Source organism: Ammospiza nelsoni, chromosome 5, assembly GCF_027579445.1.
Source record: "Ammospiza nelsoni isolate bAmmNel1 chromosome 5, bAmmNel1.pri, whole genome shotgun sequence".
Taxonomy (NCBI): Eukaryota; Metazoa; Chordata; class Aves; order Passeriformes; family Passerellidae; genus Ammospiza; species Ammospiza nelsoni.
Genome location: NC_080637.1, coordinates 42,615,164 through 42,759,342, shown reverse-complemented (window position 1 = coordinate 42,759,342; position 144,179 = coordinate 42,615,164). Strand labels below are relative to the sequence as shown.

The 144,179-nt window shown below is 38.4% G+C and overlaps 3 protein-coding genes across 9 annotated transcripts; all 3 read left to right on the top strand.

Moving 5' to 3' along the window:
* The first annotated feature begins 24,817 nt into the window (after positions 1–24,817).
* ATP2B1 (ATPase plasma membrane Ca2+ transporting 1) lies at positions 24,818–83,581 on the top strand. 5 transcript variants are annotated; one of them, XM_059473432.1, is made up of 22 exons: positions 24,818–24,939; positions 50,927–51,332; positions 56,117–56,314; positions 57,139–57,393; positions 57,474–57,599; positions 57,967–58,110; positions 60,434–60,472; positions 60,816–60,977; positions 62,317–62,531; positions 63,670–63,912; positions 66,274–66,515; positions 69,199–69,436; positions 70,328–70,507; positions 70,596–70,683; positions 70,977–71,083; positions 72,597–72,788; positions 72,990–73,203; positions 73,336–73,547; positions 75,417–75,524; positions 77,365–77,547; positions 77,852–77,938; positions 82,134–83,581. In XM_059473432.1, the coding sequence occupies exons 2-22, from the start codon at positions 51,128–51,130 to the stop codon at positions 82,443–82,445; spliced, it is 3,750 nt and encodes a 1,249-aa protein (XP_059329415.1). In that variant the 5' UTR covers positions 24,818–24,939; positions 50,927–51,127; the 3' UTR covers positions 82,446–83,581. The 5 variants fall into 5 exon arrangements, with proteins under 5 accessions (XP_059329415.1, XP_059329413.1, XP_059329412.1 ...); XM_059473430.1 differs by lacking the exon at positions 24,818–24,939 and adding an exon at positions 25,063–25,263; XM_059473429.1 differs by lacking the exon at positions 24,818–24,939 and adding an exon at positions 26,048–26,065.
* Positions 83,582–97,424: 13,843 nt separating this feature from the next.
* Positions 97,425–142,696, top strand: POC1B (POC1 centriolar protein B). Of its 3 annotated transcripts, XM_059473301.1 has the most exons (12): positions 97,425–97,502; positions 97,736–97,820; positions 105,653–105,824; positions 106,595–106,774; positions 107,972–108,079; positions 108,953–109,068; positions 109,431–109,564; positions 110,332–110,400; positions 113,312–113,464; positions 120,916–121,002; positions 140,276–140,458; positions 141,658–142,696. In XM_059473301.1, the coding sequence occupies exons 1-12, from the start codon at positions 97,488–97,490 to the stop codon at positions 141,757–141,759; spliced, it is 1,404 nt and encodes a 467-aa protein (XP_059329284.1). In that variant the 5' UTR covers positions 97,425–97,487; the 3' UTR covers positions 141,760–142,696. The 3 variants fall into 3 exon arrangements, with proteins under 3 accessions (XP_059329284.1, XP_059329287.1, XP_059329285.1); XM_059473304.1 differs by lacking the exons at positions 140,276–140,458; positions 141,658–142,696 and adding an exon at positions 124,320–124,481; XM_059473302.1 differs by lacking the exons at positions 140,276–140,458; positions 141,658–142,696 and adding an exon at positions 124,190–124,344.
* Positions 98,087–102,917, top strand: GALNT4 (polypeptide N-acetylgalactosaminyltransferase 4). Its single transcript, XM_059472907.1, has one exon. It carries the CDS (start codon positions 98,309–98,311, stop codon positions 100,058–100,060), a length of 1,752 nt encoding a protein of 583 aa, XP_059328890.1. The 5' UTR covers positions 98,087–98,308; the 3' UTR covers positions 100,061–102,917.
* Positions 142,697–144,179: the final 1,483 nt, after the last annotated feature.

The following is a 144,179-nucleotide window of genomic DNA, read 5'->3' as shown; positions in this document are numbered from 1 at the left end:
ACAGGCTGTTACCATGCAACCAAATAAGTGTTGTCAGTTTCTAACCACAATTCCTCATTTATGTTTTCAGCTTTTTTTAGAAGACAGGAAAGGTGCGGTCAAAACTGATCAAACAGCGTTTTGCAGAAAAGAGTTCACACATCTGCAAAATGAATTCTCAGTCAATGCATGTTTTCTCTATTCTTTCTAGCACAAGTGCTCAAGACTAAAAAAGCCATTAAAGCCTCTGAAGTCTTAGTAACTTGAATTTTTTTTGCTTATGATCATGCACTGTGGTCTTATTTTATACCCAGCTGCCTCTCCTCTCCTCCATGCTACCCTGCAGAGGCCACAAACTGTGCACTTTATGTCTGCGGGCAGACATCGCAGAACTTATTGCAATCAAGAAATTATACTAATTTATATATGACTTACTGTGTACTCTTGTACACAAAGCCGTATTGAACATTCAGAGGTCACTCAAACTCACAATTCTTTGTCAGCTCAAGTCTCATTTCTTTCTTCATAGCCTTTATTATGAGAGGTAAATCATGCCAGAAGAGAGGAGTGTTCTCCTTGGGCATTGAGCAATTACACAGCTTATGCCAGTCAAACATAACTGCTATAAATATATTTTTCCTAATCTCTTGAATCTAGCACTGCTTCCTCACCACTCTTTTCTCTCAAGTCTAAACAAAATTGTGTGATCTCTTCAGTAAAGTACACAGTAACTGAAATTCCCATTGCTATCACATGTCTTGGGATGTATTCCTAAGAGTAGGGAAACATGCAGACAATCAGATAATACGGGCAAATGTGTTCTGTTATAAATTTTAAATTATTATCTTATGTATTAGTTTTTATCAAATCTAGCTTTATTTTATTTGGCAATATGAAGCAGTGTAAACCCAGATTAATCAACTAGTTTTGCATTGTTGAAGAGTAGTGGTCAAGCTGGCTTTGTTCATTAATTTCCATACCTACTTCTGTCAGGGTGGCAAAATTCTCATACACCTACAGAAATGTAGTTTAACTTACTGTTAAAAGTGACCAAAAACTTAGCCACCCAGCTGGAAAGAAACTAGAATTGTGTCTCTTATCAGGCTGATTCTGCCCTGTGATTGCACAGATCTGAATGTTGCTGTCTGACGTTTCAGGAAAGCATGAGAAGAAGAAAAGCTGAGCTGCTGAATTTGCATATTACATGCAGTCAGAGAGGATTCTCTCCCCACAAAACATTCAAGTTAAGAAACAGATGCAAGATATCTCTCAGCAGTGTCAAACAAAATGGGGAAAAAAAGCCCAAACAAACAACTAATTAATGAACCTAGAGCTGAAAGGCTAGCATGCAAATAAACCAAGCACATGGAATTGATGACAGACAAGCTAGATGTGTCTGCTCAGAATGATGCCCCAGCTCTCACCCTACCCTTCCCTCTCCCCCTTTCAGACACATATCAAGTACCTTCAAAAAAATGGACACAAAGTGGCAGGGATGGTGGTTGTCTTCAGGGCATTAGCTATACCAGTTATTTTGTCCAGTGGAAGGACTGGCTCAACAACCCATTCCCTCTTTGTTCAGATGCCCAGATTTCTGTGACTCCTGTGCAAGATAGTTAATTTATTGCCATTTTTCCTAGTACAGAATACCCAGGCTTCACTCAGCCCTCTTTCTCCTGCTTTTCTCAGATCTGCTGGCTGACACAATTGGCATTCAAATTCCAGGCCTCTGTTAGCACTGTAAACAGATTTGGTGCTGGTGATGGGTCCTAAGGTCCAGTCTGGAGCCCAGAGCAGGAGCAGCCCTGGGACAGCAAGGCGTCCCTCCCTGCAGAGCTCAGCCCCAGGCAGCAGCAGGTACACACCTACCCCTGCCCTGAGCCTGCCAGCGGATGCAAACTCAGAAACCATTTTACAACTCATTGCATCTTCGATTGCTGCGTGTGGGCATAAAAGATACAATGGAAAAACTTACTCATGAGAAACTATCAAGTAATTTTTAACCTCCACAGCCAATCATTGCTGTGGTAAACAAAATGAGATGGTAATAGCAACTCACCTTTACTCCTTGCTTTTGATATCAATATTCCATATGACTACTTTCATTTTGGAACAGTATTTATGACTTGCTTGTGATTCACTGCAAACCTGTGCCAGTTCACACCAGAATAGGTGTACTGACTTCAGGGATGATTTTTGCAGTTTGCATTTATGTTTAGATTTATTTTATTTAAATTACATTGATGCCGACCTATTCTTTGCAGCTAGATATAAGCAGATTATTGCGTGGACTCTGTTTACAAAACAAATATATTCACAGTGATAATCTAGGTCATCAATTTTAATCCAACTAATTTCTGGATAGAGCTTCTGATTGGACTACTTTCATGTCTATGAAATAGAAAAACAGTCTGTAAGAGCTGAACAGAAAATCCACTGTCTCCTTTGATAAATTATTCTAATAGTCCATCAAGCTTGCTTAACAGATATCTCTGTATCTTGGATGAGTTTTGCCCTCTTAGGGAAAGGTAGTGGATCCAGTCTAGTAGAGTGCAGAATGTGGATGATGGCTGGAGCAATTGGAGTGCCTTCTGAAAGGAGGGTGTAGGAGGCTGTGGTTGAATAATCTGGGTGTTTCTCAGTTGTACAATCTGGGTGGTACTCAGTAACTTGAAACTGCAGCAGATTCAACCAGCTTCCTTTTAGTAAGCAGATAACATCTGCCAGGATCCTCTGTTTATAAGTAGCTATATGTGATATGACACAGGGGTCCCTAACGCTGCAGATGACAATAGGGTAAGCCAAAATTATTGTAGGCACAAGTGCAAGCAAGAAGAGCTCCAAGTGGGTGGCTATGGGAAGATATTAAATGGAGTTATACATGCCTATGCATTCTAACCTGCTTTTAGTGTCATATGCCTTTGAAGTAGGTATTCATGAGCTCCATGCTCTCATCTCTGTGGCAGTCAGAACCACATAAATGTACACTGCCAAACTTCTTTGTTCGGCAGTGTACATTTATATGGTTCTGCAACATGCAAACTTTATCACCATGACACGTGCACCGCCATGCATGACACTTTGCAACATGCAAACTTTATCACCATGACACGTGCACCACCATGCATGACACTTTGCAACATGCAAACTTTATCACCATGACACGTGCACTGCCTCTCGAATCGCTGAGTGTGGAGGTATCCTGAATTTTATGTTCCCATGAACTCACAAGGTACTGATATCACTGAGAAGTGAAAAAGTGCTGATTTGATTGTCTCTCTTGTGATTTTATTAGAAGAAAAATGGAGAAGTAAAATTGAGGTAGCTCTTCCCCTTTCCATTGCACCCCAAGTGAGATCTGCTTGCAGTCATGTTACAAGTGACTTCGGTTGTGCAGTTCCTGCATATCTATCCACAGGGAAGCAAAAGCCAACAGGAACCAACTCAGTTGCTGAAACAGCCTCAAGGCAGGATCTGACCCTGATTTGGGAACCTAAACACACAAGCAGTACCTCGCTTGTCTTCACAATAGCTAAAAATGGTACATCTAAACACCTTGAAATTGTTTCCTCTTAGCCTTCCTTCTGCCTTTCCCTAGGCCCTGATGCGAATACAAAGGCAAATTTATTAGTTTATTGAAAACAGGAAAATCAAACCTAAGAACTATAGATACAAACAACTTTTTTCTTTCATTTAAACCACCAGAATATGTTTCACTGGAAAGCAAACACAATACAGACAACTAGAACAAGACTGCAGATTAAATCCATTTCAAATGTTGATGTTCTTAGTGATTGCACCCTAGTGCATTGATCACTCACAGCATGACATTTATGCAGATTATTTATTGGGCTATGATTTAATTAGAAGAATCTCTAAGGTGACTGAGGTCAGAAATCTGATATCAAGAACCCCGCCGCTTTGAAGCACCATTAACAATACCAGAATATCTCCATATTGTTCAAAAGCCACTGACAAACTCCTATCACATATAAATAAGTTGCTATGAACTTCTGACTTCAACACTATCTGCAAAATTCCAACTTGTTTAATACCTTGAGGAAGCAGCATGCAGTGTAAACAAAGATGATGTTTGAATATCAATATTTAATGAAAATGTAAAACCTGCCAAGCCAAGTCTCAGATCAATGTATTTTTTTTTCTCCCAGCTAAAAAGTAGTTGCTATTCAGGTTCTGAGTCACAAGTCTCAGATCTCAACCTTGTTCATTTTGGCTTCATGAACAAACAGAAAAAAAATTGCTTTCACCTTCTCTTCCACTATCAGGATAGAGAAAAGAGGAATTAGAATTGGTACTGCCTAGTGGCTTTAAACACAAAAATATTGAAACTAATGTTTATTACAGAACTCATTTCAAAATGAAATAATTCTGGAGAAAGACACTGAAAAGCCAGATAACTGAAGAGATGGACATTCTGAAAGGGTAAAAACCCAATAAGTGTAATAAATAATAAGTGTATTATTGAATTGAAGAACTGTAAAACTTCAAGTGACCCTTTGTGTCCCTACACTCAGCTTTGGTTTCTTTCTTCATTTCTTTTATCTTTCTGCCTCTTTCAAATTTTGCTTTCTTTAATGTTTCCTACCTCACTCAGCCAAGCACCTTTGTTTGCTTTCAAGCCATATCTAAAACTCAAACCTCACTGCAGCCTCACTGCCTTACCCAGTTTTTGTTCACACCTTCCTCTTCCTGAACTTCTTCCATCATCTGTACTGTCTAAAGCTTACCTTTGGAAGACCTGCATGTTTGGAATCATGCTTAGGGCTTTTTTTTTTATTTTTTATTTTTTGCAAAGCATGGGAGAACAAACCAATTACTTAACCTTCTGGATGCTCAAGGCTTTTTGTGGAAACATTCTGCTATCCACAGCATCTTCCTGAGATAAGTTGCTGTGCCAGTAAAGGAGGAGGGGAAGTCAACTGGTGCATGTTTTTGCAGGTAAAATATTAATTCATCAGACCAGCTAGTGACCTTTTTTCACATTTTTCCATTGTTTTCCAACATCTATTTCAGGATGAGCAAATTGACAGCAGCTGCCCTATGGTCTCACAAAAATCTTTGCACAGTCTATAAAAGAGATGTTATTTGCTCCTTCCATACCCTCATCTGTCTTCTACAACCATGTAAGGGAGAGCAAGATTGCATCTTTCTCATCTTCCTTCCTCCTACCCATATTAAGTATTTTTGAAACACAGCTGAGATAATACCTACACTATGTTGCCAGAAATTAAATACTGCTTTAGTACCCCACAAAGCATGCTTAGAACTTTTCTGTTTTCAATCATTGCACTAAATCTAGTCAGAAAACAAAAGTACAAAGAATAAGTGAAACAATGGCACCAAATATGGTGGTGAGAACTTAGCAACAAATTAAACTTGAAAAGAAAAAAAGGCAACTCTGCAGTACTCTGAACTCGGCGGAGTAGCAATACAAAAGGTCAGTGACAAATAATTTCTGTGTAGACTAAATCTCCATTTTTAGCAATGTTATCCCAAACTTGAAAGAGAAATGCCAGTTGAAGTGAAATGAGAATTTCCCCAAGAATCTCTCTTAACAAGCTAGAAAAAATTCCAGTCGAGCCTTTACATTCTGATAATATTATGACAAAATATAGAGTGAAAGATATACAAATAATATAAAGAAAACAAAAGCTTAAAATAAAATTTATTAATATATTAATATTAAAAGATAATAAATAATCAGCAAAAGTAGCATAAAAACCAAAGCAAACATAGCAAATCAGACAGCTAAGGTATTAACAAAATAGCCAAGGGTCTTCACCAAGCTTTGTGTCCTTATTATCCTGGGTTAAAATATATTTTTATGTCATGTTAGGCCCAATAGAAGGCCCCATGCAGTTTTCCAGTTGCACTTTATAACATATTTTTATTTATCTCTGATTCTTAAAAATATTTTTTCTACTTTGCAGTACAATGCATATTGAAAAAAAACCTGTGGTTTACAGTGCAAAGCACCATGTATGAGGATTTACAGATTAAAATATAATTTATGTCACAGAAGCTATGACTTTGACACAGGGAATACAAAGATTTTAATAGAGTTATTTATGCTTTAAAACTCTGCAAGTGTGTTCTGATACAGCCGAAATCCACAAGACTATATGTATAGAGCCTGTTCATTATCTACCTTAAAGTTAGGAAGAACAGCTCATTTACTAATTTTTAATTGAAAAAAATACATATAATCATTTTTATTCTGCTATAACAGAAGATTTGTGTTACATCATTGATGATGACTGATGGCAATTCTCAAATAGTAGCCTTCTGCCTGGATAAAGATTATGATCAGGTTTTCTTCAGGGCCCACCACATAACACCCTTTGCATTCCTTCCAAGCCTCCTGTGGTTCTCACCATCATCCCAGCTCTTAAGGAGTAGTTAAATGTATTACTACACTCTGCATGCTGCAAAGGCTCTAAACCATGTCAAAACCTAAAGTCTTGACTGATTTGTCTCCTCAGTAAAGCTGGGAGCTATAGCACAGAGCACAGAAGACCTTTAGCATTTTAAGCAGCGTTGATTAGGTCTGCTCTAAGTAGATAACAGTGTTGAAAGTGCTGGCAGGTTTGTTTATCCCAAGGCTCTAAATGCTGCCAGCACCTGAGGACCAAAACAATTGTTAGCAGCACTGGGACCAGTTTGCAGCACTTCCTTGTGCTGAGCAGAGCTACATCTCTGGCAGTGCTTGACCCACTCCCTCAAGCAACACCTGCTGCCACATTGGAGGAGAGTTAATAGTGCCTGCAATCCTTTCATTTAGATTGGACTGTCTTCTCAGGTTTATTTTGACTTTGAATGAAACACTGATCACTTATTTATATAAACACAAGGAAAACAACCAACCTATCCCAAATAATAGCAACATTCCATAATACTTTAAAAAAAAATTTAAATCATCTTGCCATTGCAAGAACAGAAGAAAGCCACTTCTGGGAAACATAGGACAAAGAAATTCTCATATCCTTTGTGAGAGAATTGATTAATTGAAAAAATGAAGCAGCCCAAGTAGAAAGAGTCCTCCTTATCAGCCTGGGAGGAGAGTCCCAGCATATGTTCAGGCACCTACCAGTGCTGCTGGATGTCCACCCTGGATATGGCCTCACTTAGATGAACACTGTGTTTCCACAGAATGACTTTTTTTCCTTATTTTTCATCTGAAGAGGCTAGAAGAACTAAATACCAAATACCTCAGGGGTTGATATTTCACCAGGAAGTAGAGGGTTGAAATCTAAAAAAGGAAACCAGAGTCATGCACCCTATCTAACAGGTGAGAGGTTTAACCATCAGGTTAGCAGTTAAAGGAGACTCATCATCACAGTTGGAGTTTAGGGCAGGTTTTCTTCAGTCACAGTCTCTGAATATATGCAGTGGGTTAGATGATTTGGGAGTCAATTTCTAGTTTATGTATTCTAGTGACCCTTTCAATCTGTGAGTTTGTCAGCATCTCTGAGCACACTCAGGTCAGACCTACGCCCACTTGCAGAATTCTGCTGGTTAGAACAAGCAATACAGGTGACAGGCAATGGCCAGTTCAAATTTTCATGTTTTGGAATTAAGCACCTACATTTGCAGTCCATAAATAGCACTTCAGCATTGATCCACTTTTCAAACTCCACAGGAGCAAGGTTAACCCCTTGGAGGACATTCACATCTTACAGAATGAAGCTAGACTCTGCTGGAGTAAACTTTAGGTACCTGCATCGTAAATGGCTACTAGATCTTGGTTGGTAGTCACCAGTGGGGTCAAATGAACAATCAGTGAGGACACACATAAATATATGCTTTTCTGGATCTAGGCTCAGGTAACACAAAGAAAGGGATCTAGTTAAGATAATTATTGCATAAGATGCTCATTACTACAAGCCCATTTCAAGTCTGTCACCCTACATACTATTTAATATTTCATATAAAGTAACTGTCATGTAACAGTTTCTTAAATTGAAGGTTTCCAAGTTATGGTCTACACATTGTGCTTAAGCTGCTACCAGTGCTTATTGACAGTCAGCTTAAATCAACTGTGCAAAACCTACACTGCCAGTGGAGCCAAGAGCACAAACAAATAGAGGCTGAAAACCTTTCACATGGGTGATTGCTTTGGATCACAGGCAGGAGGGTATGTTCAATCTGACACTCCAAAATCCGTTTAAAAGGAGTCCTGACTGCAGATGCTGAAGATCATGGTATTTTTAATCCACTGTGCAGAGAAGATGGTCTACTCAAAGCAAGTCTTTTTAAGCATGATCACCGATGAGATTGCCACAAAACTTCAAAGCACAAAGAAATTAAAGTCATTTAATCAATGCATATATACCTAATTAGAACATATTTACATCAAACCAACCTGCATATTAAGACTATTTTTAAAAAGAATTGACTCTTACAGAAAAGACCATTAGTAGACTAAAGGCATTTCAGACTGACAAGATGGATGAGTCCTGACCCTATCTATTTTGTCAGCCACGAAGCCCTGTGCAGTATGGCTAACAAGGTTTTGGGCTGTCCTTACCTAACCTAAAAATTCCATTTAAAACTGGTTTAATTTTCTTTTCACCTCACTATTGGTCCTTTTCGATGATCTCAGCTCTTGTATTCACTTCATTCCATCTGAAAGTTGTAAATAAGAGTATGTACTAAACCTCCAATCTGTTAATTCAGTCAAACTTTCACTTCAGAGTTCTGTCTCAATTTCTTCTTCAGGATACAAATTCTAGGTCTTTTCTTTCCCACCAGTACATGAATATGTCACAGATATTCAACTTTGATTTGTACTGATCCAAAAGCAAGTGTTACTACATAGGTGGATAAAATGTTGAAGAAAAATACATTGATCTTTATGTATGACAAATATGACAAAGTAATCATTATTTCATTATTGTGTGTCCCATCTTACATCTCAAACTATTTTTTTCCATCATTTCATGTTCAAAAGAACATTAAGTTTGCTTTACCATCATATGACTGGAGAAGACTATGTAGTCTTGGTCTATTAACCCTAACTTCCCAAAGGCTTTGTTTGTGCTTAAGTATTTACATATTTGAATTGTAAAAGGTTCCCTAATTTTCTGCAGGTGATTTCTTAAGGCACTTAAGCTAGTAACATGATTCTTCTTGGGGGTGGCTCACAAATAGCCACAGAAGAGCAGGTCTTTGGCCGAGAAAATACCACAGGAGCATGATTGTATTGTTCTCCACTACAGCACCCAATAAAGTGCCAAGTTGCAGACACTCTCATGTAACTGAGGAGATGGAGTTAGGGACTCCCATTTTGAGACTTCCACCATCTGGGGGGAATCCAGTCTTTCTCAGTTAAGAACATAAACCAGCAATAACATTTCCTCCAAGAGCCAAACCCCAGATATCTCTATGTAAGAGACCCTGTTCCAACTACCACTATAAGCTTAAACACACATTTCTCAGAAAAACCAACAAGCAAACAGAAAATAATTATGGGCAATTGCCCTTCTGCATGACCCTCACAAGCTCATAATTTTGCCTGCTCAAAGGAGAAAACAAACATAGGCAGAGGTTGCTATATAAGTAGCAGGCCTACACACAGGACTTCTAAGCCCATACGTTCAAAAACCCTGAAGACCCAGCAGTCAGAAATAAGACAGGAACGTTTCCTCTTCCTTCAAACTGCTCTAGCAGAAAATCTCTGTTTAAATAGGCTGATAAAAAAAAAAAAAGAAAAGGTGTTTGTATTTACTTTAGCTCCTTCTGTTCTAAGCCTTTCAGTCTTTGTCAGACAGGACCCATCAGATGATCACAAAGCCCTGCACAAATCTGTTGACCAAGTTATCTTTACAGTTCTACTTTATTCCATAGAAACTAACTCCTTCCTCTATGACTACAATGTTTCAGTTAGCTACACAAACCACCTATACAGATAATTCCACTGAAATTTTACTTCACTGAAATAATGAAGCACCAGGGGAAAACAAGTACAACCATACAACCCTTACAGACAAAACAGAGTTGCAGACTGCAATCCAGTTGTGTACAACTTGCAATATTGGTGACACAAATCATCACAGATATATATGCTTTTATATTTGTACTTGAAAATTAAATGCAGAAGAAAAAAAATCAAAAACCAAGGGTGTACATGACTGTTGGAGATACGAACATAAAACTGAGATCCCAAAGGGAATTTCATAAGCCCAATGATAGAAGAAGCAAAATATATGGTACAATGAGAGTTCTCACAAAGGACTGCTTATCCAATTTAACTGCTCTATTGTACCTTGTAGAGGAACTGCCAATCAACCTTTCCATAAAAATTGTAAGTAGGGTAAAAGCTTCCTTGCAATAGTGAAGAATGTGCAGATACAAGCTGCTTGCTCTTTCCCAGGAAAATTGATCTTAAGATTGCTATGAAAGAGCCACAATGCAGAATTTTGGAAGTGGCAAGCCACCAAGAACACGTTGTAGCCCACTTTGCTTTGTAATCCCTCTGTCTAGATGAATAGAAATAACTAACATCAGAATAGACTTTAAAAAGCAGGTTGGGAAATGCAAGTTATCCTATTAAAGAATTAGTGATGCAGAACTCAGAATGCAGCATATTATCCTCCAGCTGAAAAGTACTATGGGTTTTCCTGCCATACTATCAACAAAAAAGTCTAATTTTATGAAGTTATTTGTGAAGTTATTTTTAGCATGTTGTGGTGAGAAATATTTTTCATTGCTACTGAAATATTGTTTCCATGGAAATTTTCTCACTCAACGTCTCTTTTATTTGCCCTTACACAGAAGAACAATTCTATTAACATCTAGTTGTATAGTTACAATCAGTTCAGAAATCTTACTGAATTCCTTAGTGGTTCTACAGATAAGGAAGAAGAGAAGGAAAAAAAAAAGAGAGGAAGGGAGGAAAGGTGGAACAAAAGGGAGAAAGACAGGAGGAGGAGAAGAAGAAAGGAGAAAGGAGAAAGGAGAAAGGAGAAAGGAGAAAGGAGAAAGGAGAAAGGAGAAAGGAGAAAGGAGAAAGGAGAAAGGAGAAGGGGAAGGAGGAAGGGCTGCTTTTAGACTGATTAAATTTCAACATCCTTCTTCAATCTCTACAAATGAAAAGAAAAAGAAAAAAAAAAACCACAGGTGTAGCTACAACTAAACAGTCTTCTCTGTCTATTGTAATGGTCTATTGTCATGCCTGATGAATTCCCCAGCTGGAAATAAAAATGCAAGAAAACAGGTAGTAGCTTGAAGAAAACATTAAACCAAATAAGAAATAAGATCACGAGACCTAAAGAAATGCTGAAATTGAGAATGAGACCTGAATGATGGGAAAGTCACAGAACTTTCCTGTCACAGATAAGGCATATCTAGCAAAACTTTACATAAAACCTTGGACTCTTCCCTCCTTAATGTGATTCTGTTCACTGAAACTATAAAATCCAGGTCAACAAGTTTGTACAGGGTTTATGAGGTGCTTGAAACTATGGGTCACTTATTCAAGTGCTGTAGAGAAAAGAATGATAGTAACAGCATGGTTCAACTGCCTCTGTAGATGGTTAGGATTTGGTTTTCATGCTCCTTTCCAAAAGCTGGAAGAAGAAAACTCCTTATCACAGTCAGATCTGTACAGTAAGCATCCGAAACATGCATGGGCACCAGCCTACAAGGAGGGCTGAGTCTGTGACTTGCAAGCTGGACAAGATTTGTGCCTGTTTGGTTGTGGTGGGTTGATCCCAGAGGGATAACATGTGCCCACCAAGTCACTCTATCATTCCTTTTCCTCAGCAAGGCAGGGTGAGGATAAAATAAATAAATAAATAAATAAATAAACCACACAAAAAAAAACCCAAAAAAACACACAACAAAACAGGAAAAACCTAACAAAACCTCACAGGTCAGAAAATGGCAGTCTATCACAGAATATTCTGAGTTGGAAGGGTCCCAAAAAGATAATTGAGTCCAGCTTTTAAGCAAATGGTCCATAGAGGGATCAAATCAACAACCTTAACATTTTTAGCACCATGCCCCAAACAACTGAGCTAATCTCAGGATTGATAAACTAAAGGCCATGAACAGAAGCGGGGGAAAAGAAAATATTTCTTCTCTACTTCCTATCAGCAGGAGATGTCCAGTCACTTTCTGGGAAGTATAAATGGATCCTCCAAAAGACCAAATCTCGTAACAAATGCCTCCGTCCCCTTTTCCTTAGCTTTCATTGCTGAGCAGATGCCACATGTTATGGAATATCCCTTTGGTCAGCTTGGGTCAGCTGTCCTGGCTGTGTCCCCTCCCAGGAACTGGCCCACCCTCAGCTGAGGTGAGGGGACAATGTTGGAGACACAGCCTCGGTGCTGTGCCAGCGCCGCTCAGCAGTACCCAAAACACCCAGGTGTCACCAACACCTTTCCAGCACCACCATGGCACCAGGGGAGCTGCCCTGGGGAAAGTAACTCCATGCCAGCCTGAGCCCATGCAACATTAAATCCCCTCGTACCTACTGATCAGCCAGACTGAGTGCAACTGAAACACTGTAGGCAACACTGGGAGCACTTTTAATGCCTCAAAACACAGGAATGTTGCATAAAGAAAACAAATGTGTCAGGCCAAGAATCCATAAGTACAGGTTAAAATTGCTACATTTCACTAGCTGTAAGTTCTTAACATTTCCTGCGTTAAAGTGTTTCAGTAGTCCAGATGTGCTTTCCATATTTCTTTTTTCTCCTGTGTCTACCCATCACACAAGATATTTGGTTTAAAAAGTCTAATAGGGTCCCTAGCAAGACCTATTAGAACTTTGGCAATTCAGAAAAATTACCAAGCAAGTATGGATTTTGTTTTCCAAATTAGCAAGAAAATGAAACAAGAAGATAAATGAACCAAAGACAATATATCACAAGACAAATAACTTGCTATGCACTATTTAAATCAAAAGTAGTATATCACAGGTAAATAGTAACTATCCTAAACTGCATGGAATAAAAGTACAAAAAACTCATCAGTTACACTTCTTTCTTTCCCTTCTATTCTAAATATACCATGAAAAGTGACAGAGCCATTGTTTGTGTAGAAATTATGATATGTGCTGGTTAGCTAAGCATGTAACAAAGACGTTATGGTTCCCCAGCAAGCTGACAGAAATTTAGGTGTCTGAAAAATACATTGCAGAGTTGTGGCTATGAGTTTTCATTTCAGTTTCTTCTTTCTTTTCTTTCCCCCATGATAACTGAACATATGGAGATTAATTTAAGTGTGAGAGTGACATTGCAGATGCCTAATTAATTGCCCTAGAAAATAAAAATGTTTCTGCCTTACCCATAGATGCAATTTGCCTGAAGTTGCGCCTTAAATTATCAAAAATTGGATGTAATATGTAGTATTTGATGTAAAAATTGGGCAAAAGGCAGAAAAAGTAAGTTAAGAGCCCATCCTAGCCCTTAGCAAACATTTGAAGCTGGAGTAGGTAGACTGTGCTGACATGTATGTGTTCTGGTTACTGCTTGTTGGCCACTGAAGAACTACAAAAGGAACAGGTACAAATAAAATAGCAATGAATTTCTAAATAACCAAATGTTATGGTCAGAAAGACATACAGGCAAGTTTTCTTCTCAACTTTGGCAGAGGATGTTTTCAGGAGAGGTAAGGGCGAAATAGAGCTAAGGGTGGTTTGTTACCCTCATACAGCTCTGGTAGACACGGGATTTACACTTTCAAGATTTAGGTCTTTAGGCTTTGTCAGTGCTTTCCTTATTCTTTCCCTAGCATTTCTTTTCCCATAGCACAAACAATCTGGCAGATAATTTTTAGTAAAGGTTTATCTGAAAGCTCTTCAGTGCAATGTTACCTACACTATGTGTTTGTTGGGTTTTTTACTGAAGAGGAGCTGATGGATGTTGTCATCACACTGCACAAGTCCCCTCTCCTAAGGGGAATCCTCTAAAGATTTTCAAGCTGCTAGGGTAGAAAAAGGTTTTTCATGGATAAAGCAGCTCTGACAACATACAAGGTGACAGTGTCTCTGAAAAACCCCAGAAATATGCAGTGGTCTCTGTCAGATGGGCTGTGATGCTGATGTGACACAGCACTCCAAACCATTATACAAGTGGTGCTGATTGCAGATTTGATGAGCAGACTACAGGCACTACAAACAGGACACTTGGATGACTATGTAAGTTAGTAGAGAGAGATCACAACACTGAGTAGTGAAAGGCTACATAACTTATTTTATAAGAGAGGTAAAATTAAAGGAAGACAACGATCCATCATCAAAAATAGAAACTTGAATTATTATCCTATAAAGATTCTCATCATTATCCTGCAGAGGCATACCCTCATACATTTATGTAGGCTATGAGAGACAACTTATATTTGATAAGAATTTGATTCAATTCTTCAGAGACATGATTTTTTCTTATGTGTTTTTCATTTCCAAAGGGCAATGCCCAACTAATCAAGTGTTTTGAACCTTGCAAACCTGTCATCAAACATCCAAAGTTCAAGAGAACACTTAAGTGAGCATTAAATAAAAGGATAAGAGAGTGTGTTGGAAAAAGCAAATAGTTTCACCAAGAAATTGGCAGCAATTCAGTGGACTAAAAAAAAAGACTGTATCACAGAAACCTTTTGTGGGTAAAGCAAATTGTTTAATTGCAAAGTTATACTATCATTAAATAGGGTGTAGCAATTATATCAAACTATATTAATAAAAGTACAACACCCTTATTAACTTGTAAAATTAAATTTAATGAATGAACAATACACGAAACAAAGTGTAACAAAGAATAACTAACATCTCTTTGTAGATTAGATTTTATCTTTAAAAATAAGGATTGTAAAGTTTATTAAGGACATTTGAATTTTGTAAATTAGAGAATGATCTTATATTAAGGGTTGATACATATTTCCTTTCATTATATGTTCTCTTTGTCAAAGTAATATTAAGCCCATTGTTAGGATAAATATTAACTATGAATAACAGCAAATATCAGAGGAGAAAATAATAAAATGTGGATATTTCTCCCCCAGCATTTATTTGGACTCTAAGAAGCTTGACTCTGCCATGCTCATTCTGGTGAATATTGCTTTATTTATTTACCACCTAAATCTGGCATTTAGAGAATTTGGTTTTTTAAAAAGTTCTTTCACTGAGAATCCAATAGAAGGCTCTTGCCTTTTTAACCACACTAAAAGGTAAGTATATTTTCTTACCGATGTACACAAACATTATTTAAGCTCATCTCAATTCTCATAAAATTTTCATATGTCTTCCAGAATTTTCACAAATATCTCCTTTTACTCCTTTGTGCATTTGATTTTGACAACATAAAGCTCCTCCTTCATCAGGGACACCTGATTATATTTTTTAATATTTTTTTTTTGCTTTGTAATCTGACTTATGCATAACAGATATCATAGTATAAGAATACTGTAGAATAAGATTAAAGCACCAAATACTAAAAGTTATTTCTCCTAAGACATTTAATATACAGCAAATATGACAACTCCTTAATTCATAGTATTCTTTAATTATTGGATTAATTAAACAGATCCTCCAGTCATCAGCTAAATACACACAATTTAGAAATAACAATAGAAAAGCAAGCCAAAAGTAGAAAACAGATAGTCACTATCACAAAGGAAGAAACATTATATAACCAGCATGCAGAAGAAACCTCATGAGTCATGTTTAAAAACAAATCATCGTCATCATCATCATTATAATACCCCAAAACTTGTGTCACTAAAGGCAAGTGGAAACATACCATACTTCACAGATTATGGTATACAAATGAAATATTTGTCTTAAACACTAAGAAATTATTTTTGATATATAATTTAGATACATTTGCATGTATCACACCTCTTATTTCACTGAGGGTTCAAAATACAAACTAAAGTAATTGGAACAGAGGTGAATGCATTTTATATGATTAATTATTTGTACTGTTTGTCCAGTTAGTCTTTAATTCCTGCAGACTGATAAAGTTCCTCTAAAGGCAGCCCTGAAAAATAGGAGATGGCTGGATTGCACCAGTCCACTAATGAATATCTGAGACACAATGACTCAGGAGCTGCTTGAGATCCATTACCTCTCTAATTTTCCCTTACTCTTAAAAATTAATAAATGTCTTTCTAAATCTTTATACTCCAATAGGTCAACATATTCAAAGTGCTAGCTGAGTAAGGGAGTGTGGAACCAGGACTTCATTATGTAATTTTCTTCCTTCTTCCCTCCCACCACTTCATTAAAGAGGTGAGCACTCAGGAAAGTTGTTCATCCTTTCCACCCAGTGGGCCATAGGTAAGTAAGAAGTGGGGAAGATGAACAACAAAATAAGTTGGACTTGCCTGGTGATTTCTATTTTTAAAAACACTTGCTGATCCCTGTAACCCTGATGAAAATGCCACACACTGTGAGGCTTCAGATCACCATGCTTCTTTGATGTATTTTGGGCCTGCAATAAAGTTGAAATATATTAAGAGAAAAACCCCAACAAACATTCCTTTTTCTTGTAAGGATGGTATATAAGTGCACTTCTTTAAATTTTCAAAGGAGTTTCGGAAATTACTTTTAAATCCTGCATATGGAAGACAATATCTATACTGAGAAAGATACAGAAACTCCCTGACACAACACAAGTAATATAATTTCGTGAGTTCCTTTAGGCAGTTTATGTCAAAAACCTGCAAAGGCATGCACAAGTTCAAGTAATCTACATACCTGTTCTGTTTGGAGCTTGCAACAGAATGACAAGAAAAAAGCCCCATCTAATACAAGTATGAGATTTATATTATATTAATTTATTTTTCTCACATACCTGTATTTACTTTTGTCAACCATAAACCCAAAATTATTATAAGAACACATCCCGATGTGCAGAACATATCACAGGGGAAAACAGAAAAGTTGTAGTAAACTAGCAGAAAACTCCACTCCTCAACCTCAAAACAAAAATTTTTGAGGGGAGGCAAAAAATTATGTGATTTTTATTTATCTCAGTCAACAATGAGAAGCTCCACGGTCTAAAAGAACTGCAGTATGGGGTAAGAGTATTGTTATAGCTACATCTCTGAGTTTCCTGGCATTATGGGTTTAAGAGAGGTGCTTTATCTTAGTTTTATTTGCCTGCCAATTTAATGATTCATTGAGTTTTTTTTATCTCATTTAGAAAAGAGGAATAGATCAGAGGAAAAGGGAAAAAAGCCAAACAAATCTTATCTGTACAACACTATTTTTTTCTGGCTACAGAGGTCTTAATTAACTCTTGCTGATTTCATTTCTTATGCTTAACTTCCAAGGTTTACCATAAGAGTTCTGGTTCCTTTTTAAAACAAAAAAATAAACCAATAAACAAAAATAAACAAACAAACCCTCTCAACATTTTGTATGGTTCCCATTTAAAACCATCAGATCTCCTAACTTTTTTTCTAAAATGGTTATTTTTGCTTGTCTTCACAGCAAAACTCAAATGGATAGGGATATATGCATAGGGAAAGAAACAGTAATAAGGAAAGGAATGATTTGGCTTAGGTAGCAAGGTGGATTTTCTAATATTGACAGAATTTATAGTCATTTTACTGTTGTCTTACAATTATTAAATTTTTGTTTTGCTAATTATAATACTGTCCTAGAGTTTTAGCTGGACACCCCTTTAAATAAGAGTTTCCTTCTAAAGGAAGATCTCTATTTGTATATGTATGTTTTTATACTTATTTATACACACCACAACTTTGAGAGGGATTCTTGAGCCTTTTCCAAGTGCTTGTATTTGCCTGTAATTTGACAGAGCATCATGAACTTCATCAGAACCACATAAAGCTGGGAGGCAGATAAACATGTAGTGCTTACAAAGATCAAGGTTTTTGACACTTTCAAAGCAGGTTGAGATAGTTCTGGTACTTTGACCCTGCAACTTGAACCTTATTCTTAAGAAACTCCATGAACCACATCTGTTAATGGACGCACAGTGGTTTTCTTCCCAGGGCTAGATAGTCTTGCAGCATTTTTAAAGGGCACTACTTAGGCTGTCAAGGACATCTCACAGAGAGCTGTGGGCCCTTTCTGCTGTCCTGGTGGACCATTCTGAAGGACCATTCTGACCATTTTTATGGCTTCATAAAAAAGGCACTGCTGGGGCTTAGGGGCTTGAACATGAAAGGCACTGAGAAGTGGTTGAACAGTGAATTAACATCAAGCTGAGTGAAGCACAATAAATAAACAAATTTAGGTTTTACTGTAGATCTAATATTGCATAGATCTAAAAGCCTTTTACATGTATTTATTTTAAAATACCTTCTAGTAATCCAAGATATTTTTTACTAAAACAGACATCAGCTTTAGGAATTACTAAGCATGTGCAGCATTCACTGAATCCAGTCAGAACTGAAGGTAACAAAATTGTCAATGTTTGGACTGCTGTCACAAACAAAATATTTTTCTATCTTTTAACCCACTTCTCTTGCAAAACAAACTGCCTTTACTTCTGCCTAACATGTTGTAGCCTGAAGATAACCCACAGCAGTACTGTTACTAGAAGTACACATAACATGGTATATTCAAGCTCTGGGGGCTCAAGACAAGGCTGCCATGTTGTCCAGTTGGAAAAAGGGAACTTAGAGGAAAACCCTATTCATCTTTTCTACTGGTACATAATAGAAATATATTTTGTGTTCCAAGAACTTAGTTAACTTTCCTAATTTTTATGAGTTGACAAGCAACATTTTTAATTATTTTTAAAACTTTGTTTCTACTTACCTAAATATATATCTTTCTATTATTACCTGACAATAGAAACAACACTCAAGGCAAGACTTTCTTCTTTTGACTGCCCATAGACTACATTTACATACATGATTTTATATATACACAAATATAAACATTTTTTGAAATATTGTTGCTATAATTTATACTACTATGGAGAGTGATTTCTTTTGAAGCTTTCATACTGGATATTTTATAGCCACACCTTTTCATAGATATCCAAATTTTGACCTTGATAATCTTCAGATCTGTATTTGTAATCTGGAAAAGATTATTCTTGAATAAATCTTGCAAGGCTGAGCCCAGAGGTTTAAACTATTTAAAAGTGCATGTGAAGTAGGTCATTAGTAATATTCTTTAAAAGCGATTTTAGGTAGGTGGAATAATTTCCTTAGTGTCTTGAAACCAGACAAGATGATTTAGAGCTGTATGTGATCAACAAAGTAAACAAATAATTTATTCGGCTATGTCCTGGTAGTCACTTATTATTTGAATGATAAATTCTTGACTAAGGTAGTATAAACAAGGTAGTGCATCTCTTCTGAAAGAAATGCAGAATGGGAACTGTTACCTCCAATGACTCTTAAATGCTTCAAACCCATCTTGAAAAATTGCCAGGGGGCAGAATTGCTAATGTTTGCTGAAGGAGCCTAAAACTTAACAGAACTATTTTCTTATCCAAAGGACTTAGAACTAGCATTGCTAAGAGACCATTTTTTTTTTCCTTAAGAAAATTACCCAGCACTGATGAGATCAGGGAGGGTCTACTCTTATTCTATGTAAGACAAATTTTTGTGAGTCAGGAGTGTGACTCAGACAGGTCAGTGATGTTGATCAGAGAGCGATAGTTTGGTTACTCCTTTTGCTTCTTATCTTGGAGAGAGGAAGAAAAAAAATAAGTCCCTTGTCACTTGATCACAGAAGGGAGGAACACAACATTACAATTTACAAAAAAGATATTCAGTCAGGATGAACTGGAATAGGTCACAAAAAGGAGTGAAATCAATGAAGCCTCACAAACTATCATCAGCTGAAAATAAGCGCTCAAAGATAAGGCCACAGCTTCATCAGAGAGTTAGAAGGTTTGAAAAGCATCATATCTACAAACACCCACAGCATCATCAACCTAATGAAGTAACATTTTTATTTCAATCCAGAACTGTACATACCACAAACTCCCAAAAGGACTTTTGTAGTCTGGTAAATATAATGGGCACTCCTATCACTTTGAGTCTTGGGGTGATGGATGAGCTGCAAGAGCAATGCGCGTCCATAACAAGGACAGGTACTGTGAGTTGATGCCCAAAAGCAGTTCCTGGGAAATTAACACAGTAGCTTATTTTTAACAAACCTTTCTAGTCAACTGGACAAAACTGCTTCCAGTTTCTGCAAGGACAGCCTTGCTTGAAACTTTGGCCATCCTTTAGGAATTCAAGAATGAATTTGCCATGGGGGAGAAAGTATTAACTGCAAACTGGGGAAGTACTACATAGGAAAAGACATTTCTGTGGAGGTAGCTGGATGCTCACTGGATGCATTTTTAGTAGTTATTTTCTGAGTGATAGCATACATCCATTCACTTGTCATTTCTCACTTTCACATGGAGGCAGCCGTGGTCATACTATGCCATGACCATCCATACTTGGTTCTAATGATTTATGTCTTATCATGAAAGTCTTCACCAATGTTTCTCTTTTTTTTCCTGCTCTTTATAGATGTGTCAAGTATTGCTATCCCACCCAGCTCTATTTCCCCCTTCTCTCTCATGTCTGTTTGAATTCCTTTAATTGATCAAATTCTCCATCAATTACATGATTTATGCATTGTTGTTTTGTTTGGTTGGTTTTTGGAGTTTTGTTGTGGGTTTTTTGGTGGGTTTTTTGTTGTTGTTGTTGTTGTTGTTGTTGTTGTTGTTTGGTGGGTTTTTTTTGTTGTTGTTGTTGGTTTTTTTTTTTTTTTTTTTTAATTTGCATGTAGACATCCTGCCCTTGCTCAGGAAATACCTTTCCATTCTTTCATCTGCTTTGGGACTGTAATGTTGCTGAGCTGCAGAGGTGCTTGAAAAGAACAGGTATTAACATATTAAGTCCAGTGTATCTTTTTCTGATATATTTAATATACAATATACCTGAAAACCGTTTTTTGTATTAACGATTACTCCTCACATTTCTTTGTTCATTCTTTGAATCTTTCACCCTCCTGATCCTGCAGTATCACACTAAAACATAAAACTGAATGAAAAAAAAAAACCAAAAAACCAAAAACCAAACGATCCAACATTGCTGAGAGGAAAACTGAATAGAGAAAATAAAATCAACTATTTGAAATGATCATATGCATTCTGGAAGGGAAGCACATTATGCACAAATCCTGAGTTCCCGTGCAGTCAAAAGGAAGAATTTTGAGCTGATAAAAATGCAAATGTTTACAGATAGGCCTCTTTCCTAAGGGTGGGGTGTAGGATAGGGCTCTTTCCTAAGGGTGGGGTGGTGGATTTCAAGACGAAATGGAAATAGTGTTTTGACACAAGGTCATTGTTTGGGTGAATGACAGAGCGATTTGGTCATTGTGCCACCTAAAGATGAGTGAGTGGTCTATTGTTTGCCTATCAAGGTGGCTTTTTAGTGTTTTAGGCAACAGATTGATCTTTTAGCTTGCAGAATACTAGAACAATCACAAGATATAGCCTCCAGGGCCTGACAGGAACGAGCTCAGCCCATCAGCCAGCAGCATGGAAAACAGGAATCTTCTCCGTGGTGGACCGAAGAGATTGGTCAAACAGTAGTGCTGAACTAAGAATGTCAACTGGAGACCTGTACCTGGTACAGAAACATTTGGTTCTGCAAAACCCCTGGAAGCTTAAAACACTCATATCTCCTTGCTCACACAAATATTCCCCTAATTTCTCACGCTTTGTGCTCTCCACTTCTATCCAATCTAATTAACTGAGTTTGAACAGGATCTAGCACTAGCAAAACAGTTTCAACAAAGTTTTCTATAAACAAACTATGAAAAGCCTGTTTTTTCTCTTCTCAGATGAAGCCCATAATGGGATTTTACCAAAAGCCCCCCAGTTAATACAGGATGATGAGGTGAGCATTTAGATCTTGGTCACCTTAATAATTTTTGGCCAAATATTGTAATGATCCAAATATTCTAATTCTTACTCTTATGTTAAAAGTCTCATAGTAAGTAGATTAGATACAGGCAATCTACTTATATTTGCTGTAACACATTTTCTGTGTCTATTAAAATGTTGGATGCTTGTGTTGTTAGCATGTTGGTCATAGGATGGGCTGAAGTACTGACACTGATTCATCACATCTGGCCTCTCCAAATGGTCTGCATACCACTCTGAATTTTTCTGAAATGCTACTGCTTCTTCAAAAGTTAAATGAAAGATCTCCAGAAATAATCTTTTCTGCATCTTGGTTTTGCTTGCTTTATACTGTTGGTGACCTACATTATAGGGAATGTTTTCTGTTAGTCAATTATATGTCCTAATCTTTAGGAACAGAAGGAGAACCTCTTTTTCACAAAAAGAAAATAAAAATTAAAAAACCATAAAGCATGCTGGATACTGAGGATTAATTTGGAAATTTTTTAAATCCTCAGGGAGAAGATTCTGTGGAGATATAAGAAATTTCTCCTTATTTTCAGGCAATGTGTTGCATGTTTTTATGCTATCCCTGTATATCAATGAAGAGGAACATTAAATGACTATTGTGTGCCTTGAAAAATGTATCCACTTAGAGAATCCTATCATAAAAGATAATGATGATATGTACCCTCCCACCTTTGCTTCCTTCCTGTGAAGAAAATAGGACATTATTCCCATTTCATAGAAAAAGCACTAAAGCACAACCTACCCACCTTCCCTCAAGACAAGCGGAAGCAGGTACAGACATGTACCCAAACTGCAGTGCTTTAAACACATCATCTCCTTCTTAGCTGTACCAAAGCTAATTTTATCTGCCCAAGAGCCAGGAGATATGACAGAACTGTGCAGAACACATCTGCCAGTCTTATGAAGCTGTATTGAGAAGCGTAATTTCCAAGTGCCTGGGGAAGGAAGCCTCACTGAGCTACAGCCATAAGTGCAGAGGAGGGTGCTGAACTGGAAACAGAATGCAAGAGAATTTGTTTTATGTATGTTCAGATAGTTTTATATTCTCCTTCTGGGAAGAAATGCAAGAAATCTCCTCAACAGAACAGTCTGCAGGATTGCTTACCTCATTATTTTGATTTTTCAATTGACCTCTAGATATGGAGAGGTAAGGTAGTATTTTTAGCAACATTCAAAATGGGCAGGAGCCATTTACTGCTCACAGTCCCTTTTGATTGCTTCGCTTGAGCAAGGAGAAAAATGTAACAGACATTCAGGTAAAAAAGAAAGAGACAATGAACCTCAGTCAAGCCATAATAATAGTGTAGTTAGGATGATTTATTTATTTGCCAGTCCTTGTGGGCTGCTTTGTGTTGACTTCATCCTGTTGCTTTAACCCTCTAGGCTCTGCATCATCTCGGGTCTGCGACTGTAGAGCTGCATAAGCTTCTCCATTCATTTCCTTTGCAGTACTAGGATTTGAACGATAATGAAGGTGAAGGGTATTTATGGCAGGCTCAAAGAACCTGACAGCCTGTGATGCAGCTGGCCAGTCACTCGAGCGAGATGCCCAACAGAGGAGAGTGGAGGATGTCAAAACACAGCTCAAACCCCCACACAAATAGCTTATAGAATGACATAGTTTATGGATGGGTATTTTTCGTTGGGGGGAGGGGGCGGTGGGAGGTCTACTGCATTGGAAGAGAACTGAAATCGGGGTTTTCATTTCCAGTGTAATTCCCAATCCTGTTATTCACTTCCAGCGTCTCCCCGGACAGCTCACTCGGGCTCAAACCTTGATAACCCCATTAGTTTTCCTTTCTCCAATCAAAGAGCCTTCGGCTGGAGACTGGGAAGCGCCGAACACCTGCGGCCCCCACACGTTCCCCGTTCTCCCGAGGGAGCTGCCAGGGTTCCCCGAGAGGCGGACACGCCTGACGGGAGGCTGGATCCGGAGCTCCCCGATCCCCACCGTCGGCGGCACGCTGGTTCCTGCCCCTCAGGACACGCCAGCGGCCCCGCGCAACAGGGACCGCCTGCCGCAGCGCGCCCGGCCGACACCGCGGAGCCTCGCCCAGGCTCGGCCGTGCTCCCCGCGCCAACGCGGCTGCCACCGGCTGCTCTCGGGAGGGGGAGGCCGTCGGCGACACCGCCCCTGCCCCGGCGGGCACGGCACGGCACGGCACGGCACCGCACGGCACAGCACCGCACGGCGCCCCCGCGCCCCCTGGGGCAGGGGAGGACCGCGCCTCGGGCGCCCGGCGGTCCCTTAGGGCACCTCCCCCGACGGCTCCGGCACCGGGCACGGCCCCCGCCCACCGGGGCAATAGACGCGCCCCGGTCCGGACGGTGGCCGCCCCTTCCTCGCGGGACCGCGGCCTCTCCCGCCGCCGGGGGATCCCCGCCCCATCGAGGCGGCCCGCGTCCCCGCTGGCTGGCGGCGGCCCGCGACCCACGGCCGGAGGGACGCGACGCGACACCCGCCTGGCCCCGCCCCCGCCCCGCCCCGCGGGAGCCGCTCGTGGCAAAGTCACCGACCCCCGAAGCCCGCCGGGCTCCATCAAACGCCGCGGCCCCGCCCGCCGACGTCATGGAAACAAGCGCGTCAGCCTCCCGCCCGCCAGTGGCGGCGGCGGCGGCGGGCGGGCAGCGGCGCGGGGCTCCGCCTCCGCGGGCGCCGTGCCTACCGGGGCCCCGCCTCCACCTCCCCATTGAAGGCTCCGCACGTCGAGACCCCCCTTCCTGGGCCGAGAGAGGGGCCCCGTCACGTGGCCCGCACTCCGCAGGCGGCGAGGGAGGCGGCGGGGACCGGCGGCCGCGGCGCCGGGAGAGGAGGGGGCGGCGGGCACGGGCAAGTGAGTGACCGCGGCGGGCGGGCGGGCGGAGGCGGGAGGCGGGTGGATCGCCGCGCTCCGCCCCGCCCCGCCCTGCCCGGTGGCGCCCGGCTCCTGTAGCGGTTGCTCTGCGGCGCAGGGGCTCGGCGGCGCGCTCGGCGCTGCCCGGTGTGTGCGGGGGAAAGGAGGCGGGCGGGCCCCGGGGAGCGGCGGCGGCGACGGTGGGAGCGCCCGAGAGGAGGGCGAATCGCTGATTCCTGCCGGTGAGGCGACGGGGGCGGGGCGGGCGGTCCGCGCCCCCCTCCCTCCCTCCTTCCTTCTCCTCCCCCGGCTCTCCCCGCGCCGGTGCCCCCTCCCTCCCTCCTTCCCTCCCCAATTCGGTCGCCGCTTCACCCCCCCGCCCCCTCTCCCGCCCTCCTCGCGCGGCCGCAGGGCGGGGGCGGCGCGGCGGGGCCGGCCGGCCGTGGGCAGGGCGGGGAGCGCGGGGACCTTGTGCGCTCGGCGAGAGAACGAGCGGGCGGCGTCAGGTTTACGGGCGCCTCGTCCTGGCCCCCGACCGGCGGCTGTGTCGGCCCCACGGCGCAGGGGTAAGCGCGGCGGCGGCGGCTCGGGGCGGCTCTCCTCCCGGCTGGCCGACCGGGGCGGGCAACAGTGCGGCGGCAGGTGCAGCGTCGCTCCGCTCCCGCCGCGGGGCTGCGAGCCGTGGCCGGGCTCGCTCGGAGGGCCGGAGGGCCGGGTGCCGCGCTCCTGGGCTCTCGCCGGTTCTCCCCGCAGGTAACCGGAGCGTGCACCTGGCCGCCACCGTGCAGCCGGGGCACGGCGTGACCTTGAGGGCAGCGGATGCGGGGCTGAGGCGCCGCGGGAGCGCACCGCCGCGCCGTCGGGGACCCCGCGGCTGGACACGGCCGGCACGCCACAGCCCTGCAAGCTCCTGGCGGGCGGGCGCGCTCACGTCGTGGATTAAGGTGGTGCTCAGCCCCTGCCGCCCGCCGGGTTAAGTAGCCGGGATTAGCCCGCTGCGGCAGCACGACACCGACATCCCGGGCACTTCGCCGCCCCGCGGGGGCTGGGAGCCCGGCACCCGCGCAGCCTCGCCCGCCCGCCGCGCCCCCAGGGCTGTGTTTTTGGCCGCGGCTGAGTCGTACGCAGCTTTCCGTCGGAGCGGACGGGCTGGTTTGATTTATCGATGCCCAGCCGGGCTGCTCATCGACCGGCGCGCACGAGGAAGGGATGCGGCGCCGCTTCGCGTGCCGGGAGAGCGGAGCCCTCGCGGGCGTTTCGCCGCGGGTGAGCCCGACCCCGCCGGGGCCGCTCCGCGGTGGGAAGCGCCTCTAACGGCGGTGTCATCCTCGTCCCGGCGGTGCGGGTAACCTTTGGCTGATGCACCACGTGAGTTTGGGAGCGGGCTGGAGCCTCCGCCGCGGATGGCTGGCCGGTGCCGGGCGCGGGAGGCAGCGCTCGCAGTGGGGAGAGTGGGGTGCGTGTCCGCGCCGCCGTCTGCCCTGGCTTCCTGCCGAGCCCTTCGGTCAGTCGGTAAAGGCTGAAGTCGGAAGGACTTAGGATTTCGAGAGGAAGATCTCGTGAAAAGCGGTTTGTTGTCCCCGGCAGCGTTTCCTTTCGAGCGGCCGTGCGGGTGTTGTTCGCCAGGGGCAGGAAGGGGCTCAGCCTGAGCCCGGGGAAGCGTTTAGGGAGCGGAGAGCTGTGGTTCAGTCTGTCCCAGGGCTCGCAGCCTCAGGGGCAGTGTATTAGTTCAGCTGTAACAGGATGTTATGTAGTGCTGTGCGGAATCCACAAAAATCTTTTTTACCTTTGACTTTTTAAACTGTAGGGGCTCGTGACGAGAACAGTAACAAAATTTCGGGAGCTTTTTTTTCTTGTCATTTTAAGATCGACATTACAGAAATCCTTAAATACTTGTTATGCATGGCGTTTGTGCATTTATAACTTTAGTTGCTGAGGCTTTCTTCTCAAGGTCTGTTCAGAAGGAGCTGGAGACACCTATGCTGTGTCTGAAACTGTCATTCTGAAAATGTTTGCTGGTATCTCACCTCACAGTGCTTGAGAGGTGACTGGCTAGGTGATTATTCAAATCATGTCCCTTCTTAGAAGTCAAGTTCCAAGCCCACAGTGCTGGTGAAATATCTTCATCATTACTGGCTGGCAATCTTGACCCCCTGGGGAATTAAGTGAGCGTGCCTTTGGAAAACTACCGCCTGTAGGAAAGCCTCTGCATCCCTTAAACATTCCTGGCTCCTAATGAATTAGGGTTAAAATAATGTGTTTTGGTACTTGGAAAGGTGTTGGTTAGATAACTTGCCAATTCCTTGGTTCATGATTCTGTGTGTTCAGAGGGTGGTAGCTGTAGCTATAGCCAGGGCCATTTTTTTTTTCAGCTGTTTGTTGGTGCTTTTCGAGGATTTCTTCCAAACACCACAAATTGTGAATTCCAATAGAAGTAAACTTGTGTATCTTTAAACTGTTGGCTCTTCTGGCAGGAACAGCTTCCAGTGTACTAGAGCTTTAATACTTATGGCATAATGAATGGAAACTCTTGGTGTCAGTGGAAAAAGTGGTCACTGAATTCAGTGAGGAAAAAAAAACTCCTACACTTCAATGTGAAATTTTCAGTCTGGAAGAGCATCATTGTGTGGTTCGGTTTATTGCTGCTCCTGCTGATGATTATGGTGACCGACCCAGGCTGAGTTAGCTGAAGGAAATGTGAATCCTGTGTTGTGTACAGATACTTGCAGGTTTTCCCAATCAATGTTCCTATGTCAGTGCTGAATTGAAAAATTACTTCTGTTCACTCATAGAAAAACGCATGGAAAGCCATGTGGATCACTCAAATGATACAAGCCAAAACTTATTTTAAAGGGAATTGTGGATGTACTATTTGTAAGCGCACATACTGTTACTTATGTATATGTAGCAAATGTTTTTGGGAATTTAAAGCAGAAAACAAGACTTGTGTCACATTAGCATTGAGTAAACTGTATCGGTTTCTTACACAAAGTTGCATTATGTACAGATAATGGTGCAAGGGAAGGATCCCCATTCACCAGAGTATGTATGTAATACATATTCTGCTAATAACCTGGGGTTAACCCTGGAAATTGAAATCCACTGTACTCTAAAGGAAGAGTCTTGTTTAGAAAGTCACTCTTTTGTGGACCACAAAATATAGAGAACTTATGTCACTTGTTAAAATTGCAAACATCTAAACTGTTTTGTAGAAAGCTTCAAAGGAAATTCAGGCTTGAAAGTGTCCTGTAGCAAAATCACAAAGGTCTAGTAATTACTTCTATTCGCTTTAGTTTTAGCTGTTTGAATTTATTTGTAAAGAAGGATGTGATAAATGGGAGGTAATTATGAGGTGATACTAAGAAGGAAGATACATAGGCTGGATCTGCTAAAGCCACCTCAAAAACAGATGCTTTGGAAGAATTAGCTTCACCGAACATTTCAACATTTAAGATTTTAGAACTGGAAACTTACTATTAACTGGCTAGTTCAAAATGAATGTGGCAAAACAATCAATAACATGCCATAGCAGGAGAGTCTCCCTTGACATGAGGGTGGACATGATAACCTAAAGTATCTTCTAACTCGAATTTTTTCCATTAAGGTAGACTAAATATTAATGGCATTCTTTACCACTGAAATGTGACCTCACTAATGTCTTTCAGTGTTTGAACTCTTTATTTTTATATATGTTCTCTTCTGTTTTTAAAGAGAAAATAGTACTGGTGCAAAAAGGGATTCACATTTTATTTAAAGGTGAACTCAGATGTCAGCCGAATTTAATGCAGAATAGCAAACAGCTATGATTAGTCCTGGGCATCTAAAAGTAAATATCTTCTGAGAAATAAGAAAGACTGCTTGAATCTATAAGAGATCTCTGTTATAGAAATACATTCTTATCTTATTACAAAAGGATCAATAAAATTGCAGTAATAGTCTTAAATTTGTATTCTCTAGTATTCTCTACTTGTCTTAAGTAATAATAACAATAAGACTTGTTAAAAGTTGCAGTTCAGCAGATAAGGATCTTTCTCTATACAGTATTTTAATTAAAAACTAGATAAAATCTAGGAGTTGCAGAATTGTGTCTAAAAAGCTCGGATTAGCTCTGCCTACTGGCTTTCTAGAGTGTGTGCAACAGTCTCAAGAAGGGTTTTTTGGCTTTTTTATTCAAACCTGTTAAATTTTCTCAAAAGACATTTTTATTTCTTGCAAAGTGTAACAGGTCGAAGAACAAGGGAGGTAGGAAAGATAAGGTGATACTGTTGCTGGCTTGAAAAAAAATAAACCTATGATACTTTGTGTACAGGATGGATATTTCTCACAAATATTAAGATTTATTAATTTATTCACAATAGCTTGCCTTTATAAAGACTGGATTCCTCCTCTTTTCAATACCTAATGTTAGTGTACTTCTGGCTTAAGTTCAGTTAGCTGAAAAGACCATGTTCATTAATTGAACAGCAGAGTGATAAAAAAGTAAGTTTTTCTTTTTTGTTCATGAAGCCCTCCAAACGTATCTTAATGCATGTGAAAAATAAAAATGTGTTCAGCAGTTTCACACCGAAGATGTAAGCAGTGATAATGAGCAATATAGAAGGAGGATTTCCAGGAGGTGACATGTACAATGAAATCAACAGGCAAAAATTAGACTAACCCATCTTGAAACAGTTGCACCTACTCAGACAGAATGTCATTTCTACACAGACACTTGGTATTGTCCAGTTTGTCTTTTATTTTTAAATTATTATGCTTTCAAATACTGTTAATTAAAATGAATTTCTAGTTTTCATGACAGATTTCACTTGATATGAGCAGTATCTTTGAAGGAGCTGTCTGTTCAAGCTATTGGTATTCAAGTAAACATTATGAAAATTATTTCTGCTGCCATTTATAAATCTTACTCTAACTGACAGATGACAGCAGGAGGTGTTATTAGTTTAATTTTGGTGAATTGCAAAGTAGGTATGAGGCTTTCTCCATTGGTATTTTAAAAGTCTTGTGGGAGAAGAAATCTAAGGAAAATGTAGGAGACATTTAAAAAAGAAATCAGAAATAGCTTTGAAAATAAATATAACTTCTTTTTTCGTCCAGTAAGAGATAATATGTAATTGCTGTTACAAAGCAGACAAATAACATCTGCCCTGCCTTTGAAGGGGAATGGAATGAGAAAGAGAATATATTCCTCCTTTCTGGTGTTGGCAAGTGCACTGTGCATTTAAAGAGTGCATAGATCCATATTGAGGATGACAATTGATGGTCATCCTCCGTAGTGCTGGCCATTAAGTCTGGCTGGTTTTGCCACTTACAGCATGACCAGTCTCAGCACTAGGGGTAGGTAGCCCTGGCTTATTGCTGGCTATAACCTGATGTTGCTTTGTAGATGAGAGTTAGGTAATTTTCTGCATGGCTTCCTATTTACAGTGGACTTCAGTGGTTTGCATGTCTTTTTTTCTTAATATTGTGTTTGAGCTGGATGTTGCCTTCATTCTCAGTGAGCACAGGAAACATCATGTTGCCTTCATTCCCAGTGAGCACAGGAAACACACTTCTTGGAGCCTATCACTTGTAATCTGCTACCCTTACTTGTGCCCTTATATTCACAGAAAGATAAGGTAGCAGCAGGGAAAACAACACTATTGGTTTCTCACCACTTGGTGTACAGTGTCTGGTCCTGTAGAGAGGAGGCCCAGGATGTACCAAGCTCTGCACAGTTGATAGCAACAAACCCCAACTCAAGGCAGGAAAGATGATTCAGCCCACTCTGCTTTAAGCAGCTATCTAACTTCTGAGACCTACCCCTAGGGTTATAGTGGTGTTCTCTTTTCCTGCTTACATGGTCATTAAAACTTAAACTTTCATATTAATTTTAAGATTTTGAATCAAAGATGAACTTAGTCACTTTTGCCTTACATACACCAGTGAAAGAAACCCAAGTGCTCTTCAGTGGAGTGTTACAGATGTGCCCTTATGTGGAAATCACATAACTTTTTCTGCACTTGTTATTTCACCAGTGACTGGTGGCTTGTCTGCATGGCTCTTTCAGGATTGCCCCTGTGTCTCTGCAAATACAAGGATGTGTTCTTGTGCTGTGTATTTTGGCTCCTGTCTAGATTTTAAATAAAACAACTGGTGACTCCATATGGGGATAGGAGGAAGAGTCACTAGCTGTGTTTGGTGGAGTTTTCCACTGTAGAAAGAAAAAAACCATAGTGCTATGGTCTTTATTGAAATAAGGAACTCAGGCCACTAGCAATAAAGAGGTCTTGTAGCTACAGCACACTTCTTAAAAGAATATTGTAGAGTGTTCTAAAAAGTTCAAGGTGATCACTGTGACTCTCCAAAAGCTTGGAAAACATTTGGTTTTGTATGGTAGGTGTTTCAAGAGATAGGAGTCTTTTAAGTCCCCATTGAAAGATTTGTTAGTCACTTCTGTTAATATGTTTGATGCTCTTTTAATATTCCAAAGTTTTGTCAGACTTTTATGATGGCCTTCTGAAGGTGCTGGTTGATCAGCATAATCCAAGAGGCTGGGGACAGAAAGAGCATAATTTGTAATTGCCTATTTGGCTTGTCACTGTGAGTGCAAAGTTTCTCTGGCTGGCTGAGGTGACCTTATGGCTAATTTCATTTCCATCTTAGCCTAACTGCAATAATTCCCCCCTCTTTTGTGCCATCTCTGCCACTTTGAGTCAACTCAAAGTGCACCACTAGATGGTTTGTCACAATCTTTGTGCACAAACTGGTCTCCCCAAGGTGAGAAGTGAGGCTCACATGAGGAAAGCAACACAAATCTTTGGATTGATGGTTGGGAATGTTCCTCCTTGTGCAGTAGTCATGTGAAACCATTCCCTGGAGAGTATTAACCTTTTCACATGGGAGAACTTGAACTTATTGTTTTGATGAGAGAGTCATTTGAGTACCAGTTTTCAACTAATGGTGTTCCATAAAAGTATATTTGGGTTTAAACACAAGAACTATATGCCTGGGTGGTTTCTGATACTGCAGTGGAGTAAAAGAAATTTTGCTTGTGTTGAGCATCCAGGCTTGCTTTCTGATGTTTTTACATAGAGAAGACTGAGTAGATAGTAACAATAAATGGCTAGAAAAGGGGGCAGTTGTGGTTAGCCCTTGAACTGTTTAAGGGTGGTATTTTTGAGTCTCTTCTGGTTGTTTAGATCTAATAAATAGTAGATCAGGATCTCAATATGCATATTGAACAGGAGTTTTTCGCTTCCATCCAGGTGGTACTGCTATCAGTATTGATATTGCACTTCAAATGGCTTTATGTTGCTCGGATCTGCCAATTTTTCTTTACTTGGGAATGAAGCTGGTGCAGAACTTCATGAAGCCTATGGAACATAGTGCAAATCAATACTTAAATTAGAGCAGTGTTTACCAGCCTCACTCAGTTGAGGTTGTATGCAACATGAAATGATTTAAACTGGCTGTCAGGGTCTGTGCCAGATGGCTTTCAAATATGCATAGTTGAGACTGACAGCTGGAGAGAGTAGGGAAGGTACTTTACCACTGCTAGCACCACTGCTTTACTTCTGCTTTATTAATAACACAAATCATTACAGTTTGTGTTCACCTACTTCTGCTCTGCAATCCAAGTAGTTAACGTTGACAGTGATTTTTCTTATTCTGCAAAGAGCTTGCTTTGCATAGTGAAACATCTTGACATCTTAACAAAGTCTGCTTTCAGATGCATTTTGATAATAGGTAGATCTTGTTGTAGTGACTGCAGATCTAAGGATTTGTTCCTAAACTAGAGCTGTATTTCTCAAGTGAATTAAAAGAGATTTGGAAATAAAGGACTAAATTCTCTGGGATTTGAGAAAGGCATGGTCTCTTTCTCTGGATTTGTGTGTATGTGTGTTGTTTATTGGTAGTGGAGTTATCCTTCACGTAGAGTTATTCCTTCTGCAATGCATGCCAGGTTATGGGAACCTTTTGAAAGAACTTTGGTGCAAACACACACATCCAAAATTAGATGCCAGCATATAAAGCAGTGGTACATGCTAAGTCTTGCTTGTGAGTAATTTGTGAATGGCTCTCTGTTTTTTTTATTGATCCTGGTGTTGCCGGGCACTGGACAGCAGCTCCTCAAACCATATTAGGAAAATGGTTTAGAAAAGTTGTCTTGGTTGTGGGAAGTCTCATACTCTAAAGCTGTGTTGTGCTACCTTCTAACACTGGAAATTGGTTTACCAGATGGAAAAATACAAGAGATGTATGCTTGAGGGGAGTACTTCATATTTTTTGGGAGGACAGTTAAACATTCTTGACAGATGAACCTCTCATTCCAAAACTGCAGCGCTGAATTTGCATAAGCTCAAAGTTTTATATTTACCTTCTTCTGATAGTCAAATCTAAGGCTGCAGAAATTGTTATGGAGAATAAGGTTGTATATATAACCCTGGGCAAAATGCTTTGAACTGGACAAAGTTAATACATGTTACTTTGAGGCAGCTATTGTAAAACAGGCCAATTTCAAGCTCCTGATGGGGAGCTGCCCAAGGCCACTCCTGAGCATTACTGAGCTGACACAGTACAAACACATCTGACAGCTTTCCTCTTCACTGTCACAGCTGGCAGTAGCTGAAAATGGTGGCGTGGTTGTAGGGCTACTGCATGGCCTAGATTCCTGGAGCGAGGGTGAGCAGGAGAGCTGAGGCTGGCTGGCACCTGTACCTGCCATGGGGACGAGGATGCCTGTAGGAAAGGTCTTGGCCACCCTGCAGGACAGGGAGCCTGAGCCAGCTGCTGGGCTCACCTGGGCTGGCAAGGACAGGCCCACGCTGGGCAGCACGAGCAAGAGCGTGACCAGTGGGCTTTGCCTTCAGTCGTTCTTGTGAGGCCACGTCCAAAAATGGTGCCTTGTTTTGCACCTCTCCTGGCAGTCGATGAGGGGCTGTCCTGTGGTGTGTGGAGAGAATTAGAGTGAGGTGGCTTTGCTGGAGCTGGAAGGGGAAGGCTAAAGAGGGACCCTGGTGATGGTCTGTAGTGGGGCTTTGCAGGAAGGGTGCAGCCAGGCCCGTCTTTTTCCCAGGATGACTGTGGGGGTGTGGAGAGGAGCTTCCATGATTGACTTGAGCTGGTGAGGCCTGTGCTGGCTGGAAGGGGCAGTCCCTGTCACTGTGTGACCTTCAGGAGGAACTGCTGGTGTTGCTGCTGTCCTGCTTGTCACCGGTTCTCATCTCGGGCTGTCCCCTGCCCTTGAGGTCAGGTGAGCGGCGTGCTGGCGCAGGGCTGTACCTTCTGGCAGTAGCACAGCCTTGGGTATTCCTGAACTAACTGTGAAGCCACATCCTTCCTCTTGCTGTGACATGGTAGTGCAGCTGCTCGATATGCGAGTTCAGCCCAGCCGACTGTGCTTAACTTTGGCAGAGCAATCCTGGCCACTTACATAAGCGTCTTAAAAAACTGAAACCAGTCACTCTGCGCCGCTTCTGTTGCTGAAGCGACACAAGCGCATCTACGATGAGATGCATGTGACTATTTTAGATCATGTCCTAGGTGGCTAAATATAATATTTTCATAGATATGTTTTAATTTATCCATTGGCTATTTACAAAAAGCGCCTGAAGTGCCTACCTTAGAGGCAGGTGTTCCTGTTTGGGCAGGTGAATCTTGCATATGATGGAAGGAATGTGAAGTTTTAACCCACAAAATGCACACAGGCTTCAGAACTTAAGATAGACCTTTCAGGTGGTGAGAACAGGTGATGGGAAAGAGCACATTTTCAAGACTGACTTTTAAAAAAGCTCTTGCATCTGTTGCATGATGTCTATTACCAATTATTGATGTACTAAATCATGGGGAGTGATTAATGCTAGAATCAGTAGTTGTTCAGCTGTGTACTAAATGTGGGGGTTTCAGGTTAAAAACTGAGATAACAAGCCTCTGTAGATCCTTAAAGGCAGCTGTAGTAATTCTAAAGTATAAAATTCTGTGGAATTTTCTGTAGAAACTTCACCAAGAGGAAGGATGCTCATGTTTCAAGGGGCTTTTCAGCCCTTTCCCCCACGCCCTACCTACTTTATATAAACGGATCATGTGTCTTAACTTGCTCGTTAGAACCCTAATGTCAGCCTCTCAAATGTGAAGTGTGTTATAAACATAGTTAGTTGGGAGCTTAGCAAGGCTCTAGTTGCCGGATGAATTAGAATTTGTGGTCTATTTCCTGTGAGTATGGTGTCATATTTGCTTCACTCAAGCAGGTTCAGTGTAGTTCTGTGCCATGTTTTGAGTTGGCACTGGCATTGGATTATCTGTGTGGTGAGTCTGGTTAATAAAATATAACCATTCTGCCTGAAAAAAGAAAGCATTTTTACTATCTGTATACCACTCTGTGTACCTGCAGGAACTTCAGTGTTGTCACAAGAGACTGCAATAACTTGGGGAAGTAAGGGATGATCAGAGTGGTTGGTATGCATCCTGACACTCGATCATCACCACGTTTGTGATGGAAGAAGCATGGCTTTCCTTGCTGTGGTTGCTCTGCATAAAACATATTGAGAAGCCTAGCTGGAGTCCTGGGAACCACCCAGGCACAGCACACAAATAGAGAACACTGCAGGAGCTCTGAGTTTCAACAGCAAAACTCTGAGGTGGCTTGGTTGCATGATAGGGGTAAAACTTTTTAGTCAGCTATAAAATACCGTGTAAGCTCTGTAAGATGGGAACCAGCTCTGCCCACACTGAATTACTAATTTTGTGAATCTGCCATGTGAAAATGAAGCTGAGAAGTGAATACCACTTTCTTGTAGATGGGGAGAAGAAACAGCCATCTAATTTGCTGAAGGGTGGTTATTCTATTTTTACAACCTGAAACAAGTGAAGGCTAAATTATGTAGCTACAGGCACATTCTTCTTTGGTAGGTAGTAATCAAAATCTAATGATTAAAGCTGTCAAAGCTTTTTAAAGTTCATGTGAAGTTTAAGATGATGGAAATTTATCTTTTCTTCAGGAGGAGGAGTGTTTTGCTGCTCTTCTAAAGGAAACTTTAAGACAAAGGCATTCATTGCACTTGTATGACTTTCTCATATACAGATTTCTAAATAGTGAAACTTAGAAATAGTCCCCCCAAAAATTATTTGTTGAATGCTTAAGAATTCATCAAATAATTGCAAAGAATTGCATATGAGCTTAGCCTTGTACCTACAAGTTAAGAAATGTGAACTTTATTCAAGAAAAAAAACCCAGTAGATTTTGTAGACTAAAAAACGTGGGTGTGTGTTTGTGGAGTTTTTGCCAGGAAGGTATGTTGTCTCATGTTGGCCTATAGTTTTGGGCTCACCTCCATGAGGTGATGGCAACAAGCTATCAATCTGTCTGCTCAAAGCCTATTTCTCTTTCCAAAACTGTTTCCACAGCTGCCACTGTGTCAACACCGTTCAGTCATAATTGTCAACTCCAAAGCAGGCTGATCAATGGAAATGCTAAATAAAGCAGCAGAGCTCTTGCCTCCGAGGCTGTGTGAAACCAGATTTGCCAGGAGGTGTATGCCTCTGAATATCAGCAGAAAGGCTCACTGTTTGTTATCACCTAGTCCAACACTGTTGTGTGCCTTCAGGGCTCCTTTGCTTGATGTTGTCTTGACCTCTGAGTTTTTCACCTTGTCTTCCAAGTGAAGTTGTTTTCTAAGAAATGGACAACTAAAAGGGTTTAGTTTTTCAGAAATTGAGAGACTGGAATCCATAGGAATAAAAACTTGAATTGCAGCTATGTGATGGTTTTAATTGTTGAGTTTTTGGTTGTTTTTTTTTTTTTTTTTTTTAATTTAATTTTTAAAAATGTATTTGAAGCATCAGACTTTATGGTACTTGTTAGTACTGTTAGAATTGCTCCAGCTATTCATCAGATATGAGACTTTTAAAATGTGACAGCTGGTTGAGGATCCGAAACGAAATACCAACTCTACTGCCCATTGACATACATATCTATGAAAGACCAAGGAAGTTCTTGGCATGCTTTAAACTAAGTGCATTAGATTTGCAGGCACAGCTCTTTTAGTGCTTTCTTACAAGGTATCTTTTTCACAGCTGATAAGTAAAATGATGTCTGTACTCCCTCTGCTGGCTCTGCAAAAGTAGCTTTCATGAGCTTAAATAGCTGAGTAGCACCTCTTACAAATATGCCTGCATGTAATTCTGAGTTAAGAACAGTTTAATGAATAGAAGAGAGATTTTCCTGAAAAATGGGTCAACAAATAGTTCCTGAAAGCCAATCAGGTGTCTCAGATGCTATCTCCTGCTAAAATGGTAAACACTGGTGTTGTGTATACCTTTGTAATTGTAGTCTGATCTGTTTTTGTGTATCAACAATTGGATGGGGTTGTCCATTAAAATACTTGTACATCTAGTTATACATCTAAGCTCTGCTCGTAAAGGGATTGTGTTCCATATGTATATGAAGAGCTATGATTAGAAGTCTCACATGGGGAAAGAAAACTTATCTACTTCCATAAATTCGAGTGCCATATACCTTTATTTGCTTATTCTGAGACTACTTGTTTTTTTCAATGTGAAGAGATGTTCAATATAAAAATTCTCAGCCAGAATGGAAAAAGTTTAGGCTTGAACGAAGTCTTGGTGTATAAATAGGTGTTATGAACATAATCAAAACAATTGCACTTGGAATTCAGTAGACATCTTTACATGCCAATGTAGTTCATTCTGTTGTCTTGCTTTCTGGTATTATTATTCTATTATACTACTGCTCTGGTTATTTTTAGTTTTTGGAATTCAGTGACAGTTTAACAGTTTCAGAGAACTAAAAGGGTAACCCACCCTAATATACTGGTCAGTAACCAGATAAGTGGAATAATAATCCAAACTGCCTTTTTACCGTTTGCCAGTTCAAAACGTCTCTGAACAAGAACGTTTGAGCCTTGTGACATGGAGTCTGGTTTCTGGTTGTGAAGTCTGAGGAGATTTTCTGGATTTTTGACCCTGCAAAGACCCTCCAGTCTTTGTCCAGACACTTTACTGTCAAATATTCCAGAACAGTAAAAAAATTGAGCAAACTCAATTAAGAATTCAGTGCGGCCATTGCAGTTCCTCCTGTTGAATTTCTCTTTGAGTGTACCTGTGGCTGTCTGCAGATGTCTTCAGGCATTGCTGTACTTAGAAGGGGCTTTTTGGCTGCAAAAAACCAGACAGTTGCCCAGGCCTTCACATTGAGGTTAGAACAAGTCATCTTCTCAAAACAAGTGAGTTCCTCCTACCAGATATGCTCTTCCTCCCCCTGCTATGGTGGATTAAGTTTCTGAAGTTTATCCCTGTGACTTGGCTTATGATCAGAATTCAGAGTATTACTACCATGCTCAATATTTTTTTTAATGTGCAAAGTTCCATTTTAATAATCATATAAATTGGCAAGTAAACCAAAAATTGTGGACCTCCATAATATAGGCCATTAAATTTAGCTCGGCAATGTCTGCCTTCCACCCTGGTCTTGTCAAACAAGAACAATGGAGGATTCTCCATGCACAGGAAAATGCATCAAGTTTTTAGGAACCTAATAGTACATTTCAGAATCTCCAAATTAAAGAGTCAGAGAATCCTGATCTTAAAATATCTTAAAATAATAAAATAGCTTGGTTTAGGCTTCCTGTGGGCAATTTTGCCATGATGCAGTTGTTTAAATACTTGAAAATATTTGCTCTGTGCAAATATGCTTGTGACAGCTGATGGCTTATTTTAATAATAATTGCTCAACAACAAGGTAAAGTTTTAGTAACTACCTACTTTTTCAGTTTTGAGAAAGCTGTCTTGAAAGCTGTTTAGCTTAATTATGTGCCTGAAGCATCACACGTCAAACTCGATTGTGACTTTGACAGACAGCCCTGTAACTGCCTAAAATTGTTCTTTTACACTTAGTTTGATTCTGGATTCTGACTGTATGCTCTTTGATCACATTTCTGGCTTCCTTTATTAGATAACTGTTTAAACACCAACAAAATTAGCTATTCCATCAGCCCCCCAAACAAAACCCCAAACAAACCAACCCCTACCCTAATTTCATGCTATATTGGTTAGAGCAGAAGATTTCAAAGGCAATGGATACATGTGCAAAAATCTGATTCCTTTGGCAGGGTTACGACACACTAAGTAGCAACTTGCAGTTAGTAACCTAGAGCAAGCTACTAGACACTGGTAACAAGTCTGAGTGCAACATACAAAACTACTTATAAAGGTTCAGTATAATGCATGGCTTTTGTCTGAAGGTGAACTGGGAACATTTTTTATAAGCTGTGTTGCTATGTCTGAATAGATATGAAGAGTCCATTGGTATAGAATTTTTGTCCTTCTTAGAGCATCCCTTTCCTTGAGAAAAGGAGGAAATGGAAAACAAATGTTGCTAAACCAAGCTAAAAAGTTAATACATTAGAGACCATGGTAGAACTGGGCTGTGAATGTGCTTGTCATAGTGTACAGATTTGAATTTGTGTGTAACTTAAATGACCCAAATTCATAACAACTTTGAAATTAGGTGTATGGTTGGTTTTCGCTGTGTAGGACTTATTCATTAACTTTCTCTTCATCTTCCTTACCAGTGCTTTCCTTACCTCAGGTCTGAAAGTGTGAATAACAAGTCTGCTACTTGTTACTAGCGGATTACATGCTTGCACCAGTTTTTTCTAACTCTTGTCTACATCAGATAGGATTTTTTTTGAAAGGCTACTGAAATAATGCTTAATTATAGAGGTTTTCAGATGGCTTCTTTCTATGTTTCCCTTGATAAACTAATGAAAATAAATCATCCTTAATGGAACTGAAAAGCAGGTTTTTGGAGAACAGTCCTAGCACAGCTGCTTCCTAGTAGGCTGCTTTCTCTTCTCCAAATGCTACGTGTCCTTCAAGCTTAAGGGTCTATTGAAAGTGCTGAAAAACCAGCTGATGGCATCCTTTGAGGAAAACAGGGATACAGGAGTTTGCTTCGGAAAGTGGAGCAATAGGACCAGAGAAGGAATCTCCTAAAATTACCTTCAGAAAAACTGAGTCCCTAACTGTGAGAGTTTGGGTAATTTGTGCTATGTTTTGCTTCATGGTGCCGTGTCATTTTTTGTTTTTTTTTCATGATACTTTTATCTTCTCAGTCACTTCCTTCCACTGGGGAAACAGACATTTCACTGAGTATTACTAGCCTCAGGCTAGAGGAAGCTCTCGTGTTCCTTACTCTGTTCTTCCTGTGTGTTGCATATGATAAATTTGTGAGTTGCAGAATTTAGATTAAAAATATAGTTGGCTTCTGACTTAACAAGGTCTGTGGGCCCCTACTCAGCTGTATAGTGAAATAATCTCATGCTGAGCCGAGGTGTGATACAGTCAGACGTGCAATGGTGCTGGTCCTTTTGAGGGAGTCTGCTGGAAGCCATGAGCTGAACATACAGATCTTGGTTATTTAAAGAGTTTGTGCCATCAGCAGTTATAACATGCACAATTTCAGCAGGATGCTCGAGGTTTGCCACTTGAGAAGCTGATACTGCCTTTCCCAGTCCCTTTTCTTCAGAGATACTGTATGATTTTGGTATCACTAGAAACAACATGATTGTAACAGCGTACAACTTGAGCAATGTGCCACTGCAAAACAAACACTTGTGGGGAGTAGCTTTCTGTAGAAGAAACAAAATAGGTCTGACCTTGCTGAGACAGAATGATGATCTGTAGTCTTTATGGGTGGGTTGTCTCTTGGTCCTGAGGGTCAGCTGCAGATGAGCTATGAGCATTTAGCTGTGCTAAATGCATTAGGCTCTCAATCCAGATACCATCCTTTGGAAGGACAGATATTAAGCTTGTTAAACTAGCAATTGCTGCTGAGGATTCAGAGCTACCTTATCAGAAGACCGACACCGCACTGTATATGCCTGAGGTGGTTATGCTGCAGGCATCTGAGTGCCTGCTGGTTTACCACTTTAGTTCTGCTGGCCTTGTGCTTTGGTAGGGCAGGGGAGTGATGGAGTTGGGGAGCTGATCCTCAGCACAGAGTAGGTTCAGCTGGTTGTGATGGAGTTCTTCAAGGCATGGCCTTTCTCCACCTAGGGGAGGTGTGCCAGAGCTAAATTAGACACCTAGCTCACCTCAGAATTTGAATGATTGCTAATTAACCTGGAAGCAGAGCTGTGTGCAAAAAGTGCATTAGGATCCACTGATGCTAGCGAAGACTTAAGGCCTTTGGCTTATGGGAAGTGGGAGAAGGGATTTCCTTTGTTGTGTAGCATAGGACTTACAAATATTATCATGGAGCGTGGTTTTATTTGCACTTTTCCTGAGTTGCTTTCTTTTTTCTAATTAATTAATCAAGCACTGATGTCTTTGTAATCTCAGAAACCTAAGGAGTTATACACAATGAAGTACTTCACAACTGAAGACTTCAGAAATGAAGCTGTGATTATTAATTGCACATAGCCACTTTGTATAGCAATTTTATATAGCCTACCATGGGAAATCAATTAAATTTACTAAATCTGCTTGAGCCATTGTCTGACAGTAATGTCAATTTGCTGTTCAGTCCAGTGTCTGCCCTTCACTGAAAAGTTATGTACCATGCTATTTTTTTAGCGGCAAGCCAGTTGAATTGTGTCCTGGGTTTGCTCAACCCACTTTAACTTGAAATAACAGAGGGAAGAGAAACCTTCCCTTAAAGGGAGATTTAATGTTATCTTTAAGGTGGCAGCCATATAGTTCTGTGATAAAGATGCTTCTAACATTAGCTGAATGTGTGTCTTGTCCCTTAAGCTGACATATCCGCATTGCTTGTGCGACTTCTACAAATAAATCAGCCCCTCCTGGTGTGTTGTGGGAAAACTTGTTCAGAGAGTAGAAATGCTGCTATTTAAATTTTTCCACTGAGGTGGGGGAGATCCTTTTTGGATGACAGCTTTCTGCACCACCCAGCTACAAGTATCCCACTCACAGGTGTGGAACCATGAAATGCACAGCTACCATCACAGCTAGTGGGAGGGAAGGTGGAGGCTTGGGAAAAAGCACCATGGTGCTTTCTTGCTCCTTGGATCCTGGAGCGGGGCAGATTTCATGGCTAGGAAAAAAAAAAAATTGTTATTAAAGGTCATAGAAGTACATGGAGCAAGGAAGAAGGGAAGGAGCATTAGTAAAGGAAGAAGTGCCAAAACCATTTGGAGTGCTGTATATCCCATGAGAGAAGGACTTAAAACAGTACCCAAATGAAATACCTTCTCAGAGGCTGAGGTGCTGTAAAGAAGAGTAGGGAAGCACACAAGAAGTGTGTGTTCCAGGCCCGAGGTTGCCTGTGTGCCTGTTGCAACAGCAGAGCTCCCATACTCTGTTACTTCATTAATGCAGTTGGCAGAGCCCATGGCTTTTCCCAATGCAAAAGGATAAGGGTGGCAGGTGTAAGTTGCAGTGTTGTCAGTGTCAAATAATGAGAGCTGCTTCAGGACCTGTGAGTGGGAGTGTTACACCGTGTCACTGCAGCACAGCCATACCTTTGGTCACCTGAGGATGTGACAGACTTGCTGCTCTGTTAGTTACAAAATGCTGCGATGGGAATCTCAGCTTTGTGCATTCTGTCTGCTAACACTGCTTATATATTCCCTGTCTGTGTTAAAGAAACAAGCTCCTTAGAGTATTTATTGTCTTATTTTGGATGGTGGAGATGGGATTGTCATGTGTGTACTGATCACAGAGCAGTTAATTTACCATCATTCTACACACAGTTGCCAATAGCTATATTGCAGTAATGCTTCGATGTGTGTAAAACTATCCCAGAGCAGCAACCAACCCTGCATAAATGAGAAACTTTGGAGTAGCTAGAAGTGTGTGACAATGCAGGGAGCATGACAACTTAGCCTTTAAGTGGGTGTCAGACCTCAGAGAGATGGAAAAGTATTATCATGAGGAAGGACTAATTTTGAAACTGGATAGTCCCTGAAGGATGAAGCAATATGTAGGCTTAAAAAAATCATTAAATATGTCAGATAATACCATGAGGTGAAGCCTACTGAACATGCTTCTTACACTGTACCAGAAAGAGGAGGCCCAGTGGAATGGATCAGTGAGCTGAGATCTCAAAACTTATCAAAGAGAGCTAAAGGAATGACCAGTATAATCATAATAAAGAATTTTGTGAGAGATTTCACTCTTGTGTTTCTGCAAAGCCATACACTGGATTCTCAAATTCAAATATTGAGGTAAAAAAACCCTTACAAACAAAAAAAAAAACACAAGCCAAAAGGACCCCTGAACCTCTTTACAGAACCAGCAGGAGGAGTAAAGTTGTGGAGTATTTCTCAAAGTGCTGCTCAAGTGTGGACTAGTTATGATATTTGAATTTTAAAACCCTCTGTCTCCTTAGGAAGAGAAAATAGCAAACATAATTGCAGGGATTTTCTCAGAATTACTCTTTTAGCCAGTTTATTTGGTGTATTTCTGGCAGGCAGGAATTAATGAGCTTCAGGTGAAGCTAGCATAGCTTTCAAACTAGATTTCTGAAGAAATAAGGCTCTTTAAATGTTTGAGGATAAGGGTATACTGGGGTATGGTATTTCCAAAAGGCTTGTGAAAAATCTGTAGCTGAAGGTTCTCAGACTGGCTTTTTACAGGCCAAAAGGGATGCTTCTTAAACTTTAAACACAAGAGGACAAAACATACATCCAATTTAGCATCATAGTGTGGACTCACTGGGATGTGTGACCAGACCTGAGGCTTTTGTTTAATTTTTCTTACATTCCAGACACTTGCTTGGTTGGAATGGTGATTTTGAGGATCATAAATGGATCCTGTACCACATTAATATCACGATTTGTATATTACCTGTTTATGGTTCAATGAGCATAATAGAGTATTTTGTGGTAGTCTTTGTACTTAGCAGTAAGCTAGTCCAAAGTAGCCAGAAAAGCCTTAAAGCTTTGCCTAAGTTACTTTTATTGCTCTAATAGAAAGGAATTGGTTATATGCATAGTGTCTTTATGGAAGTAATTTGGCTCAATCTCATAGGCATAAATATTTCCTAGTAGTTTTAAAACTAATTTTAAATCTCTTTTGAAGTTTTCTGAATACAAGAAAAATCGGGTAAGAATGGACTTTTGCCTTTTGCCTGAAGGCTCATAAATCTAAAGAGCTTTTTGCATCTCTTTGTCATGAAGCATGACCACACTCAAAAGCCTACTGCTCTGCCTAAGTGGATACTAACATAAAAGAATACTTTCTGAAAAAAAAAAATGGGGAGTGTTAAAATCAGGATGAAATGGTAAATATAAGTCTGTGAAAAAAAGGTGAAAACATTTCTCAAGACAAGTCATACCTGTAGGAATAACTGATGGAGTCAGCTGCTGGCTTGCTGACATTATCAGAAGTGACCAGCTGGATGCATTGCACTGAGCTCTAAATACAACAAGTAGCTGAAATCCAGGAATCCCAACTCCATCTCTGTGGGATGAAATTTGGTACCATCTCACTTCACCTTTACTTGAAACTTAGTTGCATATAGTGATGTCATATGCCTCATTTAACACACACCTGTCAAGGTTTGTGACCTGAGCACATTTTGCACTTTAGGAATGCCAGTAAACTCTGTTGTAGTCCTATGATGCATAATTTTAGTGAGTTGGTTGCCATGCTACCACCCTATCTCTTTTGGGAAAAGTTCAGCTTTGTCTTGTCATTTTTGTCAATATGGTTTTGACAAATGTTGATGGGAAAAGTGTGGTAAGTTGTTCATGAACCTAGTAATGTGAATATTTGTTAATGGATGACTTTACTACTTTTTTTTTTTTAAACCCACTTTTAGGTTTATATATTTAGCTATAGACAGATCTGTTAAAAGAACTTCATTTACAGCATAATTATCCTAAACTGTGCAGGATTAAGAGACTGGAAATCCTCAGTCATCTTATTTTGAACTCAGTGGATCTGAAGGAAAGGAAAATATTGATGGGCTTTGGGCAAAATTTTTTTCTTGCATTTTATACACCAGCAGGTTTGCCTTCAGTCATCAGCTGCCTTCATCCAAATTTTGGCAGCTTCACTCACTTCAAGTTAGATGAGGAAGCTGACACACACAGTAAATACATTTTAGGTGCTTGAACGCACTCAAAATGATTCTGGATGGGACAGAGTCCCATCTAGAGGTTAAAACTTTTTTCCACTGGGATTACAGTCTTAAACTGGAGTAACCTTTCATTGCGAACAGTCCTCTTGAATGTAGCCTTTAGTTTATAGTGTCATCACAGAGCAGAAAGTAGATGAACCTAGGAAAAAGAAGTACAGAGAAGGAAGCTTCAGGGCCTGTGGGTGGAGAGGAGAGAAGCTGCCTGAGTGTTGATCAGAGCTGTGGACTGCAGAAAAGTGGTTTAAAGTGGTTACAAACTTGACGCTTTTGCATGGTTTTGTCTTAAGTGTTTGTCATCTTGTGGACGGCCAGCAATGTGATATGAAATAGGTGACTATGAAACCCTAGTACCTCAAACACACAGAACACTTGTTGCTTTCTTTAATGATGATCACATTGCTTTTGTCCTCTGGGATTTTCCAGTATGTCTCAAAGTCTGATGTTTCTTGAAAGTGGTCACAGATTTTCTGAAGCCCTTCTTGTCGCATCAGTCTGTCTATTTTTGGATCAGTAATATCTATTTGGTTACCTCAGAAAGCTAATGATTGGTTTAAACTCTTTGAGAAAATAGTTTCCTACAGCACTTTCTGATCTTGTTTCTGAGTCCAGATGTCACTGCAGCTGGAGCTGAGTTGTTTAGTGCGTGGGGAGAGGCCCTGGCTTGGACAAGGCAGGGCAGTACAGGCCTGTTCAGATGGTGCATAGCAGAACAAAATATCTGCTTGCTTGCTGGGCTCCTGGCAGAGGCTGTGGACCAAGCTGCTTTGTAAGAGAAGCTTATGTCCTTTGTGCCATAATGATTCACCTTCAAGGCTTGTACAATTTTTCCTTGTTACTACCAAAACAAGAGGAAAATTATGCAGAACCTGTGTGTGAACACTGCTGATTTGTATTACTACTAATCTGACTTCAGACTACTGAAATCCTAATTTGTTGGCTATAATTTCAATAAGAAATAAATTTAGGGTCTTAAAGGAAAGAAACCACCAATGGATGAAATGGTTTCTACAGGTGTCAATCACAGTAGGCAGCAGAAATCCCTTAGATTAAGTGTCATAAATCACAGAATCACAGAATAATTTGAGTTGAAAAAGACCTTTAAATGTTATCTTGTCTAACCTCCCTGCAATGAGCAGGGACAATCCCGGTGTTTAGATCCAATGCAGAATCTAGGCCAGTTTTTATTTCAGATAGGTAAGTACATCTGCTTCCCAGGAGATTAGGCTTCAGAATTAAATCAGATTTCTCTTTGAAAACTAAGCAAAAGTCATGACCTTTGATGAGTTTACTGTTTATAGCACATAAGCTGTAATGACTGAAACTTGTAATTGCAACACTGTTTGACATAGACTCAAGATGGTATGCTAAAAAATTTGTTTGTGCCCTTTGCCTCTTAGTTCTTCAGTCTTCTTGTACATGTCTCTTCATAAACCAGGCTGAGATGTTTGCTCTGAAACAATAGCACGGCACTGAAGTTATTTAACTCCTGTTTGTTCAGTAATGACTTGTAAAAGGATACTGTTCTGTATTTATGTTTTGCCTCATTAGAATTCATTCATATTCCTTGTGAAACAACTGGTGAGTTTCTGTAGCCTGTCAAGTAGGTGGGAGGATCTGTCTCTTACAGCAAGAAGTTTGACCCTTCAGAGCACAAAACCTCAGTCAATTTCAGTTTGATTTCCAGGTTACTTTCTCAGTTACACTTTGTAATAATATTCCATTATAATAACATTGCAGACAGCTTCCCTTCTTTCTTTCCCCCACCCCTGCAATGTTATGTGATGGCTTGAAGCTGTGGATCACACCCAAACTGAAGTATGCAAAAGCATATAATACGTTTTCAATATCTTTTAACCTTTGTAGGCAGGTTAAAAGGCATGACAACTGAAACATATGGGATGGTTTTTATCACAACAGCTTCTTGATATGCAGATCTGTCTGGTATTCATTGTACTAATTAGATTAAACAAAGGCTTTCCTGAGATAATCACTTTGCAAGCCCTTTCCTATATTACAGGGCCCAGTTTTAGTGTGTTGCTGAAGGTCAAATGCTACCAGCTAATGCTCAATATCTGAATGCATACTGTTCAAGCAGATGTATAAATTAAATTGAATGACACAAGATTTATAATTGCTGGAGCTTTGACTGTTGAGGTATGAGTGTGCTTAAGTGTTTTAATATTAAGAAAATTGTATCTCCTTGTAGGTTAGTGAAGCAAGTATTAAATGTAAATGTAATCATAGGAAAAGCTTGGATAGGAGTCTAAGGCACGCTAGGTCCTGTGCATCTAGGCAATAGTAATTGTGCCACTACAGGAACACTTCAAAAAACATGTTGCAGCTTTTAATTTGGTCAGCGCAGAATGTTCTGGTAGCACTAAATAGATAAGTAATCTGTAATCTCTTCATGCTTTGGTGAGCATCTCTTCATGTAGACTTCTGTTTAGAGCTTTTCCTTTCTCCAGTCCAACTACAGAAGCTTATCATTATGAACTTCCAACACTGGCAAAGTTGTCTAACCTTTATTTATTGGGTTATGGGTTTGAATTAGTGTCTTTGTCTGGTAACAACATAGTCCTTTAGCAATAAATAGTGATTTGATTTGGGCAAGGAAGTTATTCCTCATAAGCAGCTACAATGATATGATGTGTCAGTGAAGTTACTACAACCAAAGAGCAGCAAGGTCTTCTCAGAGGGATTTACATAAGTATCTGAATTCTACCTTTGAGAGTATGTGCTGCTACTGAAATATGCCTCTGCAGTTCAAGTTTTTTAGTCTGTTTTTCTCTGTCAAGTTGAGCCAAGTTTTTCTCTGTCACACTTTTCTGTGACAGAGAATAGCTTTTAAAGTTATTCCTAGTCTCTGATATAAAGGGATAAATCAAGTGTCGATGATAAAGTATTATTCAAAAGTTGATGTGTCCAATGAAAGATAGACATCTTAATAATTTTGTATGCAGCTTGTTTAAGCTGGAAACTAACACAAAACTTTAACTGAATTAAACTTTAAATAGGCTGGAACTTCAGCATTGGGTATAAATGAGTTCTAGTTTGATAACTGTTTCCTGAATTTAAAGTTTGAGATCTTAACAGATTGGAAGTTTGAGGTGAGTTGCTTTAAACTATAGTGCTTCAGAGCTCATGCTATTCAGTTATTTCATTGACTGATGCAATAACTGAGAACTGAAACACTGGTCAAAACAAATAAAATATTTTTAATTAGTCGAGGAGATAAATACTATTAGATGATCTTTGTAGCTTTAAAATGTGCTTCCTTTTATGCTACTAAAGTTGTCATAATGGTTTCATTACGCATCGCCACTGATGTTACAAAAGTGCACTCTTGGAACTTGCTGTAACAGGAACTGATTGAATGTTGCAAGCTTTTACATCAAAACTACATTAAGGATATTTCTTAAAGAAAGTTTCTTTGCTGATTCTTACAGAAAAATCTGTGTTAGACTAAGTCTGTCCTGTACCCTTATGACAAGAAGCTATTGTTGAAGCTCTCTGTTGAAATGACTGGTAAAAATGGACTACTGAAGCAGATCCTGGTCTGATTTTGTGTAAAAATTGATAATGTTTAATCAAATTTTCATAATCTGGAGCAATACTGCATTTGTTCAGTATTCAGAATTTAAAGTCTTCACACTGTCCCTTTCAATTTTCCACAGTTCTTTGCTAACAGGGATGTACCAAATAATTTGTTATCACTACTAGAGCTGATCTGTAGAACTGCACTGTTTTTGTAGTTAATGAATGCTTATTGAATTTGCCTGTGAACCCTAGGGGTCTGTTGGTATGTTAGGATGGAATTTAGAGCATAGGAGGACCCCCTTCAGTATAAACTTATTAATGACTAATATGGATTATTATTTATTAGTAAAAATTGATATAGATGCATAGTTTGAACTGGAGTGCAAAGCACACTGAGTTATGATTAAGTAGAGTTACTGCTCTTCAGTTTAGTTGCATATGAAAGCAAGTTTGGCCCACTCTATGCATATATATGGAGAAAGTCCTAAAACTTTGATGACAAGTGAACAGTGACTAGAGCTATAGCTTTTTCTATCCTTTTCTCTTGCATTTGGGTGTATTTGGGCATCAAGAACAGGGCTGCTGCTAGAGGCTTGAACAGAGCTTTTCTTAATTAAAATTGAATCAAGTTTGATGTAATTGGTTGTGGGGCCTTCTGCTTGGTCTATTTTTGCTTAATTAGCAGCTGCAGCATCTTCTCCATAGCTATACAAACTCATTTGCCTGATCTGCTTCTTGTTATACTGTCATAGCTTATGATCAGATGCCAGCTGATAAATCCTCCTAGGCTACCAGCTGGACAGCAGCATCCAGCTTTTGGGCATTGGATAACAATGTGGCATGTCTTTAACGAAAACTCTTTCATACATGGTTTGCATGAAATGCTTCACTTGCAGGATCACTTGTTCTCTAACAGAACTCATTAGAGTCTTAATCAAGACTATATCCTAGCATGCAGGTTAACACTGTCATCATGGACTCTTCAACTGTTCCAACGTTTTCTTGCAAGTGACAGAGAAAACAATGAAGATTTAAAATTATTTTAAAATTAAGATATTTTATGATGTTATAGAATGTTGGGAGTTTTATGCATGTGAATATTGATTGCTTTATGCTTTTTGTCACTCTCTGGAAAACAGCCATGGACGGTGGTTTTCTCAGAACCTCCTGTGACAGGAAGAGAAGAGCAGTTGCTGTGGAAGACATAGTTCTGCCAGAGATGGGTCTGTCACTTGTGGTCAGGTGGCATCAGTTCAGGGGTTTACAGTGTCAGTGGTTGCTCTCAGGGCAAACCAGGTACTGTGCCACGGTGCTTTAAATGGTAGATAGATTTAGTATAGCTGCAACTTATTATTTCCAGAGCAGAAATCTGAGTCTTTCCTGGAACCAAGACTGTAAACTTCTGGTAATTGGGTGCTTATACCTTTACTTCAACATAGGCTCAGCAGTTCAGCCAAACAGTCCTCTAACCTGGCAAGGAAGTAGCTAGAGATATTTTGCTCGCTGATGCTTTGCCTTTATATTTTTGCCTTTGCTAGGCATATGACACCTGAGGGTCTTGTTGACCTGGAAGTGTCCAAGTTGTTGTTCATCTGAGCCTGGCAGTGATGTTTTGTGGGGGAATATGTTGTTACACATGCTCATTGCACTTCATTATGCCAATAAAGCTGATTTATGTGATCAGAAGTCTGGTTTTGGCACACAGCAAATCCTCACACAGGCATGAGGAGTTTGTGCGTGCATTGCACATCTTGTGCAAGCTGTGTCTGCTGAGTGGGAATTAGATATAGAATGCCTGTGCAAGTTCAGATCCTGTGGCTAGATGATAATTTCTCAACTACAATAAATACATTGATCATCAGACAGAAGAACTGCTCTTAGTCTGCTCATCCCTTCTGCAGAAAGGGGATGTTGTGCAATTTTTCCCTCTCTTCAAAGAATTACATGGAGATACTGTGCAAGGCTTAAGTTGTGATGAAGTGGGCTGGAGCAGGGCTAAAACTGTATGGACATAAAAATTTATTAAGAGCTAGGTCTGCCTGAAGATATAATCCTACTTAGAATACAAAAGTACTTCATGTGTGGGCTAGCTGAGTGTTGAAGTTTTTAATTGAGGTTTGCACAAACCAATTAATGGGAACACAAAAAATCTTGCTCTTCCCAAACTCTGAGGTGAGTGCATCGTTGGAAAATGGGAATTTTTAACTTGAGCATGTTCTTTCCCCATGTGACATCACTTGTGGATGCTACAAGTTTCATTTCCCTGGAAACAGATTTAATTTTAGGTATTTTTAAAGGTTGCTGCTTGATGATGAACCATATGGACATTTGAAGGAAAATGCCAGTGTTAAAGGCAACAGTTGTTACAAAGTTAATGATTTAAGGAAATCCAATAATGCAAGGTTGCTTTGGGGTGGGAAATAGTCATTTTCTTCCTTGTCGCTCTTGTCTGCAGAATGCAAACTAAAAATATTATAGGAAATGAAAAAAGAAATTTGTTCTGTAACCTTAGTGCCAAGAGTAGGGACTGTCTTACAATGCATTTCAGTATAGCTGTTATGTAACTGAACGTCTATCTATTCTCTCCCTAGACTGTACATGCCTTTTGGGGAACAGAACGCACCATGGGACAACCTCAAAGATATCTCTCCAGACGGGCTCTCTTGCTTGGGTGATGTGTCTGCTCTCCTGACTGTCTTCATACCCAAAGGATTTATTTTCCTTTTGGAACTACTTTGAGTTGAAATTTTGTTCCTTGCTGGAAACTGTCTACGCTAAAGACTGCATGCATCATGGGTGACATGGCAAACAACTCGGTTGCATATAGCAGCGTAAAAAATGCTGTAAAAGAATCTAATCATGGAGATTTTGGAGTTACTCTTGCAGAGCTCCGTTCTCTTATGGAACTTCGAGCTGCAGATGCACTGCATAAAATACAGGAATGCTATGGTGATGTACATGGCATCTGTACAAAGTTGAAAACTTCACCAAATGAAGGTAAGTAAATTCTAACACTTACTGAGGAAACTCCATTTAGGAAAAGGCTTAGTAAGCAAACTGATTTCTTTAATAGAACAAAGTTTGTACACGCATTTTAGCTACCATAACAAAATATTGCTTCTTGTTCCTTTAAGACAGAAGTATTCCATGGTAATAAGTAAGCAAGAGTTTTTTTTTCAGTTGGTCAAGCTGCATGTGAGATGTTATATTAATGAAGTTCCACTTGGAACAAAGTTCATTGATGTAGACATCCACATATGAAACAGCAATGCAACATAGCAGTGTTCAACTCACTGTGAAAGCACCAGTTTTCTGAATAGTTCATATGACCTATAGTTCCTAATTCAGATCACGCTGTTGTAGAGCCTAGGGTTTTAATATTCTAATGCAGGGCTTATTAATGCTTCTGTGTGGCTGCCTAGTTCTTGGATTTGCTAATGCAGCAATTTTTAAAACTGATTATGTGTTTGTGGTCTATTGGATCCTTAATAGTAAGATCTAGTTTTTAAATCTGCAGTATTTCCGTAGTATCAGAATTCTGTAGATTTCATTTGAACTGTCCAAAATAACTATCAATATAACTTGAAGCATTGATGTTTACTCTTAGTGGAAGGTTTTCAAAGTGATTACACAGTCTTATTCCCTAGAAATAAGCATCTCTGATGGAGTCTTTACCATGTTTCACTTAGTGGCATTCTGTAAAATGTGGCTACACCATGCTTTTACTATCTAGAGTTATTACTCTGAGATAGACTGTACAAATGTGAAGAAATAAGTAAATAAATTTATTAAGTCTCCTTCTTGAGAACTTTCTAGAAGGCTTTCTTCCCATATCAATAAAAACTATTAAGTGTATTTGTGAAAGATGGAAATCATACTGCATAAGGTACTGTAATATCTACATACTGTAGTACTTGCAGTAAACTGTACTTAAATCAAAATATGTCAAAACATCAACTGAAACTTACTGTGAATTCCTGCTGTTGAGAGTAATTGAAAATTACCAAAATCAAGATTTTGGCAAATTGTAGTGTCTCTGCATTTAAAGACTCACTTAGATTTTAACCAATGTGGTGTCACGTTGGTAGCAGCAAAATACCTGCTGTCTTAATCCTGGAGAGCCGTTGCTTTCTGTTCTTCAGAAATGCTATGGAAAGATTTACCTTCTTGGACCAAGAGCAGCCTACTAATGCCGTAAGGTACCTCTGGGTACATCTGCATTTAGCATGTTTTGGCTTGATCCACTTTTGAAGCCAGATTTCAGCCTCCTGAAATCATCAGTAGATGAATTTGGTTCCTCTTACCAAACTGAAACTGTTCAGCCAGCTGACATGGCTGAACTACCGGTGAATGGGAGTAGACCAGTTTCAGGATGAAGAAGTTTGTAAAACACGAGGAGCACAAACTTCTGTTCCTTGGCAGTCTTGAAGTACAGTGCATGTGTGTGAAGCACTGTAGTGTATAAGCAGTGTAGCACACCTCAGGAGCAGCAGGCTCTCATCACCCTCTTGACCTGCTGCATAGTATTGGAAGGCAGTTTCCTTTCTCTGTGAAAAGGGATATGGTTTTCTGCAACTGGGAATTGAACTGAGAGTTGAATTCTGTTGCACAGTGATCTGCAAGGCTAAAGGTCCATTGTTACTCCAAGCTAGGTGGAAATACAATTTTACATAGCCACGAGGCACTAAGCACCAAAATACCTTGTGTACTGCAGTGTTCACTTTGTCTCTTAATGTAACAAACATGCAGGTTATTAAACATGTCACATGTCAGCGAACTAAAACTCAAGGGTTGGATGCCCTTTCCTGCAGATTGATTGTGCTGTACTGAGGGCTGTATCAAGGCCTTTCACTTTCAAAAGGATTTGACATTTAGATGTACACTGCAATCAGTGTACAGTCACTGACTTAATAAAAGGGTGCCATCCTTTTTAAAGTGTGAGAGAAGCTCATAAACACACCAAAGACTCAGCAGTTGAACATGTTAACAGGCTCAGAAAAGGTTAATTGAGTTAGAACAGCATCCAACAGAGGTGTCGTTTTGACTCTAAACGACAACATGAAATTTTAGAGAATCAGCCACCCTGCCAGGTAACCTGCTATAAACTTTCTGGAGGCAGTACTGGAGAGCTCTTGTAAAGGTAGAACTAGGTCGCTGCTTTTGTCAAATTCTAACCGTAGGTGTAGAAAGGGAGACAATACTAACAGAAAAAAGTCTAGGGAAGATCTTACAGAAAACTGTTACCTGTTACACTAATACTGGCTCTCTTAAACCTCCTGTGTATACCTGCAAAACCCTAGGACACTTTTTCCTATCAGATGCTTTCTCTATGACATGACACTCTTACCACTATGTAATTGCCAGGGGCTTCACAGGAAAAGTACAGGTAGTTCTGACATGGTACACACTGGATGAGTCCAGCTTGTTCTGTTTCTTGCTGTGAAGTTGTTGACAATGTAAGACAACATCTATTTTCAGGCAGAATTTGGATCAAACTTATCTGATTTGAAATTAGAAATTCGAACAATCCTTTACCAGTATTACTTAAAAAAAGGACACTGAGCAGACTTTACTGCTTACATATACGCAAATGTGCAAAATGAATGTTTGACCTATCTTTAGTAGCAAAAGTCTGTCTAATATTCTGGACAGATATAGATATTTCTACTAAAATTTGAATATGAAGCATTAACTAGTCCCTTGGCTAATATTTTTCAAACTTAACCCCAAATAACATAAATTGCCCTTGTTAGGACACATAATTAAGAATACAATGGCAGTAGTTTTGATCTCAGGACTGTAGGTTGTGAACTGCGAAATTACCACCTGTCTGGTAAATGTAGCAAGTTCAGTAATGATGCATGGTGTATTATAGTGTATACTAAAAATACAAATGCTTTTTATCTTTGCTAGGCTTATTTACTAATCTTCACTAAGTGGTTCTGATAGTAGCTTGACTTTATATAGCCTCATTTGGAACCACTTTTCATTTTTCAAGGACCTTTGTTGTATACTTCTGATGTTCTGCACTGTGGTACCCTGGAAAGGGAGGAAGAGGGTGATGTTGCTAATATTATGTAAATAAATTTCCAAACTCTGCCCATGTTAAAGGAATAGAGAAGTAGTATCTTCTGCAAAATAGCAATATGGCCCAGTGTTTTGGAATGCCCACACTGTCCTGAGTTTCTGTAGATCCTGTAATGTATAGCTTGATTTTGAAAATAGTCTTGCAGTGCTCTTTGAGTTGAAGTGAAAGTAAGCACCTTAAAGCTTGAGCTGCAAGAAATGTAAGGTTATGGCTAATGAGTACAATTTCTCCTTTCTATTAAACCTTCAAATACATGAATTCAGAGTGAATTGAAGACTGTTAGAATAAATATAATATATCATATACACAGAGTATGTTTAATTAATTTCTCTTTTGAAGAGATCTGCATATAGTTTGCTTTTCAGTTAAGTGGTTCCATAGCAGTTGTTAGCACTCAGAATTGAGCTTTGCAGTTCAGTAACCTTTTCAAAGTGTCTTGAAATATGTGATGATTCTCAGAAATGTCTGTTAGAGATGTTAAAAACCCCCCTTATTGTGAAAGCCAGCTGCAGTGGCTGCTGTTCTTATTTATTACCTAGCATGTTTGCAATGCATTTATCACTAAGCAGCTGGGTTAGCTACTAAAAAATTCCTACTAAGAAAATAATTGTCTTTGAGCTGGTGCTAATCATAACCTTGGGGTCAATATGATTGAAGTACCCAGACCTTTGCTCTGAAGTTTAGCAATTTTGTTTTGAAAAATGAGCTTAATTCTGAATGGTGGGTTAGTCAGCTTGAAATTTTTAGAGGAGTAACCAGGAGATGCGCTCACAGAAGACCTTGAGTGCATGACCTTGCACTGAAAATACTTGGTATACCTTTATTTTTAAGATCTTGGCAAGCTCGTGAAACATGCTGTAGCTTTCATGTAGGCCCCTCACTCTTGTCTGCTAGTGTCCCTTAAGGATGGTACTAGAATTGAGACAGAGGAGGACTAAAATATGCCATGTAAGAAAGAAGATGGGTACAAAACTGAGGTGACAGACCCAGCGTAGTGCTAAACATGGGCTCTCTGTGTGAGAGGAGATAGAAAGTGAAGCTTCAGAAGAACAAATAACTACCACCATTCCAGGTGGAAGCAGCATCATAAAAGTGATTGCATCTTTTCACATGGTGCCTGCAGAGAGCTTCAACCATTTAAAATAGTATTTTATATAATAATTATTATGGAAATAAAATAATTATAATAGTTACCTTTTTAATTATAATAAACATCTCATTATAAATGTTACGTTACTTTTAGGATCCTAGGATGTTGTGTCTGAATACAGAATCCCTACACTGGGAACCAGAGCTGCCTTCACGGGCTGTGGTCTTGCTAAAGCTTTATGGTGCTACTCAGTCTCAATAGTAGTAACTCTACTAATGAGCTTGTCTTGCAAACTTGTTTACTTTGAACAAAGGTATGTCTGTTATTATTACTCCGTTCCTATGTCATATTAAGTGACATATTAAGAAGGTAGACCATCAGCTTTATTTTGGCAAGGTGAGAATTGTGAAATATAGCTGGCTTTCTATAGTGACTCTGATTTAATGGTATTACTTCCATAATTATGTTTGAGATGTGGCTTTTTTGGTTTTGTTACTGAAATGTGGAGTGGGACTTGATTCCATGAGTGGGAAACTTCAGTCACTTCTAATGTGAGGGTGAAATGTGTGTAAGTATCACTAACTTTGTCTTATTGTTAAATAGGTTTAAGTGGAAATCCAGCAGATATAGAAAGGAGAGAAGCAGTTTTTGGGAAGAACTTTATACCTCCTAAAAAGCCAAAAACATTTCTTCAGTTAGTATGGGAAGCACTACAGGACGTTACACTAATTATATTAGAAATTGCAGCCGTAGTATCCTTGGGCCTTTCTTTTTACCAGCCTCCAGGAGGAAATGAATCATGTAAGTAAACTTCTTGAAAAGTAGGTATCTACTATTATTATACTACTGACTTTTCTGGTTCAACATGCCTGTACTGTAAATCTGATGGGAGACAGTAAGTCAGTGGAAAAGCAGCTTATTGTTCCTTATTGAGAGCACATTGCTAAAAGTCTAGCTTGCCTTAAAAGGGCAACATGAGATTTCCTTGGTCATGATCTGGTGTTATTCTGACCAAAGGTAAATTGCAAGCAGCAGGAACAAGAAATTGTTTGAAATTCAGTCTCTGTGCGAGTGGGGTTTTTTTTAGCTTTGCCTCAAATATTTAAGCAGTTTGATTTGCAGTCATGGGCTTTCTTTAAGGAGTCAGCAAGTCTAAAATTTTCTTTAATTTGTGATACGACCCTGGTAACTTTATAATTTAAGAAATGAGGCTATATTTATACTTCTGAACAGAAAATAAAGGGATTGTGACTTCATTTAACTGAATTTTTGCTGTGATATCTGGTTTGTTTAGACAAATGTAAAGTTGGATATGTTGACAAAGCAGAATGTTGTTTACCAGTCTGGCATTCTTATGCCATCATTTAACAAAATAAGGGCAGGAAACTTTCTCTATGTAGACTTCTCTTGTGTTCAGATAAGTAACGTGGTTTAACTTCCTCAAGTTGCTCTAGCTTTTGGGTTCTTTATCTTCTTTGTGTATTACCCTTATGGAAATACAGGTGAAATTGCTAAGAAGGCTAGCATGGAAAATATTTACCAGCTGTAAGTTTTTTGTTTTCCAAAGCTTTCTTTGTTGAAATATCTTTGTGAACTTTCTTAAATCTAAAACCTGTTTTCTGCAGTATGTGGATCAGTAAATGTTGGTGAAGAAGAGGAGGAATCTGAAGCAGGTTGGATTGAAGGAGCAGCAATCCTCCTCTCTGTAGTTTGTGTGGTATTAGTAACAGCTTTCAATGACTGGAGTAAAGAGAAACAATTTCGGGGATTGCAGAGCCGTATTGAACAAGAACAGAAATTCACAGTCATCAGAGGTGGCCAAGTCATCCAAATACCAGTAGCTGACATAATTGTTGGAGATATTGCACAAGTGAAATATGGTAAACATATTTTTAAAGTTGAACTTTCTTTTATTTTTAAAAAAGGAACTGCAGTCAACAAACCCAGTGATCTCTCGTAGGTGACCTTTTACCGGCTGATGGTGTACTCATCCAAGGAAATGACCTCAAAATTGACGAAAGCTCGCTGACTGGGGAATCTGATCATGTTAAGAAATCTCTGGACAGAGATCCTATGCTGCTGTCAGGTGTGTAGCATTTGACAATTTTTGAATAAAGTAGGTTGTTTCTGCGGTATGGTGGTTATTTAAAATTTTGTGGTTAAAACTAGCAAATTGGTTTTTTATCCAGGTTGTCTCCCTGAACTATCCCAAACCAGTCCACAAAGTACAGAACTTTTTTGGAGCAATCAGACCAATAAAACTGACAAACATTTTGTGTAGTTGCTTATGGGTTTACTTTCCAGATATCTTTAGCAGCTAAAGCTTTAGGGGAGGCCAGTGGTACATATACACAGCTCAGAGTTTTGTCAAAGTCAGGGTTGAAAGCTAATTTCCTCAAAGTACTTGTGTGCCCTGCTCACATCTCAATGGAAATCCTGATTCAATCTTTCAGGTACACATGTGATGGAAGGCTCTGGAAGAATGGTGGTTACTGCTGTAGGTGTGAACTCTCAGACTGGAATCATCTTTACTTTACTTGGGGCTGGAGGAGATGAAGAGGAGAAGGAGAAGGAAAAAGAAAAGAAGGAAAAGAAAAGTAGGCATAGTAATCATAAAATGCCTTGGTGGGGGAGTGGGGATGGTGGTGAACTTTTGAATATTACTGGATAAAAACATGTCATCCAAAGCCAGAAAGCTTTTAAAAATCTCATACCTTCTGTAGGTTTCACAGGAAAAACACCTTGGGTCCAGTGACCTGAGAGTGCACCACTGCTACTAAATATTGTCACATGGAATTTAGTTAAACTTCAGATCCCATTGATCAGTCAGAGTCTGGGAAGTTTGCAATTGCTAACCAGCCATACATAACATGTATAAATAGTGAAACTCTCATCTTGTGTAACTTCAAGATGCATTGATGTCTAATAGCAAATACTTGTTTATGGAAAACAAGTTATTATGAAGTTCAAGCTCATAAGTATCTAGTCATACTTATAAGTGATCTTTTTATCAGAGGGATACAAGACAATAATGGAAAATTCACACAGAAATGTGTTTAAGATTCTCAGAGACTTTCAAACTCAATAGGCAATTGCTAAAATGTGTGCTCTGTGCAGGAATTGAGATTGAAGTTTTTTTTGTCTTGTCGTAACCCACAAATACTTTACGATTCTTACCCTTCTTGAAACTTGAAAAAAAACTAGTGAGTTCCTTTACAAGTTAGAAAAATTATTACAAGAAGAATTGAAAGTTCTAAGTTAGCTTCAAGCTCAAGCATGACAGCAAAAAGTAAAAGCTGACCTGCAACACTTGCAGTCATTAGTGTGAAGCAGTTGCCATCGTGTGCCTTCCCCTTACAGAGGAAGGAGAAGGAAACAAATAACAGTACCAGCTGCTACAGGAGATATGGAGTGGATTATAGCTTTTATTAATATTCTGCCAGTGTTTATTATTCTAAAAGCAGAAGCCTCTTGACAAGCAGTGTTTTGGTGTATCCTGGGACCCAAACACTAGTGGGGTTTTTTTGTCTCCCAAGATAGATAGGTTCCTCCTTCCCTTAAGTTAGGTGCCTAATAAGATTCTCCTTGATAAAATTCAGGTTAAACTAAATTAACTTCTCTGTGAATGTTAAGGAGATTAAAGGGACTATATTTAGCTGGCTGTGTATGGCACAGTTCAGAGTGAAAGCAAATGTATGTACAAGCAGTTGCAAGTAATTCAAATATAGAACTTCGCTCCTGAAAGAGGAAGAGAGGAACCAGGGAAGAAGAGGTACAAAGTCAGGAAACAATGATGAATTCTTAAGAAGTCTGAGGTGGCATCTTCCAGAGAAAGTGAACATGCCTTTATTTTTTTCCTGTTAAGCTGTTGTGAGAACGCTGGGAGAAATCTTATGTGTAGAAATCAGAGTGTGTCTACAATAATTGTGTAGTGGAGATATTAAATGTCATGCCAGACAGGCTGGTTGATAATTTGATTTTCTTCTACTTGAGTATTCTTGTAAATTTTGGTCTACATAACCTAAGGCCAAAGACTTGGTGAATTACCAGTAATTCTGAAAATGTTTGGGTTTTGTTCTAAATTGCTCAATTTTGTGCTTTCATTTCAGTTTATCACAAACAGTAATTATAACCCTTGCTTTCTCTACTTAGAAATAAAGCTTGTCACTTTCTAAGCTCCCCCAAAACAACACATGATGTGTTAGTCGTCCAACCTTTAATATTTCACTTGTTAAATTCTTTCATTATTTCGCTGCCCTTCTTTATGATCTCTTGTTGAGCCCCATTTCTGAACACAGGTAGGAGTGATATTTTATTATGAACTTGAGCTGTTCTCACCGTCATGTTTGGTACATTGCCTGCAGATTTATGGTTATGTTTGTGTAAATAGTAATCCAGTGCTGTACCTCCACTAAGCTTTGCTATGGATTTATGAATATTTTATACCACAGTAGCTTCTGCAATGTTGTACAAAAGCACTGATTCTCAAAGTGAGACCCTGCAGTTTATTTACAGATGTAGTCAGATTCTGGTGGCAAGTATTGGAAGAATACAGCAAGATGGAGGCCACCAGAATCACTGAATTGTCATAAATATCTTTCCTAGAAAAACACATCAGGATGCGTTTTGTGAAGACATCCTAACATCTTCCTCACAAGCCATAAGTGTCAATATCAGTAATTTGTGCAAACTTAACAATGTGCAAACTTAACCATGGCAGATGAACACTGCAGCAGTCTTGTATGTGAAAAGTAAAGTCCAAAAAGTGCCATGAGCTGTTTCTGTAAACTGACTTACATGTTTTACTTTTTTTTTTTAATGCAGTTTCTTTTTTAGCAGAGTAATGTAGTTATATAAAAACATAAAATAATGAATTCTGCACAGCCAGCCTAAAACACAACTTGTTTCCCTCTCTGACAGGTAAAAAGCAAGATGGAGCTGTTGAAAACCGTAACAAAGGTAAATGCAGGTTCTCTGATTCTTTCTTGCAATCTCTGTTTTCTAAGAGTGTAGATGAATACAGACTTCCCTATAAAATGCATATTGAATACTTATATCCAAAGTGTTTATGGTAAGGATGGCATAAGTGAATCTGCCCAAAACAAATGTTTCGCTGAACCTGGTATTCTATCAGCTGTACACAATACACTTATTTAAACATTCATGTGTAGTGTGGCCTCTCTGGATACAAGATAATTCTCAGTGCTCGTGTATTTAGTGGACCTGGGCATTAAGCTTTTTAGGTATCCTTGATTTGAGAGACTCACTAATGACTAAACTTTTTTTTCATCTTAACTTCTAGCTAAAGCTCAGGATGGTGCAGCCATGGAAATGCAGCCACTGAAAAGTGAGGATGGTGGAGATGGAGATGAGAAAGACAAGAAGAAAGCAAACTTGCCAAAGAAGGAGAAGTCAGTTCTCCAAGGCAAACTCACAAAGCTTGCAGTTCAGATTGGCAAAGCAGGTACAATGTCTCAGTACTCTCCTTATGTTGATGTCATGTTAAAAAAAGTTGGAACATGCATAGTTTGTGAGGAGATAAAATAATCAAACCACTCAAGGCTGGCTACTTAAGTGCAAAATTCTAATGCATGTAGGTATGCTGCTGTGCCTGAGTAGGCCAATGGCCTCTCAGGCTCTGTCATGTGGATGGCTTTTATTTTTCCTTAGTTTAAATAGAGTCAGGCTTTCAAGTGCCAGCTTCTAGGAGGGAAAATTCCAGCTTCATAACATTGGACAACTGTTATGAAAGATCTTTTTAGGTTAGATACAGCATTTAGCAATGTACCAAGAGAACTGTAAGTTGAGTGAAGCCTGGAAAATGTGCTACAGTCAACGAGATTCTCTAGTACTTTCAGGGGCTTAGAATTTTCCACTTAACATATGCCTTGTTAATACATATGCCTTACTGACTTCCTACTTATCTATCAGCTTATATTCAGCTGCCTTGTCAAAATCTTTTGTAGATTTTCTGCTTGAAAGTAGGCTAAAACAACAGTGACGTTCAGTATAAAATTTAGGCTATGTTATCTAGTCTATAGTGGTTTAATTCAAATATTTCAGGATATTCCATGTAGAATTGTTGAAAGGTTTAGGCTCGAAGGAATTTCAAGACTTCTAGCCCAGCTCATCATGGCTCAAGAAGGGCTGACTTTAGCATCTGGGTCATTAGACACTTACAGCTTGAAATGGAGCAATGAAACTTTTAGCTGTAGCACTCTGCAGTTGTGTATGGTGATATTAATTTTTTAGTGAGATAAACAAATTCCATTATATGTGTACTGTAAACTACTGTCCTCATCAAAGATTTTTTTTCATATCTTCCAAGAGGTGTTGTGTTCCTTTATGTACCTTTTGACCCATTGTAGTTCCCCACACAGCCTTAATACTCATCTACTTCATGCATGGATTTGCCTGTCCTCCTGCTTCGAGACTGCACTGAAGCACTCTACTGAATCAGTCAGCATAAAATTGGTGAAGGCCTGCTGAATTTTTTCACTTCTTGTTCTGCTTAGTCAATTGACTTTACATATTGGTCTGTCCTGTTACTAATTAGCTCCATGCTTTTCAATTAAATTGGAGAAAAAAAGATTTCTAGGTACTTCTAGGTGAAATGCATGAGGAAATACTGCATTGGAAGCGGGAACACCTCTGAGAACTGCCTCCACGTTTTGACTTGCCTGTTTGAAACCTTAGTTCTAATCCAGCTTGTATAAGGGCAGAAGTATTTGCATGTATCTACAGTCTGTATTGCCAAATATGTGAGATAATTTCTTAAAACTGTTTATTCTCTTTTTAACAAGGTTTGTTGATGTCTGCAATCACAGTCATTATCCTTGTGTTATATTTTGTAATTGATACCTTCTGGGTTCAGAAGAGACCTTGGCTTGCTGAATGTACCCCAATTTATATTCAATATTTTGTGAAGTTCTTCATTATTGGAGTTACAGTCTTGGTGGTGGCAGTACCAGAAGGTCTTCCACTTGCAGTCACTATATCTCTGGCTTACTCTGTTAAGGTAAGTAGGTAGAGGGCAAATAGATTTTTTTAAGGTAGGTGGGCATATTCATCAGCTGTTAAATATGTATATATACATATGTTAGACTGGGAAGAAGCTTTTCTTGTTTTCTGAACTGCATGAGAATTCTCCTGCAATACTTTTCTTCATCTCTGAATGAATACACACTGACAAGACCAGTAAGCATTGCCAGCCTGTTGTCACCAGCTAAAGATAAATTGATTCAGTATGTAGCATTGTAGCATTTGCTTATAATAAACAGATGTCTTAGAGTTTTCTGTAAATGTGAACTTCTACCTAGCTGATGTGTTAAACAATTGCTATGAAAGTTTCTAGATTGATTTTTTTTGAAGACTAAATAGTGTAAAGCATTTTTTTTCTGCTTACTATACCGCATGTTTTTTAACTTAATTCTTTGTGTTCTTAATTTTCTTACTGCATCAGCATGCTGAGACTGATTATTTATCTAAAATCGAATTGTAAAGATGATGGGTGCTTAGGCTGTGTTCTAAATTCATAACTTGCAGCACTTAGTAGTAGTGGCCTTATTGTATAATTTGAAATTCATCTGCTTAGAGGTGAAAACCCTTAAAGGCTGTTAAGGAAAGAATTTAAAGTGATATTTAATCTAGGAAACTCATGTAGCCCTCACTATTTTAGTTAAAACATGAGGTTCCACTTTGATTATAAGTCTGAATCCAGGATCTTTGAAATACAAATTATCTGATCTTCAGATATATCAAATAAGCTGCATTAGACTTTTCTTGTAAGCAGAAACATTTTTTAATTGTTGTATCTGGTAAAGTTCAAACTTTACCTCTTCTCAATTTCTAAATATTGTTATAAACTGTTTTCTCCCAACAATCTGAATAGTATCAATAGTTAGTGTGACATGCAGGTACAGGAGATTAAGATTGTATTTATGTACCTTGTTCAAAATGAAGTTTACTGTGACATAATGGACTTGGGGAAATCTATACAGAAAGAGGCAGCTGCAAGTTCTTCCTCTGAAATATGCCAGATGACTTAATGTCTGAGTGTTTTCTGAAAGTGCTGTGTAAGGCTGGATCCCATAAATGAGAATTTCTAAAGTCAAGTAATGGTCATGGATTGCTGTTAACTGCTTTTATTTCCTTAGAAAATGATGAAAGATAATAACTTGGTGAGACATCTGGATGCATGTGAAACTATGGGCAATGCCACAGCCATTTGCTCAGATAAAACGGGAACATTGACTATGAACAGAATGACAGTGGTCCAAGCCTACATCAATGAAAAACATTATAAAAAAATTCCAGAACCAGAAGCTATTCCAGAGAAAACTATGGCTTATCTTGTGACAGGAATTTCTGTTAATTGTGCTTATACTTCCAAAATACTGGTAAGTGGATTTCTTAATTCCAATCAAGATAACTGAGTAATTTCCTCAAAAGATGCCAATTGTCTGATGGCCAGAGGCAGTTTCAGTGTAAATGTGTGGCATAATATAGGGTAGGGTATTCTGTACCTGCTGTAAACTGCTCAACCATTCATTTGAAATTTAATGGAAAAAATAGCTTATTTCAGTTAGAACTGATAATTCAAAGATAACATCTTAAGATAATTTCCTTTCAAGTTCACAGTTGTTTGTTTTTATAAGTGGGGCTGTTTACGCCACTTGAAGAGTGTCTTGCCTGGATTTGAGCACTACTTGAAAATAAATATTAAACAATTAATATTTAAGAGTCGTACATTACTACATAAAATATAATGAAAAAATGTAACTACAGGTAAGGATTTTGATGGATTTTTATTCCAGATGCTGCTGTATAAGTTCGTAAGCTTTAGAAGTGTAACATATTTGCCAAAATCTTATTTGAAACTTGCAAAATGTTTTGAAATTAAAGACTAATTGACTGTTACACATTTTACATAGTGGATTATTTTAACATTTTATATGCATTATTTTCTAAAACTCTAAACATAGCTTCCTTACTGTAGTTATTCCAACATGTCGAATACTTTACATTCTTCAGGCAGTAAAAATAATAAGTAAAATTTAGTAAATGCATTTCAAGATTTTGCAGAAGCCTCCCCTATGGATGCTTTGTACACAAATAGCAGTGAAAACTCAGTTCAAAAGCTACTTATCGACCAATAAAAATGGTATGTCTGCAAGAATTTCCACAATAGCAGTACTTGAGGCAGTACATAAAGTATGACAGCACCGATTTCTCTAAAACAAGATGGAAATTCTATAATGAGTTACAGCACATGAGGAGTTTCACAGTGTTTTCTAAAGCTCTTTCTATACCAAGAACAAGGTAGCTATTTGTAAACTGACCTAGTCCCTTATTACTACAATTTTAACTGAATTACATCCACTGTGGTAGAGTTAGGCTGCTTTGCAGAATCACAGAGGGCTGAAAGGGACCTCTTGAGAGAACCTCTGATCCGCTCCTCCTGATCAAAGTGAAGTCAGCTAGAGCACACTGCTCAGGGCACTCACTCAGGGTTTAACAATCTCAAAGGATGGAGACTTTGCAACCTTTTGGGCAGCCTGATCAAGTATATTATCACCCTTAGAGTAAAAGGTGTTTCCTTATCTTGAAATGGAGTTTAAAAATCTTCGGTTTGTATCCATTGCCTGTTCTTTCACTGGGCATCACTAGGAAGGTCTGGCTAGACAGTCCTTAGCATTGTTCCAGCCATGTGCCTTATTCAGGCATTCAATGCACACCGAAAAATTTCTCTCCCTGAGTGTTGTCTTGTCCTGACTGAACACCCTTTCAGCTCATCCTCATATATGTATTATCTCTGTAATATCTTTGTGTGCCATGGATGCACTTACTCCTGGATGTTGATACCTCTCATACTAGGGCACCCAGAACTAGATGTCTTAAACTGCACATTAAAGTGAATGTTTTCAAAGTGTGAGTATTCAGTGTAGCCAAATCCAAAATCTTGCAGCTCTGAACAATGAAAATGGACCACTGACTTATGATTAATGTAGTTCAGCTCTAGCCACCTGAGACATGTCAGATGAAGTAAGTGCTTCTCCATGTTTTGCTTCAAAAATGCTGTGGTGTTATGCATATACAAACTCAAATATTTTGAGATAAATACTTCTTTACTTATAGGACTAGCATGTGCAGAACCCGCATTGCTGAGATAAGAAACTTTTTCTGGTATTAAAGGATTGGAAACTTGTTTCTGAACTCTTTCCAGTTAAATAGGCCATGGCCTGGAAAACAGAACTTGTAGTGAGACTTAAGAAGCTTAAAGACTTAGTTTGTTCAGAAGAAGGCTAACAGGTGATGTGGTCATAGTCTAAGTCATTGAAGAATTATTACAGGGGAGAATACTTTAATGTAGCAGAAATAATTCCATTTAGCTTGCTGAAGTCAGTATATGTGAACTTATCTGTACTTTTAAAATCCAAAACAATTGTTCAGGGTCTATACTCAATTGATCAGATAAATATTTAAAGTAATGGAAAATGTCCTTTAGAAAGGTCATGCTGGGATTGATACAAACTTAATTGGTGATTTCTGAAGAATTGAAAGATCCTAAATAGGTACAGAAGTTACTTTTAAAAAGCAGCATATGACTTTAGATTATGACTCATAGGAATTTATTAAGTAATTACTGAAAAAGAAAACCTCCCCATCCCAGAACTAAGCTTGTCCTTCCTTGTGTTTTAAGTGCTGTGCTTCAGTGGTTTATAAGTTAACCTAATCAGTGGTGGTTCTTGTTCTTGCAGCCTCCTGAAAAGGAAGGTGGCCTACCACGTCATGTTGGAAATAAAACTGAATGTGCCTTGCTGGGATTACTCTTGGATTTAAAACGTGATTATCAGGATGTAAGGAATGAGATACCAGAAGAGGATTTGTACAAAGTGTACACCTTCAATTCTGTTAGAAAATCGATGAGTACCGTGTTGAAAAACTCTGATGGCAGTTTCCGGATATTCAGTAAAGGTGCCTCTGAGATAGTTCTTAAAAAGTAAGAACAACTATTACTGTGATTCAGCACTTAACTTTTGCTTTATGTTGTGATAGGTGGAGAGACTGACATGCTAAACAACATAGTCCGTGGAATACTTGTCTCTCCAGTCACAGATAAGGGCAGCATTCCTGTACCCTTGTGACTACAGCTTCACAGCCTGTCTCCTCCTGTTCTCCTGTTGTTTGACTTTCTGCAGTAAGATGGGCCATTAGCATGTTTATTACTTTACTTCAAACACCCCAGCCCTACCCCTCAAAACAAAAGAAAAGAGAAAGAGATGGTGGTCATGCTTTAGTTACACTATTTTACTTTTAGGTGTGGTTGATCAAAATGCTCACCTGCCTTATAGTAAAGTCCCAATAGTTGGTATGCCTAAATTCCAGGAAGAGCTTGTGCCTTTGAAAAGCGATTACTTTTAGCATATTATTGCTTAGACTATACAACTTGCTGTTGATCATTGTAACAGGAGGTTGAACTTGAATGTTTGAGCAACTTGAGGGGTTTTAATGTGACAAAGCAATTGCTTCCTTATCCATCTGCCCACCTAGAAAGGATTTATTAGGATGAGATTAGACTTAGTGAGTGATTAGGTACCACTGGGATAAACCTTTATAGGTGTGAAGTCAGCTGTGGTAACTCCTAACTAGGTGAGGAGAGATGTCACACGTGTATGTATCATGTTCTCTAGGAACAGCAATTGGTAGCCAGGCCTGTTTTGGTTCTGATGTCAAAGTGTTTCTAGTCTGAGTAGCACATAGACTATATTAATCAGTTAAATTTACTTTTTTGCTTGTTAATAGCTCCCCAAATCATTACCTGGGAAGGTACTAATATACTAAAGAAAAAATATGAGCTCTTCCTTCTCCTCAGCTTTTTGCTGAGAACAAAATGTTAATCTTTAAAGGACTCTTGTTCTTGATATGAAACTTAATTTTTTTTTTTTGTGTAGCTTATCAAAACCTTATAAATGAATAGATGTGCCTATATTCACATTACTTCCACCTTCTGAAGTATTTTGTAACTTATAATATTGGACAACTGAAGTGTAGAAGTTGCTAGAACTCAGTCATCCCAGACTCACGTGGTCCACTTGACTTAGTAACTGAAATAACAAAATAGATAATAAGGGCATTTGGCAAAGAACAAGAAAACCTAGACTGATTTGGATATTATAGGAATAGTGTTCAAATAGAAAACTACTTCAGAGTATGCACTGGATTGGACAAAGATTTAGCCATCATAATCTGCTTCCTATGCAGTACCTGTAATCTGGTTTGCCAGTTATGCTGCTCTCTCTATTTTAACATATGTAACTACACTTGAATACTGAACCTTAAACATGAACATTTATAAGGCACAACTGAGTCACTAGTAAGTGTACAAGAAATGCAGAAGCTTTTGCATGTAGAGCATTTTTTTTTTCTTTTCCTTATCACTAAGTCAAATATTTGAAGTGAGTTCCAGTGTGGTTTTGCATGGAATGTATTTATGTGTATTTAGTCATATTGAAATGTTTGAATTTGTCACCAGCCTTATGATTACAGCTAACACTAGATATCCTTAATGATTGCTGACATTTGAACCGATAAGTAAAATCAGAAAATTCACATAGACTTTGAATTTCAGTTATGATATGAATTTTGAAGCTCTAAGAGACTGCTTCATTTTAATTTTCTGTATGAGGTGGAAACTTTTAGGGAATTCCCTAAATCTTTGGACTGTACACTTAACTGTAACACTTGTCATCTTTGCTGGTCTGCAAGGTCTGAACTTGATATTTAATGAAAGTATTGAATTCAATTTTTTTCCCAGTGCTGTAGTAGTACTAATTTGTAAAACTAATGGATAATAGTGTTAATTTATGGCAAAACTTTGTAAAGACCACACAAGCAAGATTTAATTTCTTATTCAAATCATTAGTAATGTTATATTCATGGCATCAATATTCTTAAAGTATATGTGCTGTCCATGAAAGCAATGGCATCTTTGGCATGAAGAAACATAATTAGGAGAGCAAGTATTGAAATGTTAGAGTGCATGGTGGTGAATCCAGTCTCCTATACAAACATTTAAATAAGTTTCAATATTTGCTTTTAATATTTCACATTGGCTCACATACCAGATGGTCTCTGAATTCTCTGCACTTAGACTGGGGGGGAAGGGGAAAGGCTGCAAACCTTTTTGTTCGTAAGGGTAGCAGTACCTAAGCTTGCTTATAGTGCTGTAAATTTAATGCTTGCAACTGTTCAACCACCTCATGAGTGTTCTGAAAGTGTGTTTACTTCTGAGACTGTATTGCTGTTAACAAGGTGGGATTATTTTGCTGAGCATGAAACTGGATTTCCTCAACCAGTGCAGACACCAGTGTGTTTACATACAATGGAGAAATGGATACTGCTGGGAGGTAACTGATGTTTGTCTGTGAAATTCGTCGGGCAATACTTTCATCCTAGGATGACTGGCTCAGTTGAACTTTCTACAGAAAGTATGTTTTGCAACTGAAAAAAGTGCATTTGGAGAGGATTGCCTTAGAGAGATACCACTAGTGGATTTTTGTGCCTGTGTGTTAGGGTCTAGCAAAAACACAGTTTATAGAAACTTACTGGACTTGACTGATAAGATGAAGAGTGAGTTGAACTTCTGGTTAAAATTTGATAACTCTTTAAACCTTTCTTTCCAGGTGCTTCAAAATACTGAGTGCTAATGGAGAACCAAAGGTATTTAGACCTAGGGACCGCGATGATATTGTGAAAACTGTAATTGAGCCCATGGCCTCTGAAGGTCTCAGAACCATCTGCCTGGCATTCAGGGACTTCCCAGCAGGGGAGCCTGAGCCAGAGTGGGACAATGAAAATGATATCGTTACTGGTCTGACATGCATTGCTGTGGTTGGGATTGAAGATCCTGTGAGACCTGAGGTAGGGTCACCAGCTAAACTGCAGTGATTCTGTTACACGGGATTCATGTTTTTCATCATGCAGAGTACAAGGAACTGAACTGCTATTGTATGCCTTAAGCATAGTTAATAAATGAAAATCTAATTTCTTAAAGAGAAAGTTAATGGAGCTATAAAAGCAGATTAAAACTGCTTAATGTCACTTATGCTGTGTTACTGAAGCTCTGTACAAACTAATAACTTAAGGTACTTACTGTGCAGGATCTCAGTAAATGAAACAACTTGTTATTTTTTTACCACTTGGAGTATTAGGACTTCTGGTTTGGAAAAGATTAGCCATTGTACTTGTTACCAGTTTCTCATGGGAAATGGAGAGAGGTGAGCTTGTCACCTGAGAACTGAGGGCAGGGAGTATGGCTTGTGGTTGAGGTGTAAGGTTTTTCAATAGTGAAAGCTTTTATGCCACATGCACGTGAAAGTTGGGGCTGATCTGCACTATTGTCACTTCACAGTAAAAGTTACTGATGAAGTAGTGGCATATAAGCTGTAGTTTATTTCACATAATCATAACTAAAATGGCAGTACTCAGTGCAGCCTAATATGTCATGAGGATTTTTGTGGTATTTTGAATGCTGTAGTATTTCAAAAATTGCAGGAGGGAGGGGAGAGGGGAACAGATATAGCAGTGGCACAAAGCCCCTTGCCAGAATTGCAACTTGTGTGGTTTTTAGGAAAACAAACTACTTAATTTTTTTAATTTAAATTTTAAATACAAGAGTTCTATAACTGAACTCTTCATTTTAAAATAACAGTTATCCTTTACTGAGCCATAAACATTCCTTTTACTCACAAGTCTAGATTTATTTATCTAATGCACAGTCTCTAAGCCTGTGGGGTTTTTCCTTGCTTACAGGTACCTGATGCAATAAAAAAGTGTCAACGTGCAGGCATAACTGTACGTATGGTCACTGGTGATAACATCAACACTGCTCGTGCTATTGCACTGAAATGTGGTATTCTGAATCCTGGTGAAGACTTCCTGTGTTTAGAGGGCAAAGACTTTAACAGGAGAATACGCAATGAAAAAGGAGAGGTAAGCATGCTGACTCTCTCATTGAATAGAGCAACAGATACTCTAAGTTTCCTACCTGTGTAAAATATAACCAATGCTCTTTCTGCAGATTGAGCAAGAGCGAATAGATAAAATTTGGCCAAAACTTCGTGTTCTTGCAAGATCTTCTCCCACTGACAAACACACTCTAGTAAAAGGTAGGTAAAAATTCTCTGAGCTTCTAAGTAAAGTTGGATTATTTTTCCCTGTGCTTCTAGGAAAAAAAAATAGGACTGAACAATGGGAAATGCCTGTGAAGTTGTTTCCAACTGATTTTTTTCTTTTCTGCTTGAGAGGTGGAGCAAATGAGAACTGGTTTTGGTGACTGTTGTGTTTGTTTGTTTTTTTGTTTTATGACTGATAATGACAAAAACTGGGTTTCTCTTTCAGGCTAAGTCTTTTCTGTGTTGCTAATTTAGAACTATAACACTTGTATGCCGTTTTATTTTAGGTATAATTGACAGCACTGTCTTTGACCAGAGGCAAGTTGTAGCAGTAACTGGTGATGGTACCAATGATGGTCCAGCTTTGAAGAAGGCAGATGTTGGATTTGCTATGGTAGGATTTTTTTTTTACATCCTCAGTATTTTATCAATGACTTATCAAATCACTTCAGATTAAAGAACCTTGTTTCATGAGCAGGAAGACCATAATGAAAGAGACTGCCAGATGTTGATGTTCAGAATGGCTTTGGAGGCCAAATCTTGTACATCTGAAGTACAATTGAAGCAACAGCATTTGATGATAGTGTATGCACTTGTCTGGATGATTTGTTAGATTACATGGCTTTCTCAGCTACCCTTTCATGTGGCTGCCAACCAGTGTCTTGGCTTTAAGTGCCTATACTGTATAGACACATGCTTTAAGTATGTGGGTTTCAGCTTTCTTTCAAGACACAGAGTAAGACAGATTCCTCAAGCTTCCTTTTGCCACAGGATTCCTCCTCAATCTTAAATGTAAGAGGTACACTTTGGTCATGGCAGCTCACTGTAGTCTTAAAGCAGTTGAAAGGAAAGAAAAAATGAAGACCACACTCTCCTATACCACATGCAGAAAAAGAAGGACAGACTCAGATTCTACTCCTGAGAGAAAAAATAGGAAAGATATTTCACATCATTCTTAAGGAACTTTTTTCAAAAACATAACTTAAAAATTTGACAGCTACATATGAAATGTTCTCTAGACTGTAACAGTCTTGTAACAAGTATCTTTGTAAAGCTTCTGTAGTTCCCACTGTCAGGGGCAGATTTGTTTATCTGTTTTGAATGTTTCCTGCAGTTGCTGCCTGTGTTCATCAGAGTGAGGAACTATCTTCTCTAACTGCTTACCTAAACAGCACTTAAAATATACCATATGATATTTAAAGGTACCTTTTAAGGTGAACACATAGCTGTGCAGGTGACTCATTTCCTTGACAAAATAATAAATCAAGAGTGGGGATCATTAAATTTGCTACTGAGTTAGTGGATTTGGAATGCCAAAAGAAAAATTAAGATTTTTTGAAATAGGTGTCTTCAGGCATCATTACACAGAACACAGCTGTTTGGGTACTGTAGGAGACTAGAAGTGCTTAAAATTTAAGAATGTCGTGTTACTTTGCAATGTATATGCAATGACATTGCATAGTCTACTGTTCAATGCTAATGCCCTTCTGCAAAAGGCTTTTGGTAATGTTTATGATCCTACTGTGTTGCAAGCACATGTGTTGCCTGCTGCTGGAATCCATACAACAAAATAATTAGGGTAGAGCTTGAACTGTAGCACTGCACCATCTGGTGGCCTTCAGCTTGAACAGGATTCAGTAACATTTCTTTGGGAGAACTTAATGTGTCTTTACTGTCAACCCTCAAATTTATATTAAGGTCTTTATTTTAAGGAGAGCATTACTTTGTTTTCATTTTTCCAAGACTTTCAAGTAGAACTTGTTTCAATAGGCCTTTATATGCTTACGTTAAAGGAGTCCTTCAGAAGTTGTGCATCCAAGTGAATGCTGACCAAGGACATAATAGCTTTTGTCATAAAATGTCAGTGCATCCTGTTATATTTCATAATGTTTTTCTTTTTCTTTCAGGGTATTGCTGGAACAGACGTAGCTAAAGAAGCTTCTGATATTATCCTTACAGACGACAACTTCACCAGTATTGTTAAAGCAGTTATGTGGGGACGAAATGTCTATGACAGCATCTCCAAATTTCTTCAGTTCCAACTTACTGTCAATGTAGTAGCAGTAATTGTTGCTTTCACAGGAGCATGCATAACACAAGTACGTACCAGTGGGGAATTGTTTCAGTTAATAAAGGTTGAAAGAGTCATGATTGATTAATTCTTGAGTTCAAACTCTCACTTAAACAGTAGTCCAAGCATCATAATGCTATTCAGAACATGCCGATATTGTATGATAGATGCCTTTAATAGCTGCAATTTTTGCACTTCTATTGGAGGGTTTATGTATCTATTTTTATAGGATTCTCCACTTAAAGCCGTGCAGATGCTGTGGGTAAATCTCATAATGGACACATTAGCTTCTCTTGCCCTGGCAACAGAGCCACCCACTGAAGCTCTTCTGCTGCGGAAGCCTTATGGTAGAAACAAACCTTTGATTTCTCGTACAATGATGAAGAACATTTTGGGTCATGCATTCTACCAACTTGTAGTGGTCTTCACACTCCTGTTTGCTGGTAAGAATACTGAGGCATTACAAAGTTATGCTGAATGTTGTAGAGAAGTGTTTCTTTAAAACTCTTTTTTTTTGCTGTAGTGTATATGTAAAGACACTAATCAAGCTGTTCATAAATGCCTTTTATATACAGGTGAGAAAATTTTTGACATCGATAGTGGAAGAAATGCACCTCTGCATGCTCCTCCTTCAGAGCATTATACTATAGTATTTAATACATTTGTGATGATGCAGCTTTTTAATGAAATTAATGCCCGAAAGATTCACGGTGAAAGAAATGTTTTTGAAGGAATCTTTAACAACGCTATCTTCTGTTCCATTGTGCTGGGGACATTTGTTGTGCAGGTAAGCAGAGTCTTGGACAGTGGGGGGAAAATGCATTTAGTGCACTGTGTACTTGCTTACCTTGGAAAAGCCAATCAGCTAGTGCCAGAGATCTAATTTCTGCAACGTGGAAAACCTCCAGGGTCAAGTACACAATAATTAAGTTGTAAGTGCAGCTTGATGGCGTTTTCAAACCTCTTTGAAGTTGGCAATACTGGAATGTTGTATTGTAGTTACCTTTCAAATTTTCAGCTTCTTCAGTTTTATTCTAGTATTCTAATCTCTTGGCAAAAGATGAAGTTGTGTGTCATCTGTTCATTCACCCCTTGCCCCTAAATCTTTCTTATAATATCTACTGGTGTATCTGAATGAGAGTCCATTTAAACAATTATAGAAAAACAACAACTTTTTATTTTCTTAATGAGATTAGGATGTGAATAAGCTTTCGAAATCTGACTATCAGTTTTTACCTTTCTGGTGCAGGAACCAGTGATGTCTACTGGTATATATTGTAGAGGTGCTATTTTAAATGAAAAAAACATGATGTATAGGGATCTTCTGTTCCAGCACATAGGGGAACTCATCAAAGCTAGTTAGTTAACTCAGTACATGTCAACAAAGGAAATTAAATGATCTTCAGTTGATTGGGTTCACATGCTGGTGTTGAGAAACACCAATTTAAAACAATCTACAGTAAATAGTTACAAGAACTATTTTCACCCTCTAAATAGCTTTCACTTTCATTAGTCAGAAGAAATAACAAACAAATCAGTATACTACTTAATTTTAGAACCCATTTTCATTTTGAATTAAGTTATTTGGGACAAATAACCTACATATTAAGCTTCTCCTTAGACTTGATAATTCATGAAGTTGATGGAAGTTATATCAGTTCAGGCATTGGAAATGTATGCACTGCTGCTTCACATTAAGTCAGGGAACTTACTCTCTCAGGTTTAGATTTTTATAGATGACACTTCTTCAGAAACTGCTCTTATTTTTTGGGTTACGAATAAGCAGATTGACTGTTGTGCAACCAAGCCAAACATTTAGAAATTACTCCTGACTGCCACTGTGTTTGTTCTCTTTATAAATTTGGCAGTCTGAATGCCTTCCCACTCCTGATTTATCTCAGTGTTTAATTTGGAGTTAAAACAGAAGATACTCTTTGCTTTTTCAGCTGTCAGGTGTCCTACTTAATGGTCAATACTGTCTCCTTTTCATGCCTGCCCTGCTGCTTTGAATTGTTGATTCTCCAGGGCAGACTTCCATGCATATAATTCTTATGCAGAGGGATACCTTGCTCATTAGGGCCCATACAGCTTGTTGTAATAGCTGAGGCAGTAGGAGCTCATTTAATTTAGCTTTTGAGCTCTCTGCCCCCTTCCCCCAAGATTTACTACATGTGGTGATTTAAAGTCTGATATTTAACAGTGATGTGATACATAGTAATATCCTGTAGAATTACTTCTGAGATGTTTCATGTCATATGGATCTACAAATTCTATTAATACAAATTTCTGGCTCTTGTACTTAGTTCCAAGAGGGGTGTTCATAGCAAAAGTAATCGCTGTACATTCGTAGCATCAAATGCACGCTGTAATCGTGAAATGAAGGGAAAAAAAAAATCAAGCAAAATTGAGGAGTCAGCAAGTTTTCATGAGTGTGACATTTGAAGAATGAATGGGTAGGTCTTGAAATACTGAAAAGTGGAAGAATATGGCATAGGTTTGGAAACTTGCTCAAACTGCTAAGACAATAAAAGAATATGCTTAATGAGATGGGAAGTCTTGTGTTCTCTTGCAGAGCTGTCTGTTGTGATCTTAAAGCATTAGGGAATTTTCTAGCAACAGGTCACTGATACATGTTTAATTATGTTTTTCTCCACAGATAATTATTGTGCAGTTTGGTGGAAAGCCTTTCAGTTGCTCAGAACTCTCAATTGAACAGTGGCTGTGGTCCATTTTCCTGGGCATGGGCACACTACTTTGGGGCCAGGTAAACTAGGATTTTTCAAAATGCCAAATATCTACTTGCAACAATATACTTTAAATGGAAAAAAAACCCACACTGTATTTAGCATTCACATCTTTCAAGTGGACTATATGAATATATGAAGACTAACAGTAAATATTAATTACAATTGACTTGTTCAATAGATATATTGAAGTCTTTAGTTGAATATTCCTCAGAGTGGGTCAATTGTTAACATTTCATAACTAGATCCTGTGGCTGCTTTGTTTAGCAATTTTTAACTAGAAGAAACTGTAGTTACCTTTTAAATATGAAATTCTTATCAGCCAGATATGAGTACCAGAAAATGTGGTAACAATACACGATGCAATGAACATGCTAATGTTAAAATATATTTAACTTGGTGCTTAGAAGTTTTCTTGAAAATTGAGAATTGCTAAATTTGACAGTATTTTCTTGATTTAAAAACCTCCCTGAGTAGCAAGAAATGCAGCAAAACTCAGAGCAACTTTCTTTTAATCGTTATTTGCATAATTGTGGCATAATTGAAAAGGCTTCCCACTTAGTAAGCCATTACATTTGGACTTTTATTTCCTTTCCCCTCCCCCCAGAGTGTCATTACTATTGCATGCACAACAGTGCTTGTAAGCAGCAAGCTTATTTACGTGAAACTTTAGAGCTACAGAGTTTTCTATTATTTAATGACATAGTTGTCTAAACTTTTCATACCACATGAAGAGTTTTCCATTACAGTTTCTTTCCTTCCACTAAGTAAAAGACACTTCATGTTTCACCCTAAAATTGGTAGGATGATTTTTAGTTGTAAATACATACATAGACATATGTTCTGAAAGTGACTAAGCTTTTTAACAAGATTCTCTGGAAAATTAATTATTTAAAAAAATCAAATAGTGTCACTCTGAGGTGACTCCTAGGAGAGAATCGAGATGGCTTGAAATACCTTTGACCCAAAGTATCTTCCAAGGGCAAAGCTTCCCTACTGCCATTCATGCTGCTCTAGCATCTCATTAAATTCAAAGAGCTTGAATTTTCTGAGAATAATAGAAACTGAAGTGTGAGCTGGGAGCATTCATAGTAGCAGTTTCAGCATAAAGGGCTGTTTATCTTGCTTTTGGTGCAGACTTTTTTCCTCTGCAGCTGCAAAAATGTTCTTCTAGGTTTGTAATGATCAAGGAAAGCAGTCTTAGAATTTATCTGAATCTGCTACATATAATATACTGAAAAATGACTCCCCTTAACCACATGTAGTTTTTGTTTAAGATGTATAAATTGCTATACACCAAGTAGCAAAGTAACAGCTTGAGATACATAAAATTTCAGAAACATCACTTGCCTTGCAAATGGATTGATATCTCCCAGGTCACAAATGAATGAATGTCTCTTCTGTATTTCTGAATTAATTGTGGTTACTTTAAGTGATGGAGGTCCCACTTGAGGTGACAAGTCATGCTCATCAAACTGGTGAAACTGTAAATGCTTTGGATACAAGCACAATCTACAGGATTAATGGCTTTTGTAGTTTCCATACTGCTCCTTCCTGGCATTGTCAAGTAATGTTAATGCGGAATTCTTTGTCCCTGGCAAGGTTGTTTTGTAGTCCAAGTTTAATTTCACACCTTGGTTGAGATAGTAAGTATATTCACTGCTTTGCAGCTATTCAGCTGGAGTGATTGTTTTACACTGATGCAGTCACCCTGTCTATGTAATTTAGTTTTTTCAACTTTGGAAATTGTATGCAGGATATCTGTTAAGCCTTAAGACTGGTATTACTCTTTTTTCGTTGTTGTTGTTAAACAAAGAATATTCCTTATAATCCTGATTTATGTATTTCATCCACTGTTAGTTGATTTCAACAATTCCAACCAGCCGACTGAAATTCCTTAAAGAAGCTGGTCATGGAACACAAAAGGAAGAGATTCCTGAAGAAGAACTAGCAGAAGATGTAGAGGAGATTGATCATGCTGAGAGAGAATTGCGTCGTGGTCAGATCTTGTGGTTTAGGGGCCTAAACAGGATACAAACTCAGGTATGGTCTTGAAAAAGGTAGGATGCAATGGGTGTTACGAGGGAAATTTTCTCCACTTTTGACTAAGGTGGCTGTTCTAACTGGTGTGACTGAGACTTTCAAAAGGGGGTTTGGATGGATGTGTAATCCCTCAGGGCCCTCTGTTTTCTTCAGCTTTAAATGCAACTCTTGCCTGTTTATCTGCTCTGTTTTTAAAAAGTGCCTTTTTTTCTTTACTTTTTGTGTGTTATAGATGGGATGGTCCTTTCTCTTGTTCTCTCTCTCTCTTGCTGAGCAAGCTGTCACAATCTCTGATTCCTTGCAGATGGATGTAGTGAATGCTTTCCAGAGTGGAAGTACCATTCAGGGGGCTCTAAGGCGGCAACCCTCCATCGCCAGCCAGCACCATGATGTAACAAATATTTCTACCCCTACACATGTAGTGTTTTCCTCTACTACTGCTTCTACTACTGTGGGGTGTGAGTGTGTGTTCCTAAAGTGCATGAAATTAACATTTCCTAATTCACGTACCTAACGTTTCTCATTTTCTCCTTAGTACTTAAAAATCATCGTTCAGGCTTTTATAGAGCTCTTCCACAAAGTGGAGTCCTCAAGACTTTTTTTTCTTAGAGGGCTGAGAACAGGTGGAACAGTTTCAACAAAAGACTTAAATGCGAAAGCTGTGAGCCTGCACATCCTGTGCCTTCATCCATTCGTGTACAGAGGGAGTTTTAAGATAAAAAGGGAAAACTGTTGTAAATTTTCGAGTATATGCCTCTTATAGTGACTTGCATTGAATAAGTGAATTAACTGTATAATCATGGACCCAGGTCAACAAAAATAGATCTCTTGCATTGTAGCACAAGCAATACTCAAGTAAGCAAGCTGATTTGGAAGCAAACGGTATGTTGAAGACATGAATGTAGTTAGAACATGGAGCACTTAATGCATTTTCTTTGTAGCCTGTAAGGAACTTTATGAATCTCTGCTTTCATTGGACCTCATTTACTGAATAACAACTTTTTCAACATCAGGATTCAGGTGGCGAAACAAGGCTTCTAAAATGCATACAAGTGAGAAGAAATGCGAGTTAGCTAATATAAGAAGGAACAAAAATTAAACATTAAATGGCAAAACTTTCATTCGAATCTGAAGGGTTCTTTTTCCTCTCTAGGTTCTTCTGGGAGCAGTTCATAAGCCATCAGTGACAGCGAATTATCTCACCTCAATTCTACCATCTCTATCTTGTGCTCTAAGTGGCATTTCAGTTTCAGCCTTCCTCTCTGTAGAGGCTGGAGATTTATTTGCTCTTGGATGTAGGCCTAAACTCTGGAGCCAGAAGATGCATAGTAGTTGTAGTTGAATACTGATAGCCAATATCTTTCTTCAGAGTTTTCCATCTTAATACATGTTTAACTTTCTTCTCTAACTTCCTAGAGACGGGTTAAATAATTGGTTTTTTAAAATAACTCTGAGAGGGCTGCTTCTCCCCCTTCCCCTCCCTGCTTAAACTTTCAGATTACCAGATGGATGAAGACCCTTAATTTCAGGAGCTGTCTTAAGTGAAATGGTGAAATCTTCAGATTCTATTTATTTATTTATTTTTATTATTATTTTTGGGCTCAGGCAGAATTCGCGTGTGAGGTTGCACAAGCATTTACCTCTGTATTTGTTCTCCGGTGGTGAGACAGGTATTTCCCTACCTTGCAGTAGTACTGAGAAGCTCAGCTCACAAATTTGCATGCCTCAAGAACACAAAATGAAAAGTAGATTTAACACTTAAGGATGCACAGGATTGCATCTCCTAGTTAAAATGCTAATTAGTAACCTGTATCCCTAACTACACTCCAGAACATTAATTAGACATTCAGAATTCTCTAGAGAGCAATGTCATTCCATGCTGCTATTTGAGCAGAATCTACTGGGCACTGCAGCATCTCATTGCATCAAATGACCAATGCAGATACAGAGCTACTATAGCAGAGAACTAGTTTTTTATCTTCACTATTACAGCCTTCTGCTACACCCTCCACAAGAGCAGCTTTTGAGAACTAATATAGATTAATGGGAAGCAGATGTGTTATTGTCTCTTTTGGAGCTGCTTGTTGGAAAATAGTTCCTATGAAGTAAAGTTGCAACTCTTAAGCAGCCATCTGGTTAGGAGGATTTGGAGTGCCAACTGCGTTCCTTGCTATTCTGGTACTAATATGAGGAAGGCCTGATGACAGTATGAATTACACTTAACAAATTGTCTTGTTTGCACCTCACTTACATGATTTATTTATAGTTATCCCTCTAGTTTAATTATCTTGAGTGGTTGAAAATAGAGCCTTCAAAACACTAGATTTTCCCTTTTAAAGTGCTGAAAGTTTGATTTCTGCCTTTGTGGCTGGACTCTGAGGGTCCTGGGCTTGCTGTAGTGTCTAGTCCACTTGTGTAGTATGCATTCTGCATGGGCACCAAGCCTTTATTGTGGGTATGTATATATTCTATGATAATTACAGCTGTCCTCTTAAGCCAGAATTGTTTTTCATTGCTGCTGATGTTTTAAATTCTCATCTGTAAGCAATGAACAAACAGTCCCATGGGACATTCATATTTCATTCTGCCACATAAATGGCACAGTGGGATGCAACATGCCAAATAAAGTCATTGCAAGCTTTCAGTCTGGTATTGTCACTGCTAGTTTTCTTGGTAAGTGCCAATCCAGTTTAGGCAGCTGGCTGGACTTATTTAAACCTTGTATAATGCGTCAGCTCCTTGACAGTGTGTTCAATTCTTTTCATGCAATGAACAGTAAAGTACTAGCTGCTGTTATAGTCTTTTCTCCAGCACATTCACTCTCTTTTCTGTCCTCCCCTTACTGGTAGTTATGTCCTCCCCCTTGATTGTGTGCCCCATCCCTGTTTCCCCTTATTTCCTGTGCCTTCTTCCCTTGCCTCCATGGTTAATTGGGCTCAGCATGTACCTCTAGTATAAAAATGCGGACATGATCACTTTGGAGTAAAATTCTTTGTGCAAGTGGTCTGATGAAGCAGAGGTGGGAAAACAATGCTAATTCTGGAACACAGTTGAGACATGAGACTTTATCATGGTTCAATGGTGCAGTGGTTCCATTTAACCAATTTGATTTTACACATTGCTTTTGGGGAGCCCTTCTCTGTTTACAGGGAACTTCCCAGGTGTATCTTAGCTGTTTTGAAGTCTCTGCTCTTGATCTGCTTGACCTTCCAGCTTCATTCCCTCACCTGGAAGTCACTTTATTTTTCCTGCTGAGGAACTCTGGAAGCACTAGTCATGATGTGTTTCTCAGCTTGAAACAAGTCATCTTGGATGCGCTAAGAAAAGCTTTAAATTTGACTTGCTGTTTGTAACAGCAAGTTCTTGTTTACTACAGAGTTGCTCTGCTGCTTACTATTTAACACTATTTCACACTGCTTTGCTGGAGACTTGCTCAGGGTAGGGGTGTTGAGAATTGAATAAGGAGTCAACAGGAGGGAGGGGGAAACTGTCTTGGGAAAAGTGTTGGATAAACGAGTGAATGACTTCTGCCTCAGCATACTTGCTTTATCAGTTCAAGAATGGATCCTCAATTTCTCTAGTTGATCAGGGAAACACGAGGCATGGGAGAAAGGGGATGTGGGCAGCTGGTTTCATCATTCAAATAATAGTTAGGAAAGCTTAAATTCAAGTCAGCCTGGACATGCACAATTTGCAAAATAAAGGTGTACTTTCTTTTGTCTCTAATCTAACTATGAAAGGTTTATTTCTAAAATCTGCTAGCTTGGCTTTCTGATTCAAAAAATATTAAAGACACGAAACAGTCCTCAGCCTGGGAACTGTGTCCATGAATTCAATGTAAATCGAAGACTCAGCAAAGGCTGATCATCCTGCTTTTCTCATACCTGGCACTACTTAAGTAGTCTCTTCAAAGTTACAACCTGTCCTGGCTACTAAACTGTACAACACAGTATTCAATTTCCTACTTCTGGTCTTAAGTTTCCAAAGCACTGTTCGCTAAGGAGCTTTCTCTAGAGTGGTAAATGGCTATATACTCGAATATTTACAGCTGTTACAGCGGTATTCTTTTTTGCATGACTTTGTAAATGTTCGTTCATTGTGACATTGGCTTACACTTGCTTGGCTTTTTCATAGTCAGTTGACATCCTAATTCCTAGCATGAGAATTAGTGACCCTTTTATCCCCTAACTTATTTTCAGCCTGTCCCCTCCTTCCCTCCCTTCAGTCTCACCCAAATATTCAATAAAACACTCATTGAGATTTAATTTTTGAATAAGTAAATATTTGTTGGTCTCACTGCTGAAAAATGCTTAGCCCATGTTAAATAATTAAACAACTCTAGTGCCATGTCTGAATTTTAGGGCCCTTCAGCTTTTTGCAGTACTTTCACAATTTTTATTCCTACTGTGTAGACTGGCAGTGCTCTACTGAAATGCTCTTCATTTTTTACAGTTTATTGCAAGTTCCACTGCATCATGCAAATTTGATTCACTCATGTCTAGCTGTTTGTGGATTCAAACTCATAAGAACCATGCCATTATCAGTAAATATGCAGCATTTTAACAATACTTTTTCTTTGTTTACAGATCCGAGTGGTGAATGCATTTCGTAGCTCCTTGTACGAGGGGCTAGAGAAACCTGAGACACGAAGTTCAATTCACAATTTTATGACGCATCCTGAGTTTAGAATAGAAGACTCCGAGCCTCATATTCCCCTTATTGATGATACTGATGCTGAAGATGACGCTCCAACAAAACGCAACTCTAGTCCCCCTCCCTCTCCCAATAGAAATAACAATGCGGTTGACAGTGGAATTCACCTTACAACAGACAAGAACAAGTCTGCTACCTCTTCATCCCCAGGGAGCCCACTACATAGCTTGGAAACATCACTCTGATTGTAAGCTGAATGTTAACACACTAGCTGCATTGTAAAGAAATTGAAACTGGGTCTCTTCACACATTATGATGGACAAGATGATATTCTTGTCTTGGACTTCAACAGAAGAAACACTTGTACGAATGTAGATTTATTTTTTTAAAAAAAAGCTTTCTGCCAGACTGGAGGGTGCTTTTCTGGGGGTGGGAGTAATAATGAACTCTGACAGATAAACAGTAACTCAGCATAAGTGACCTGTGGATCATCTGTTGTACTAAGAATGGTCCTGAAGAGTGTGTTAGCAGAGCTTTAGTTTATCGTGATCCTTTTTTGAGGGGAAAGCTGGGAAGGGCAAGGAGGCCCTGGATCATTGAATTGATACTTTAATTTCTGCTGTTGGCTGTTAATAATTTGGATTATTTATGTTTATAAATGATACAGATCTGTTTACAAGGTTTGTAGATACTTTTTTGTTCCTGTTCATAGATGGGAAGCTTCCTTATAAATGATGCAGAGAAGATGAAAAACAAAACAAAAAACCAAAAAAACTAGTCCTTCAAATACTGCTGTATTTTCAGGAAAAGGGTGTTTCTATTGAAACTGTACTAAATTTTGCCTGCAATTTACCTTGTTAAATATTGTAGATAAATTGCTACTACTAATAGCCAAATAGATAACACTAATGCTTTGTAAAAACATGAGCAGTGGTGTTCTAATGAAGTTATGGCCTCTGTCCTAATTAGTTTCTTAAATACATTTACTACTTAATGGTTTTGAAACAACTGTTTAATTTTTAAAAATTTTGAGAAACTTAATGAATAACTTTTGTTCAGAACTTAGTAGGATTGTTTAATGCAGGACATCAACACGTGATGGAACTTGCTTGAAATATTTCTGTTATCTCGGGCAAAATGGATTAAATCAAAATACATCAGAATCTTAGTCCTTTGTTTTTGTCTAATCATGTTAGTTTAGTGCTGTCTTGGTGAACTGTGAGTGGAACTGTGATTTTTTTCTAATCTATAGAATCCTTCATGCAGCATGAGGGCTGTTGGCATTTTGAAAGGTTGTTAGTGGGTAGCATACATGTTCTCCTTTTTGTTTTTGAAACTTGTTTGTAAACATGAATAAATCTGCCCTTTTGTTAAAATAAAATTGCAGCAATGGTTTCTTACAGATTTTTTTTTCTCAGCTCCTACTGGAAAAAACAGAAGGTACTCTTTTGTGTTACTGGTTACCTTTAAACTGCAATTTCAAGATGGTAACAGCCCCACTCCAAATAGCTCTCTGGGTAAATGGAATCATGATGGCTGCCTCCAGAATGAATGTAAGTTAAGGTACTCAAAAGTCTTCACTGAGCCAACAGGATACTCCTGGGGAATTAATAGGTCTGCCTGAAATTCCAAGACTTACTGTGAGTACCGTGTAATAAATGTATCTCTGACCGCTTAAGTGAGGGAGCCTGAGAACTGACATAAAGCACAGGTGAAATGCACCAGAACTGATCGGCTAGAGATTGACTGAAGAAGTTATGGTCTGCCTCTGCTGTATTGTTCACACAGCGAAGGATGATGAAACAGTACTTGGTCTGGCACTTCCTCATGTTTTCTTGGTCCAATACTGCTTAAAAGAGCAACAGAAGACATGAGTTGTAAGATTTTCTTTTTCCAGCTCTGTATTCTTAAAAATACCAAATGAATTTTTTTGTTAAATAATCTAGAATTATGGACATTTTTTAAAGTGGTCCCTTCAAAGGACTGCAAGAATTAAGTTGGCAATGAGGAAGGAGATAATAGTAGAGCTAACTGCAGAAATGAGCAGGTTGGGAAGCTCAAGCACATCTTTCCCTTGTGGTGGGGTACATGCATGCTTGGGGTTGTCCTTTAGTGGATATTGTTCAACCTGTGGCACTGTATCCCACTGTCAACCACTCCTGAATTCCATCTTTTCTATTGTACTTCAGTAAATACACTGAATTCTAGGCAAGGGGGTTGAGGGTGGGGGGTTGCACTTGACACTTTGTATAGTGATTTCTCCCACATGTTTCTAGCACTTTTCTTACATCATAGTTCTTATCTAGAGCGCTTGGTTGGGGGGTCAGTTTTTATGTAAGCTATTTTCTCTTTACTACAAAAGTCAGATAAGCACTGGCTTAAAATAAAGGGAGTTTTCTTTACCTGTGAAGTACACTGCCATGTGGAAAACTATCTTCGTTTAACTTCGTTAATGAGTAATGATTTGACTTCATGTCAAAACAAACTTTAATTTTCCCCTCTTCTCTAGGTGTGATCATGACTGCATGTTAAATCTTTTTTGGAATAATATCTACACTTAATCCTTTTGTGGGGGGTGGGATGGTGAATGTAGGCTTTGTACATCGCTGGTCCCTCTTGATTCTGTTAACATCAATGTGCTGTTCTTGCAGGAAACATTCTTACAGAAATAAGGAAAAGTTGTTTAAGAGGGGGGTATGCTTTCTTTGTGATCTCAAGAAATCATAACATTGCCTAGATTATGAAATGGTTTTCACTAAGCTCATGAGGCCTTCATTGCCTTTCTGGTTGTAAGGTTTACTTGTCTTTCTTCTTGTAACTGAAATAAATAAAAGTGCTGTTCATCTCAGTCTGTATGGGGACTGAAATTCTTGAATGTCAGTACAGTACTGATTTAATCCTGAAATGCATGCCAGTTATATAAAACAGCTCTTGCTACAATTTTGCACTCATTTGCTTTCAAGAGGTCATGGTATAGAGTGTACATGGTTGAGTGCTAGTGACTTGGAACATAAACTCAGTTCTACACTGAGCGGCTTAAAATGTGGTTTAGAGTGGCTTAAAATGGGGTTTCCTGGGTGGGATGTCTGCTATAACTGTGTACATGTTAGGACACCTCATATTGGCTCTGAAGGAGGGCTGAAAACAGTAACTAATGTAAGAAGACTTTTTTCTTTTTTTTTTTTTTCCGTATTGGCCTTAATAGGAAGAGGAAAATGCTGCATCATAGAGCAGTCTGGAAACAAATGCCTTAATGCTAAATAAGTGGGTAAATGCAGAGGTCTACAGCAAGTACAAGCAGCCAAAATATATGAAATAACATACTCAAAGGCTTTCTTAGAATAACAGCAAATTTTCCAATGTGTTTTGAAGTAAGCAAGCAAATGTAATATTCATGGAAGTATAACTTGTGTATATTGAGTATTGGAAAGTGATTCCAAAGGCCTGATAAGTTCAATTTCTACTGCCAGTAGTTCTAGCCTCTGCAGAGCTGTAGAAAAATCCAGATCATAGTTAGCATTACATAGATTAAAGTAGAATATCTTAATGTCTGTACTACTTTTCTAATGCAAATACTTGGTTTTGAAGAGTTGCTGGTTTTTTCCACCTGCACCCTCTCCCCCAGCAGTGCATTTCTTCTGATCTTACAGATTTCAAGCCCTCACTGAAGTACCTTAACTATTTGGATGAGCCTGGCCAGCTTCAATTTATCTCCAGATTGATTAGGCCTGTTTATTCAGGACCATGTCATGAGAAATTCTGGGCCAGAATAAAGACCCTTATAGCTGTTCCTGCCAATCTTCTCCCCTGAACTGTGTCCAGAAATACCTAGCCACCTTCCTCAGGAGGTTTCAGCATCCATCAAGGAGATATGACTTAGTTTTTAAACAGAAGCCTCCTACAGGTAGTCCTTGTCCTTTGTGCTCAAAGATGAGGGCTTGCTAATAAAATGATGGGATGGGTTTAGACAACTGAGAAAAGACAGCATGTAAAAGGTAGCACACTAGATTTTTTTACTACTGTTACGTACACTTAATTTAGAGTTTTTTTACAAAATTTATTCAATTAGCAGTTTGAAAAGGGTACCTTAGCTTGCCCCAAATAGAAGGGAGTGGGAATTTAAACTTGGAAAAATAACTAACAGGAGTATTTCAGGGAGTTAACAGCTTTTGGAGGAAGTGTACATTCTGGAGTACTGGAACATCATCTCACATTCTGGTGTAATGGCAAGTGTCAATCCAAACATGAAGCAGCAGTTGCTCACTGAAATGGAAGTGTGCATTCTGGATCCCTTTGAGCCCTTGCACATGTAGCAGTATCTAACTATTCTGAGCATCTTCACTGGCTTTCCTAGGCTGCCTCTTTTGCAGGGCACGAAGCTGAATTATGCTGAAAGACTGTAAGTATGATCTTACAGAAAACTTTTCAATGTCTTCCTCCTTGGCAAAGGAGGCCTCCTTGGCCTTGGTGTCACTCTATGGCAACTGCTCAGGCACAGAATGAATACTGGCTTTTCCTGTTTTAAAGCTCTCAGTCTCTTGTAGAGAATTAGGGTGTGCTTTGTGTGAAAAGCCTCCCAAAGCTTTTGATTTAAGATATAATAAAAACCACAAAGCCAGTCTACAAATAAACCCTGGAAGATATGTTTGTTATCTTCGACAATGTCAGTATTACAAATACAGGATTTAACTTTCTCAGTTTTTCACAAGTTGGTTGCTCTGATGGCTGCTGGGTACAAAGCATCTTCAGTTATGACCTAAGGTTGTTGCAAGATCTGAAGGTAAGCCTGTATTTGGCAGATAGTTGTGGGGAAATACGTAGCTTATTTTGAATGCTGTGCTGGCAGCTTCTGCATAGTGTTTTGTGCTATGTATTTTAGGAGAGAATCTGCAAAATGAACAATTTACAAAATTCAGATCCATGCAATAGGACCTGTAAAAGGATAGATAAGTGGCACCGAATGCTTGAAATAGGAAATTCTTCAAACTGATATTTTGGTAGAAACCAGGATTTTTCTTTGGACAACACTGCATTAGAGATGGGAAGATTTCTCTTTAATCACTTGCCATGTATTGGCCATTAATGTTCTGATCAGTGCATCAATTTAATTCATTGAGGACATCATTCAAAAAACATTCTAATAAACAAGTGTTTTTAAATAAAAAGAAAACTCTGGAGAAGGTACTTTTTTGTCATATTTTAATTTCCCTAAAAGATGAGTCATTCTTAGCTTCTTTCCTTTTGCCAAATCAACTAGGCTCTGCTGAAATAAATCTAGCAGTATATAGACATAAATTACAACTTGGTAACTCCTTCCTGTCTTCCCCTTTCCAGTCTGCCAAGGATGATTATATGGAATCAGTGAAGGACAGATGGGGTAGGATGTGCAGTTGTGGATTTGTCTCTTTTATCATATTTCTATCCTGCCTTTTGATCCTCTCTTCTGCTTTCTTCTTCAAGTTCTCACCCATTCTCAGTAAATTTTGGGAGTACTTTTTATATGGTAGCATCCATTGGTGCTGTAGCCCAGAGCAACTCATAGCTCTTTCAACATGATCTATGGAAAGAACTGGCTTTGGAAAAATAAAGAATGAAAGAGAGACAGACAGCTTTTTTTTCCCAATTATTAAAAAAGACAGTATGAGTTTCATGATAAAATTTTTAAGCCCAAAAGAATTTGCAGGCCAAATATCACCAGAATGGCTTGGCTGGTTACTTAGCCCATAAAAGATTCAGAACACAGCTAAATTGATGTCCTTATAAGAAATCAGTTTCTGATTTTCCCAGTCAGTCAAAAGCGACAGCACGTGAAAATGCCTGAACACAAGAAAACACACAGAGAGGTTAGGGAGTCTTCATCCTTGGACACACTCAGAACTCAGCTAGACACAGCCCTGAGCAGCCTGCTGTAGCTGATGCTGCTTTTAGCAGAGGTTTGGAAAAGATAACCTGCAGAGGCCCTTGCCAAACTCAGTAATTCTCTGATCCTGAAATTCTTGAGCTGGAGGTGTAATTCTATTGGGTTTCTTCATTATCCTCATGGATATTATTTCCTTACATAGATGGAATTCAACAAAGACATCAGTCACTGGAACAATCAAACCTAAAGCAAAGCAAGGAAGCAACTGATTATTTTCTTTCTCTTAAACTGACCTGACCAAACTGATTATTTTCTTTATCTTAAACTGACCTGACCAAAAGGCTTGCTGATATTTGCCTGTTTTAATGCTTACTGTGGTAGCAGAGCTTGGATCACTTCTGCTCCAGTAAATCTTCTTGAATCATGACTGGCACTCTGTAGTTCATAGGAAAGCCCACAGATTGTAACATGACCTATAGAAAGCTGAAGACCTGTGGAAATTAGCTTCTCTTCAAGGAGAGGATTTCTCAATTTGTTATTTGCCTCTTTCAGGTGTAGAAAGAAAAAAAATTATCTGTTTCTAAGGGAAGTTAAACTCCAGCTTATTTGAAGATTTGTGTGGTTTCATGTTTTTAATCAGAGAAGGCTATAATTTACCTGGAATTGAGAAGCTAACTTTTCTCCTTATCTTAGTTCATGGAGTGGTGGTGTGGCTTTTATCTAATTGAGCAAAGTACAGGTGAAATTAAATGAAATGCCATATCAGTTCTGATCTTGCATACAAATGCTGCCTTCTTCTGCCTAGAGTTGCAGAAATATTTTGCTACACTTAAAGAATCTAGTGTTGTATCAGAATTGGATTCTCTTTTTATTGGCTCTCACATAATTGTCTATAAAACTTTAATGCTAATGTAAGAAGACATTATGGAACTGCCATTCTGATCTTAAAAAATGTTGCAATACTAAAAAGTTTCAAAGAGTCCATGCATAACCTGCATAGTAATACCAGAGGGCTGGCTGATCAAATGTCATAGTAATGAGATGATTCAACCCAAAATTTGACATTCTAACGTTTGAAAAAATAGCTGAGTTTCTGCAAAACAGAAACGTGGTCTTTTTTTGCTAGAAATAACACATTCCTTTTGAAACTAAAACGCATTTAAAACAAGTATGTTTAGAGGATGTGGGGGAGTGCCTACAACATTAACTTCCAATATGCTGTATAATGGCTCTCTACCTTAAAGGTGCAGAAATCTTTATAATTTTCATCTGTGGAGTCAATATATTGAAGCATGTTTCATTTCAAAAGTCTTAATGATTCAATAAAAGATAACTCTACAGCAGGAGGTTAAAAGTATTCTGAATTGCCATTTTTAAGGAGCTTGGGATGATGCCCAGCCAATTCTGTAGTCATGTCAGTACTTGAATAGTTATTATGGCTTTAAATCTTACTGACTTCAGTCTTTTTCAAAAGGGCCATAAACAGTCCAAATCTGAATATCAACTGAATGATCAAGTGTCAGCTTGATACCAATTAACACAATCAGCATTTTACATATTTGAATGAAGTGCTACAGGCTTTTTGATCACTGGATGAGTGCGAGCTGATAAAATACCACTTGAGAAAATTATTTTCCATTGGTTTTCTTTATTACTGTTCCCAAAGGCAATCCGCACAACCAATAGACCCCTCAGTGTTTGTTTTCCAAGGTCATGCTTCATCTCTGACAATCATTGTCAAAAAGACTGAAATACTGGGACACACTCGTGCATGCTATCATATACCCAGTTTGGAACATTGCACTTGGAACCAATCCAAGTCCAACAGTTAAGCCATAGATAGCTATTTCCAAACTGACTACATCTGAGATATTGCCAAAAAACCCAGAAGTGCTCCCGTGGCTCTCTTGCTTTGTTTTAGTCTTGCAAGTCTTCATGATTTTGCTTTAACTCAGAGAAATCAGGCCTCAGTGGAAACTTCATGGAAAAAATTATTTATGTACTAAGCACCCTAATAAAATTATACAGCTCAAGTGGTATGCTTTGGTGTTGTGAAATGAAAGGGCTTAGCCATTTCTAAGAAGGAAATGTGTTATTTTTCTGTTCATGCCTGTTGGTCTACCATCTCCAAGCTTTTGAACACGCTTTGCCACCTGCCAAGGAGGATCCGGTGTTGAGGATTTCTTTTGCTCTCCCAGCAGGGAGTGTCAACAAGTTCAACTTATAAGTACCTGTATAGTCAGCCTTGTCAGCTATCAGCAAAACTGTAGCTTTTATAAGCAAACTGCTCCACCTCATTGCAGGGATGTGATTGGGTTAAACTGCTCCTTTCACAGAGTGGAGATGCAGTGTGTGATGCTGGCCCAGGTTACCACTGCTCTCTTCCTGCAGCGTTCCCTCTGTTTCATTTCAACAGCTCCTGTGACAGTGTGGTGAACCACGCCGGAACCATTTCTGGGCAAACTGCTGCTGCAGGCTGCTGGGCTGGGCTGGGCTGGGCTGGGCTGGGCTGGGGTTCTCTGCTCAGCAGCAACTCAGCACAGACCTGCTCCCCCCGGGACTCCTGCTGCCCAGCTCAGGGAAATAACAACCAAGGCACTGTGCATGAAGGAAGTAGGAACTGAAAGGGGAGAGTGCAAGGAAACATATGAGCAATGAGAAGGTTTTTGAAAACTTTTGGGGAAGAAAAGCAGGGTAACAGGATAGGAGTAAGAAGAGCAGAAAACATGAATATACAAGTCAAAAAGCTTGTGTTTTAAAGAAGATTTATCCAGCTTAAGGCAGTAATGTCAGGAGCACTACAAATTAAGCCCTCTACTTATGCTAGAGTATTTCAGTCACTTTTTGATAAAAACAGTTAATGTTCTGTGATACAACAGAATGCTGTTAACTCCTCAGGAAGCTGAGGGTTTTTTCTGAAAACTTGTTCTAATGAGAAAATTGTGGGCATTCTTCCTTGCTTCATTTTGTACTGCTAAGCAGATGCCTTCTTCTGCTTCATCCCACTCTGATACCACTCCATTTTTCTCTCTGCATCAGCCACACAAGTAACAGTCAAGAAAAAAATCCACATGATAGCAGCAGGAAGCATCTGTGGCAGTCCGTCATGTTGTGGGTTTGCCAACTGTCATGCTGGGAAGTTCTTTCTCCCCAAGCACCCAGTGCTGCAACAGAAAAAAAAAAGGAAGCAAAAAAAAGAAGAGTACAGCTGGAAGGATTTCTTGTCCAGAACAAGTCCCTGCCCTACTCTGGTAAAGTAGTGATGAGCACAGATGTGATTGGTAATGTTGTCTCTCATATCTCCTCTGCAACCATCCTGAAATGAAGCAGCTGCCACTGCTGCCTGAGTCCTGTCCCACAGGAGGGGTAGCTAACCAGAATCAGTCTCCTAGTTCTTCTGAACACACTAACAGAACTCTGGTTCAGCCCTGGCAAAATAAACCGGCTGCTTAGACACATGCCACAAAGCGGCAGCAGAGGAGAGAGCAGTGACATTTCTAAATCAGCACCCAAGTGGTCATTTCAAAGTGGTCACTTCTGGACCGCTCATGAGATACAGAGTCAAGGATCCTTTTAGAGGATGCATGGGGGGTGTGGAGCTGGGAGACTTGCACTATGACATGGCAAAACAAATGCATAGAGCACAGCCTCTGCTAAGCACCTGGAGTCTGGTGGGTCAGACCTCACCCTTCAGAAAGCAATTAGCAGAAGAAATTAACATCAAGGATGTTGTAGCTGCGGTTGTTCAAGAACCATTAGGTTCCTTATTTTTCAGTAATTGTGGCATATTGTTTTTCCTCACCTGTTTTTGTAATTACAATTGTTATCATTTGTCTTACTTTGTACCTGGCAGTTGCAGACATTGGTTTCAAGCACTTACTTTAGCTTTACTGCTATTGCAAGACTGCTGCACTCTAAAGAAACTAATTTTATGGAGGATTATAGAAAAATCAGAAACAGGATTAATGTCTAGCTCACAATTCTTATTTCTGCACTCCAAGAAATTGCCAGTGTGCTTCCAGGGAATACTTACCCCTGAAAATGATATATAAATAAAATTCTGAGTTATAAGAGTTTTTTTTTTTAAAGGCCACTTGCTAAAATTACCTATAAACATGCTTAATATAGTTCCACTTCGACAATTACATTTTTTTCCTGAAAATTTAGGTGAGTTCTGATATCAAGAGCTCATTTTTCTAGTTAGATTTCTTATTCTAGATTCCTTGTTCATGTTTATTCTATTCCCTAGATCATTCTCCTTTAGGTGAAATGTTCCCTTCTAGTACATACCTAAAGAGTTACTTTACCAAACCAGGCATTTCCATACAATTCCCCAGTTTTCATTGATTCACCTTTGCAGCTCATGTCCATGTTATAGCAGATGAATGATCCTGTTAGAAGATGTACTAAGTGAAGATGCCCTAAATCATTCTGTATAGGATCTTCTGAAGCATTAATCAATTTGTACTAACCTTTTCTATGTTGTATTAAATTCTTCTAAAATTGATCTAGCTCTCACAGACTCAGTAAGACACAGGAATAGTAATAGATTTTTAAGTGAACATTACTAAACAATTTGCTAAAGCAAATTTATTCCAATACATTGAATTTTGCAACATGACAATTTCAGATATTGTATGGCAAAGAGACACCAAACTACATATCTATTTAGGAAAAAACTGCTTGACTTATTTTTAGAAAAGCTGGATGAAAGTGCATTGAAATAAAAATCTATTTACCGACATACCCATGTTACTGGCAAAACAGCAACACAGGAAACCTTACTGGTATTGATCATCCATTAAAGCATTCAGGGGGGAAAAAAAAGGAAGGTGTTCTTTAAATTTGGAATTGCATATGGGTATTCAACCACATAGCAATGCTACTGATATAAAACACCATGATAAGATTATCCCAGAAAATTTCATAGTAAAATCTGTTCAATTATCCAAAACCAATTAGTGTCTACAAATTTTCTGAGATTCAAATAATGCACATACATTATAGAGGGCAAGAGTTATAGTCTGGCATTTAAGATAACACTAAGAGATTTAAATGCACCTCAACACATGCTGCATATTAGTCTGTCAATGTTTTTATTGTGCTGTTTGGGTACTAAGGGAGGAACATTATGGGATTTAATCCCTATAGTCATTATGAAGATATGTATCTTATACACAAAAGCATTTAAGGAAAAAATAAAAAAGGACTTTTGGATAACACATATATAAATGTGTTTATACAAATTCTAATGTCTTTAGCTTCTTTGGCAGAGTAATTGTCACTCTCAACTTCTAATCCAGACGGTTATTTGTTTTAAAGTGCTGGTCTTAAATTATGCAGTTTTCTTTCACATGTGTTTCCCTTCAGGCATCAGTAATAAGAGAGAAATTCTCTTATTCATCCTTCCGTACAAATAAAATCCCTACACTGAAAAAAGAAAAATCTCAAACATCTATCTGCATCAATAGACTACTCAGCATTTTTGCTGAGTAGTCTATTGATGCAGCATCTCCTCTGGACCTGCTACAACAGGTCCATGTCCTAGAGTTGGAGGCAGAACTCCAGGAGGGATCTCATGAGAGCAGAGCAGACGGGGAGAGTCACCCCTCTCAATCCAGTAGTCACGTTACCTTTGATGCAGCCCAGGATACATTTGGCTTTCTGGGCTGGAAGTGCACATTGCTGGGTGATGTCCAGCTTCTCATCCATTGGTATTCCCAGCACCTTCTCCACTGTTTTCAATCCATTCATCCCTCAGTGTATATTGACACTGTGCATTGCCTCAGGCCAGGTGCAGAACAATTTTAAACTTCATGATGTTTGTACATGCCAATTCCTCATGCCTGTCAAGGTCGTCTGGTGCCCCCTGATGCAGTGTCTCTGTCATAGGCAGCCATGAGATTAGCTGGGCATGACTTGCTCTTGGCAAAGCCATGTCGGCTGTCTCTAATCACCTTCATACAACCACCCCTCATAGGCTTTGACATAACTTCCAGCAGGACTTGCTCCATGATCTCGTTGGGCACAAAGGGAGGCTGATTGGTCAGCAGTTCCCAGGGTCTGGGTGTGATAATTCCTTCCCTCCAGTGCCTGAGATAGTCACAGGTAGTCACTGTCACTCCAGTCACTGAATGGCAGTGACTTTTCAAACATGATGAAGACATGACTCTGCCATTACAGCTGCCAATTCCCTCAGAACCCCAGGAGGTTTCTTAGACTAAAAGTAACATCATAAGTATTCCAAATCATCCTTGAATTTCAAATTGTTACGTACCTACTTGATATTCTTTTCTTTCCCATTCTCTTCCTGCCATTGCCAGAAAGACTTCAATGGGATTTTGATAAGAAAATTTCAACAGAAGCAAAACCGCAACACTACTCCACAAGTCATTTCACAGATTTAATATTTATTTTCATAACCATTTTGCTGGAGGAGAAAAAATGTAGGATCAGAGGATAGAAAGAAAGATCATAAGGTATTATGGTTCTATGACACCAAGACAGCCTGCAATTAAATCTTTGTGCCCTTGAACTACATTGTCTTCCTGCATGTAGGTGGATGAATACCCACGTGGTGGAATAACACCATGCTGGCAAAGCAGATCTCACACTCCCCTCTAGTGACAGAGCATGACCTCCTGAGGCCTCTCAGCAGCCTGGACTGCTCTGCTGCTAACACTGCTGCTCCCAACAGGAGCCCACATAACTACAGCTGGGGCTCTTAGTTTTGTTTTAAAGTAGGATTAACACTAAGTTAAAATACCTCATTTTACATGAAAGAAATTTTGGTGGGCTACTATATTGCTAGTATATTTGCCCCTTATGCTCATGTATTGTTTTACATCAATTATTATTATGAAACCATATGTAATTAGTGTAATTAATGTGTGCATTGCAGCATTCATGCACCGAGGTTATCATGTCTGTCCACGTGTCCTTGAATTCTATACATCCTTTTACTAATTCTTTTCCTGCAGTGACCATGCAGTCAGCACAAGCTGGAATTACCATCTTAAAGTGTTCTTCTCTAGATACAGTTTTTGTTTGGACATATTCTACCTTAACACAGTGCCTGAGAGAAAACCAGCTCCAAGCCTGCTGACACATGATGCTTGGAACACATTTTCTGAGGCACCATTTATCATTGTCATCACAGTGCACAACAACTTATTACAGTAAATTACTCCTGCATATCACAACCTTAAAAAGACAATGCCAGCTCATAATTGTGTTATTAGGAGATTATTGTAATCTTTAAATAATTTCAAAAATAAAATCTATATGTACTAATGAGGGAACATAATCATCACAAAAACTATTACCTGCCAGCTTTGTAACTACAGTCACTCTAGCTAATTACATGTCTGCAGTAAAGGAATACTTTGCTTCCTACGTGCATTTGGGAATCCTCAAAGCACTCTCAGCTGAAGAGAAACAGCAAGAAATAGATTAACTTTGTAAACCCCACAATTTGAGAAACACTCATCTATCCATTTGTAGAAAGAGAGATGCCACCCTCCTTCTCTCCAAAATCACAGCCCTTCCTTTGCTTTATGCCTATCACCTGGCAATTTATAGTCCAGGATTTCTGTGGGCAGGTAGAGATTCCAGTTTATTGTGAGCATACCAAAATTAGTAAAATATACTGACCTGCTGGAAGCATAGCAGCTCTAAAGAAAGCAAATGGAAAGGATTCAGCAGGACTGGGAACTGTCATTCAGCTCAGTTTCCAAAAAAGTAACATGTTTCTGACCACTGGGTTTTAAGCAGCTTCCAGAACAGATCCAAACCTGAAAACACAAAGTTCAAGAAATACTGAAAGCATGCAGCACACAATTAAAGCAGCAGAGATTGTACTTTCTCCCATTCAGGAGATGAGAAGACGCAGAATAAATTACGATCACACAAAGTTTAGTAGTAGCCCAGAGGGATAGAATCTAAATGTAGTCTCCCTGATGAGATACATCATTCACAGGTGAAAAAAACCTGGCAGAAAGAAGATAGTTGGAAAAAAAGTTGAGAAAGGCTGGAAGACTTTAATAATGGTGAAGAGGTCAATTTAAGTTTAACTAGTTAACTCACTGTTCCTGCAGTGGGGTAGAGTGCAGAGCATTTAAGTCTTCTCATTACTAACTTTTTAAAATGCTACATTTTACTTTGTGATCTAAATAATAGGGACTAAAACAAAAGGATGGGAGGGTGAGCTGTGTGGAAGGAAAAAAATCCAAAACCAAACAAAACTCCACCAATAAGCCAAACCAAAACCAAATAACGGCAAAAAAGCTGTAGCTTTTGCTAGGTCCAAGTTAAAGTTAATATGTCTCGTCCCACCACTTATATTTATGAAAAGTGTTCATGTGGTGAAGTCAAAATGGCAAGTTATCAGCCTACATGACCTCACTGTAAGGACTGCTAGTAGATTTTCATGGAAACTTCCTTATATACTCGTGATAGTCCTACTTTTTTCACCACTTCCAAAGTTATTATTTTAAATGTGCATTTCATGGTTAAACACAATTTATTTGGAACTGTCCTATAAGTGACAATTCTTATACGTTGGCCTAATTACTGACCTGATTCTGTAAATCTAAAAGTTTAATGTCAGAACGCCCAGTAACAGACTGGATTTAAAACAGAAGGGAAGGGTAATTGCAGTAGGAGTTACTCCTTCAGGAACAGTGGCCGCTGGCGGATCGAGTGACAGCTTTGACATCGCAGCCATTCCTTTGCTAATTGCTGCCAACCATGTCTTTACTAGCAGAGCTATGGAGCCGTACTTTTCCGGCGAGGCTGGCTCCCTCACCTAGGTAATGAACATTCACAGCACTATCACCAACGTTGCAGCACTGCGCTTTTCTTAATTTTTGTTTAACATCGGTGTAGTTTGTTAGAGCACTAAAGGTCTGTTAAAAGACCACTCTGCATGATACAGACGCGAGTGCCAATTTGGAAATCTAGAAAGTCCGACCGAAATAAGAAACAACTAAAGAAGAAGACAAGAGGCCAAACTACCTAAGGCAGCTTAAAACAAAATCAGTCCGAGGTTTTAAACACAGCTGTCCTGCACGAATTTGGAAGTCACAAAATCGAGGTAACGCTAGCCGAGCGTTCCACCTATGTCTGCGGCTCCGCCGCACCGTGCCCCACACTGAGAGCTCTGAGAGCGCCCGCAGCCCCGAGGCCGCCGTGTCCCGGCCCGGCCCGGAGGGTTTAGCCCTGCCCGCCCCCTCCGCGCGGAGCCGGGGCCGCCCGGGCGCTGCGGCTTTAAGGGCGCCCCGCGCCCGCGGTGCGGCCCCGCCCCGCGCAGCGCGCGCGCGCATGGGCGGATGGGGCTCCGCGCTCTTGGCGCGGCGCATGAATCCGGGGCTCGGCAGGCCGCGCCCGGGGCGCGGGGCTCTCACGGGCAGCTCCCCCCGCTCCGCCCATGGCCTCCCCGCTGGTAAGGGCTCGGCCCCGGCAGCCAGGACGGCCGGCAGGCGAGCCGCGGCCGGCGGGTGTCGCCCGGCGCCGAGAGCTGCCCGGCCGCGGCTGCCGCCCCCGCCGGTGGCAACGCTCCGGACGCCGGGACTGCGGCTCCCGCCTCGCGCGGGGCGTTAGCGGCCCCTGAGGGGCGGGGGAGGGCGAGCGCGGCCGCCCCCGCCCGCAGGCTGACGCTGCGCACCCTCTCCCCAGGAGGACCCCGTCCTGATCCGGCGTTTCCGCGGCCACACGGCGGCGGTGACGGGCGTCGCCTTCGACGCGAACGCGGCGGAGCTGGGTGAGTGCTGGGCCGGGCGCCGTTTGCTTTCCGGGCGGGGCAGCCCGCTCCCTCCTCCCTCTTTCCCTCCCCGGAGCCGCCGGGCCGGTCCGGGCGCAGGTCCGGGCGCGGAGGCGGGGCGGGCTCCCGCTCCTTCGGGCGGGCTAAACAGTCTCTTCCCCTTCCTTAAGCGACAACTTTTTGAGCAAACCACAAGGCTGGAGGAGGGGTTTGTCCCGCGGAGAGAGAGGAGGAGGAGGAGGAAGTAAGTGAGGGGAGCGCCGAGGCCGGAGGGGCAGGGGCTGCTCCGTGCCTCCGCCGCCGCCCCTCTCCCCCGCGGTCCCCCTGGAATCTGCCGGGCCCACCGCGGAGGGCTGGCTGCAAACTCTGCCGGCGTCCCGAGCCCGAGGCTGGGAGTGCCTGCAGCCCCATCCTCCCTGGGGCGTGGAGAGAGCCGGCAGGAGTGCACGGACCTTTCTCTGCCAAGGAGCTGCTTTTAACTATTTAAGATGAGGATTCGTCTGGCGAGAAGATGGACGTGGATGCGCAAAAGCTGCCTGTTCCTGGGCTTCTTAATGATCGCTTACTTTGTGGTCGAGCTGTCCGTTTCTTCCTTCGGTGCCTCCCTCGCCGGCAAGAGCATCACTAAAGGGAAATGGGAGAGGCGCTTTTCTGACGGAGCAGAAAAAGCTGTCGATTTGGCTCGTCCAGTTTATGACAAACCCCCACCCGATCCTTATGCTCCAGGAGAATGGGGTAAACCCTTTCGCCCCCAGCTGAGTCCTGAGGAGCAGAAACAGGAAGAAGAGCTGATTGAGAAGTATGCAATAAATATTTATTTAAGTGATAAAATTTCTCTCCACCGGCACATTGAAGATAATCGACTGAGTGGTTGTAAAACTAAATCTTACAACTACAGAAGACTGCCCACAACATCTGTTATAATTGCTTTCTACAATGAAGCCTGGTCAACACTGCTGCGGACGATACATAGTGTTCTTGAAACATCACCCTCAGTGCTTCTGAAAGAAATTATACTGGTGGATGACCTGAGTGATAAAGTGTATTTGAAGGCTGAACTCGAAAAATACATAAGCAGTCTGAATAGAGTTCGCTTGATAAGAACCAACAAACGAGAAGGATTGGTTCGTGCACGCTTGATTGGCGCTACCTTTGCTACAGGTGATGTTCTCACGTTCCTGGATTGTCACTGTGAATGTGTTTCCGGCTGGCTGGAACCACTGCTCGAGAGGATTGCTGAGAATGAGACTGTTATTGTCTGTCCTGTCATTGACACCATTGACTGGAAAACATTTGAGTACTACATGCAAACGGCAGAGCCCATGATTGGGGGCTTTGACTGGCGGCTGACATTCCAGTGGCACTCGGTGCCTAAACATGAACGTCTCAGGCGCAAGTCGGAAACCGACCCCATCAGATCCCCAACCATGGCTGGCGGCTTGTTTGCTGTCAGCAAGAAGTATTTTGAGTACCTGGGAACCTATGATACGGGAATGGATGTTTGGGGAGGGGAGAACTTAGAATTATCGTTTAGGGTTTGGCAGTGTGGAGGCATGTTGGAAATTCATCCGTGCTCCCACGTGGGCCATGTGTTTCCAAAGCGTGCACCCTATGCTAGACCAAATTTCCTTCAGAACACGGCACGTGCTGCTGAGGTGTGGATGGATGAGTTCAAAGATCACTTTTACAACAGAAATCCTTCAGCAAGGAAAGAAAACTATGGAGACATTTCTGAAAGAAAGATTCTTAGGGAGCGTTTGAAATGCAAGAGTTTTCACTGGTATTTAAAAAACATATTTGCTGAGTTGCATGTACCAGAAGATCGTCCTGGCTGGCACGGCGCTATCCGCAGCACTGGAATACCTTCAGAGTGCCTTGACTATGTCTTACAGGAGCATAATCCTACTGGCTCTCACCTGTCTCTCTTTGGCTGTCATGGTCAGGGAGGCAACCAATTTTTTGAATATACATCAAATCAGGAGATTAGATTTAACTCTGTAACTGAGCTATGTGCTGAAGTCCCTGAGCGTGAAGACTTCATAGGTATGAGGAGCTGCCCAAAAGATGGATCTCCTGTCCCAGAAATTATTATCTGGCACTTCAAAGAAGATGGGACTATTTATCATCCTCATTCGGGGAAGTGCCTTACTGCTTATCGCACAACTGAGGGGCACGCTGATGTGCAAATGAGAACTTGTAGTGCTGGAGATAAAAATCAGATTTGGAAATTTGAGAAATAATCACTACTGGTAGTATGAATCGGATGGACTGTGATCTTCAAGCTTTGAATGGAACGTGTGAACAGAGAGCAATGTTTGATTGAATACCTTGAAATGTTTTCACATCTCTCTGTGGTGGTGTAGAAACTGTCTACTATGATGAACTGTATGGAAAGCAAAAGTAAATAGTGCGGTCCAGTTTCTAAAACATGGATTAGAACATTTAATGCCTTTATTTTTGTAAAATTTTGGTCCATTATTACTTTTCTCAGTCTTGATTATAAAACAGAGGCTTCTGAGGGGACTGAAGTGGGATTTTTTTAATCTTAAAATTATGCAATAATTCAGTGACATAATGTTCTGTGTAAACAAAAAATTTTTACTTACAGAAGTAAAAGTTAAGATTCTTGTAGTGGTACTCGCTGACTGTGTTACAGATACATTATAAAGTATGTATCTAACACCCTAAGTAATGCTACAGTAGCATGTGATTGAATGGGCATTGATGTGGAAAGTTGAATGCAAGCCTTGTAATGGTCTGCGTTTTTCTGGGAATGTACATGCTGTTAAGGGTACTATATTCTACAGAAGAATAGGAAGTTTATTTACTAGAAGGGCTTTGGCACTGCTTTGCAGTCTTGTACCTATTGTAAAAATCTTACCCCATGGGGCTTAGTCAGGAGCTCTCATGCATTTAGAGGAGAACATGGTAGCAGTAGAACCAAGGACATGCTGATCCCAGAAATGGAAGAAATAGGGTTGGCTACAAATAAGAATTTTGTTTAAAGGCAATGGAGAAGGAAAGGAATCACAAAATTGCCTTAGCTACTGCTGTTTTTCAGCTATATATTTAATGTATACATTGCTTCTGTGTAAGCTTTTCCATGTTCAGCTCCACATCTTAGAGACAAAAAAGTTATGTGATCTAGACCATGTATGGTTTTTTTGTTGTTGTTGGTTTTTTTTTTATTTGGTCTGTCAGCAGGCTAGAGAAAGGTAACAGAGGAACATTTGGGCTGTTTTATTTTGCTTTTTGTGTTTTGGCAACAGCTGGCATGGGTCAGCCCTAGGAAGAGTTTGAAATAATACAGCATAAGTTGCCTGTTTCTAGTCAAAACAGTACCACTGGAGACCTTGGGTAAGACTGGGAAGCTGAAGCTTCTGACATGAAGGGAGTTGAGAAGACAAAGGAGAACACTAAGATTTGTTGGTGATACAAATAATTACTTGTTTAGAATGTTTTGTTTTTTCTGTTATGCTGAGTTTTTGAAGAATACTGATTCTCGAATAGTGTCTCTTAGTGTCCCTAATCTGTTTTGATAGTGCTTATAGATGGTAGTCATGATAGATATATTGTGTACTTGAAAAAAAATCTTGCATTAGTATCTGTATTTTAGTTTTGTAAGATTTAAGTTGAACACTTTTCTTAGTGTGTTGGGCATTCCAGCTGTTTTTATTACTCTCACTGAAGTGATAAATATTCTTCAGTAGCCATAGTGCAGTAAGTCTTTACATGGGGCTGGTAGGTAGAAACTTAAGCTAGTGAGCATTAGTTACCTGGATACTTGAGGAATGTAGTGGATGTGCACTTACTACAGGTGTTAGCAGGTAGAAGGGTTGAAAAGGGACAAGTGAGACCTGATATAGTTGAAGTTTTCCAAAAATAAAGTAAGAGTAAGTTATAACATATTCTTAAATTGTAGTGACTTGAAGGCTTTGAGAGGTTTGGGTGGAAGCAGGTTAACATAGAAGATGAACAGAAGAAAATGTGGAGCTTGGAATGCAGCATTGAGTCATGCTAAAAATGCTTGCCACTGTGTGGCGTGGATTCTTTTAAGACTTTAATTTATTTTTAGGCAGTTACTTGCAATTTGGGTTTTTTTCCCTTTTTTATTTTCCTTTTCCCCCTAAGTTGAGTTTTTGTTGTTGATTTTTTTTTGTTTGTTTGTTAAAAAAAAAGGGAACTTTTTACTGCATAAGGGAAGCATTCCTGAAAAATTGCATTCCACTTTGCAGCAGGAATTCTTTTGTGTACCTGCAAGTTATGAACCATTTATCAAATTTTAAAAGACAGCCAGTCGTTTTGTACTGGGGCAATAAATTATATAAAGTATGTGCTTTTGTGAAAACTGTAGGCTGCTTTTCTGTAGGCTGTTACATTCAATAGAAGTGACAGGGAAAACGCCTAGGTTCTCTTATGTGCAGATCATAAGTAGTGTGTGCAATGCATGTTTCTTCAGATGAAAGTAATTAAATGATATGAATACAGACTATGCAAATTTTATACAGTTAATTTTTTAGCACTTGGCAGAAACTATTTTTTGTGTAAAGAAGTACCTTCAAGTTAAACCTGACATTCAAAGTGTTCCTTCTCTATTTAAGCAATAATCATAAGTGAATCTGCCTCTGAGTTTGAAAAGTTATTCTCCCTATGTATCTGAACCCCTTCCTCCTCCCCATGACCTCCCTTTCTATTTTTGGAGTTATTTAGAAACAAACTGGGGAGAACAAAAAAACACTAAATTAAATTACCTGTCGCTAAAAAAAAGAACAAAAATTTAAAACCTTCCCAATGGGAAGAAAAAAGTGAATAGAAGGAGGAGGGGCGAGAGAGAGAAAGAAAGAAGGAAAAAACAAACGACACCTTACTATTTCAATACTCCTATCCTATTATTTTTCAGTATGTAGAGATTTCTGGAAAATCTGAAAATCTGAATAGTTTTCTATTCTGTTAGACTTTGAAAATTTGGTGAATGCTTGTACATATTTTAAACTACTGATTCTAAGTGACTTAAAAAAACTGAATGTAAACTTTACACTGAATAAATGTGGAGGGCTTTGGGATTTCTTTTGAAAAAATAAAATCCAGAAAATAAAATGTTGACTAGTGTGCTGATTCCTCTCAGTTCTTTTCCTCTTTTTTACATGCATATAGAATGCAACAAAAACTGCCAATAACTTGAATTTATGGGAGTTATTAAAAGTTCTTCATATTTTATCCAATGTGCTTAGAATTCTAGATTGGCGTTTTTGACAGAGGTTAAATTAATAATATTTTTTCTCCAAGTAGGAAATCTTGCAATTAACGGTAAAACGTGTTTGCATTGTGAGGTTGTACTGTATCATTGAGAGCTGCAGGGTTCCTGCAAAGTGTGGGGGTTTGTTGGCAGTGCTAGGGTTTGAATATTCACACACCCATCATTTGCACTGTATTCCATCTGCCCTGTAATTCTTGCACTAAGTGATTAATTATATTGGAGATGCTTCGGTATTTTGAGAGATGTACATCGAGCTGTTAAAGCCTGTCTGAGTTACTCTCTTTTGATCTTTGCACAACTTTCTTAGTCACCACTTTGTTATTGTGGAAAGTGAGAGTGAAATGGTAATTCTGTATTACAGCAACTTGTGTTCATATATTTGTGTGTGTGTATATAAAAATGTATGCCATCAATAGTCACAGTTCATAAATTGAACTTTGTTTCATTGTAAATACCATAAAATCTATTTTATGGCATATGTGAAGCTTAGGTATCTGCTTACACACCTCTTTGCTATAGATCTTTCAACTTGGCCTTTGCATAAGGCCAAGTCTTTATTTTTGGTGTTCAATTCTGTAGTGACTCATCAGCAGAAAAGCAAATTATCCAGTGATGTGTTTGCTATATGTAGGTGTGTACAGAAGCATTGATGTTTAAAGAGGAAAAGGCACTCAGGTTATAAAGTAGAGTAAGTTGTATATTGGAGCCAGCTCATTGTGGATTTTCAGTTTTCTAAATTTTAGTTATATTTTGCTGTTGATCATTGCAAGGGCAAATTGTCTTTCACCTCTAAACATGGTTCTGGTTATGTCATGTATTCTCTGAGGAGCACCAGGCCTATTTGTGCTGTGGCGCATCCTGAAAAATTTCTTCTGGACTTTCTGTGTTTTTTTTTTGTTTCTGATCCAATATTTAAGCGTTGCATCAGGTGGCAGGGAGTTCAGAGGAAAAATGAGGATGATTGTCACGGATGTCCCACAGGAAGGAGAACTTCAGATCACTGCTTGTGCCTCATTTACCTTGGGACAGCCCATGTATCAGACAGCAAGCTACAAGAAACCAGGCTCTGAATGAATGGTGCTGTCATCTTTCTAAGAATATTTCCCTCAGTTTTTAGAACTGAAAGCTGATACTGCACAGCATTCATGCAGTTCATAAGGTTCCACAGGTATTTGGTAGTTCATCAATGATTTGTTTTAGAAGCCATCAGTCTTGTCTGTTTCACATTTCCAGCCCTATGCCTTCAAATTCTATTTTAGCTTATGTTTCACTTTTTCCTTTTAGTTTTACTCCACTGTAGATCACTTTTCAGAATCAAAGGGGCAAAGGAATTCTTTCAAGTACAATTAGAAAAACCCTGCTGTAAAACAGGGTTTTGAAAAGTTGAAGTGGGGGAAAAATAACTTGTATTTCTTTGTCAAATATAGGCCTGTTGATATGGGCATAGGGATAGTCTGGTCACACATCTTTTAGCAGAAACTCGTCTTTAAGGAATAAAAACAGCATCTTTGTAGTAAATTTATAAAGGGAATTTATTAGATAATATTTAATAGTCTAATATGCTAATATTATGTTTGAGGTTTGCCTTGACATGTGTTAATAAGGAAACTGAATTTCTTTGTGCTATGTTGGTGCTTGAAAGAAACTGGGAAGAGAAAAGCCGTCTTCATATACTCTTCCAGCTTCTGGAGGCCCCTGTTCTTCCTCTCCCTTCTTTTCTCTACTGGGGAATTTGACAACTGAGGGATGGGAGTGTGAATACCTTGTTTTTATTTATGTCTATATACTTGACATTTAGCAGAGATGAAGATGGTGGGGATGTAAGAAAACTGCATGTACCACTTTAATTCAACTGCTTATTATCTTTGTTTCTTATAGTTTCCTGAAAATTATCAACCTCTGGTGAAAGTTAGGTTTGCCTTTTTGACTGCAGATAGTATAGTTCACCTGTAAAGTGACTGCAAAAAACCCACCCTCAAGCATGCTCTATTTTCAGACTGACAACTTTATGTTCTCTTTTGAACTAGACAAATGTTAGTTATAAAATTGATACTTAAATAGGATTATAGAATTATCATACATCAATATTGTCACTCAAGTGTTAGAAGTCATGTCTTCACTTTAAGTTGGCGTATTTTTTTTTGGAGTTGAACACTTGATACTTGAAACAAATTCTATCTCTGAGATCAAAATGAGATTACTGAAGAATTTGCCTATTGTTCTTAGGATTTTGTAAAACCAAATCTGGATTCATACTCATGTGCATGATGTTTGGCCTTGAATGTTTTGCTCTGTGTCATCAAAGTACTTGTAAACCAGTTGGCTTAGTATGTGAGAGAGCTACCTGTTGAGAATTATCCTTTACTTCTCCCATTCTTGTGGCATCCTTCTGAAAGCCTGGTGTTGCCACTACTTGCTACCAGGCTTCTGCTTAGGCTAAGTATCCCTTAAAGCCTAATAACTCCTCCCTCCTGCAATACCCGTTAAGTTCTCCGGTGAATCCAAATCCATAGTTGTTAGCTCTGACTTTCATAAAAGCAGTGAGCAGGCCCCTAATGCCTTTCACTTCTTGCAGTTACCTGCTCTGTGGACAGCCTGCTCATACTGTGGAAGCTGAGGACGCCATGCAGCGCCTACAGATTTTCAGGGCATGCGGAAGCGGTGACAAGTGTAGAGTTCTCTCCGGATGGGCGGGTGCTGGCTTCAGCTTCTCAGGATCACACGGTCAGGCTATGGATTCCTTGCATGTGAGTATAACTGAGAAGTGCTGGATATGTGTTTCATTATTGAGCAGTGTGAATATGCGAGGCTTTACTCAAAAAAGTTTCCTTTTCCTTCCCACATGCCTGGGCTTTGACAGAAACAGAGACTGGGGACCACAAGCAAAACAGTTCTTTGCTGTATTACTTTGTTCTTTTCTGAATATTCTGTAGTTTCAAAAGAAAAATATAACAACTGAGAGGTCACAATTTCATGTGTGTAGAACTATGCTTTGTAATATTTCTCTGGCTTAAAGATGATATTTTAACAAGGATTGCATGGCTGCACTTCATTTTGGGGAGACAAGTGTTGAAGAGAACAATAGTTTTTTTTGGGGAAAAAAATAATTGACTTGCTTTATCAGACTGTTCTTGAGTAGTAGTAATTATGAGTAATTCAGTGTGATCTTAGACTAATGTTACTTGAACTTCCAAGCGTTTTATAGATTACTGTATAAAAAATTCTCTTTCCAATACTAATGCTGATGAGACTAAAGGCCAATGATGCTACTGAATTTCACTGTTCTGTAAAACTGGTCATGTTAAATGCAACTTAAGGAATGTTATTCTAATAATATTTAAATAAGTAAAATATAATGGTGCCATTAAGATTTGGCCTCTGTATACTGCTTTTTCATTTGAGTAAGATTATAAAAATGCCAACATTGAGTTTTATGGGGATTGAAGCTCTTTAATATAACTGTGATTTTTGACTTGGTATTTGGGGTTTTGTTTCCTTTTCTTTGCTCCCCCCTTAGCTATGGAGAATCATCAGTACTGAAAGGTCATACAGCCCCTGTTCGGAGTGTGAGCTTCTCCCATGATGGCTACTCTGTAGTTTCAGCATCCAATGATAAATTAATAAAAATATGGAGTGTTTGCTCTCAGCGCCTTTTGTTTACCCTATTCCAACACACTGGTTGGGTTTGCTGTGCCAAGTAAGTGTTGTTTTTATTCTCTTGGTAAAGTAGAATTCCTAACAAAGGGGATTTTGTATCTCAGGGTAGAAATAAGGGAAGAAACATCTGTGAATGACAAGTAATTATCTCTCACCAGTAATTAAATTTTAATAAATGAATCTTATGTGCACAAGTTTTGTGTAGACCTAGCTGAAGTATGAAAGCTTGCTCTATGTTAATATGTGAACATACTAAATCAGTTACTGTCTTCATTCTACTACAGTAAAGGACAAATGGGGTCTTCTGTATTTATTTTTAGTCAGTGTGCTGTCTTTCTCCAGTTTTGTTTGGTTTTTTGTTGTATTATTTCCCAGCACTCATGTCTAGATTTATCTATGCGTTGTAGGGGTTTTCTCAAGTATTCTTGGAATCATAGTGGCATTAAAGAATGGTCATGAACCAGATGAGTTAAGCTTACGTAATTGGAAAAGGTAAAAGAAATGGCCTTTGGACTGCAGGTTAGGATTCATACTCTTTAAAGACAGGACAGCTTCTCAAAGGCAAGAAAATATTGTTTGCTATCTTTTTAAAAAATTTTTCCTTTCCTCCATATTAATGGAAAATCTGCAGCTAAGAGGCCTGATATAAGAAAAAGGAAAGTTCTAGGAAATCACATTTGAAAGTTCTTGAACAGTTTTTCAGTGTCATTGTGCAGTTGCTCAGTAAGTGAAATAATAATGCTTGAGGAAGTTATAGACAAATCACTTTTCCTCTTTTAAAACCTGGTCTGCTAGTCTAGGAATAATTGTGAATTCTTTGCCTGCTATTTATAAGTTTAGAAAGAACTCAGAGAACATAAATATAGGTTAACATTGAACACAAGATTCTGCTGTATCCTCTGTGTCTTTTTACCTATAATTTTCTTTACTAATCTCTTAGTCATCTGTAGTGACATCCTTAGGTTGCTGACACCGTCCCCTCAACCCCCTCTCTTCCTCTTGCTTATGGCTCTGTTTGTAATTGTAGTTCCTTATGAAATGGGTCAAAGTGGAATAGGGAAGAAGCTTTTCAGTTTTATTAGTCCATGAGAAATACCAGAAGTTCAAATGTCCTTTAAGTGTGATGCATCCTTATTTCAAACAGGCTTCCTTGGTTCTGGTGTTTTGTTACTTATGTCTCTAATGCTAATATGGGCAGAATCAGTTCTTAAGTAATGTATAGACTTGTGTGTTCCAGATTTTCGCCTGATGGAAGAATAATAGCATCTTGTGGTGAGGACAAATCTATTAAACTCTGGGATACAAGAAATAAAATTTGCATTAATACCTTCTCAGATTATGAAGGGTAAGTTTTACTAGAAAAAAGGAGAAATGTAATAGTGTAATTTTACTGGCATTAATTTAATATCCTGTGCTTTTAACATCTATATATGTTAAATCTGAAAACAGATCAGACTTCTACGACCCATGTCAACTAAAATAATTCATATAATGTTTTTCTAAAGAGGTTAACTGGCTGCACTTATACAGCTGTTTTACAGCAAACAAGAGATAATCTAAACAGAAGTAAGATTATTCTTGGATTTTGGAATGTTTCCATGTGTTCCCTCAATTTTGGTAATGCTATTTGATATTGGATGCTTCAACAAGAAGAAAGCTTGAAGACTTTTCCACTTGTTGATGAAAACAGTATTTTGTTACTTTCAGTAACACTTGCAGTGATCTGCCTAATTTAAGTTTAAAAAATACGTGCTTTTACTTCTATGCAGTTGTCTTAAACGTCTTGGATCCAGAGTTTTAGTTAACAACTCAGTGGAATATTTAGCTTCTATATATGCTTTGCTGATTTCATGGCTGCCTTCATCCTTTTTCAAGTCCTAAGTGTTGTCAGTTCTTAGACAAAATTCTTTTATTTGTTATGAACTCTTTGTAGCACTATCTTCCAGGAACTTTGTACTCTAGCACAAACTCTGAAAGTTTGACTTGGATCAATTATATCGTGTTTTCAACAAAAGTGAGATGATTTGTCATGTACATCTTGTTTTCTTATGCTTATTTCAGTTCCTTGAAATGCCTTATTTGAGTTTCCATACATATAGATTCCACACAAGTTTGTAGCAGCTTAGTGTTAATATCGTGGGCTTTATATATATACATGCACCTAGGTATTATACCTGTGGGAACACATTATAAGTCTGTTTTCATTAATTATATTTAGATTTCCAACTTTTGTGGATTTCAACCCAAGTGGAACATGTATAGCTTCTGCAGGTTCCAATAACACAGTGAAACTATGGGATATTCGAACGAACAAGCTACTGCAGCATTTCAAAGGTAAAAACAATGTAGTTTGTTTTATTTTCTTTACAATGGGACTCTTTGCAATTAAATGTGATTTATTAAGAGTATTATTGGGGAAAGTTGACAAACAAGTCATATTGACATGTTGTAAGTATCTTTTTGTAGTCTAGCAACACCAAGAATCTAGTCTGAATACTTTTTATTTCTTTGCTTCCCTTAATTTTTAGACCTGAACTAAGCAAATACTCTGACAAGTCTTCTATGCCTCAGCACTTTTGTTGTTTTTTCCTTAAATGAAGTAGTTCTTTGGGAAGTAGAAAAGAGCAAAGAAATAAAGTGTACATACCTTCATAGTAGATATCTACAGCTTTTGAATATTGTCTTCTGTAAATCAGTTCACAGAGCAGGGGTTAATTGTATATCATTCCATCCTTCTGGTAACTACCTCATCACTGCTTCTTCTGACGGTACCCTTAAGATTCTGGACCTCTTAGGAGAAAGACTTATTTACACTCTTCATGGACACAAGGTATACACAATAACCCTCTTTAAATGGAGATCTTAATAGGCTGTTCAGTATCTTTACAGAGGGAAAGTAACATTTATGCCATTGTGTCTTTTATCTTGCAACTTCCAGATGAAATTTAGTGGACAACAAGGTGTTGTGTTAACACACCTTGTCACAAGTGGTTAAGAAAATGCATCAGTTTTTACCTGTTAGCATGCTTTTTATCTGTCAATGTGAAACACTTGATGTTAAGTAAAAGCTCATGTTCTAAATTCATTAATAATTCACTTAAATTTCAAAATCATGTTATTTGGCACTTCAGTCCTATTGTTTATTGAAAAACAGTGTTTTCTAAGGAGGGGGAAGCTTACAGAGGATAACCTTTGTGAAGAATGGCAGGCATTTCCTCCTTTTCCTGTTAATGCCAATCAAACCCTATTTTTGATAATAAATCATTCAAACATATTGCCTTGAGTAATGTAATATATATATTGTAATTTTTCATTGCAAAGATGAAGTATAAAATCTAAGGACACTGCCATTATTTTCCTAGTATAGATTGTTGGAGTTGTAATGTAGCATCTTATGAAAATGTGCAATATTAACTTTTCAATGAAGTTTTGCAGAAATTTCACTACAATTGTTCCTTATTTTAAAAAATTGTTCCTTATTTTATTAAAATTGAAAAATCTATTACATTAGGTAATGGCATTGGTGTTTTACTCTGCACTAAAATATCATGATTACAGTAATAGCCTAATTTTACTGTATGCTATTTTTTTTTCCAGGGACCTGTACTTTGTGTGGCTTTTTCAAAAGGTGGTGAAAGTTTTGCCTCAGGTGGAGTGGATGCTCAGGTTTGTGGTATTGTCTCCTTGAATGAAATGTCTTAGTTGTTACAGTGAATGGGAGTTAAATATACTATATCACAATAACTTGCTAATTACTCACATGCATTCTGGCTACTTATGTGTTATATAGACTTTCCATTGGATGTTATGAGGAGAAGACTAACCACACCCATTTTACATATTTCAATAATATGGCTAAAAATATTTAGTGGTTTTTGACTAAGAATATTTAAAGTGTTGCAATTCAGTGTCAATGAAGTAGTTATATTGCAATTAGTATTAAGTGGTACCTGCTTTGTTAGGTTTTCACTGCTTTTAAAGTCCTTACTCTGTAATTGTAGGTATTAAGTTGTATTACTGGGAAAACTTTGGCTAGAATTGGGGAAAAAAACCTCTTATGTTACCTTTACTAATTTACTTTGGTGAAACAGTAAAGTACTGGATTTTATAAAGGGAAGAAGAGTCATTTGGGCATTAAAAAAAAAGTTAAACAGTAAGTCTCATAATTAATCTCTGTCTTCTGTAATAAATAAATAATTAAGAACACATACTATCTATCTTGAAATCATCTCTATCAGGTCTATAAAGTTTCCAAAAAGAAATAAATTTTGTAGCACAATATTTAAATTTTCAGTCTGAAATGTTCCTTAGCTGTCTTTTTCATGTTTTCCTGTTACAAAAAGCTAAAAGCTCAATGTCGATAAAAAAAGCTATGCTGTTGAAATTAAGATTTTTTGAGTTTACCATAATTCATGGCTATATTCTGTTTTGTGCAGTTTGAAATAAATTTCAGCTAGTAGCAGAGATGGTCTTGGAAGATAAAAAAAAATGCTTTCTATCAGGATGTATTAAGTAAAGTGTACTATCAGGACTTGAAGTTATTGGAAAAGCGAAAATGTTATCAGACATCCAATATTAATTTTACAAGCAGGGAAAAAACCCCACAAAAACCAACTGAGAATGGGGGAAAGATATTTATTTCTTGACTCACTAGTATGATCTTTGATTTTCCATACTGAAGTTAAAATCTTATTTATAAGTCCCAAAATGCAACTTAGTCCCATGTAATTCTGAATTGTTGACCTTACCTTCCATGAATATTTTGAGTTTTATGACTTGGTACATTATACTTGAGAGGAGCAAAAGTGAATGTGTTCACATGACAGAAGATTAATCTGAGAAGCTCTGATGAAGGCAAAGACTTAGAGTATTAAGCCTAACACAGCCTCCCACACCCTGGTAATGCCTGTCTTACTTCAAAGTTCTTTGAACTTGGGGCCCCCTGAATGGCATGTGTGTTCAGTGCTGTCATGTCATTGCCTTTTTCCTGCCCTGATTTTCTGTTGTAAAGCTGGGGCATGAGAGCATGGAAAAAGTAGTAAAAATCCATGTCTTCTAGTCCTCAGCAGTTTGATATAGTGGGTTCATGGTGAATATATGCGAGGGAAGATCAGTTTCATCAGGAAACACTGATGAAATGTTGAATTAAAAAGTAGTCATAGCAGATCTAGTAACTTTCAATTACCTTAAAATGGGCCTTCCTGGTTTGTTGAAGTTATTCCCTTTGTTTTATGAAAATTTTGGTGGGAGAGGAGTAGTTACTTTGCAGCTTTCACTTTTTTAAGTTTTAAAATGTGCTACCCACTGTTGGGTAACTACCAAGGTGTATATCTTTATCTATAGTAAACATGAGAACTTTATTCTGTGTCCATTTTCTTTTGGTTATACACACATACTTCTTAAACATTCCACTTTGCTGACCTGTCCACAGCCTTCTTCCAGGTGTGCCAGGAGGAGTTCTCAATTCACTGTGATTATTGGTTTACTGTAATTGTAGGGTGTATTTGTTGGGAAAGTTCTGCTGGCAATGTCATGCTTATGAGCAGAGGTTAGCCATAGAAGTATCATCTTCTACCCCTCATGCAGTACCCAAAATATATTGTCTGTTCACAGCATGCACTGGAGGCAGCTGATACACTCTTAAGTTTATGCAAGACTGCTTCCGTCATACATATATTATTTCAAGATGTTTTCAATCAACAGATCCTTCCATACCTTTCCATCAAAGAAGGAAAACCAGTATCTCTGCTTCTTGTATCAAGTTTCTGGTTGGTGCAGAACCAGCTGACAGTTCAGATGCAGGTTAAATATTTGAAACAAACACTGGATACTTTTGTTTCTTTCTATTTGCTTCTTTCCTCAAACAAAGAAGATCTCAAAGTGTAGTGTTCTGTCATGTTCCTCACAGTTTTGGCAGTATATGCACATTGCAATTTATTTCATTAACCTGTTGCCATGGAAAACATAAGACCTTTTATGTGAAAGAGCAAAGTTATACCTATTGGTTTGAAAAGTAGTAGCCTATGTGGAATATTTATAAGACTGGATAGAATATCTTTGGACTACCTCTGTGTCCCATGACCTTCTGCATTTGGTCATATATGTGTGACTTCAGATATGGTTTCTACCTAGAACATAATGAGACAGAGTTCAGAAAAGAGATTCCTGTTGCCAAAACACTGGAAATCAGGTGTTTCAGAGTTCTGTGGAACTCTCTCATTTCTCTTATTCCTTCAAACTCTCTTGTTAGACCTGCAAGCCTTTATAGGGGGCAGAAATTAACAGTATATGATCCCTTAATCTGGCAGAAAAGTAACTTGGGACAGCTCAGTGGGACAGTTTGTGATTATAGATGTGTTTTAGGGGTTACTTTTTGAATAGATTGAACCACATCTTTTAGATTTGAAGTAAAGATACTCTAGGGAAGTGCCTGTGTTGCAGTAGAGATTGGACTAAGACATCACTGCAGTATTGTTATAATGCAGTTATCTACTAGTAATAGCAGACTTTACTGAATAGTTAGGTTTTGAGCACTGAATAGCCTGCAAGTAGTTACTGATATGAAGATTTCTTATAGGTGTTACTATGGAAAACCAACTTTGATACTTTGGATTATGAAGAAGTTCTCAAACACAATTTTAGAAGAACACATATTGATGATCCTCCTCATCTTCTTGATGTTTACCCAAGGTCATGTCATTTCCATGATGAAACAATTACATCAGTTGAGGTGAGTGCAATAAATTGTCTAATATAGGAAACAAGAAGCTTCTGTTAACACTGTCTGACATTTATAGTTAAATATGTTTTATGTATATCAGGGAGCTTTTTATTGTTATGTGTAATACTTTTGAAGCAATCATAATTTATGAATCCTCATTAGGGTGACTAGGCAAGCTGATGCTGGCAGGTTTAAGCTGAAATTACTTTCATGCTTCTTCTGGGTCTATACTCTACATCTCATTCAACCAAAACATACCTGATAATCTGGTTTCTGAAATAACTCTGCAAGTGTTGCAGTAGGTATCTTGAGCTTTACAATACTTATCAAAATACATCATTGTAAGGAGGGCAGTGTGGTGATATTACTGAAAGTCAAATACTTGCTTGTCACAAGCTGTCCCTCTTTCCAAGACCTTTAGGTGTTGTGAGAAGGTCTTGATATCTACCTAAAAGACTTTCTAGGCTAGCAGTGTGTTTTACAGCACTATGATGTCTGATTTCCTGATATTTCATTCTTGAACAGTAGTTACTGTCAAACTATCTACTGGCATCCATTGAAAGTGTTGGAAATTAGGGAATAAAAGTGCAATGCCAAATGTTCTGTGTCAGTATTAGGAAAAATCTTGTGTTTGTCAAATAGTCTGAAAGTTGTGCCCAGTAGGTAAACAGTGCTATGCCTTCAATGAGGTCGTTGTTTACACTTTATTTGTCATAGTCCCTGATAGAGCTGGCTGGCTTCTGCATGGTGATTACCTGTATTTTCTTCTCTTTTTTGATAGTCTCCAGGTTCCTCTGGTGTTGAAAAACTTACCTGAGATAAATCTAGAACAGCAATCAGAACTTTCTGGTTGCTGTAATATGCTATCACAGTACTATAGAAATTCACCATTGCCTGGTTGCCTACATAGAAAATGTAGATACTGCTGCCATGGCATTTGTTTCCTGCTCAGAGTTTTAAAACAGACATTTGGGGATATTGAGCTTTTTTTTGGGTGGGTGGCTGTGTTTCCAGTATGAATACATGCAAATGAGTGGTATAAAGATTGAGAACATTTGCTGGAGGAAGAGAACTCTGACAAAATAAGATTTCTTCTGTGCCTGGTTCTATTGCCAAGTTGGATGTGTAGCTTTCTAATCCTTAGCATTTTGGTCAGAACAGGATGACTGCATCCTGTTCTGACCAAAAGCTTCATTAATGAACAAACTTCATAAACAAACTTCCGTGCTGGACTTTCATATTTGTTGTAAGGTAAATGAATGAAGTTCCTTCTAGTTTACTGGTACCAGCCTTCAGTATAGGTGGTCAGTGCCAGAACAAACTCAATCTAAGCATTTGCCAGCAGACTCAAGCCAGTCTTGCTGGAGCAACATTTTGCTACAAGACCATTCAAATTGCACTCAGTTACAACATGTACTAAACACAATGGCTTATAGCTGCAGGGGTCCATTGTCTTCTTTTCAGGTCAACATTTCCAGACCTCTCTGCTGTTTACATGTCTGGTAAAGATGTGAATATACTCTAAATTAATTTTTCAATTTTTTTTCTTGTCCTGGGTAATTAAGAAGCTCTGGAAAAGCATTAATGAGTTCAGGCTGAAGTTAAACTAAGGCTAGGAAGCCTCATTATCAATCCTGAAAAGGCTCATCAAGGAAATTCAGTAGCTGAATTTCAAGAAATTATTTATTAGTTAGCTTTGACAGAGTTAACTTAGCTTTATGTATGCATTTATTAATGGCTGCAGCATTTGTAGCAGCTGATAGGCTCCTGGGCTGCTCCATAGTAGTGAAAGAGCTCTATGGCTTTGTCATAGCAAAGTTTTGGACTCTGTGTTATATTTTCTGGCCTGATTTCAGGATTTTAATGAGAGTCACTTCATTTAGTTTTCTATTAACATTATATTCTTACTAGAATATCTTTCTCTCAGGTAAATATCAAGTATGTTATATTCTTTGAGACAAAACAGTGTCTGGCAGTTTCAACAAAACTCATTATTGTAATATAATATATTTTCATATTGTTAAATTAAATAATAGAGTGATAGTGATTAGAATCGTTTTTGCAGCTAATTTTTAGAATTAATGTAATGGTATAATAATTGAGATGGTGTTAAGGTGAAATTATCACATTTTCTCACTCCATTTGTCTTTTCTTGTTTTTATGGCTCCTCCTATCTGTCTCAACAAAAATTGTGGGATTTTTGTTGTGATCAGGAAGAGTAGACCTCACCAGCTGGACAAAACCATGATTTATACAGACTAAACTGGTATCAGGTTACTACCAGAAGTAACATGCTTTCATTAGCATGCACTAATTCTTAGGTAGCACTGTGCTTGAAATTTTTCAGTGCTTCATCTTCTTAACTATTTCCTCTTCTAACTGAGAAAAACAAAATGTCTAGGCCCACTGCGCTGTAATCTGGAAAAAAAAAGAAAAAGGAAAAAAAAGTACAAAAAAGAAAAGGACAAAAAAAGTATTTTTGTCCTTCTTCTGTTAAAATATTTTTTTACATGCCAACCTCTTTCTAAGCCAGAGGCAATACAGAGAATTCTAGCATTAGGCTGTTCCACTGCAGTCCTACCCTCATCTTTCAATGGCTCATCATGTTTCTAATATATAAGGGAAAGGAGGAATGGAATCACAGGCATGTCAGAGGGAGCTTCTGGAGATGATCTGTTCTTCCTACCAGTGGGACATCAGTTCAGCTGTGTCTGGTTAGGGCGTCTTGAAGAGGTTTGGAGATTCCCCTATCTCTCTGTGTGATCTATTCCACTAGAGCATAGCAGTTGTAATGACAATTTTTCCCTATTATCTCATCTACACCTCAGATCATATGTAGAACTGCTTCCTTTCTTCCTTATTTTCTTCCTTTCTCGTCATATTTCTAAGTGAACAGAGTAAGATAATTCATCAAAACTAAACAGAAGTAACAAGTAAGAGACCTGGTAACATGAACAAGAGTTACAGGCAGGCGGAGGAGGCAGTTTGGAGATGGGATTTTTTCAAAGTATCAATGACTGCTTAAGGTTTGCTATAAGCCACTACTACAATGTCTTCTAAATGCTTGAGATGTGGTGTAATACATTGCCTTGAGTTATGCTCAGCTGGTTTAGTCACCTCTACAACAGGACTGAAGAGGGATTGCCTTAGGATAAAATTAAAGGTATTAGAACACAAAAAGTTAAACAGATGTGCAGGCAGAACTCAAGAGGAAAGTAATTTGCCCCCTATTTTTAAAAATTCCTAATGTTTTTTTTACTGCTTTTGGTTAGCAATTGCTTTTCTTTCCCTGCTTGTCTTAGTGTGACAAAGTCCCTGTAATTCCAGAACTATATTCTGGGGGAATAGTATACACAAAAATGGAGCTGGCTTAGAATTTGTTCAGCTGGGATCAGAGGCACAGTTGCCATGTTTTCACACATCACCTGTTGGAAATGCTGTTTTGAATAAAGCAGCTGGCACAGGGGCATTAGGAATTGCAGGTATCATTTGGTGTTTTGCCTTCAGGATAGTAACAGAAAGATGAAGCTTGAGTGTATTTTGCTTTTCTGATTACTTTTTCTTATTCACTCTTCAAAGCTAAACATTGAACCAGTAAAATTTCAGATACCTTCCCTATTTTATTTTCTCTCTACCTACCTATTTTTGAGGCATAATTAACTTTTACAAGAAAATCATTAGTTTTTTCTTCTCAGCCCAGCAGTAGCCTGAATTTTAAAGCAGTGTTGAATTTCATGTTCTTGAGTTGTAAAACTTTATAATTGTCCCCCAACTGCACTCATCAATGTGATTCTTGAATATTCAAGTAAGTAGAGTTTTAATGCTTATGATAATTTCATTTTTTCAGACAACTTGGAATTGTAAATAAATTATTTGTTCTTTAAAGGTACCTATTTTTTTCTGTTGGTCACAGAGATAATCTTAGGTGATTATCAGCTCAAATACAGGTGTCTAGCAGTATGTCTAAATTTAGCTGAGATAAATCCCAGTTGTTGTCTCTGTTTAACATAAGGACCTTGTGGAGTTATTTGAAAATAGTAGTTTAATCAGTTATGCAATTTTAGTGAAGTATACTAAAAACTACATTCCACTTGGTGAGAATTGTATTTCTGAATTTGCCATGATTGTATGTAATTGACCTTTCATGTGCTGAAGACTTCTTTAAAATAAGTTAATTTGTTTCAAAACAGCTTTGAGGTTTGAACACATTAATGTGCATAGAGTTTATCTCTTGTGCACAAAGAGCTTTTATTGATTTAATTAAATCTTAAAATTTGCAGCATATTTTCAGTTGTAAATATTTTCTCAGATGAAGGAAATTCAAATATACACTAGATGGCAGTAGAAAAAAGATTATATGGCTTGCTTGAGGGCCCCAGTCTAGAACTAGAACAGTGTTTAGTCAAATTGAAACCTAATTTTCTCTTAATGTATTTGGAGAGACTATTTCACAAATCACTTTCCTAAGAAATACTTTGTGAGTAATTTAAAACTTCCTCTTTGAATTTTTCTAATTCATGAGAGATTCTGTAGAAACCTTCCCTTCAAATATATTTTATTGTATTATGGATCAAAATGTGATAACTGCATTATCATGTTAAAAGATGATATTGAAAATATGTATGTATCAGTTTACCAGGTAATTAAAGCAAGGCTTTGAAAAGAGTGTTTTTGAAAACCTGTAATATGTGACAGTACTCCCTACCTTGCATTTTAGTGCTCAGGTTTTTCTGTCTTGTTTCTTAAAGGTAAGTCTTTTCAAAGACTTACCTTGAAGATTTCCCTTGGTAAGATTATTTTACAGCTAACCACATCACCTTGTCAGGAAATGTCAAGTAATTTGAAACTTTTACTTTTAGCTTCATTCCATTACCTCATTCATTTTTAGTGCAATATTAAACACTAATATTTGTATGAAGGACTTGGATACAGCCTTTATATTTTTGTGCATTTTTAAACACCTTTTAGATGCTATTTCTGACTAGTTGCTTAATAATTTTATATTAATTATTTTAGTATGGCTTATGACAGTTCCTCCACCTCCAGTCAGTGTTTACAGTGGTCTTCATTCTCCCCTTATCACTGGTAAAGCAACAAGCAGAAGCATAATCAGAGGAACTTTGATTCTTTCTTCAGGATTTGACACTTCTACAAAAAGAGCATTTTTAAAAACTTAATAATACCATGTATTTATTTACCACCCAGTATCAAGAGTTTAACTCATTCTGCAATATCTCCATGTATGCAACAAAGAGATACTATCTCAAAGAAGATGTTTCAAGAGCTATTAGTGATAATACTGCAGTAGTTCCTCCACATTAGAGTACTGATAGGCAGTAGGCATCTACTGTCCCCCTTCTGCAGAATCCTGCAGATGCATTGTCCTCTCTTCAGTGCCCAAATGATGCATGTCAGAAAGTGACTTTTGTCTTACCTGTCCCTAGTATGATTGGCACTTGGATAATGCAGTAATTATATTTATTGTAGGGCTCACAATGTCAGAAGCAACTGACCCTGATTATCCTGGGCATTGAACAAATGGAAACTCTGTGGACAGTTGGCTGTGTGTAATCTCAATAGATATGATATGTACAGAGGCAAAACAGTAAAATTTGCACTTCCTCTCCTGCTCACCTTAACACTGAAAAAGTGGTAAGCAATACTGTATGCAGAGGAAGTTTTGATTAATCATGTTTCTGCAGAGAATATTCTAAAGGAGAAGTCCAGTTAAAATGGTAGAATTTTCAGCTAAATAGCGGTTTTTACATAGACCGTGTTACCTGGCTTTGGTTCTCCTCTTTCCCTTTCTTTCTTCCAATTCTATTTGACAAAATTGAAAGAAAACAAGGCTTGATCCTGATATCTACAAATGAGAGAGAATTTTAAGTGTTCAGCTGTGATGACCATGTAGCTGAATGGGTTTTCTTGATTGTCCCTGAGTCCCTGCTCATTCTTGACTGATGCACCTGTAATCAGAAGACAAAAAAAAAAAGATCACAGATGAAGAATGGCTTGTTGAAACTGAGTAAAAGAAAGAGCTAAGCACTGCTACTCAGAGAAGTGAACAAGCTTAAAAACAGTGTTAAGATCTCACCTTGAGAAAGGTCTGTCATCTCTGATTTGTAAGTGCTGCAAAGAGTAAGAATGATTTTCACTTTGAATAATCAGGTAATATCTGTTTTTAAATGTTTCTTTACCTTCTAGTTTGCTAGTAAACTTTGTCCATCCTCTTCAACTTGTATTTACTGAGGGAGATTTTACTTCTATTAATTTTAACCTAAATTTCTGCATTTAAGTTATGTAAATTTAAATAAACTGAATGAAAAGTCTTCAGGCAGTATAAGGTGTTGCTGCCCTCCTTCCCTGACTATTAATTCCAGATATGAGATTGAATTCTAGATACTTAACAAACATGTCTCTGACCTAAAAGTCTTTATACCAATGTATGGACATCAGGGATTTTTCCTTTTGGAAATAGCACTGAAGCAGTTACTGAGAGAGCAGCTCTGGCTGAGCCAGACTTTTGGCAGTCTTCAGGTGAAATAGTAGGATCTTCCTCTTGAGAAGTCAAAGTAAAATGACCCTTGTAGCTAAGAAACTTTCAGTGACCAAACTTAATCCTGTCACTAGGCAAGTGTGAGCTTTGGGGGTTCTGGGATTTTTTTTCTGCTTTCAATAAGGTGGTTGGGATTAATACTGTCTCTGGATTACTGATGATATTACATCAGACTTCTTGGTGATTTCAAAGTCATCTGGTCTTTCTGTAAATTTTGCCAATTTCATAAAATATTAAGAATAGTACTTCCATGCATCATTCTGAGAAGGCAAACATCTTAGGCTGTGATACACCTAGGTAATATAGTGGTAGGGATAATATGCACACGGATTTTTTATAGGGATGTTATTCTGATCTCTTTGGTGAAACCATAAGATAAAAGCAGCTTTCTCTAATTTCATATTCTCTTGTACTTTCCTAATGCTTCACTTTCTGGAAAGGACATTAGCAAAATATTGCTAAAGTTATAGATAACTCCTATGGCCAAAAATAAGCAAGTAGTAACTGATATTAAGAGCAAAATTGCAGATACTGTAATGACATTTCTGTCATCTATCATTCTTTCTGATCAATCAGCCTCTGAATTTGTCCCGGTATAAAGCACTTTTTCCTGTGGTTTCAGGAGCAACATCTTTTGTCTTTGATCTGTTACCTTATCACAGATTTCAGTGTTACCTACTACCTGTTTTCCACAGAAGTGCTTTCAAAGTTATTTTGGCAATCAGAGTTGGTACCGAAGAAGTAAGCATATCAACAGTCTGTTAGTACTGGATGACTTAAGGAACTTGAATAGGGATTGGGAGCCAATTGATCTAGGCTGCTAAGTGTGTTCTCACTTTTTATTTCAGTCTTATTTCCTTTTCTGTGTTGGTGCTGAAATAATGATATAATTTATTTTCAACAGGTTGACCCTACCTTTGATGTGCCTGATATGCAAACACCTGACCCAGTTATCTTCGATATTAGAACATCTTCATATATGAGTACTCCTGTAAGTTACTTTAAAAAAAGAAAAAGGAAGAGGGTAAGGTATAGCTAACACGTTCTGGAAATGTGCTTTTACTGTCCATATGAATGAAATTAATTTTTTAGCAGTTGTCAAGTGCTCAGAGCTCAATATCCTAAATTCTCAACTTAAACTTTGTCACAGTTCCCAAGTCTAACCAGAAGATGGTGTAATAGCAAAGCTTTCTTTTTATACCTACAGTTTTACCACTATACTAAGCACAAATTCTGTTTATAAGCCCATGCTAAGTACATCTAAATATTCCTGTTAAAATTCGTGGCTTATTCTCAAACACTTTTTGTTATCTTCAAATAATGGTAGCACTAAAGAATCATTGTCTCACCAATACAATTCTAAAACTGATGTTTTATTATTTCTCCTTTTAAGGCATTTAATAGTTCCCTAGAAGGAAAAAAAAAGGTAATACATTTTAAGACAGAATGATGGGATTAGAGTCTTCTAGTGTTAGCTTTACATATGACATTGGTATGGCGTGTGGGAGGAGAGGAAGGCAATGTTTTAGCGGCAGTTTCGTGGGAGGAGAAATATGCTCTCCTGGTATGAAATCTAAAAGACATGCTGTTCTAGAATTAGGTTAAAATGAGAATTTTTCTTTTAGCTCTGAATCTGTTCCTGTGAATGCAAAATTGTGTCTTAAGCATTTTAGTTACCATAAAAAGTTTGTGTGGTTGAAGGGTTAATACTTATGAAAAGGCAGCAGGTGTGGTTTCTGCTGTTCTGTTTTGTCCTGAATGCTTTATGAAAGCTATGTTGTGAAGGTACTATGTAAAATTCTTTAAGATCATTTTTGAAGATCATGATGCACAGGTTGATGAGAAACCTTTACTTCAAAACAAATAATCATATAAGAACTTATATTTGAGAGGTGATATGTATTTTAAGGTTTATCAGTTGTCATGTTTTCATAATGGAAATATAGTTCTTTGTAGACTTACAGGCATCTGTTTAGTAGGCTTCAGAGACAGTGCTTTGTGGTGGATATAATTTATTGACTACCTATCACTTTTAAGTACTGTGTGTTCATTACTTACTCTGCTCATCACAGAGTTCAAATGTGTGGTTGAACTGTAATTCTTTATTCCATACCTAAAAATCACTTAGTCTTAATTCTTTTCCTGTGAAAACACCTTATAAAACTTTATGCCCAGAACTCAAAGGAGTACATTGACCCAAGAAGTACAGCATTTTTCTGACTGCTGTCTTTCTGGCTTTACAATCTTCAATACAAAAATGCTGGTTCAGAATTTATGCTTTTTGGCTGTGTCAGTAATCACAATTTTTTTTTTTCTCCCAGCATCTCAATCTACCAGTTATCATTGGTTCTCGCCACTGTTGTATTTCAGCATTCCCCATCTGCCTCTTTTTCCATCTAGAAATATTTCTATAACCTAACCTTGTTACTCAGCATTAAGGACAACTGTCCTTTTCAACACAGGTTAACCCTAACCCTGCCATTGTTCACACAAGTTCAGGAATCATTTGCATGTTTTCTTGGCCACTAATATCCTTCCTCTGCCACAGTCAATAACATTCTTCACCTTTGCTAACCAATCTGGTCCTCCCTGCTTTCTAATGTCAGCTCATCCTTTAGTATCATCTTCCTGTCTGTTGTCTGTCTGCCACATTACCAGCTTCTGTCATTTGTGGAATTATCATCTGTTTCTTAATCAGGCCAGCCACCTAGACTCTTTGTGTCTTGTTTCTAGAGGGTTCTGGATCTCAGTGACTTAGACCTTTTATCTGAGACTTTCTCAGTTTCCCTAATGTATGGAGGCTGTCTAATGGAGGCTTGATGTGTTCTTCATAAGAAACAAGGAGAAAAGAGCAGACACTGCCTTTATTTCTATCACACCTTCACTGACAGATTCCTTTTCATAGAGTTTGTCCTCAATTGAATTATACTACTTTTGTGTATTATTTGTATTTTTTTCCTTAGTCCTTTTTCAAGTTGAGGTCGCCATCCTCTAGTCCTAGTCTAATTCATCATGCTATCTCATACATATCCCTGATTCCAGCCCCAATGGGTTGCTCTTTTTCTACTGCTTGTCAAAGACATTATCACTGTGCAATTTTTTCCCCTTCAAACATTTTGAGACCCATTTTAAATCTGTTTATGGCTTTTTGGTGCTGCTTCTACTGAAAGAATGCTGTTTAAATAACAAAAATCTTTGATCAGATTGTCAGGTTAATTTATGCATGTCCTATCTGTACCTACTTATTCTTTTAAGGCTCTGCCTTAAGGAGTTCTTCTGCCCTTCTGACATGTGCAGAGAGAAAAATGCAGTCTGCATTTAGGTATCTTTATGCATTTTTGTTCAATGCATTTATCACTCACGTAACACAGCAGGATCTTAAGGGTTATTTACAAAACATATTGGCAAGTTCCTAGACCACTGGAAGTAGTTAATTAACATATTTACTTCAGTTTTTCTGCTGAAGAAGAGAGATGCTTGAGAGTGATCCACAAAAATGCGAGTCTTTAAATACAGCCTTTCTCTGGGGTGAGTAACAACACTGTAGAAACTTCTGTAGGATTTCTGGTGAGTTTCTTAAAGCTCCCTGAAACCCCTTCAGGAAGATAGAAACTCTGTGCAAAACCTTGTAATGTTTTGTTGAGTAACTACCAAAATTCCTGACAGTAAGTGGTCAAAAACTTGTAGGTCTCAGTCTAGTCCGGGAGAAAGGACAATAGAAGAAAGTGCTCTTCTTATTGAGAATCTTTTCTTCAACTTGAATTGTCCATTCTTCTACTCCTTTATGGGAAATGCATTATTACTGCCCCTAAGATGATTTGTGACAAAGCAAAAGGGTTTTTTCTTTTGCTTCCTTCTTTGAAGATTTGTTAATGAAAGTGATAGAGTATCACTTGGGAGGGATGTCTGGAGTAATTTCATCTAACCTTCCCCTTAAAGCAAGGCCAGCTTGGATAAGGTTCTTATAAGCCTTGTCCATTTCATTTGTTCATAGTGTGTAAGGATAGAGATTCCACCACCTTTCTGGGCAGCTTGCTCTAATGTTTCGTTGATGAAGATAATTTTTTTAATAATATGTAACTAGAATATCCTATGTTCCATCATATTTATTGCCTTGAATTCACAGTGGTCCTCTAATACATGTGTGTGTGTCTGTCTTCTTTCTATCTACCCATTAGATATCTGAGATGGCAGCAAGATCTCCCTGTACCTTTTCTTCCAGAGAGCAAACCTGGTTCTCTGCCTTTCCTCGATATCATGTTCCAGCCCTTTTGTTGTCTTGTTCACTCTCAACTTGATTTTCTTCAGGATGTCAGTGTATCTGGAACCAAGAAGCCCAAAAGAGGACACACTACTCTAGAGAAGTAGGATGCTGCAAAATATCACCATCATCTATTCTTGACAACAGTCTGCCTAGAGAAGATTTTAAAAACAAATATTTAAAAATATAACACTCTTGATTCTTTATTGTGAATTTAAAATAAATATTTAGATATTTTTTTAGCAGTTCATTTATTTTGAGCTGTAGCTGTCTAAGAAAATACTAGTATTATCTCTTCCTCCTACTTCTCCTCTTTTCAAGGAATTTTAATTTCTTGCTTCATCAAAAGCAAAAATCCATCACAGCTTCCACACTTAAAATGCCTTCTTTTGTGTTTTGTTGTTTTTTAATTTAGTTCTATTTTCTTGCTTCAGAGTTTAAGCTAAGATAGGCAAATATGAATGTTCTTACAGGGTTTTTACTAAAAACACATTATTAAACTGCCTGAATTGTAAACACCTTATCTTTTCAGCTTCTTTTCTAGCTTGGTATTAAAGCCAGTTGTTTTGAACGTGGTGAATGAAAAATCTTTTTTCTTCTGAGGTTCATACTGATGCAACTTTTTTTTTAAACTCAGTGAAGGGAGTATGATCCTTGTGTCAGTGGAAAAATTTCAGTGAAATCTTCAGTATGGAGTTGCTTTCTTTTGGACTACAATTACATAGCCATTAAGAATTCCTGTGTATTATTATGGTTAGGAAATAGCTTTGGATTTGATGGTTCATTTACTCAGTTCTCATGTGTATTATTGACAGCACTGTAAAAATTAGCTGTGAATGCCTAACAAACTGGTACTTCTGTAATGTCCTGACTTTTTCAATGATAAGAGTCCTCATATGTTGCAGTTACCAGAAATTAGGTGTGTTCTAGCCTTTTGCACTCTGAAAATATTCACTAAATTGGGGTCAAATATGGGGGCTGGGGGTGGTGCTTCTTTCTCCTTTCTATTTCATTGAAGACTCTGAAAGCATTAATGCCTCTCTCCCACTCAGTGTCATGCAACTTAACATTGCCTTTGTTTTCTGAACTATTGAAAAGGAAAAATTGGAAGTTTTGTTTCTCTTTGGGACTACTTCTTTCTGTTTCATCCTTCAATTTTAGTTTTAGTCATGAGAGAGGTTGAGTCTTTTCAATTCTGCAAGGCACTACACCGGTAACCTCCAGTCCCTGATAAGCTGTTGGAAACAAGGGAAAGTTGATGGTGTCTCTGTAGTTTTTACTGACAGAAGCAGGAAATCACTGTAGAGGCTCTCTAATGTTTCATCCCCTGACCTTGCTCGTGTAAACAGGATTTGGAGGAAGCAAAGCAATGTACTGTAATCTGGAAGTCAGAATGTCTGCACTAGCTGGGAGATGTTTGCTGTTCTTTCTCTTCCAGTGCCATTTAACACTAAAAACAAGACATTCTTATTGTTCATTTACAGTACAACTCCTGCAAAGTTAAGACTGGGTTAATTACTGAGTAAGGAAAGATAAGGATTGTTTCTGTTTGGAGCAAAAAGAACATACTAAGTTTTAAAATAGAAAGTTTATCTGTACTGCATTTGTAGTATGCGTCTTGAGGCAAAAAGTAGAAGTATCTTGTGCTCTCAATTTGTTCTGTACACATCGCTTTTGCAGTTTGTGTTTCAGGGTTTAGGTATTTTTGATACACTCTGCCTTTGTTTTGAATTAAAAAAAAAGCCCCAAAAAACCAACCAAGCTCCACAATCAAAAAACACCCCATGTATTTGGAAAGGCAGCAATTATGAAGGAAAAATTTGCATGTATTTTTCTATTTCTGCATACATTAAGGCTCTTCTTCCTCATAAAAATTTGCTTTTAAAAGTTCTTGCAGTAATGTCTCTTCCTTGTTCCTTAACATAACTCCAGAATCCAGTAGGAGAGGATGACAATAGAAATTGTATGTTAAAAACTAATTTTTAAAACACTTCATATTTTCCTTACCATGCAACTTCAGATTTACTCTGATTTGCATCCTTTCCTAGTTTCAGCCTTACAAGGAAGTAAACACCAACTGTCTTCAGTGAGGTTCAGGGAAGGGTAAAAGGAAGAAAGGAAGTAATGGCAATTTTATACGTAGATCATCTCCTCTGGGGCCTAAGTCCAATTCAGAAGGGAGCAGCTGGTAGAACAAAACTTATATGTCACTTCATTGTGCAGAGTGAAAAAAAAACCTTTGCTGTTTTTTATAGATCATTTGAAAGCACAATAGCTTTCTGTAATTCGATGATATCAACTTTCTTAAATGTCCTCAGACAAAAACTCTGATCATTACATGGTATGCATACATTTTTCTCTACCAAAGAAAAGTTTCAGCAGTATTCCCTTTGAAAGAAAGACTGGAATCACTGCCCCACTTGTGTTCCTTGTCCAAAACTCAGTTTCCAATCAGACTGAGCTCTGCACAGGGGAGATCCCATGGGTAAAAGGGCTTTGATAAGAATTGACACTTCCCAGCCTCTTCCATCACCTTACCGTCTTTGTTCCCAGACAGGGAAATAAGAAAGGCTACTCCCTGAATAGCTATGAACTTTTTTTCATTTACTGACATTCTTCTGATTACCAGTAAATGCTTATTTGAATTGAACTCCCTGAACTCCCAAAGACAAACAGAATTAAATTAGAAAATAGTGTGAAGAGATACTGTGTCTCCAAAGTTTTGAGGTAAAGCCATCTGCACCTTTTTTGTAGATACGCATACCAAAAAACTCTCAAACAGGCTCTGAATGGCTCATGCTAAATCTTACACAAACACAGAATAAATACTGTAAATGGAGGAAGTCTGAAGTGCTCAGTGCAGCAGAATAAAAATAAGAATTGTGCTTTTGTGTCTTTGCAAATGAATCTCCCTCTCTGTCCAATCTTGCTTTTAGACAGGCAATTTTTTGTGTCATCTTGGCTTTATAGTACACTTTAGACAGACCTTTCTACTCTTTGCATGCTAGGCAGGTAGAATGTGTGGGGCTGGTGCAAGAGGGTCGGCTGCCTTCTCCCCAAAACTCTGCAGTTAAACATGTTCAGCTGCTCTCAGAGAAGGAATGTCTCCCATTTCCCCCTAAGGCTACTCCTGATCCATCTGGAGTAAGCATGAAACAGTGCAGACAGCTTTTTCTGTTGCCCATCTAAGAGCCTTCTAAAGAAGGTATGGTGTATATGAACAAAATGACTCATCACAAGTGCAGAAAAGATGAAGCATTTTGCATATTGAACAGGGAATTTCTAGACTTGCATTTTGAGCTGCTGTAGATGTCTAAGCATGTTTAGAAAGATTTGTGTACATAATCTTAAAATTAGTATGCTTTGATACCAATAACATCAAATAAAACTTAAGGATCAAATGCTTGAATGTGAACCCAATGCATGCAATAAAAGAGGAATATGATCCAAATGCTCCTTGCATTTTGTGGTGATGCTCTTCTAACACAGCATGTAACTGCTGGTTTACAAGGAGAGAACAGGAACTATGTTGTGCCTTTACATAATTAAGTAATAATACATGTCCTGATGTTCCTTAATGGTCTTGATTATATTCTCTGAGAGAACTGGAGCTGGAGAGAAAGTCAGGTTTTTATCGGAGACTGAGTTCTGAATTTGGGCACTAGAGAGTGCAAGAATATAATATTTCTTATGCTATTTTTAGCCTGCTTTCCTGAGGAAATGCACTTTATGAGATTGTGCTGTTTATTTGTCTGTCACTATTCTGTCTCCTTAATAATTTTATAATCAAATTTTTTTAAAATGAAATTTAGAAATAAGCAGTTAGAATAAGGAAACATATTGGTGCTATCACTTAGGAAAAAGCCAGTGGATGTGATACCGGAATAGGCACGGAGTAGCTACTGGTGACCCACCATGTAAGAGTGTCTCAACACATAGGGAGGGAGCTTGAGTTCCTATAGAACAGGAAGCCTAGGAGAGGGATCTAACAGGAAAAAATTGTACGCGTGCACACATACACAAATATTTTGCAAGAACACAGGCCTTTTAAAACCGGCAAAATTTTACTTTGTGTAGGGCCTTACTCAGGGCAGCTGTGTTTCAGGAATGTTTTTCAAGTTGATCCATGTGTGTATATTGTTCCTTTAGCACATTAGCACATTTCTGGGAACTGGAGGGATGGAAGTTCCAGGTATTATTTCTCTCTCAGTTTCCTGAGATACTGTACATGTACGCTCTGACCTTGTCTGCTCAAGCAGTGTTTTCCTCTGCTTTGACTGGAAATCTAAGCTGTATTCACAGTTCTCACAGCTGATTCTGCGGCATGCAGAAAATGCCCGACAGCTATCAGCCCACACATCCAATAACAACTGGTTCCTTCCTCTTCCTGGGGAAGAGTAACATCCTCTGAGAAGAAGTGTCCCTTGAGGAATGCAGGAACAGCAGCAAGCCTTTCACACAGGAAATTACTACTATAGCACTTGTAGAAAAGTGTTTCTGTCACTTGGATTGTCAGTCTGTAATGAGCTTCCTGCTGACCTAGATGATGATTTACTACTGATCTAAATGCCGTTTGTGAGTCATTTAGCTTAATGGAAGTTAATGAAGTTATCATTCACTGGTTCTGTTACCCTATAAGCACCTAGTTTAACTTTTTTAATGCAGTAGTACAAATAAAGTTTTCAACTTCTTAGTATTTACAGGACTTTAATAATTCTGAGATTGCACATTTTGTGGGACTAAAAAGCAAGGGAATGCAAAGTTTAGCTAATGATGTGTGTCTCTTAGAGGAGGCTGCAAGATTTTCTTTTTTTAAGTTGCGTAGTAAAGCTGAGCTACAGATCAAGTGTGTCAGAAAACAAGATTGTAAAGCTAAATACTGCCCTTGAATTACTCTTAGTTCTTAAATACAACTGGAGTTTAAGTTTAGCACAGCATGCTTGCAACTATGGGGTAGAGACTTGACTGAAATTTATATATTCTATTATGATTGAACTTAACTGAAATTTATATATAATATAAATTTATATATATGTACTTGAATGAAATTTGTTTATATATAAAACTCATATGTTATTCAAAGTTGTTAAAGCAAGTTTGTTATAAAAGCAAACACTTTAATACTGCTTCAAAATTTTATTTTTTTCCTGAACGACAGTGCTTAAACAAGTGCTAGCAAATTCTATTTATCACTTAGATTAGGCTGATATCTAAACCCAGAGGATGCTTTCTGACTAAAAGCTTGTTTGAGTGTTTTCCAAATCTGTTAGTTGTTCCAATACAGTGCATCTCTCTTTGAAGCCATGCTGCATTACTGTCGAGTTTACAGTAAGAGATGTAGTTACTTGCTTAATGTGAGATAATGGAGACACTGAGTCACATCCAAAGATTACATAGGTTACTTAAAACAAGACTAAAAAAACGAGACTTTTCAAATAAAATTCAGCAACTAAGGAAGAAAGATTTTCTTCAGCAGATGAGTGTTTGATGTAGAAAAACATCTTGGCTTGTATCTTCCACCAAAACAGTATGGGGGTTAGAAATTAGGTAAAACAATGCTAAAGGATGGTTTCACAGTCATTTCAACTTAATGGCTGTTTTTATCTGGTTAATTTCTTCCATGCCAATTCCCCGATCTGTTCAGCTGTCCAAACACTAATAGGAGCACAAAGGAAATAATGAGAAAAAATTATTTAGAGATGAAGGAGTAGATCAGAGCTGGCTGTAACCTAACTGTATTGACTGATGTCTGTGGAGCCATGTATCCAGTGTGATTGTGCTGTAATATAAACAGGTGTGTTGCATGCCTGCAACAGCTGAATATATTTCTTAAGTTGTAATGGAAAAAAATAGGAGGAAAGGAGGTGGTAGTAATGGTTTCCTTTTGTTCAGGAAGTACATATGTTGGATTCATTTTTTTTTTTCAGCCTGAAAGGATTCAGATTTTTTCTGTCTGCATGGCTGTAATGTAAACAGCAGGTAACTGAGACTGAATGGAGACAGCTCCATCCTTTTTGCTTGAATTTGAAGCATTGTAAAGTAAAAGCTCTGAGAGTATATGAAATCAGAGGAAAGCAAGTGAGAAACAGTCTATGGTTAGTGATTCTGGAAGAGGAACACTGGATTCTGTTGCATTTCACAATAAAAAATATTTGGGGAAAAAAATGAGTAGCTGTGTGGGTGACACAATCAGCATTACTGCTCTGAAGAGTTGGTTGGTTGGGCTTGGGCTTATTCTTTTTTTCTCTGTATCCCCTGGCATATGATACTCTGGTTGTAGCAGTTTGGGTTGTTTGAAGGAGGGAGGTGGGGAGGGGAGAGATGCTGTCCTCTGGCATGTTCTTACTGCATAGATATTTCCTGTACACCAAAGTGTGAGTTCCACTCTGCATGTTAGATCCTGAAGTGAAGGCATTGCAATGCAACTCTGAGTTAAATACTGCAGTATTTTTATTGTAAAGGAAGACTCCGTACTTGTAACAGGGATTTAAAAGAATTGCTTTATCCTTAAGCTGTTCTTAGATTAACCAGTATCAAATGTTCCTCACTGAAAAGGTTACTCTTCCAAGATGTTTCTTCCTTCCTTATGTCTCTTGGGAAAGGAATTCAATGTCCATACTTCCAGTTTTTGCTAGTGTAGTGAAATAGTACAATACTAGTTGCTTAGCAGTTTCAGTTAGTTGCGTGTAAGATAGAGTAATTCTTCACTCAGTAACCTTATCATAAAGGTTTATCATTTTGTCCAGTTATGTGTCATTGTAGATATTTTCAACACCTCTGCTTTCTGTAGTTTATTACTCCATAGTGTATTCTTCTCTGATGCCTTGTATGTGTACATAAAGTTGCCTTTTGACAGTTGAAGGAAGTCAGAATGCCAAGTCACCCTGACTGTTTTAGTAGCTTACAGGATGCCTTTTTGTCACCTGTAAGCTTGATTTTCCAGATAGCTGGTTGTGTTTTGTGTGGGACTAAAACAAGAGCAGATTTCAATGGAGTCACTAAAACTAGCATAATTCTGCAGTGTCTTTCTGATTTAACAGTTTTTGAAGAAACACTAGCAAGATAATTGAGTTCATGATGCATTACAACCTAAAATGCAATAATAAAATTGTAGAATGCATATTATGGATATAAAAGAAAGGATGATTCTGTCAGTAATAGTTTGACTAAATATTTCATTAGATAGGTCTTCAGTTTGAAAAACCATTTCTTTTCTGTCCCCTCAAACTGTACTGATGTTAAGCCTTAAATATTTGCTCTATATGCCCTAGGTCAACTTTTTAGTTGATTTTTTGGCTTTTTCCTGACACAGTTCTCATGCTGACTGTGACCTGTGACCACGCAATTCTCCTGTTTATCCTTTGTGATTACTGATGGAATTTCAGCTTCCCCACACCCCTGCTATTTTCTCCATAATATTGCAGGATATATTAAAAATCTGTATCATTATCTGACTTGTGAAGTTATTCCCAAACCAATAGTCTTTTTTGCTGTGGTTGGAGTAGAAATTTTGTCAGAAATACAATTACAACATTTATTATCTTCTGAAATGGAAGATAAAAAGATGCCATTAAACACATAAAAAATAGGCATAATGATTTAATATCTCTAGCTAATAAGAATGCTGTTGCTGGGGCTTCTTTTGTTTCTGATACTTTTAAAGTGCAAATAATATTTGAGTTACAGAAATTATTTTTCAAGAGTGAAACAGGCCACTCCAAAGTTAACATTTCTTGGATATTTGTATGTAATTTTCAAATTTCTCAGTTTCTTTTGTTCCCTAAATTGATTCTGTCTCAGTAAATTGTAAAACTCAACTGACTTAAATGCAAAGTTGTTCTGGTGCTACCAAAGCATTTTTTTTTACAATCCCTCCTCTGAACAAAGCAAGACTGAGTGTTATTTTTACCTTAACAAATGGGACAGCTTATCAAACCTTCTGAATATTTACTAATGCTGAGCACGGAAATAGCTCAGGATGGACTTTTGCTACTTTCTCCAGGTATTTTGTGAAATCTAATAAAAGCATATAAATTTGACTTTTCAATCAAAATTTTGAAGCTTCATTTTATCCTCATTGGGAGTATTTTTGTGGCACTCTTGTTAAAATGTTTGAAGTTCTTTTGAAACCTTCGCCATCCACTATAGGTGTAGCATTTCATGAACAAAAACCTTGTTAAAATGCTGAAGAACCATGTTTCTTCTATTACATAGTAAAATATATTTTTATGGCTATAGTCGAAGGATTTCAGTTCTCAGCTATGAAATATTGGACTTCTTTTTTTCTTTTGCAGAAAGTAGTATCTGTCTCTTTGGCAAAGTGTTCAAGCAGTTGTGCTGGCTCTGTTGGATTTAACTTTGGACTCTGCTATGTTGGATTGCTAACTTAATTTCAAATGCTTTTAATTCTTTGTTGTTTTCCTGTAAGTAATTTGTATTAGAGGAGATTTGACACTTGCTTCTGTGGAGTAAACAAACTCTGTGTATTGTCAATAGCCGCCGGGTCAGGTGGTATAACCACCTCTGGTTACTGCTGCTCTGAAAGGAAATCAAAGCTGCCAGATCTCAGCTAGGAAGAGATTTCTCTGTGAAATTATCATGTGGACATCCTGCCCCCATCGCATCCCCTAACAGGAGGCAATTTAGGTTCATCTGTGCAACAAAGTTTTGTTACTACACAAGTTATGATGATACTAGGTAGCAAAATAAGAAAATTTGTACCAGAGCGCAGACACTTATCCTGACAAAAACCATTGATACAGATGCAGTTCTGCTGGCAGAAAGGAGTTTCTTTTAGCTTTGCATATAACTTTGAAGAAGTTGTATGTAGATATGTACATAGGTGTATATTTATGTGGGGGCTGGCAAACAGCACCTGAGTGCTCCTGCACCAGGGGCCCTGCTACAGTGCCAGGGCATGAAGGGAGGCTCTGCAGCACAGGCAGCTCTGCCCTGTGCCAGCCTCCTGCTCTTGAGGAGCACCAGACCCCTGGCTGGAGCCCAGGGACTGCAGCCCTTCTCAGCTTTCTGCAGGGCTGAGGAGAGCATTATTCACAGCCTTCAGTTCTTGTTCTGGCAGAGCCTGTCTGTTCTGGATTTTTTGTCTATATAGTAATTTTTTGCTCATTCTTATTGAGAAGTGGGGTTTAAGACAGAAGTGGAACTTTAGTTCTTCTCCTTTACATACAGTGTAAAGATTGCTCAAGATTGGTTTTGCCCCAACAGGTTAAGTATGAAGGCCTTATTTAGGAGAAACCAATTGCATGTTGTAAAGTAAATTCTTTTATTTTTTTCTCAGGAGTAAACATGCCTTCGAGAACAAGAAATGCCTCTGGGTTTGTTGATCAACCTATTTTCATTGTAAATTCATGTTGAATATGAATATACTAGGTGACTTTGAATGAGATAGAGGAAGTGCTGTCCTTTATGTATAATTTAAGACTGTACAACAAAGTCACTGGTACCAGGTATCGTTTCTTTGTAAAGTTCAGTTAGACTTTTCTAGCTAGGTATTGGTCTAAAGGCTTTCATTCAGTTTTTTTAGCTAGGGGAAAGAAGACAGAAAGGCGTCATGAGCAGGCAAGCCAGAAGAATGGCTGTCATTTCTCTGATTAGGTATGTTCCTGGTGAGGATGCTCTACTCTCACTCACACCCTGCCTCCTTCCTCCCATGTGCTTGATGCCCTCTGTCAACCCACACAATCTGCTATTTGAAGTACAGGGAGTTTGCCCACATGCTAGGAAAGTCCTAGGGTTTTTATACCTTGGTTTTTATTCATTAACATTTGTAATATCAAAAATAGCAGAATATTCTATTTATAGTGGTAGAAAGGAGACCTTGTCCACATAGAGTTATTAATTTACTATCGTTACTTCCTTCTAGTAAGCGTTTCATTATATTTACAGTTTCTGTTGCAAGTATTCCTCCTGCTCTCCTTTTGCTTTTCTCTGCCCTGGAATGGATAAGAAGTTCAAGCAGAGTTTGTAATACAATTTTTATAGGACTCTATGCAGGTAAAAAGAAACCATCATGGCAACTTTTTTTCAATTTCAGCCATAAGACATCCCCTTGGGTATGCACGCAAGCAGTCCAAAGTAATTTGCCTAAATTAAACTCGACTATTTTATTTCATAATTGTAAATAGTAGGAAATGCTTCTATAGTGTCATGTTATTTCTCCTTAGTTTTGCAAAGCTTCTTGCTGAAGCTGAAGGTATACTGGAGGTAATTGATTACCATTCTTTGCCTTTCTTCTACAGGGTACATTTTTATATTTTGGTGCCTATGGTACAAGTGTTTTTATAACTTATGAAAGTGTTTGAGTATAGTCTTCCTGAACTGTTACATTAGAATTGACTTCCTGACAGGGGATTCTCACCTTTGGAAATTGAACCTCCAATGATTTCTGCCTGATTTGTTTTGGATGTTTATGATATGCTTTGAGGTTTTTTATTTGGTTGTTTTGTTGGGGGCTTTTTTTGTTTGTTGGTTGTTTTGTGAGGTTTTTTGTTCAGTTGGTTTTTAATTATCAATTCCTAACTTTTCACCAGTATTGCTTGTTTTTGGGGGGAAATACTTAGCTTTTTAAAAAGTTTAACCTCATACAGACTGTGCAGGGTACTATTAATATTAGAAATTAACATCAATGAGCAAATTAGAAAAAATCACCTGGTTTTAAGTAAAGTTTATTACTGATGATCTGAGAGTTTAGAAAGAAGTATTTCAGGAATATTATTCATTTCTAACTGGATGCACTCAAATATTCACAGACTTCTAAGAGGTTTTTATTAGAAAAATAGAAATAATTTTTAATGGGTTTTTTTTGAGAAAACAGGGGTTATTATGTGTTCATTTTGGATGGAATATATGGAATATGGATATGTTCAATGGATGGAATACAGAGAAAATATTTTTGTTCTTTACTAGATTCTGTATATGTGCAATTATAAAATACTGAGTGCATTGGATGTACTGTTTTACAGGGTTTTCTCAAACCGGAAGCCGCACTCTGGGAAAAAGATGACATAAAAAAACTATGTAGTCAGTTTCTCAATATGTGTGTGAAAGGTTGCTTGTAAAATGTGATGTAATTTCTTGGCCTAGAACTTTCAGGATATCTTGAGATGTGCCTTTGGTCAGGGGAGTTTATTATTCATGCCATCACAGGAATACTAAATTCAGTATATCTGTCATCCTGATAGAAATAAATAAATCTGATTAATCAGACCATAGCTGTAAGTGCATCAGGATTTCAGTTAATTTTCTACAGATAATTAGATAAAAAACTCCACCATAGTAAGCTAAGAGTTTTCATTGCTTTGTGCTGGCCTGGCTTCTATAAACTCAGTTAGCTTCAGGCTGAATTTGCTGTTTTCAAGACTTGAAGTGTTATGCTCTTCCATCTAAGGTGGAAGTGCCTGTTTTGCTAAAGAGTACAGTCTGATAGTTTGGCCTGTTTTATTGGCTGTGAGTTTGTAACCTGGTACCACTGCTCATGATCAGCCTCTAAACTGAGGGGTGTGCTACCTTCAGGAGTCCTTCCAGGTGTTTCCATGTCAGACTGGATGTGATGCGCTTCTGTTAAGTGCGCTTTAAGTTCTTTATTTCAGCTTGGGCATTTTTTTAAAAACTGGAGAAGACTCTGATGTGTAAGATGACATGAAAGACTTTGAAGTGTGAGAGTCTGCATTACAAGTTCTGAAAGCAGACTGCTCAAGCTAGAAGTGCTTAGTAGAACTTTGCTCTGGATGCACCACATAGTTTATCTGTATTTTACTGCTTGAATGCAAAACTTCATTAAAATTTACAAATAAATGATTCCAGAGATACCTTATCAGATGACATGGGGCAGCAAGCCACAGTGGGCACATGGCAAGTTGTTGCTGTGTGTGCAATATGAGAGGAAATGAAGAGTGCTGTCATCAGCTGAAACTACAGAGAAGTTTTCTTCAGTAGGAGCTGATAAAACAGCATTTAACATACTCAGTCTTTGACAAATAGATCAGAGAGCTGTTTTATGTGGATCACTCATGGACTGAAAAAAATAATTTCAGACCAGAAGTGATCTGTGAGTAATTATATCCTACAAAAACCCAACCCCCCAAAAAAACAATAACAACAACAAAAAAGCATCAAAAAAACCAACCAAACCGTTCAAAAGCCCAACTCTTGAACGGTTAAATTTAGCATTTCCACAGTGAACCATTTTTATATGAGGGTAGATTCACAAGAGCAGGAAAAAAGTAGTGATAATGATAGTACTGTTTCTCCTAAAAATTTCCCATGATTTCAAATAACCAAAAGACACAGGAATTCAATATCTGGTAAAGTGGGACACTACTCTGTTATGCCTTTGCTCTTTGATCTGTTTGAGCTTAATGCTCTACTAATGACTAATTATTTGTAGTTGTTTTAATCACAGTATCAGAAATATTTTACTATTAGTAGGCAAATGTACCATGTGTTCAAAATTTAAAGGTTTAATTTTAAAAAGCAGACTATGCCAATTTTTGTGATTCATTAGGAAGCTTACCAATGTCACTTTTTTATAAGCCCATCTTAATTATAAGATTCTAAGACATAATTATAAGATTCTAAGACATGCTTTTAGAAACTCTGGTCTGTAGTTTCCATATTTGGAGCTCATAGAGGATGGAAGCCTGTTGATAGGCAATTGTGTGAGAGAAACTTGTATTTTTTTCTTTTTTTCTTATTTCCCTTGAGGGATTTTTTTTTCATTTCTATAAATAAAACTGCTCAGGCATCCTTATATATGGATGCATTTTACTCAGATTCTATTCTTAACAGTTATGAAGCAAAGGGAGGCTGGGATGCAGTGTTTGTGTCTATGTGCTGTGTGAATCTTTCATGGGAAAACATTTGGGAACACGCAGAGGTGATAAGGTTATGTGTAAGGATTTTTCACAAATTGATCAAGTACCACCCACAGAGTTTTGGCTATTTTGCTTGACAGAAAACAAAGATGTGCAATTATGGTTTGCTGTTTGTGACATCATTTTATAAGCTAAATTTAATTTTCTGCTGAACATCCGCTGGTAATGTCATGGTAATAACTTCCTATTGATTAATTAAATCTGTTCCTTCTCCTCCTTATTTGTAACTTGCATGAAGTTGCCCAAATGTGAGTTTATGTTATTCCTAATGGTCTGTGAATGGAAACACTGTACACATTTTAATTTTCTTCTCTGCTTTGCTCAGAAGTAACAATTTAAAATTGATTGCCTTATTAGAATTTATTCTCTCAAAATAAGCTATAGCTTTGACTCTCAGAATAGTTTGGGTTTTTTTTAATATAAGACATTTTTACTACATTGCTGGTGACATACAGAATTGTTTATGACTTGGTAGCATTTTAAGTACTTTAGAAAGGGGCTAATTTGAAGGAAAGACAACATTTAATTCTTGATACTTTTCATTTGAAATAGACTGAGTAGAAAGACTTTCTTTAAAAGGAACTTAAAGTGAAATGGGCTGAATAGAAGTGTTGGACATGAACTAACTGGTATCCAAAACTAAAGGCAATCTTTGAGACTAGTGTCACTCCTTTACAGCAAGGTTTTGGCATTTCAGTGTTGTGTTAGATTTCAGCCATTTTGGACCTTTGCTGAGCTGGAGGAGATTGTAAAGTTAGATATTAGGAAAGGTTAGAATATAAAACAGATAACCTTCAAAGTATAGCAGCATACTTGATGTCTGATAGTATTTAAAAATGTCTCTACAAATTTCCAGACTATGATAACGATAACCATTTTGGACACAAGTTAGATAAGTTGAAAATTTGAAATGGTCTTTTTTCATTTCTCTTACAAATTTTGAAAGCCCAGTTATTTGCTTATCTTGTTTGAGTTTTGACAAACATCAAGGTCTTTGTCTTATTTCTATAAATGCTTTTATGTTGTATTGTACTTCCAAATGTTTGAACATGTAGCAGAAACATCTTAATTTGCTGCTTAACCCAGTAAATGATAAGAGGATTTTTCCATTACTCTGACTTGCAATGCTGGTGGCAGTTTACTAAGATGCAAAACATTCTTTCAGATCTATTTGTCTGATATATTGAAGTTTGGATCAATGAAAGAAGGGGTGAGACTTTTAGTAGCTTAGCATTTGCTGTGTTTACTGAATTGATAGCTTTCCTCCTTGGGTTGAAATAATCTCTCTTGCTTCAGACTTTACCTGACAATGCTAGGATGACAGAAATCAGTGGAAGTGATGTCAGTGAATGCCATGGTACTATCAAACCTTGAGATGGCTTCACTCTGGCTTCGTGGCACTGTCAGTTAAGGTCTGAGTACATGCCTGGGTATGTGCCCCTGTCTCTCCTAACCATACTCTGCACTTCATGGGTTCTTGCCTGAGGCCTTGAGACCTGCCCTGCAGAATGTAACTGCACAATGGAACTTTTAACCCAGAGAGGATTGTAAGACTTTCTTTTTTGCTCTCTTACCTTACCACAGTCTTTGCTTTCAGCTGTTTCCCACCACACAGGACTGTGCAGAATGGCACTGGGGACACAGGAATGTTATTGTGGATAATGCAGCAGTATAAGTTCACAATAATATTGATATGATTTAGTATTACTTAAAATTAAAATAGTTGATGTCTGATAGTATTTTAAAAAGTCTGTCATTGTTGCAGTACTTAAACCATCAGTCTCTGATCATACGTGATTCAAAGGCAAGGTCAACTACAGTTAAATCATTCTTGACAGAAACTCATCAACATACCTAGGTGATCCTGTAAAAGTCTGCTAATAATTCTGCCTAGCAATTTACATTCTACAAGATTATTTTAGAGACTTAGGAGATTTTTTTAAAATGTTTGACAATTCTTTTAATACCCTCTATTTTGAAAATCTGTTCAGCCTTGCAACATAAATATATTTTGTGCACATTGTAAATATTGTGTATTTTAAATACATCAGGTGAGACTAAAATTTCCCCTTTGCAAATCTAATAGATATTTTCATGGGCTGTCAATAAATTCCAAAGAAATAGTTTAATTGGAACTATTTTAAAGGTTTATTTTGTAAATGTAGATATATGAAATGTAATCAGAAATAGTAACACTTGACTACTCAATTTATTTTAGTGTGTAAGTAAACTAAAGTTGTCTGAAGATACAAGAAGTTTTTAAAGAAATCTCAATAAGTCATTAATTATTCAGGTAAACTTGTTGTGAAGGACTTTCTAATGAATTAGCGATGATTTAACCTTTCATGACTCAAAAATACCATTAAGAACTTCAAGGCACAGACAAAACCAAATTGGTTGGGAAGATCATTCTCTCTCACTTAGCCTGAAGCAAAGTTTACACATCAGAGTTTTTTCTCTCAACGTTGCCTTGTGTAGATCTTCTCTGTTGTTTCCTTCTCCCATTTTCTGAAGGAATCAATTTTTCAAAATGTACCATTACTGAACAAACAGCTGAAAACTACTTTTTTACAAAGCTGAAATAAGAGGTTAGTTCATACTAAGCAAAGGTTTCATACTATGAAGTTGGAAGAAGCGCTTGTGGTTGTCTAGTAACATACGGATTTTTCATCTGTATGACTAGTCTGAGTGAATATCTTCATCAACCAGGGCTGTCTTTTTGAAGAAAATGCTCCTCATTAATTGTATTTATTCAAGCCATAGTGGTACAGCACATAGCTCTTCAATCATATGTACCTGAAACATGTACCTAAAGTCTGCTTAGATTTTCCTTATTGCCTCATCCATTACAGCTGGAATTCTCTCTTAGGTCAGAACAAATTGAAGTGTTACAAATTGAACCTGGTCAAAAAGCAAATCTGAGAGTCCTTGTGTGTATGCATATATATATGTGTGTATATATATATGTATATATGTGTGTGTGTGTGTGTGTAGATTTTTTTTAAAAATTAAAAGCCTGACTTTTGGCTATCCTGTCTATCTTATGATGTGGTTCCACTTAAATAAAGACAAAGGCAGCTGAATTTTCAAATTATGTTTCTGTATTCAAGAGTGATGGCAGAAGTGAAGAGCTGCCGAGTCCCTGTGATTCTCCCTCAGCAAGAAGTTCAAAAAGGAAGGCAGAGAGTGAGAGTGGGTCAGCTGTGCTTAGTGTGGAGCAGCCCAGAGGCATCCCCTCCTCCGTGGACTGGGCTTTGGACCACATTGTGGGCCAGCTGGAGATGTTAACTGTAGTAAGTATGCAATAACAGGTGACACTTGCAGTGCAAAATGACAGTGCTGTCAAAGGCAGCAGTAGCCTGGAGTCATGTTCATAAATCAGAACTTTAAAGACTCTGGGGTTATTTTGAATAGCTATATAGTCAAGTGACTGTTTTGGTGTTTTCCTTTCAGAAGATATTGATTGCATGTATTGTGTTTGCCAAAGTGAAAGCTTCCTGGTACACAACCATGAAGATTGCTGCTGTATTTTTAACTCTGGCTGAAGAGAATCACTGTTTTTCAGTAATGAGATCTGGTAGTTTTGTCAGAAGGCAGTTATTTAGCAGACATTCCAGCTGGAACAATCATGCACTAGCAAGGGATGAACAAAGTAAATTGGCAATGTACAATTAAATCCCTTTCCCAACTTAGTGTGTGAGGTGTTGGCTTAGGTAGGAATCCAAGCAGTGCAGTAAGTCCTTGTGCCAATGAAACTGCACAAATACTCAGTCCCAGTCAGTGACTCTGAGTTGCTTGTTTGCAAATGCTCAATACATCTTTTTAACCCAGATTTAGCTTATATTTTCAGATACTTCTTTGTAGTCTGTAATACATTGATATTAAATCACTTCAAAATGGAGCACCTAAGGGTTTTTTTTCTGCGTTCTTTTGCAATATATATGTTAAGTAGGAAGAAGCAGCTTTTCAGAAGTATGGAGTCCAGTCATGAGTTGGAAATTATTTGTGTAGTAAGTTGTAAAAGAAACTGCCAGCCTGGGTCCAAAAACTTACTTCTTCCACTGAAGATAATATCATGGAGAATAAATGCTTTTTAATAGTATATTTTTTCTCACTTCCTTTTCTTGGGGATGCCTTAAAAGTTTCTTTTAGTTTTTTGAAAGATATCATTTGTGGTCACAGGTATGGCTGTTTTTCTATTGGAATATGGATGCAACTTTCACACAGTATTTCAGAGTACTTTACATTATACATGTATGAATTTCTCTTTCTCAGTGAAAATGTTTTGTGAAAACAAAAAGCCTTTAGACAATCTCCATGGAGGCAAAGCTGTAATTTTTAAATACAGTTGTAAATAGTGGAATAGCTAAGGAGAAGCCATCTTATAGTATTTTTTCCTGTTGAGTTAAAATTACTTTTCGTATGTTGCACACTTTTATAATATTGTGTGAATAATATAAACTCCATTGAAATTGTTCTCTTCTTCATGCAGACCATTTCAGTCCTGGAAGAACGTCTTACTTGTACAGAAGATAAATTGAAAGAATGCATAAAAGATCAGCAAAAAATGTTGCTTAAGGGAAAACAGAACTAATAAAATACGAAAATGAACTATGTTGATGAGTATGTTTCATAAAATCACAAGGAATGTTTCTTCACTGGATTTTGCTATAAGCAGAAACATCAAATCAAAGTAATAAAAATGGAAGAAATTAAAAAAAAAATTCAAACATTGGTAGCAAGCAGATATTCTGGTTATCTATTTAATGAAGTGTAACCCAATCCAAACTACAACTTTCCAAATAATTTCCAATGAACATTCCAGAACTCTTACTTCAACCTAACAAGATATTTGTATATAACTAAGCCACTAACTATGTATCTTTAGATGAATAACAGTTATTATGCAGGTTACCACTGTGCAGATTTTTAAACTCAGTCAATGATGTTTTTAAAAATAATGTTCTTTGTGCTAAGACAACATTACTGGAACACCTAAATTGAGTAAGACATAATATAAAAATGCCAGAGGTGTTCTTTGTCCCTTATATATTCTCAAGTGTTTTACCAAAAAATAGTGTGCTATTCTTTATCTTCTCAACATTTTAGTAATGATTGCAAGAAGATGTTGTGTGAAAACTTTTAGTTACAAATGCAGGAATTAAGTCACTTTAACTTTGAAGCTGTAATTGCATCTATGTGAATCCAGCTGCAAAACATGAGTTTTGATGCACTTGAACACTTATGCTTATCGTATCCCCATCAAAATTCACTTTTCATATTTATAAAAACAAAAATGAGCTTTATACTTCTGAAGAATATATTTGAACCAAACACAAAAATTTGCAAAATCTAGGTCATAAATACAAAAGATTCTTATCCCATAAGAATGTCCATGTGTGCTCGAGCTTTGCATGCTGTGAATGTACCTGATCAAGTAATGCATTGTGAATGCTGACATAAGTCAGGAAAAACTTTGCAGTGTATGATGATTTGAGTTTTATTTTTAATAAAAATGCAATTCGTAGAAAGACGATTTTGGGTCTTATTTAATGGAAAATATTTATTTTCTTTATGTCTGTCTATTTTTTAAAATGTCAATTGCAGAACACGTGTTGTAAATCCACAGTCAAAACTAGATAATTGTGCGTTTCTGTAACTTTACATGTCTGTTGAAAAATAGGACACTTGGAATGGGGAAGCACTTTAATCCAATTCTCACCTGACTCTATATAGATAAAGCCCATTTCCCAGGCTGAACCTCATTAACATCAGCAGAGTTCGACTTTAGTACACAAGCTCAGTGTGTAAATATGACTGCAGCTCAGGCCACAGAAATGTGCAGTCAATTTTTCTTGTGTAACTTATTTTCTCTTTCAGCAACCATCTTCAGATCGCCAGACATCACCTCACTTCCTTTGTTAACTCTGATTTTTACCAATAGGTACTCAATATTTGCAGCTCAGTCTTGAGTTCTGCTGGTTATGGCAAAGAAGCAATCTCTTATAAAATTTTTGGATGTAACTGTTTCTAGGCAGCGTCCTGGCCACAGATTTTTGTCAGAGGGTAGTCATATATATTCCAGCCTGACCTTTGATTATGCAATTGATTATACTACTACATAACACAAAGTTATATAAATGCTGTCTTTTGAATCAAATGTACTTCACTTTATGAATTTGCAAATACTCTTGTGGTTTTTGCTTTTTCTTGTCTCCATTAGAAGACACAAAACCACGTAGCTATTAAAATTTTTGCTTATTTCCTGTTTTCTCTTGGTGGACTATATATATATATATATATATATGTCTTAAATCTGCAGATTTTTCTTTTAAGTTTTTTTCAGGATTATTTAATCAATAAGATTTGGATATTTATTTTACTTCCATATTTTTAAATAAAATTTCTACTGCATTTTTCCCTTCTGCCTTAGCTCCTGTCACTAATCCCTCAACTTTTCAGTACCTATTATCTGGAGCATTTACTACTTAATCCAGTTTATTCCTCCGTTGTTTGTGCACCTGGTGCGCCAACATAACATTCGCAAATTAAGACATGTTATTGTCATTCTGTTGGGTGGTCTGCTGATACTGAAACTCAGCATGAGGACACTTGGGAGGATGTCTGGTCATGGTTGGTTGAAAACAAGATGGATGTATTTTCCTCAAGCTGTGATGGCTTTCCTAAAACACAGCCACAACCATCTAACATGTTTCTTTTCAAAAAGCATTGATGTGGGCTAGTTCTCTTATTCTCTTCATCCATATAACTTCTAATAAAGTTTTGGAGCAGAAATACTTCCTTTAAAAGCACCTGCCAAGGCTGTTAAACTCTCAGAAGCATTTACTCTAGATTTTGTACTCTGTCAAGTAACTGGTGATTTGACTAATTTGAATTACAAAACTAGAGGAAAATGACTGCTGTTTTGTCTTAGTTGTGCTTTTGCACTATGTGAAAAAAATAATTGCATGGATCTTATAATTATGAAAATTATATTTGTATTGGAGACTTCAT

What these genes read in the sequence shown, in the direction of transcription:
- ATP2B1 (XM_059473432.1), top strand. Translation starts at nt 51,128, where the DNA reads ATGGGTGACATGGCAAACAACTCGGTTGCATATAGCAGCGTAAAAAAT. An exon ending in AGAAAAGAAGGAAAAGAAAA is followed by an intron (nt 58,111 to 60,433) that starts GTAGGCATAGTA and finishes CCTCTCTGACAG; the next exon opens with GTAAAAAGCAAGATGGAGCT. An exon ending in CTTATACTTCCAAAATACTG is followed by an intron (nt 63,913 to 66,273) that starts GTAAGTGGATTT and finishes TTGTTCTTGCAG; the next exon opens with CCTCCTGAAAAGGAAGGTGG.
- POC1B (XM_059473301.1), top strand. An exon ending in ACCTTCTCAGATTATGAAGG is followed by an intron (nt 108,080 to 108,952) that starts GTAAGTTTTACT and finishes AATTATATTTAG; the next exon opens with ATTTCCAACTTTTGTGGATT. An exon ending in ACACTCTTCATGGACACAAG is followed by an intron (nt 109,565 to 110,331) that starts GTATACACAATA and finishes TTTTTTTTCCAG; the next exon opens with GGACCTGTACTTTGTGTGGC.
- GALNT4 (XM_059472907.1), top strand. Translation starts at nt 98,309, where the DNA reads ATGAGGATTCGTCTGGCGAGAAGATGGACGTGGATGCGCAAAAGCTGC.